Raw genomic sequence first — 144,179 nt, forward strand, 5'->3', positions numbered from 1 at the left:
AATAAATGCAAAGGTGATAAGTAGAGATAAATGACATGACAAATAGTGCAAGACCTTTTCCCAATATTAGGCCATGGTGCCATGTAAACACTTACCTTATACCGGCCCACACTAGAGATGTGGATTCAAATGTACCTAGCATCAAGGCAGTATTGAGAGACCTATCACATGTGATTTGGATGCAAGCACTGATTACTATTGCCTGAGTTGTGGACTGGATTAACATATGGAATGGGTTAGTGTCATTTGTTGTACATACCAAACAAGTGCACAGTACAAATGAACATTCACATATAGATTTCATGTCTGGCCACAGTTGTAGGTGTTTATTGGTGTTCAAATCTGCCAATAAGTACAAAATCAGACTTAGAAAGTATGCCTGGTTTTGTACTTTTGTTTGTCCGCTGGTATGGGCGTGGCCTACGCGCCACACGGTGTACGCTGCCGTACGGAACGCTGCCGCGAAGAACGCAGGGTGTGGCTGATGTACGCCAATGACAGAAATAGTATATAAAGGTGTGCTAGAAAAACAAAATGTTGTTGCAAACATGGCTGGATCTCAATCTGAGGGAGACCAAGAGTACCAGGAACTCATTGCTCGCCTGGACTCCAGCACTCCTATGTTCCCCTCACCACAGACCAGCCAGTGGGAGAAGTGCAGGCAGCTGGACCAGCAACATCAGGCCAATGTACAAATGCCCAATCTGCAGCTGGGCCATCTTCTGCCTCAGCCGAATCATTGGGAACACAGCAGGTGGCTTCCCAACAGAGTAGCCTGGCCAGCACTTCAAGTACAGCGACAGGTGGCCATGGCCGTGGGCGTGGCCGAAAGAGGCCAACAGAGGAACCAAGCAGCAGGAACATGGCATTCGAACCGCAGGAGCATGCCATACTGGTACCCCGTGCACGGGATGGGATAGAGTGTCCACAGGACAGGTTGACACACACAAGGAGATGGAAGATTTGGGAGGACATAACTGTGGAGATTAATGCGGTAGCTCCACAAGTTCGTGAGGCGGAGCACGTAAAGAAGAGGCAAGTTCAAGTGTGTTACATTTGAGCAGAACAAGACCTGGAATGTTTTTTATTAGATGTTAGATGGAGTTGGTAAATGGTCGGTCACGTTGCTAGGAGCAACAGACATGATTGCCATGTCACTTAGTCGATAGTTATTGTAGGGTGAGTGTGAATGTATCTTCTAAGGGTTGGTTTTATAGTTTAATATAATGTAAGTTATGTGTATTGAAGCACATGTTGTAATCTGTTGCAGATCGCAATGGCTGCTACAGCAAACATCAGGAGTGACATGTAGTAATATGTAAACTTTGATTGCAGGTGGCACGACTTCAAAACCAACCTCAAGAAGAAACTGACCAAACGGTGGGAACACAGCCACACCTCTGGGGCTGGCCCCATGCCAGGCCGCCTGAAGCTCACCCCCCTGGAGGAGATGGCAGAGTGCTGTATTGCAATTGAGGAGGTCCGGGGGGTGAGCACCATGGATAGTGAGGCCCCAGTGGACGTTTTTGTTTCTGTTTTAGAAGGTAATTTGTTTGCATGGCATAAGTGGTTTGAACTAATTTTCCAGGAATGTGTTGTAATTGTACGTTTCTCTTTCTTTCAGAAGCATCCCCATCGTTTGGTCGAGAATCTCTTGAGGAGGTGGAGGAGTCAGTGCCACCTGCCACCAGTGGCAGCCATGTGCAGCAGCAGCAGCCAATGGCCACAACGGATTATGACAGGTGGGTGCAGATTCACCAGCAGGGAGAGTTAGCATCAGAGCGGATGCGTAGGACCGAGGAGGTCATGCAGGGTATTGTCAGCACCCAGCAGGCAATAGCTGGGAGCCAGCAGGCTATTGCTGACACCCAGCAGACCATGGCTGGCACCCAGCAGTCCATAGCTGCCAGCCTGCAGGTGCTGGCAGATCAAGCCCTGCGCCAAAATGACCTCCTCCTCCACCATCATGAGCTTATGGTGGAGCTAGTTACCACCAATAGGGCCCTATTGTCATTCGTTTCTGGTGCATTTCCAACACCAGCACTCCCTGCTGGCAGAGGGGGAACACCATCCCCCCCTTCACCAGCATCTGCTCCACCTGGGCCACCATCCCAACGTGGCCGTGGCCGTGGCCGTGGCCGAGGAGCTGCTGCACGTGGCAAGGAGCCTACCAAACGTGCCAGAAAATGAACTTGTGTCCGCATTAATCTCCACCGTTATGTCTTCCCAAATCTTTCATTTAGCTGTGTGTGTGTCAGCTTCATGTGTCCAATCCCGTGCAGAGGGTACCCACATTTGCCCTCAGTTTGAATGTCTTGTTTGGTTCCCCTGTTGGCCTCTTTCGGCTACCATTACTGCTGTACTTGAAGTGTTGGTGCTATACTTTTGTTGTGAAGCCACCTGATGTGTTCCTAATGATTCTGCTGTGGCTATGTATGTCAATAATACATTGTTTTATTTTTATTTATTTTTCGACATTCCTGGTATGGTACCTTGTTGCATGTGTCCAAAAACATGCTTTTTCCATTTTCTGTTTGACGTTATTGTAATAAATTTATATTTTGATCCCCAAATGTGTGGTTTTATTGGTAAATGTACAAGTGACATGTATATTTATATTAGTGATAGTAAGTTCTGTCCATTGCTTGCAGTGTAAATGTGTGTCAAAATGCAGCATATATTTGTGTGTTTAGTAATGGTCCATTTAAGCTGCAATGGTTCCAATTGAAGCAATGAGAAGAGTGTAATTAATGAGTAATGAGTAGAGGAGTGGATTGTATTGTGTTCAGCTGACATTGGTTTAGGTGCGCCCGTACTGATTGGGCGTTCCGAATGCCAAGCGCATGACCGAGTGGTGTCCGCAAAGCAATACTTGCTTTTGAAGACCGCATGTTTCCTGCTTTTTTGTTCGTGTGCATTCGGTGTGCTGTCCGAATGCACGCGTACAAGAATTAGTGCACTCCCTCGTGTACGCCCATGTTTACGCCCAGTTTAGCCCACTTTGAAACTACGCCCCTGTGTATTTCCGAATGACACCCATATCTCCAGAGTGAATGCGGTGCACATTTCTGTACGGTATTAGTGCGAACAAGTACGGAGACCATGCATGGCAAATGCGCATAGCGTTGTCCACGCATGCGCAGACGGCTAAAAAACGCCATCCGAAAGAGTTTGGGAAAGTACGCATCAACCAGAATAAGGCCCATTATGTTAGTCACGGAAGTGACCGATTGGGGGAACCTTCTAAGTTTCTCATATGGAATTATGTCCAGGAATATATTAAGAGCCAATTGGGTTGCTTATTATACAAATCTATGCCCACAAATGTATATCTGCTTTAGGCCAGTCTGCAGGGCAGTCATGGAATTCACATATGATATTATGAATATTATGAATGTAGCTTGCAAAATGTTTTTGGGTTGGTTAATTACATTGGTTACATGAACTCCAAATTATATTTTAGAGAGGATGGACAAATATACCTCTCCACACATCACCCTATTTTTGCCCCATTCTACATCGCTATTGGTATGTACCCACACCTCCATTCACCCCTTGAAGTCACGTTGAGTAATTAATCATGGATGAGCTCATCTCCTAATTATGTTACTATATATAACAATTGCAGAATTTTAAACACTAGTTCAAGAATTAAAGAAGAACCAGTCTTTTCTGTTAAGCTGAAGCTTATTTCCATTGGTATGTATACCATTATTAATGAATACCATGAATGTTAAATGAATATTTGAGCTTCAAGTATTTGAGCCAAGTTTCTGTTTTTCACCACCCAGAGTAATTTTTTATACCCCTGATGAAGTCCAAGTGACGAAACGCGTTGGGTTATTTGGATGATGGAAAATATGACTCCATACGAATGAAATATTGCTGGAAAATTTGCCTGTTCTATTGATTTTTTATAAATTGTATAAACCTTTGAAATTGAACAAAGTGTCGATTATATAGATATATATATTAGCCACAATAGTGTCCCCAGCGCCCTAAGTGCAATATGTAATGTCCATTCAATAAATATATATATAAAAATTATATAAAAGAACAAAGATGCTTGTAGCTTCTGTTTTTCTGGAAACTTCCTTTTTATTTTGATCACTACCCAACGTGTTTCGTTCCGGTTAGGAACTTCATCAGGGGCTTTTTTGATCTTCTGAGTATTTTTGCCTATTCCTAGGTTTATTTTAGGGTATCCGATGATATGGGGTGAATCCCTCTGGTACGTTTTTTTGTTTGATTTTGACCTTTACTTAGATAAAGAGGAGATATAGCCTCTATTTGTAAATGGAGTTTCTGATAAATCCCCTCCTTACATTTGATTCAGTGCCGCCCCTAATCAAATGTAAGGAGTACCAACACCGAAATAGGAATAATTTCCTGACTTTACCTAAAAACTGGAAAGTGTTTTTGAAGCTATAAAAGATTTAAAGTTGTTTCATAATAGAGGGGATTTATCAGAAACTCCATTTACAAATAGAGGAACTTACCAGAGGGATTCACCCCATATCATCGGATACCCTAAAATAAACCTAGGAATAGGCAAAAATACTCAGAAGATCAAAAAAGCCCCTGATGAAGTAGCGACCACCACGTGTATATATTGAAGCGCAATTTTGGGGATTTTGTTGTGCATATATATATATATATATATATATATATATATATATATATATATATATCCACAACCAGTTATATTGCACTCACAGTTCATCCAATTTATATCATGGGGTGCTCCACTCTCCCATAGAAAAACTTCCGTGGTACAAAATCCAAGTAAAAGCAATCCAGAGCACTCACCACTTTTTGTGAATTCAAAGGTTCTTTATTTCTCCATCAGTGCCAATGCCGACGTTTCGGACCTATGGAGGCCCTTACTCATGGCTCTGCTTACACTTCCTGCAACAGACAGCATCTGTCTGTTGCAGGAAGTGTAAGCAGAGCCATGAGTAAGGGCCTCCATTGGTCCGAAACGTCGGCATTGGTACTGATGGAGAAATAAAGAACCTTTGAATTCACAAAAAGTGGTGAGTGCTCTGGATTGCTTTTACTTATATATATATATATATATATATATATATATATATATATATATATACTTTCAAATGCTTCACAATAAAGCAGGGGCACTCACCAATTTTAAACTTAAGTCAGCATATTTTATTGTAAATCCTCAAGCAATAGTCCACGTTTCAACTCTCTAGGGGCCCTTGTCAAGACAGCACACCATAATCATAGGCACATCACTTCTCCTGTATGCTGACTTAAGCAGTTGTTAGTCCCCTTGTCACTCCTTATCTTTATCTCCCCAGCCCCACAGGCTACAGAATAGAGGCTGTGCGCATGCACCTATCTGCAGCCTGAAGGGCTGGGGACATAGCCAGCAGCTCAGAGAGCCATTAGCCATACCCCCAAAGCAGCTCAGAGAGCCACTAGCCATGCCCCCACAGTGGTGACAATGGGGCGTGACCTCATTGAAATAGACCATGCCCTATCGCTAGGCCACTCCCCCAAAAACAGATCCCTCCTCCCCCATTAGGGCTGCTTTAAGATATTTCCCGGGCTGGATTTAATTCCCAATCCGCCCCTGTATATGAATATCAATAGTAATGTTGAACCCCCTTTAACATGCCGAAAGATTACCAGAGACAAGTCCATGAGGGCGTCAACAGGTCATAGCTGAGCAAGCTGTTCGGCAAAATGACCTGTTGGCGCGACAAAATGACCTCCTCCTCCGCCATAACGAGCTTGTGGTGGAGCTAATCTCCAGCAATAGGGCCCTATTGTCTGTGGCTTCTGCTGGTAATCCACCATCAGCACTCCCTGCTGCCGGAAGGGGAAGAGCCACACCCCCTTCCACAGCAGCTGATCCCCCCAACCCACCAGCACAACGTGGTAGGAGAGCTGCTGTAGGCCGTAAATAATTTTATTGTGGCATCCGTATTAATCTCCACCATTATGTCATCCCAAATTTTTTCTTTTGCTGTGTGTATCAGCTTCGGGTGTGCAATGTCTATCCAATCCCGTGCAAAGGGTCCCCACATTTCATGTCCGTTCTCTTGGAATAATTGGCTTTGTTCCCCTGTTGCCCCTGTCTGGTTCAATTACTGGCTGATGGGCTCGAAGTGTTGTTGTTATACATCTCTTGTGAAGCCACCAGTGTTCCTAATAATTCTGCTGTGGCAATTTTTTTATTTAATTTCACATTGTATGTTTTGTTTCATATATGTTTCCATGTGCCAAATAACATGGTGTAACAAAATGTAAAAATTAAAATGATTTGTTTATTAAAGCTACATTTTTGTAAACGTATGTGCTGTTTCACATTAATGTAATCGCCAGATTTACATATAGATTTGGGTAACACAGTTCTGTCCATTGAGTGCAGTGTAAATGTGGGCCAGATACCAACAATAAAGTAAATGTGTTTGCACCATACAGTATATTCAACTATTTTGTATTGCCTCATTTAGCCAGCAATGACTTAGTGGTTCCAATTGAACCTGTGGAATGTGTTTCATTAATCACTGATGAACAGAGGACTGGATTGTATTGTGCTCAGCTGCGAGTATTTAAGGTGCGGGCGTACTAATTGGGCGATCCAAATGCCTAGCGCATGAACCATTGCCTTCTGAGAAGTGAAAGCTGCTTGTTGTCACCGAAGATTTCTGCCGTGTTGGTCCGCTTGCGCTCGGTGTCTGGTCTGAATGCACGCCTACCACTGTTTGTGCACTCCCACGTGTACGCCCACATTTATGCCCAGTATCGCCCGCTTTGAAACCGCGCCCTTATACACGCTCACATGACGCCCATATTACGCCCATATTTCCCGAGAGTGTTCGGTGGGCATTTTTAGACTGTATTGTTGGGAACGAGTGCGGAGACACTGCGTTGCACATGCGCATTGCGTTGCTTAACGTCCGGTTCTGCCTGCGTTTTTAGACGGCACTCCCAGAAAACTCAGAGGTGCTGCCTACAAACACCCCTTGGTTGTTAATCACCTTGGGAACAGAATGCAATGGCTAGCCATCAACTGGCTTAATTCGCAAGGGGACCCTGTGCATGCGCATAGCATACCGTCATTCAGCAGGGCCACAAATTTTCGAAGCCACCAGCCAGCCAAATGAATAGTTGAGTACTGAGGTGGAGGAAGGGTTCTTATGGTGGATGCTGCCAGATTTACCAGTATCTGGAATGCAAAAATGTCTGTAACCCATTGTAGCAATGGGGCTAATTACTGCATAGCTGGCTGGGCAGAGGGCTCTACCGTAACCCTGCTTTGGACGAGTATGGATTATATGATCGACCATAAGTTGGTCCACAGTCATTAGGTCGACATGGGTCTAGGTGGACATGGGACAAGATTGACAAGTGGACACAAGCATTAGGTCGACATGGGCAAGTTTTTTTACCCGAATGTTGACACAGTCGGCATGGACACTGAAACGTAGCATCGCGTCCCTCCGCATGGCTCACTGTGCTTGCCATGCTTCGGGCACGGCACTATTTTATTCTCCCACCGTGCCATAGTGGATGGTAGGGCATGAAATACCGCCTGTTGGCACATGTCCGCTCAAAAAACAGTGAAAAACCCTATGGAGACCTTTTGACTGTCGACCTTGCCTAATTCGTCCTAATGCTTGTGTCGACCTGATGACCTGTCGACCTTTCAGCATGTTGACCTAATGGTGTCAACCTAATGACTGTTGACCAACTTATGGTCATCCAACTGACCGTATCCCCTTTGGACGGTTAGTCTGGCTGACCGTGTATGCACAGACCCCCTGGCAGCCAGGAGAGCACATCACAGGGATGAGTTCTTTTCTGAGCCCTTTTCCCTGGGTATGCTCAACGATAGATGGCACCTCTGGGTAGGGATGAACTTTAGAAGCCCACAATCAAATGATGGCTGGGCTTCTGCCATCAAATCTTTCGATGCAATGATAATTGACCATTGCTTCAAAATAATTAGAAAAAAGAAAGTAATATGATTTGTGCATGTGTAGAAGCACTGCAACATGGCTGGCCGAAGGGCGGGACCAGAGGCGGGCTGGGCCGGGGGGGGGGCAGGGTGCCATGTGCCCCCCAGGCCGCTCTAACATGAGTGCTGTGGGCCACGGCCGCGGCCGCCTTACCTATTTCTCCACTGTCTGCGGCCATGTTCCTGTAGGCTTTTAAAATATGCCTGCGGCTACAGGAACATGGCCACCGGCCTCCACGGCTACCTGTTCCCTCTGACGCCCGGCACTGCAGTGACAGACGCTGGGTGAGTGGACATCATGATGATGCCGCCCGCCCATGCGTCTGTAGAGAACGGAAGTACTGTAGGAGGCGCTGAAGCAGGCAGGCTGGACGGGGCATCGGGGGCAGTGTGGCTGCAGCAAGCAGTGTACAAAACCTGGAAGACCCAGCAGGAGGACAGACAGAAACAGTAAGTGACTGAGGATCAAACTCACAAATAAAAAAAATATTTCTTCTGTTTTCTGAGGTGTCCCCTGCCCCTGTATAATAATAATAATAATAATGCCATGACACCACAGGCTGCTCCCCTTGTATAATAAAAGTAATGCCATGACACCACAGGCTGCTCCCCCTGTATAATATAAAAGTAATGCCATAACACCACAGGCTGCTCCCTCTGTATAATAATAATGCCATGACACCACAGGCTGCTCCCCCTGTATAATATAATAATAGTAATGCAATGACACAAATTATTATACAGGGGGAGCAGCCTGTGGCATCATGGCATTATTATTATACAGAGGGAGCAGCCTGTGGTGTCATGGCATTACTTTTATATTATACAGGGGGAGCAGCCTGTGGTGTCATGGCATTACTTTTCTTATACAGGGAGAGCGGCCTGTAATGTCACGGCATGATTATTATACAGGGGAGCAGCCTGTGGTGTCCTGTCTTTTACGCAAGGGTGCAGCCTGTGGTGCTGTGTTCTTTATGCAGGAGAGCAGCCTGTGGGGTCCTGTTCTTTATTTATGCAGGAGATTAGCCTGTGGTGTCCAGACCAATGCGCTACTTATGGGCTACTTATGTGCTACTTATGGGCCAGTGTTCTGGACTTGCCCCCAGGCTAAAATTTGCCAGCCAGCCCCTGGGCGGGACCATCGTATCACTATAAAATGTTTACAATTTGATGGTGGCGCCATTGAATGGTAAAAGTACTACTATGAAAACCAAATCATCAATGATTAAGAAACATTGCGATGCGATGTCCATCCCTACCTCTGGGTTTGCATATTGCAGGGCAATCATGGGAAGTTAGATCCCGCCCAGATCACTGTGAATCCACAATAAATAATCAAACATTTTCCGTATCTCTCTAGTTGTTGCTGAACTACATGTCCCAGAGATGAGCAACAGGCTGTCAAGAAGCAGATGAGCCAGCAATCCAGCATGCACCTACTGTACCAGCATACGTACAGTAGGTTCACAGTGACTGGTTAGCCCTTTTTATAAATGATGCTTTTCTTTAATGCCAAACCTAATAAGAACAGGCATAGCATCAGCAGCACAAGTGAATGATGTACAGTACAATTATGGAGTATGGACACGCTAGCTAATCCCTCTGCCCTACATGCCACAATCACCCAGATAGCAGATATTCCTGGGGAGAGCTGTGCAGCAGTTTGTGTGTGCCAGTATTGAGATCCAGTGAGCTGTATATATATATATATATATATATATATATATATATATATATATATATATATATGTCACATTTATCTGTAGAACACCACTTGCTCCTATACATTTACTAGCTGATGGGAGGAAGTATTGACAAATGAACCCAGCACATACAGATACTGATGGCAGGCACTAGGACCTAGCACTGTCATATTGCTGGCTGCTGTCACTGCTCCCAATGTACAGTAGCAGCTGCAGATTGTGTGTGATCTGCAGAGAGAGTGAGACCCTCACCCTTATCCACACAGGGAGACCCTGCTCACATCAAAGCAATGAGACATCAGACTGACCCACTGTGAGACACCAGCTGCACAGGAGGAAGTAAGTGACAGACCCTGAAATTACCTTTCTTCTGGGTCACTTTGGGTGGGCAGCAAATTCCAAACCACCCCCAGGATGGGAGAGTCATGTCAGAGAGCCACTGAGACTAGTGTTAGGATGACCTGGGAGCTGGTGAGACAGGGGGGTTTGATAGAAGGAGTGGATGCAGGAAGGAGAGACCTCCCCCCTAGTACAGAGATATCCCCAGCATATGGGCCAGTCAGTGGCAGCAAATTGCACAGAGATGTATCTAGGGATAGTGGGCTGGATTTGGGATGAGAGTGTTTGGAAGACAGAGGAAGGACAGCAGCAGGGAAACAATACCCTGACCTCAGAGACCAGGCCTGGGACCATTATGCAGAGGAAACATCTTAGCCGGTGAGTGCAGCATGGCAGGGACAGGATGCCAACTGCCCTTCTTACCCCCTGGCACTGTCTTCTGTATACTGTGAGTGGGCACTAAGGGTTCATATGTAATGGTCCTTGTAGCAGCATTTGCTGGCCGGTGGCCGGGATGATGTTTTGCTCTGATTTTAGTCCAGTATGTTGGTCTGAGGCTCTGGCCGGTGATATCTGTGATGGTATATAATGCATTGTAATGATCTGTAACTGCAGGCGGTGTGTGGGATGCCGGAGGGTATATACATCTGTATATTCATATGTGGTGTTATGTAAGGTTGTAGCTAGCTCAGCCACTGATTCATATATATAGAATCATATATCAGTGTGGGTAATCTGGGGAAGTAGATCACCCTGGGATACCCCTCCGTTATATTGCTTATGGGGTCAGGGATACATTTCTGACATGATGGAGGGACATCGGGAGGGGATAATCTGGAGGAGCCAATGGAGTGGGCTCATGCTGCCTCTGCAAATCTACACCAGAGAAAAAGTCGAGGCATTTCATAAGTGACCTGCATTCACTGAGTTTGCCTGGAGTAGGAGGAGTTAGCAGGTAGCAGGCATCAGCAGGCCTGGGATCTGTACTGCAGGACAGGGGTGACCTAACTACATGGGTGTCTTCAGCTGGGCACAGGGAGGGGTGACCTAGTTACAGAAGTGACCGCAGCCGGGCATAACCGCTCATGTAGTGGCAGAACTGCATAGATGCCCACATCTGTGCAGAGGGATGAAGAGACTGAACTACATGAGCGCCCACAACTGGGCACAGGTGATCGAACTACTTGGATGCCCATTACCGGGCACAGGGATAGAGTGACTGAACTACATAGATGCCCGCATCTGTGCAGAGGGGTGCGGTGACTGAGCTACATGTGTGCCCACAACTGGGCACAGGTGATCGAACTACTTGGATGCCCATTACCGGGCACAGGGATAGAGTGACTGAACTACATAGATGCCCACTTCTGTGCAGAGGGGTGCGGTGACTGAGCTACATGTGTGCCCACAGCTGGGCACAGAGATGTGGTGACCAAACTACATGGGTACAGGACACAGGGAGGGAGTTTACAATCGCTGCTTGTGTTTTGGCTGTGCCCTATAGAGAGGTATTGTTGACACAGATTAGATCAACAGGTACAAAATGTCAACATGCCCATTAGATTCATAGGAAAAATGTCAACTGTGTTTAGGGTCGACAGGTGCAAAAGGTTGATAACAGCATTTTTTTATTTTCCTTTGTAATAGCGGACTACGATTGGGAATAGTAACCAGTGGCGAGTGCAGTGGGGCACCATGCCTTCGCTCAACATTTGACCTTTTTGTCTTGTAGTCTCAATATACCTTTTGACCATAAAATCTGTCGATCATTTACATGTTAACCTAACTACCATGTCGACAGTGATCATGGTGTGCTTACATCTCCAATGTGGGTGCACAGCGGATGACCTGTTCTGTGCATTTGCAGAATGGGTCCTGCGTGATCGCACCCAGTGCCCTCTAAGCCACAGCCCGTGTTTGGGGGCAAGGGGCAGATTACCGAGTGTTTGCAGCATAGTAAGCAGGTAGCCACTGCCCCATTTTCCTGCCAAATACCACATTTTAAGGGGATTTGCAGGGCTGCGAACAGATGTGTCCGTTCTGAAGAGAAATCATTCGATGTTTGCTTACCATCGAATGATTTCTCCTCCTCTCCCTGTTGCTCACAGCTGCCGAGTAGCTCAGGACTCACTCGGTGGCTGCGGGGAAAGCGGCGGCTTCCAGGCAGGCACCAATGTCAATGCTACCCCTAGCAAGCAAAAGTATACCTACATTTTGCCTGGGCACTCCCAGGGTTTCATTGGGCACGTCCATGAAATGCTGGGAATCCACCCCAACACTCACAGCTGGTGCATTGTGTAAAATGTGCATGAGCAGTCCCCAAACCATCAGAAAGGGGACAAATTTGGACCTGTGAAAAACAAGTCTGAATCGGCCCGCTGGTCTTCATTGGGAGAACTCTATAATGGCTATAACCAGTGGGCAGTTTATTATCATTTCCTTAGTGTAACATATACACTTTAGAGCAGTGATAGACAAAGGATACCCCTAGGGCAGTGGTTCCCAAACTGTGTGCCGTGGCTCCCTGGGGTGCCTCGGGACACTTGCAGGGGTGCCCCGGGTTGGTTGTCCAGGACCAATTCAAATTATTTATGATCAATTATTTCGGGACAAAACCAGTGCTGGTGGCTGCCAATCATAAAATGTGTAGAATCAGAACCAAATCCTGCCCTTTACCACATAACTGAGCCTAAGAAGTACATATAAACACCATCTACTTCATTTGATATATATTTTTGGGGGCCTAGGGGTGCCGTGGAAAAATTCTGATACTCTAGGGTGCCGTAATTAGAAAAAGATTGGGAATCCCTCCCTAGGGCCATGTGCGGACCTCTGTGCTTTCACCTGCAGCCTCCCTCTTTATTGTCTGTTACTACTAGTGTAAAATGCTGGCCAGTTACAGCAGATACTTGTCTCTTTCTATCTTTAAAAGTATTGTATTGTTTTTGCTTTATACTAGGATTAAGGATAATGTGTGGCCCTAGATGGCCATCCATGCGGCCCCCAAGGTCTGTCACTGGGATACTGGGACACTGGGTTCTACTTCTCATTTATTTAGCACCTTCTACAAATTAATAGATAGAATCAGATTGGTTGCTATGGGCAACATCCCACCTTCAATAGAACTCCCATCTTAGTAAATTATCTTGTCCCTTAATCAGCAGCACTGTGCAAGTTAGATATCTGCTTCCTGCTCCCTTCCTCTCTGTTCCCCTGTCACCCTCCCAGATCCCCCTTGTCTATTTGGTGGGAGGATGGAGAGTCTGAGCATTCTGATTCTGTTTCCATAGAAACACATTCAGCTTCTGTTAACTCAGTACGGGGCTCTTGCAATACAATAAGGAGGTGCAGGGTTAGAAGACATAATTAAAGATCGGAACTCATCAATGCATTGCAGAATTGGGGTAGAACATGGTAAGTAGGCACAGGCTGACCTATAGGTTGGTAAGGGTAAATACCTCTTTGTGCTGGTGTGATCTAGGGAATATATACAATTGTACATGATTCTTTCACAGGCTGGCACTGACAGTACAGAGGATTATATCAGCCTACATGCCAGCATTGCTGCTATGTATCATCCACTGATTTCATAGTACACAGACGGAATGCTGTCATTTACTGGCCTCACTTTCAAGATAGATATATACAGTATCTCTCTCTCTCTCTATATATATATAGATATCTAAATATATATATATATATATATCTATATATAGATATATATATATATATATATATATATATATATATATATATATATATAAATATACGGCAGGTTTTCACATGAGGATAATGTGGAAAATCCAGACCAGGTTTTAGAGCAGCAGCAGCAGGAAAATTAGATCCAGTCCAGGTTTCCTAACTGATGTGATCAGGGTTGGTCTGATTACCAGCACCTGTGGCTTTCTGATATAAGTGTTTCCAGTGCAGGAGGTCGGTGTACCTGGTGGAATAGCAGCCCAGGTAATAGGCGGCATGTGGGCTACTGTAGGGACCACTGGAATATACTGTGGAGTTTATACTATGCTGAGACAGGTGTGGTACAGGGGTCCGACAGTCGAGATCCCGACAGTCATTAGCTCGACGTCGGGATCCCGACTGGTCGGACCCAGACAGCATGGTGAGCGCAACTAAGACCCTTGCGGGCTCACTGTGCTCGCCACCTATTCTATTCTCCTTCTATGGGGGTCTTGGACCCCCACGAGGGAAAACAGCAGGTGGCCTTCGGGAACCCGGCTGTCGGTGTTTTGACAGTCGTGATCCCGACGTCGGGTAAATGCCTGTCGGGATCCTGACTGTCAGGACCCGGTCCGGCACCCGCTGAGACACCTGTATGCTGCAAAGCTGTAACCATTCTTTCCTATGCTGTTTACCTGGTATGCTGTTATCTGCTTCAAAACAGAGAACAGGACTTTATATATTTTTTTTGTATATTCTGTTTTTATTGAAATTATAGCACATAATAAAATGACAGCAAGTTATTATTATTATAATTTTATTTATAAGGCGCCACAAGTGTTTCGCAGCGCCGTACAAAGGAACAATACAGGGAGACAAAGCTTGGCATAACATTGAATAATTAACAAAAATACAGTACAAATAAAGAGCGCCACAGGTCAATACACATTACAGCTTAAATGTAAGTAGTGAGGACCCAATCAACATACAACTAGAGGCTTGTGGCCAATGATGGAGATTAGTTTGCAGACGAAGATGGTCACTGAGTGTTGGAGTATAGGAGAGCTGTGAGTGACATGTGAATAGAAGTGGGATCTGACAACAGGAGGGAAGAGGGCCCTGCTCGGAGGAGCTTACAATCTAGTAGGAAGGGGAGACAGACAGATTACAAGAGGTGCACGCAAGTGGGTGGTGGCTAGATAGCAGGATGTAAACAGGCAAGGGGTTCTCCGACCGTTAAGTTTGTTAACATATTGCAGAAACAACAACATTCTGAGCATACATTAAATATTTTTGATTAAACTTTATTTTTTTTGTGTTGTCATTTGAAACGAGGGGAGGGGGAAGAGTGGGGAAGAAAGGGGGGAGAGGGGGTGGGAGGGACCACGGAGTACTTTGCGGGGAGTAAGATATAGAGAGCTCTGGGCTTTACATTGGTTGTTGGGCCAAGGTCGGGGTAGCTTTGGATATGTATATCTTATAATGGTCTGATTCCTTGTATGTGAGCCAGGGGAGCCAGGTCTCGGAGAATTCAGATGTCCTATATTTTGCCGAAAGCAGTATATCTTCCATAAACATATAGTGATCTATTCTAGAAAACCATGTTTTGATCGAGGGAGGAAGCGGGGATTTCCAGAGCTTGGGTATAGAAGCACGAGCCGCGTTACCCAGGTGACTAATCAGGGATTTTTTGAATTGGGAGATTGGAATGGTAGAATGGTTCAGTAGCCAGAATGCTGGATCTGAGGGGACGGGACAGGACAGCATGGTCCGAGAGGTCGAAATTACCTCTTTCCAGAACGGACGAATGACGGGGCATTCCCACCAGATGTGTAACGGCGTGCCCCTAGAGTTAAGGCATCGCCAACATCTATCTGAAAGGGAGGGGAACATTGCGTGGAGCGTGTTGGGGCATCTGTACCAGCGCATTAAAATTTTGTATTGGGTTTCTCTGATTGGCACACATACAGAGCTCTTCCCGGTTTTTATAAATATGTTTTCCCAGTTTTTCTTTGTTAGTGTCAGGTCTAATTCCCTTTCCCATGCTTGCGTGTAAGAAGGGAGGGATTGGGAGTTATTATTTAAGAGTAGTTTATAAAGAGTGGATGTTATATGAGTGGGGTTCCCTGTTGTAATGCATAGTTTTTCAAATGGTGGGAGTTCTTGGGAAGCTAGTGAAAGCATGGTCCCCGAGCCTATGAAGTGGCGCACCTGTAGGTACTTCCAGAAGTCAGATGATGGGATGTTCCATTTATCCCTAATTTCTGAAAATTATTTGGTTTTAGAGGAATTTACCATTTGGCCCGCTCTGAAAAGACCCTCAGAGGCCCACTTATGAAAGTGTTGTAGGTGGAGGCCTGGTATGAAATCAGGGTTTGCCAAAAAAGAGTTTAAGGGACCAGTTTCAGATATGGGGAGTTTTCTCAGGTGTTTCCAAACTGAAAGGGTGGGGGATATTGTTGGATGGGGTAGGTTGGGTTTGGGTAACCTGGGCAACCAAGTTAATATCTCAGGGAATTGTTGTAGGCATACACCCTCCAGTTCCACCCACTGTTTGGAAGTTCTATTTCTAGTCCAGTCTAAAATCCTGGTAAGGACGATCGCCTGGTAGTATAATTTTATGTCATACTGTTGGATTGTGCGGACACAATTGCGGGTCAAGCGCTAGGGGAAAGGGTAAGGACAGACTTGGGAACACGAACAGTTTGTGGGGAGGGGTAGGGTTATTGGGGCTGATGCACACACGGGTGATCAGCTTTGCAGAGAGAATGCAAGAAAGAGGTAGAAGTGTAAAGAGAAAATAAATAAATATATAAAACTAAAAAATGAAAAAAATGAAGAAATGAGAAAAATAAAATAAAAGAATATAAATAAAGAATTAAAAAAAGTATAAATGAAAAATAAATAAATAAATAAAAGTAATAAATAAATAAAAATAAAAATAATGTAAATGAATAAAATCAATGACCAATATGTTTACACACTTTTGTGTTAAGGTGGGAGCAACGCAGTCTTAGGAGAAGCTAGCCCTATCTTACCCTGATATTCTTCTTGAAGTTAGCAGCATTTGTTTGTAGCTGTGGGACTTCGCGGCCGGGTGCTGTGACGTCACCCGCCGGCTCCGACTTCTGTGTCAGATTTGCGGCAGCGTTCTTCTGGGTGGCTGGGGCAGCTTTGTTCTCCTCTCCTGGTGCTCTTTAAAGTAACCAACGCGTTTCACACCGCATGGGTGCTTTTTCAAGGATAAATAAAACTTGTTTTTTTTTCTCTTTATATAGGAGAAACTTTATTGAATAAACGGAAGTTAAAAACCGGAAGTTGGTGTTCTTCCAGCGGGAACCTCATGGCTTTTTTGTAGCCTAATGTTATTTGTGAGGTTTATTTGGGCAAATGTTTTAAGATTTTTCACGTATTTGAGATTCCCGCTCTCCCGTATTTCCCCGCGCTCGTACCCTGACTGTCGAGTATGAGCGTGGGGAAATACGGGAGAGCGGGCATCTCAAATACGTGAAAAATCTTAAAACATTTGCCCAAATAAACCTCACAAATAACATTAGGCTACAAAAAAGCCATGAGGTTCCCGCTGGAAGAACACCAACTTCCGGTTTTTAACTTCCGTTTATTCAATAAAGTTTCTCCTATATAAAGAGAAAAAAAAAAAGTTTTATTTATCCTTGAAAAAGCACCCATGCGGTGTGAAACGCGTTGGTTACTTTAAAGAGCACCAGGAGAGGAGAACAAAGCTGCCCCAGCCACCCAGAAGAACGCTGCCGCAAATCTGACACAGAAGTCGGAGCCGGCGGGTGACGTCACAGCACCCGGCCGCGAAGTCCCGCAGCTACAAACAAACGCTGCTAACTTCAAGAAGAATATCAGGGTAAGATAGGGCTAGCTTCTCCTAAGACTGCGTTGCTCCCACCTTAACACAAAAGTGTGTAAACATATTGGTCATTGATTTTATTCATTTACATTATTTTTATTTTTATTTATTTATTACTTGTATTTATTTATTTTTCATTTATACTTTTTTTTTTATTCTTTATTTATATTCTTTTATTTTATTTCTCTCATTTCTTCATTTTTTTCATTTTTTAGTTTTATTTATTTATTTATTTTCTCTTTACACTTCTACCTCTTTCTTGCATTCTCTCTGCAAAGCTGATCACCCGTGTGTGCATCAGCCCCAATAACCCTACCCCTCCCCACAAACTGTTCGTGTTCCCAAGTCTGTCCTTACCCTTTCGCCTAGCGCTTGACCCGCAATTGTGTCCGCACAATCCAACAGTATATCTAATCTTTATATCAAGCTGCTCCCCCTCAGCGCATATCCTACTTGAAGGGTTATTCCTTCACCCCCTCCATAATTTTATGTCAGGCAATTGAAAGCCACCTTGATTTGATGGCCTGATCAGGGTGGAATGTTTAATTCTTGGTCGCTTACGGGACCAGACAAATTGTTGGATTAGGATTTTAACAGTGCGGAACCAAGATTCTGGAATGTCAATCGGGAGGGCCTGGAGGGTGTATAGCAGTTTAGGGAGCGTATTCATTTTTACCACGTTCATCCTACCTATCCACGAAAGTTGTTTGTGGTGCCATTTGCTATAGTCGTAGCGGAGTGTTTGAATTAACGGATGGAAGTTTAGGGAGAAGAGTTGAGACAGGTCCCTGGGGATTTTTATTCCTAGATAAGTTATATATGTGTTACTCCAGGAAAAAGGGAAAGAGCTTTTGAGGTCTGTTGCAATGTGGGGAGGAGTGGAAATGTGAAGAGCACATGATTTAGTAATTTTAAAATGAGAGAGACGGCCAAACGTCTCCAGCTCGTGCACCAAATGTGGGAGGGATGTGGTTGGGTTTGTCAGTATTGCCAGGAGATCATCCGCGAACATTGCCAATTTATAATTCTCATCTCCCACCCTGATACCCGAGATATTGGGATTGGCGCGAATTGCCCTAGCTAGGGCCTCGATGCACAGCACAAAGATCAGGGGTGACAATGGGCACCCCTGTCTCGTACCATTGTTTATGGGAAAGGAGGCTGATAGGACTTTAGCAGTGGGGGAGTTGTATACAGTGTTCCCTCTAAGCTGTGCGCGTGTGCGCGCGCACACAACTCGCCGAGCCCGCGCACAGACATTACAACTGAGCGCACAAAGGTTAAAATCTTGTTTTAGTGTGCCACGAGTTTAATAAGGTTGAAAATCACTGATATAGTCTATATGTGTGGTGTGTGAAGTCTGTAAACATTCAAATTGCTTTATTAACTCAACAGAACTCGAAACCTAGGCCTGTATACGTTATGTGACGCACAAAAATGTACATTTCCTTCCAAAGTGCACAGCCAATATCTTTTTCTGCACAAAGCCTTCGTAAAATTAGAGGGAACATTGGTTGTATAGGGCCAGTATCCTGTGCAAGGCTATGGGTCCCAGGCCGACATGCTCCAGAACAGACCGCATAACCCCCCAATCGACTCTATCGAAAGCCTTTTCGGCGTCTGTAGATAAGAGGATTGTAGGGATTCGGTTGCTTGTTGCTAAATGGATAAGGCTCAAGATTTTAGGGGTTTTGTTCTTAGCCTCTCGGCCAGAGACAAAACCGACCTGGTTATTGTGTATCAGTGTGGGCAGTAGCTTATTGAGCCTATTAGCCATTAGTTTGGCGAAAAGCTTAAGGTCGACATTTAATAGGGAAATCGGCCTATAGCTGGAGCATGCCGCCGGGTCCTTTCCTGGCTTGGGTAGGACAGTGACGTGGGCCTCGAGTGATTGAGGAGGGAGAGGGGAACTTTTAGAGATGGAGTAAAAGGCTGAAAGGAGAATAGGTGAAAGTTTATCTTTGAACATCTTATAGTAGGCGATAGTGAACCCGTCCGGGCTCGAGCTTTTACCCGTGGGGCTAGAGGAAATAGCGCTATCTAATTCAAGTTGGGTAAAGCGCATTTCAAGAGCTTTTTTGTCACTTTCGGAGATGGTCGGGAAGGAAACTTTATTTAAATATGATTTTATCTGTTGTGTAGAAGGGGATTCATCAGGATCTGTATTAGGGTGTCTCAAGTTATATAAGGTGGAATAGTAGCTGTGGAAACAAGAAGCTATCGCCGGGGTTTGGAAACACATGGTTCCAGAGGGGCTCTTCATAGAGCCCACAAAGGAGACCGACTTTTGAGCTCGAAGGGCGTTAGCCAATAGGCGACCTGGTTTGTTTCCCCATTGATAGTATTTGCCTCTACATTTACGTATAGAATGTTTTACGCGATATGATACAAGTCTATTCAGTCGGTCTCGTGCCTCTGTAAGCTCCACCGAGGGTGGGCCCGTTATCGAGGACTTATGTTGGGTCTCGAGAGAATGTATATTTTCTAAAAGCTTAGAAATTTGAGCTGATTTTTGTTTCTTAATATAAGATCCCAGCTGAATAAACTTGCCCCTGAGAACACATTTATGTGCCTCCCATATCGCCAGCTTAGAGACATCATCAGTTATGTTAGAGTCAATATAGTCCTGAATGGTCTTTTCTATCTCACTTCTGCAGTATAGGTCTTGTAGGAGAGATTCATTTAATCTCCATGACCATTGGCCTTTGGCTCTGGGGAAGATTTTTAGTGTTAAGGAGATCGGAGCGTGATCTGACCATGTGATCGAACCAATTGATGTTTGAATTATAGAAGGAAGGTGGTGGTGGCTAATGAACAGATAACCTAATTGAGTGTAGACCTGGTGCGGGTGTGAATAGAAGGAGTAGTCTCGGTCAGAAGGGTGAAAAGCCCTCCAAGAGTCTGCTAACTGGAGGTCATGGAAAACCTTTCTAACCTGGCGATGTTTTATATTGGAGTACCAAGGTGTTGAGTTTGATGAATCTATATGCGGATTCATGGCCCAGTTAAGGTCACCCCCACAGATACAGTCCCCTTTAACAGAGGTTCGAGAGGCAGTAGGTGACGCATAAAAAAGGAAGGTTGATCTTGATTAGGGGCGTATATCGCAAAAGTATATTGTTGATTGAAAATCGAGCAATTTATAAGGAGCATTCTGCCAGGTATTACCTTGTGGGATATAATGTCAGTGACATGTAGCCTGGAAGAAAATAATATGGCTACACCTTTGGATTTGCTATCTGGGGTATTGTTGTAGTAAGCAATAGGAAAGCGTTTGTTGGTTAAGGAAGGGGTTCGGGCACTGATTTTAAAATGGGTCTCTTGCATTAAGGCTATATCATCCCTTTCTATCCAAAGGGTTCTAAGAAGAGTGGAGCGTTTCTCGGGTAGGTTCAGACCTCTGGCGTTGATGGAAAGGATTTTAAGTGTCTCTATGGTGTTCATGGTGGGTTCCTAGAAAAGTTTATTGGTGCTAGATGTGCAGCGTGGCCTTGAGGTGAAGGGATGGGGAGGATTGGAAGGGAATTGTAGGAAGAAAGAAGAAGGGAGATAGAAATGTAACATAACAGATATTGAAGTTACCCGCAACTGGGGCATCGGTAAGTAAACATAGAACCGACGCCACAGTAAACATAATAGAAAAGTGCGGGTGAGGGGGTACAGGGGACCAGCGATTTCAGGGGGAAAATGTAGTGTCATAACATATGTGAACAACCGTTCTAAGCAATTTACACTTCTACACACGCATGAGAGTAGTGCATAAAAGTACAACTAATCAATACTTTTGCATTAAACCTAAGTAACCGGTAACATACAAAACTAGACATTTTGTAATAGCTGTCACAACTTCCAAATAATACGGGGAGATAACCTGGAACCATCAAAACTAAGCCTCCAGTCTGGTACGGAGGAGACGTCGTAAGACAGTGTCAAATAAGGTGATAGAGTCTCTCAATGAGTATGCAAAGTCCGAGTATTATGAGACTATAAGTGAGAGACCTTACCTATGTCCTAAAAGAAAAATACAAAAGATAACAATTTAAGCAATACGAACCCACTAAACTAGGGGCATAACAAGAATCGAAGGGACAATAGGCCCCATGTATTACCTAGCATGGGTTATAGTCTGCTAGCTTGGGGTGTTCAGGGGGTATCCTGTGGAGACCCATAGTGGTGACTGTTGGGACAGGATACAAATTCTTACGTGTCCGTTGATGTCGAACCCTCGGGAGGGATGTTGTGGCGTTTTCCGGGACCTCGGGCTGTCTGCCAGGCACTAGGTGGTTTCTGGGGTATTGAGTTGACTGCTTGAGATAGTGGATCAGACCAATCAGGCTCTTCGATGTTCGGGAGGCCCAGAGTCGAGCAGAAGGAGGAAAGGTTTGTTGGTGTATGCAAGGAGTGTGTTTTTCCTGCATGTGTGACTTGGATGTTAAATGGGAAGCCCCATCTGTATTTAATCTGCCTCTTGCGTAGTTCCTCAGTCAGCGGCCGAAGTGCTCTGCGTTGCTGTAGGGTGGACCAGGATAGATCCTGATAGATTTGGATTGTGTCGCCGTTAAAGTCGACTCCGTCTAGGTGGCGAATCTTGCGCATAATTTCCTCTTTTTGAGAGTAATAGTGGAGCCGGCAGATGACGTCTCTTGGTCGGTCAGAGGAAGAGCCACGAGGTCTTAGGGCTCTGTGGGCTCGGTCAAATGTAATTTCATCGTTTGGGTCATTGCCCAATATTTCGTTAAATATTTTTGTTAAGGCATTTGTTAAGTCGGAGTTTGTGACTTCTTCCGGTAGACCTTTTATGCGAATATTATTCCTCCTCCCTCTGTTGTCCAAATCCTCCATCTTGGCTTTAAGGATCTGTATTTCAGATGACTGCATCGAGATTATCTCTGCCAAGGACGCCACAGTTTTATCTGTAGTTTCTTGACTGTCTTCAAGCGTTTGAAGGCGATTTGCTAAAATCAAAATTTCTTGTTTGACCGAAGCCATTTCTTCTCTGATAGCAGAATGGATGGCTTTCATTGTCGGTAGGTTCTTGATGTATGACAGAATTTCAGAAATATCATTGCCCATTTTGGAAACTGGCGCTGATGGTGAATCATCCGCCATGATCGGGCCTGGCGGAGGAATGCTGTTCTGGGGGGATTCTGGGGCTGGGTGTGTGGGTTCTTGGCTCACGGGAGTGGTGAGGAGGAAAGGCCTGAGGTTTGTTTGGGTAGATTCCCCTTTGTGTGGATGGGCGTCTCTTTTTTGAGCAGATTTCCCGGTTCTGCCCATGGTATGCAGGGAAAATTCGTACCTCCACAAGCTCTCCTCTAGGGATGTGGTGAGTTCCAGGGCACTCAGGAGGGTCCTCACTAGCGGAGGGAGAGTGTCTCCGGTCTCTGTAGGTCCCCTGGGGGATCCTGGGACGATCGCGGGTGGCGCGCCCGCCGCGGAGCTCAAATCCCGGCCTGGTCCCCAAATCCAGTTCCCGGCTTTGTGCCACGCTAGGCCGCAATCCGCAGGAGCCGGTAAAACGGCTCCCCGACTCCGCAGCTCTCTGCTAGCTGGGGGGAGAAGGGAAGCCAGTGGGTGAATGAGTGGGTGAGTCCCTGTAGCCTCAAAAGTACGTGGGTGGCAGGAGCTTCGTGAAGAAGCAGCCTCTCAGTTTGCCGGCCAGGCCACGCCCCAGAACAGGACTTTAAATATACAGTTGTGCTCATAAGTTTACATACCCTAGCAGAATTTGTGATTTTCTGGCCATTTTTCAGAGAATATGAATGATAACTCACAAACTTTTCTTTCACTCATGGTTAGTGGTTGGGTGAAGCCATTTATTGTCAAACAACTGTGTTTACTCTTTTTAAATCATAATGACAACAGAAACGACCCAAATGACCCTGATCAAAAGTTTACATACCCCAGTTCTTAATACTGTGTATGGCCCCCTTTAACATCAATGACAGCTTGAAGTTTTTTGTGGCAGTTGTGGATGAGGCTCTTTATTTTCTCAGATGGTAAAGCTGCCCATTCTTCTTGGCAAAAAGCCTCCAGTTCCTGTAATTTCTTGGGCTGTCTTGCATGAGCTGCACGTTTAAAATCTCCCCAGAGTGGTATTGAGGTTAGGATACTGAGATGGCCACTCCAGAAACTTCACTTTATTCTGCTGTAGCCAATGACAGGTCGACTTGGCCTTGTGTTTTGGATCATTGTCATGTTGGAACATTCAAGTACGTCCCATGCGCAGCTTCTGGGCTGATGAGTACAAATTTTCCTCCAGTATTTTCTGATAACATGCTGCATTCATCTTGCCATCAATTTTGACCAAGTTTCCAGTGCCTTTGTAGCTCACACATCACCAAAACATCAGGGATCCACCTCTGTGTTTCACAGTAGGAATGGTGTACCTTTCATCATACCTCTCCAATTGTAACGTTTACGGTTGTGGCCAAAAAGTTTACATTTTGTCTCATCACTCCAAATGACTTTGTTCCAGAAGTTTTGAGGCTTGTTTCTGTGCTGTTTGGAGTATTGAATAAATGGATATGTCTAAGGTAGACAAAGGAAGAACACAAAGGGTTTTGGGGCACACTTCAAAAAATGATTGGTGAAACAATGAAATAATGAGTGAAAGTAAAATTTAACTTTTATTACAAACGTTAAGATACATCAGCTTTAAATTAAAGATATTTTAATATATCAATTCACAATCTGATTCATGACATTCAAAGATTACATATAAAACAAAATAGTGATCTATGGCAGTATAACCTGGCAGATGAGAGGGCCCCAGAGTGGTATGAGGAGCCAAAGTGCCACTTCTGCTGTTCCTCAGGTATATACCAGTGGAATGAGAGAGTGGCAGAATCAAAAGAAGGTAACAGGTAGTTTGATAAAGGAGAATAGTAGTGAAAGAGTAGTAGTTTGGAAGAATTATAAAGTTTGTAATAATAAAAATGTGCCCATTGTTTGGAGTATTGTAAGTAATTGCTTTCTTCTGGCGACTCGACCATGCAGGCCATTTTTCTTCAAATGCATCTTGAAACAACCACACCAGTCCTGTATTTCAGCTGAAGTTATTTGTGGATATTTCTTTGCACCCTGAACAATTTTCCTGGAAGTTGTGTCTGAAATTTTGGTGGTTTACTAGAATGTGATTTGGTTTCCATAGAATCCCTTGTTTTCCACTTCTTAATTAGAGTTTGAACACTGCTGATTGGCATTCTCAATTGCTTGGATATCTTTTTATATCCCTTTCCTATTTTTCCCGCAGATCCTTTGACAATTCTTTTGCTTTCCCTATGACTCAGAATCCAGATAAATCACTGCAGCACTGGATGAAAGATGCAAGGGTCTTTCAGGAGACGAGAAACTCACTGACCTTTTATACACACATGCTGATTTCAAGCAAACAGATCACAGGTGAGGATGGTTACCTTTAGTAGCCATTTAAACCCATTTGTGTCAAATTGTGTGCATGTTATCAGGCTAAAATCTCCAGGGTATGTAAACTTTTGATCAGGGTCATTTGGGTAGTTTCTGTTGTCATTATGATTTTAAAAGAGTGATCACAGTTGTTTGACAATAAGTGGCTTCACCCAACCACTAACCATGAGTGGAAGAAAAGTTTGTGCGTTATCATTCATATTCTCTGACAAATGGCCAGAAAATCACAAATTCTGCTAGGGTATGTAAACTTATGAGCACAACTATATATATATAGATATAGATATAAGGGCGGAGTGTAAAAATTGAAATTGAGATATCCAAAACCGGCTAGTGTGGAAAAGTTGTGACTTGACCTGAATAAGAAACGTGCAAAAGCGTTTTGATCTGACACACAAGAAAGAAAAGAATATCTCTGTGTGGAGCACCTAGAGCGTTTCTAAAATTTAACTTTTATTCAATAATTTTTTTATAAACTGCGAAATATAAAACACATATACACATGAAACAAAACAATGACATATAAAAAGGATATATAATCCTCACACCGTGGGGCCCCAGGGTATGTCTCCCTTCAGTATGGTAGTTAGCTGATAAGTATGTGTTTTTAGAACTGCTATCTTAACCCTATAGGTATATGGCAGTGTTGACACAGTATGTCGGCATCTCTGATCTGGAAATAATTTAATTAGCAGATATGGGTATGGATAACATATATAATTGGCGGCGGGAGTCAGATGAATGCTGTTTTAATTCCGTGTGATGCCGTGAGCCTGGATTGCTCAGTATTCGGCAGGGAAAACCGCAATACACACAAGCCGCCGCAGCTTATCTGCTATGAGTGACAGCGGCTAAGGTACACCGCTGCACTCTCACTATTCCGTCTGCCTGGAGGTGCTGTAAGCTGGAGGCGGTGTGCCACGGTGAGACACAGCGTCTTCAGGTTGAGACGGGTATGTTACCAGGACCGAGACCGTTTATTAGGTTTAAGCTAAACAGTTTCAAATTCCAACATTTCATGAGGGAGGGGGAGGCTGGGAGCACACACACGATGAGTGCGCTTCGCAGAGAGAGCTTCGTTTTGATCTGAGTCAACGGGAGAAATTAACTAAGAATACGAATACAAAAAATCGTATTCGTATTCTTAATACGAATCAACACGACTGCATACGGCTGTTTCAGCTGTATGCAAAGTCGTGTTCCGGAGGGGAATTTACAAAGCAGTCAAATACGATTGCTTTGTAACCCTCCGATGTCGTATTAATTCGTATTAGCGGCCGTATATACGGCCGCTAATACGAATTCGTATAGCCAGTCTGCACGGATCAGTCAGATCCGTGCAGGCTGCAGTGTGTAAAAAAAAAATAGAAAAATAAATAAATAAAAAAAACGGCGTGGGGTCCCCTCTACAGCTGTAACCAGCACCAGGCTGAAAGAGCCGGGCTGGTAATAAAAAATCAGGGAACACGGCAAATAGGGGTTCCCCGATTTTTTAAAACCAGCCCCAGGCTCCAGGTCCGGGGCTGGTTCCCAAAATACGGGGGGACAAAATGAATAGGGGTCCCCCATATTTTAAGAACCAGCCCCAGGCCAAACCAGCCAGCAGGGTAATGCCAACGACGGGGGACACTTATTATATAAAGTCCAGCGGCCAAAGCATTAACTCTACCAACCAGTCAGCCTGGCCAGGGGCCCTGGGGGAGTGGGGACCCCCCCCCCAATAAAGGGGTCCCCCCTCGAAGGACTTACCTGACCAGGCTGAAGCCTGGTGCTATCCTCGATGCCCCTGGGCGGTGGGCATTGAGCTGATTCAGTGTAAAAGAAAGATTTAACTATTGTTTAATACTGTGGAACTATGAGTCCCAGCAAGCCTCCCCCGCAAGCTGGGACTTGGAGAACCACAAGTCCCAGCATGCGGGGCATTAAAGGGCCCGCTGGCACTTGTAGTTCCACAGTATTAAAAATAGTCCAATAAACACACACTGACACAAGAAAAATAAAACTTTAATACATCCAAATGTCACATGCCGTCGCGGCGGTGCACGGTGGGTACTGTACTCACCGTCCGTGCCCGCTGCCGACTGGCATGTGTCGGCCTCCATGTCAGGTGAGGCAGGCAGAGGTCCGGCAGTGTTGGTGGAAGCATGGGAGTTTGCAGCGTGGTCCCCGCTCTAGGCTATAGATGTCGGGAGACCAGCGCCGCCATCTTGCTTAAGGGCAAACAGGGGATTGGGCCAGGTCAGGTATTCTCACCTGTTCCACTGTGACAGCCAATGGCAGCCGCCCTCTATGCATATAGGGGATCTGCCTAGGTAGCTCACTGTCAGTGCAAAAAGTCTTCTTTGCCGTGCACTTCCTGGAAGGCTCCTGACTCATTGTGCCCTTGCTGTTCCCGCTGTGTCCGTTAGCTGGTTATTGGCCATAGACCCCATCACTTCCTTCCGGTCACGCTGGTCGCCAGCTTCTCTCTGGTACTCTTGGGTGCTACCTGCTGGATTCCTAAACTCTGGTCCGCTCCTGGAACTTCCAAGAATCCGTTTCCAGCATCCTCAGGTCTCAGCCATTCCTCATAATTCTTTCAGTCACCGGATCCTCTATTGTTGCCATCTTTCCACTTCTTTATCAGGACATTAATCATCATTGTAATCTGGACATTCCTCATCATTGTTATCTGGATATTCCTCATCATTGTTATCTGGACATTCATTATCTTTGCTATTTATTATTATTTTGCCTGCCTTTTTCTACAAGAAGTATTTGAGTCCCTGTATGACATCATTTATTAAACCCGCTCGTTTTACCCCTACTGATGCTGCCTCGTCTCTAGTCCCTGAACACCACACGACCCCATCAGAATCTTCAACCGTGACACCAAAGCCCACGCATACTGATACTTACCTATCTTGAGCCTGTCAGTAGGTCCCTGGGTCCGGTGCTCCTAGGTCCGGGCCTCCATGGTCCGGGGCTCCAGGGTCCGGGGCTCCAGGGTCCAGTGCCTTGGTTCCTGGGTCTGGGGCTGCAGAGTCCGGGGTCTGGGGCCTTGTTTTCGGGGCTGGTCCGGAGTCTGGGGCTCCAAGGCTGAAGAGTCCGGGGTCCTGGATCCGAAGAAATACATAGGGGGACCTGTGGAAGGAAATCCAACTTACCAAGGTTCTCCGGCAATGATCACGTCCTCTTCTGTCCGCTGTAGTCCAGGTCTTCTGAAAATAAGAAATACCGGCGATTCCGGCGGTACCCGGCACGGACTGAGGAGAGGCGCAGAGATGTTTCATCTTCCGCGCCTCTCCTCCGAATGATTCAATTGGCCGCCTAGCTGCCAATCAGGAGCCGAGAAAGTCGAATGATTCTATTGGCCGCCTAGTGGCTAATCAGGAGCCGAGAAAGTCGACTCCTGATTGGCCGCTAGGCGGCCAATAGAATCATTCGACTTTCTCGGCTCCTGATTGGCCGCTAGGCGGCCAATTGAATCATTCGGAGGAGAGGCGCGGAAGAGGAAACATCTCTGCACCTCTCCTCAGTCCGTGTTGGGTACCGCCGGTATTTCTTATTTTCAGAAGACCTGGACTACAGCGGACAGAAGAGGACGTGATCTTCGCCGGAGGACCTTGGTAAGTTGGATTTCCTTCCACAGGTAGCCCTATGGATTTCTTTGGATCCAGGACTCTTCAACCCTCAGCCCCGGAACCAAGACCACGGACTCTGCAGCCACGGACCCTAGAGCCCTGGAGCCCCGGACCCCCGGACCTGGACCATGGAGGCCCGGACCCAGGGATCTACTGATGGGCTCAAGATAGGTAAGTATCAGTATGTGTGGGCTTTGGATGTATTAAAGTTTTATTTTTCTTGTGTCAGTGTGTGTTTATTGGACTATTTTTAATACTGTGGAACTACAAGTGCCAGCGGGCCCTTTAATGCCCGCATGCTGGGACTTGTGGTTCTCCAAGTCCCTGCTTGCTGGGACTCATAGTTCCACAGTATTAAACAATAGTTAAATCTTTCTTTTACACTGAATCAGCTCGATGCCCACCGCCCAGGAGCATCGAGGACAGCACCAGGCTTCAGCCTAGTCAGGTAAGTCCTGGAGGGGGGGACCCCTTTATTGGGGGGTCCCCACTCCCCCAGGGCCCCTGGCCAGGCTGACTGGTTGGTAGAGTTAATGCTTTGGCTGCGGGACCTTATATAATAAGTGTCCCCCGGCTGTGGCATTACCCTGCTGGTTGGTTTGGCCTGGGGCTGGTTCTTAAAATATGGTGGACCCCTATTCATTTTGTCTCCCGTATTTTGGGAACCAGCCCCGGACCTGGAGCCTGGGGCTGGTTTTAAAAAATCAGGGAACCCCTATTTGCCGGGTTCCCCGATTTTTTATTACCAGCCCCGGCTCTTTCAGCCTGGTGCTGGTTACGGTTATTTTTCTATTTTTTTAAACACTGAAGCCTGCACGGATCTGACTGCAGGCTAAAGCCAAATACGACAGGAAAATAAAGTGTATTTTACTGGCGTATTTGGCCGGCCATTCGCGGCTGTTTTACGCTAATTAGCGTCCGTATTTTCAATACGGCCGCCTAGTAAATCAGGAACCACCATTCTTTTGAATGCCGATTCCTGGCGTATTCTATCGATGGTGTATTCATTCGTATTTGTAAATACAAATACGAATGTCCCATCAATACGAATACACCAAAAAAAAATACGATTTTTTTTTCCATGAATTTTTCTTAGTAAATTTCCCCCAACATCTTCTGTTCTGGAAGGGGCCTAAAGTTTCGCTTTTTAGGTGAAAATAATGAAACCTATATAGAAGCTCTGATCTAGTTAAAATTATGTCAGGATGTTAGAGTGGTTCATTAATATACTTTAGCATAGTAAAAGAGAGTACAAGCTTGTCCTAGTGCAAAGAGACTGACTTTGGCGGGAGAAAAAAATCCCTGATAACTGACCTGTTTTCATGGTCACAATTGTGAATATTGTGTGTTTTCTCCTGAACGTGTTTATAATAGAAGAAGCACAAATACTCTAAATGGAATTTCAGTGACACTGTGTGAAATATAACACTGCATAATGGCCCTTAATCAGACCTGATCGCAGTACAAATTTGTTCTAAAAATGGGCAAAGAAATGCTGCACTGCAGGTGGGGCAGATGTAACATGTGCAGAGAGAGTTACACCACTTTCACACTGCCGCCCTAAACGTTTTAAAAAACGGTATTTTAAAACGGTATTTAAAACGGGTCTGAGCCCAGGGGCGGATTTAGGGATGAGGGCGACCCTAGGCACAACAATAATGTTTACTAAGTAGGACAGTTTATAGGGGCAGTATCTGCATGTCCTATCCTTTTACACTCTATTTAAGATGGAATATAGTACAGTACAGTGGATATTTTGCAGTTATTGGTACATTTTGGGCTGACAGTACTATCACAGGCATCCAAGTGCCGCCCCCAAACATGTGCCGCCCCTAGGCCGGTGCCTCACGTGCCAAATGGGAAATTCGGCTCTGTCTGAGCCTTGACATTGCAGTAGATTACCGTTTTAAATACCATTTAAATACCATTCACAACAGTCAACCCGTTTTAATCCTCTCAACACAATTCAAGGCAGAATGCAGGGGACAGCCTATCACAGGTCTGTAATCTGTTGTTTTTTTGCGAAATACAGTTTCAAAGCCATTTTCACTGCATAAAAAATGGCTCTGAAACGTGTAGGACTCTGCTTTTTAAACGTTTTGAAATACCGGTTATCTTTAACCGGTAAATCAACTCTGGCACTTTCCCACTGCAGCCTTAAACGTGTTGAAATGTGAAAAAAACGTCAATATACCGTTTAACAAGTGCAGTGTGAAAGGGGTATTAGATTTGTGTGAGTTATTTTGTTTCTGTGCAGGGTAAATACTGGCTGCATTATTTATACACTGCAATTTAGATTTTTCGCAAACCTTATATGAATTTAGGAATATTTTGCCAATATATGCCAATCAAGTATAAAAAAAAAAACCCTGCACTGTTTTTGATATCTATAAATTAAAAAAAACAACATACTATTTAGCATTTTTTGGAGCACTGTGAGTGCAGTATGTTTTGTCTTATCAATAACAGTGTCTGGTTGTCAGATCTTGCTAGTTCCATCCCAGTGAGGAGGTAATTGAATTTATGCTGCTCTCTTTGCAGTGCATATACAAAGATAGACAATCCTGTGTACATAAATACTGTAAGAAATAACTGTTGCAGTCTGTTATTGAAAAACAGTAACTGTTACAACAAGTATAACAAGTAACAGTGTAAACTGTCTAATGTATCATTTTACATATCACTTCTGTTTATTGTCAGAAAAACAGTTTTGCATCCCCAATGCTGGGAACATGAATGGGCTGCATTACAGCATACACTTATGCCAATATATTAACAGTTAAATATGATGTACAGTAATACACAAATACATCTAATGTTTAGAAAAATAAAATCAATTGATTCAATAATAACAGGTTTCAAAGATGTTGCACATACAGTATTGTCTTCTTATTTTTTTTATGTTGTGTTTTGAGTTGTTTTATACAAACCAATTGTGATTGATGTCCGCTAATATTAGACTGTTAAATTGGGTCAATAAGCACATAAAAATGAAATAAAGTATTGCTGATCAATCCTGCCTAGTGTTATACCCATTTTACACCGAGGCAAAGACCCAGGTCGGACCCAGGTTGGACCCAGGTCAGCGTTGGTGTAAAAGGGGCCAACCCAGGTCCAGTAACACTGGTTTCCAGGGCCGGACTGGGACCAAAAATCGGCCCTGGCATTTTGAGCACACAGGCCCACCATTAGTAGTAGGGACCTTTGCGCAATGAAAAGGGGGTGTGGCCTCATGGAAAGAAGGCGTGGCATCACAAAAAGGAGGCATTACACATTATGGAACACACCGTTATGCCCATTACACATTATGGAACACACTATTATGCCATTACACATTGCTGCACACTATATTGCCCATTACATATTATGACACACACCTTAATGCCCATTACACATTATGCCACAGCTTGACAAATTTTTGTAAAATAGGGAAAATAAGGACAGTACGCGCCAAAACTTTACACCGCAATGCCTTTTACATGTCACACAGCCATAGTATACCACATGCCCTAATGCCCATTACACATTATACCACACACTGTAATGCCTCAAATCCTAATAAAAGGACCCCATATAAAGTATACTTAAACTAGGACCTGAAACTTTAAATGGAGAAATAGAATGCTTACTCTGAGAGCACAGCATCAGGCACTCTTGTCCTCGTCACCTTCCTCTGTTTCCAGGGCAGCGGGAGCAGTACTGAGTGTGTACTGTGCAAAGGTTGCTGTCTCTGCACCAACAGGCCAGCCAGACACAGACAGTGATCACAACAAACTGACAGCTCTTCCTCCCTCCATGGTCTGTTATGGTCTGCTCCCTCACAGAGCAGTCCACTGTGTCCAGCAGCAGCCCTACTGCGGTAGAGTGACTGACATTGACAGCCGGGAAGCAGGCAGAGGATCCTTCCCACAGTACAGCTGCGGCCCCGGTGCTGCATACCAGCAATGACCTGCGGGCACTTGGCACTCTGCCCAGCCTGCCACTGTATGGAGGTGATGGACGGCGGGGGGAAGGAGCTCCTCGTGCGGCTGGGCAGAGGAGGAACAATGTATTAGCTGCCGCGCGGAGGGGCGGAAGGAGGCGCCGGGCAGTATCCGGCCAGCGTAGGGCAGGGGGCGGCGGCTCATCATCAGTAGGTGCCTGTGCACCCCCGTGCACACGCCTATGATGCCGTCAATATGCTAATGATGCGCGCGGGGGGGGCGCCATGCAGCGCAGCTCACAGTGAAGCCCAGGAGGCTTCAGCGACGCTATGGCTTCTGCGGTGCAGCTAAAATCGGCCCACAAGGCCATCGGCCCTTCTGGCATTTGCCAGAAGTGCCAAATGCCCAGTCCGGCCCTGCTGGTTTCCTACCCAGGTCCTGACTAGGGTTGAACACTGGTTGGACCTGGGTCGTGGGCGGTGTAAATGGTCCCAGGTTGGGACATCCGGGTAGTGCTGAAAGGATATAAGAAGTGAAGACAGCAGCCAGGAAGCATACGGGTAGGGGCCTGGGAGAGCACATGGGAGATTCGGTCTGCTGCTGCAGGGGAAGGGGGCTGGGGGGAGCACATGGGAGAACACAGTGATTGGCATATATGTACGGCTGTACACCACTCATAGAATGATTAACCTGTTATTTTTTAATAAATGTTTTTGATTTTATTTTTCTAAACATTAGATGTATTTGTTTATTACAGCATAATACACTTCAACGTATTTAACTGTTAATATATATGCTTATCTTTGGCATAATTTTATGCTGTTCCCAGCATAGGGAATGCAAAACATTTTTTCAGACCAATTTATGTTTAAAATTAACTGCCACAAGTAAAAACAATAAACAGAAGTGTTTTAACCCCTTCCCAACAATTGACGTACATTTACGTCATGGTCGGGAAGTACTTCCCGACACATGGCGTAAATGTACGTCATGGCTTGTAACTGTCACCGCGTCTATAGACGCGGTGACAGTTTGGAGATGTCTGCTGTCCCTGACAGCAGACATCCCCCCTCGCCGCCCGGGGGGGGGCAGGGATGCCCCCCCGGTCGGCGATCGCTGTGATTGGCTGTTCAAATGTGAACAGCCAATCACAGCTATTTCTGTGTTACCGGCGGCTAAGCCGCTCGGTAACACAGAAATCGGTGGTGATCGGTGCTGTTAAGTACAGCACCGATCACCACCGATCAGCAGCCCCCCTTCCTACCCGCCCGGCAGCCCTCCTCTTACTCACCAGCAAGGCAGCCGCTCTCCCACCCGGCAGCACACAGCCAGAGCCAGCAGCCGCAGCGCTCCCCCCCCCTCCCTCCCCCACGCCAGCAGCAGCAGCAGCAGAAGAAATGTTAAAAATGATATGTGCCAGAAAGAAATGAACTATATATATATATATATATATATATATATTATATATATATATATGTGTGTGTGTGTATATATATATATATATATATACACACACACATATATATATATATGTGTGTATATATATATATATATATATATATACACACACACATATATATATATATATATATATATATGTATATATATATATATATATATATACACACACACACATATATATATATATATATATATATATATATATATATATATATATATATAGAAAGATATTCCCGACATATGACGTATATATACGTCATGGTCGGGAGGTACTTCCCGACCAAGGACGTATATATACGTCATGCTTTTAAACTGTTACTTCCCGACCAAGGACGTATATATACGTCATGCTTTTAAACTGTCACCGCGTCTATAGACACGGTGACAGTTTGGAGATGTCTGCTGTCCCTGACAGCAGACATCCCCCCTCGCCGCCCAGGGGGGGCAGGGATGCCCCCCCCCGGTCGGCGATCGCTGCGATTGGCTGTGTGTAACACAGTGATCGGTGGTGATCGGTGCTGTTAAGTACAGCACCGATCGCCAGCCCCCCCACTCCCACCCGGCAGCCCCCCATCCCACCCACCCGGCTGCCGCAGCGCCAGCACCCCTCCCACCCCCCCACCAGCCGCAGCGCCAGCCCCCCTCCCAAAGCTGGTGAGCAAAATGGGGTCACATGTGGGGGGGTTCCACTGTATTGGTGCTTCGGGGGTCTTGCTAATGCGACATAGCACCCACCATTCATTCCACCACCAAATATCACTCCTTCCCTTCTGAGTCCTGCCATGCACCCAAATGGTATTTTTTGGTCACATATGAGGCATTGCCGTACTCGGGAGAAATTGGGGCACAGATTTTGGGGTGCTTTGTCTCCTTTATTCCTTGTGAAAATGAAAAATTTTGAGCCAGAACTGCATTTTTGTGTAAAAAATTACATTTTTTTACACAAAAATGCAGATCTGGCTCAAAATTTTTCATTTTTACAAGGAATGAAGGAGACAAAGCACCCCAAAATCTGTGCCCCAATTTCTCCCGAGTATGGCAATGCCTCACATGTGACCAAAAAATACCAGTTGGGTGCATGGCAGGACTCAGAAGGGAAGGAGTGATATTTGGATTTTGCAGCACAGATTCTGGTTGAATGACCCCTGAAGCACCCATACAGTGGAACCCCCCCACAAGTGACCCCATTTTGCAAACTACACCCTTCAGGGAATTCATTTAGGGGTATAGTGTACATTTCAAACCCCCAGGGGTTTCACCAATTTTGATACAACTGAGCTGTGAAAATGAAAAATTTAATTTTTTCATTTTCACAGCCCAGTTGTATCAAAATTGGTGAAACCCCTGGGGGTTTGAAATGTACACTATACCCCTAAATGAATTCCCTGAAGGGTGTAGTTTGCAAAATGGGGTCACTTGTGGGGGAGGTTCCTAACATTTAGCATCTTATGGTGCCTAGAAACCTACATGGTGCCTAAAAAATAATCTCATAAAAAGGAGGCTCCAAAATCAAGTAGGTGCTCCTTCTATTATGAAGCCTGTGGTTTGGTCACCGTGCACACTAGGGCCACATATAGGATATTTATGAAAACAAAAGAATTGGGGGAATCAATTTTTGGTCACATTTCTCTAGTAAAATCTACTGTGTTCCTTAGAAAAATGTATTAAAATTGAAAATCTGCTAAAAAAAAAGAAATTTTGAAATTTCACCTACACTTTGTTTTAATTCCTGTGAAACACCTAAAGGGTTAACAAACTTCCAAAATGCTGTTTTGAATACTGTGAGGGGTGCAGTTTTTGAAATGGCATCATTTATGGGGGTGTCTCACATACAAGTCCCTCAAAGTCACATCAGAACTGAACTGGTCCCTAAAAAAATCAGAGTTTGAAATTTTCTTGAAAATTTGAGAATTTGCTATTCATATTTTAAGCCTCCTAGTGTCCAAAAAAATGAAAATGAGGTTGAAATAATGATGGCAACATAAAGTATACATATGGTCTATGTTAGTTATTAACTATTTTGAGTGGTAAGATTATTTGTCTCACAAGCAGAAAATTTAACATTTTGCAAATCGCAAAATTTTCCATTTTTTTCCGACATTTTGGTATTTTTCACAAAAAAACACAGACTGTATCGACGAAAATTTACCACTAACTTGAAGTACAATGTTTCACGAAAAAACAATCTCAAAATCACTGGGATAAGTAAAAGCAAAAAAAAGTTATCCCCACTTAAGTGATACATGTCAGATTTGAAAAAAAGGGCTCTGTCAGGAACGCAAAAACTGGCTCTGTCAGGAAGGGGTTAAATACTGTACCTAAAGAACAGAGTGTAATGCATTGTTTACTGAACTTACTGGAGCATTCAGTAATGAGTTTGTTGGACATTAGAAGACACAGGTGTGCATTTTTTGCCCCAAGTTCTTTTTCTTGGTCACTTCAATTACAGAGCATCCTCTCCAAAAAATAAAATGTTCAGGAGAAAACACATTATTCACTATTGTGACCATGACAATGGGTCAATTATCAGGGATATTTTCTACCGCCAAAGTCAGTCACTTTGCACTAGGACAAGCTCGTACTGTTTTTTTACTATGCTAAAGTATATTAATGAACCACTCTAAGACATCCTGGCATAATTTTAACTAGATCGGAGCATCCTCATAGGTTTAATTATTTTTACCTAAAAAGTAAAACTTTATGCCTCTTGCCAGAACAGAAGATGTTGACTCAGATCAAAATGCTTCTGCACGTTTCTTATTCAGGTCAAGTCACAACTTTTCCATACTAGCCGATTTTGAATTTCTCAATTTCAATTTTTTTCACTCCGCCCTAATAGATATAGATATGTGGAGGGTGCCTCAATTCGTGCTCAGTATCTAGCAGCACCTTTGAGGGATCCTCTGTTGGACCCAACGTTTAGAAATAAGAAGAAATATGGTTTCAGTGGGTGCTGAGAGTTAAACAACTGTATATATAAAATATTTGATAAAAACTTGCCCTTCGGGCATAACAATGCATAAACAATAAAATTCAGTAATGCATCAGCAAAAGGTTCTTTAAGCAGTCTGATGGTTACAATCACCGAATTAGTGTACAAGACCCAACGCGTTTCGTCATTTCCATGACTTCATCAGGGGCAGTAAAACAGCAATTCAGTTGAGATTTTTTTTTACCTATATACAGGAAGTGATGTAATCACTGAAGCACTATATATAGCCTTTAGGCTGGTTGGAATGATAATCTTTCTAGTGTGTGGGAGCAAACGATTATCAGCCGTTTGCTCCCACACAAGCAAAAACACTGATAAACAACCCAAAAAGGTTATTCCAACTAGCTGGGAAAAATCAAACCTGTTTGATTTCCCCCAGCTAATCGTTCTGGTGTAGGGAGAACTTTCCCCAACCGAACGATAAGTAGGCGGACACTGACCAGCAGTGTCTGCCTACTCCTTCCCTGTCTGCGTCTGCGGTGACCGAGATGATCACCCGCAGAACCTGCTAAAGTATACTGGCACTCTGCCAACAACCTCTGCTCACAATCATCTGGTCCCGCACCCAGTCATCAGTGGGACGGTGACAGCTGCACTAGATTAGCAGGAAATCCCCTTTGGCACTCCTGCACCCGATCATCCACGGAACCCCCGCCGATACCCATGCACAATATAATTAGAGACACACACCTCTCCTCCATCCCGCTGGCACCTCAACAGCCTGCACTGACTCTCTCCGGCATCCCCCCTTCCTGCTGCTTACACCTGGCAGCGTCTCCCCCTATCCCAGTTATCATCCGGCAGCCAGACCCCCGTGAACAGTGGCACTCCGAGAGGGGTTTGGAGCGGGTACAGTTTACCCGGCCAGACATTTCAGCCTGACTGTCTTCACTGGGACGCCCAGCTTGCCTTCCTCCTCCCGCTGCTGCCACTGGAGCCCTGGAAAGTACTGTAACTAGTGTCCCCTCTGTCACTACTCACATCCTGTCTGACACTGTCCTCCTCTGTCACTCTGTTCCCCTCTGTCACTGTCCCCGTGTCACTGTTCCCCTCTGTCACTGCGTTCCACTCTGTCACTGCCCACGCGTCCATCGCTGTCACTGTGCCCTCTGTCACTGTCCCCCTCTGTCACTGCGTCCCACTCTGTCATTGTACCCTAAGTCCCCTTCTGTCGCTGTTGTATCACTAACGCGCACCCATCCTGTCACTGCCCCTCGCTGTCACTGTCCTCAAGTCCCCTGCTGTCACTGTGCCTGTTGTTACTGTCCCTGTGTCCCACTCTGTCACTGTCCCCGCTGTCCATCGCTGCATCCCCCGCTGTCACACCCTCTCATCCGCTGCCCCTTTACCCCCATTTGCCTGCCATCACCTCATCCCCTCTCGGCTGCCGACACCTCACCCTCTCGCGCCTGCCATCACATCACCCCCCACCACCACACCCACTCTTGCCGCCTGTCACTACACCATCTTTTGCCCTTGTCAACACCACCGCTCTCACCTCATCATCCACCTCGCCCCACGTCACCTGACCCCTCGCCACCTCACTTTTTCTCACCTCTGGATACGTCACCACACTCCCTCCTTCACCACACTCGCTCTACCCTTTCCTCTTTTCCGCTCTCTACCCATCCCCTTTTCTCTCTCCCATTCTCTTCTCTCCTCCACCACCTGTCTGTCACATTATCGGTCCTCTGCTGTCCCTCATATTTTTCTCTCTCCCTTTGCCCCCCCCCCCCCTTCTCTTCTCTACCTTGCTCTCTTCCTTCTCCTACGCAGGAGGGTCCACACCGCCACCGCTGTCCTGCTCCAGCCAGGTCCTTGACTCTGCCATGGAGCTCCTCCAGCTGCTGGGTACAGGGGGATCCTCGTTGCCACTGCCGTCCTGCTCCAGCCGGGTCCACGCCTCCGCCAGAGTGACACTACACCCGTCGGCCAGTAAGCTGCACACCAGCACTCGGACATCCCCCCTATCACTGCTCTGACCTGACAGCTGCACCCCCCCACCATCACTGACCTGACAGCTGTACCCCCCACCCATTAGTGACAGTAGAACCTCCTGACCCTGCCAGCACTGACATCAGCACACCTATTACCCCCCCGAAATCCAGAACAGGATAACAGCAGCGGCACCCCCACAGATACACAAAAAATGTCAAATAAAGAAAATGACAAGATATATATATATATATATATATATATATATATATATATATATATATATATATGCACACACACACACGCACGCGCACTCGCAGGGTTTCACCTGCTAATAAATCTTTTATTATGACTCCCCTGGTATCAAGTGGCTTCCTGCTTGATGCCATGGGCATCATACTTGCCAAGGAGGTTTTATGCTTGCTGCCAAGGGGGTAGCAGTCTGACAGCTGTGCAGAGAGCTGTGGGATGCCCGGCTGTCTTCAGAGTGGGTCCGCAGCTGTTTTAAATCTCGCGCCAGGCCGCCAGCCAATAGGAGCTCCGGTGGCTGGTGGCCCGGCGCACAATTTCAAACAGCCACGGACCCGCTCTGAAGACAGCTGGGGCAGCCCACCGCTTCTGCCTTGCTGTCACACTGTTTCAGTGCTGCCGCTACGGACCATTAAATAAAATATCAGGGGGTAATGGATGGTCGTGCTGCCGAGACACAGCAGGGCATGCATATAGTTTCATAGCCATGCCCGGCTGTGTCAGGAATTTCATTTTTACCCCATTTGGGGTAATTTACCCCAGTTTCCCGACCACTGATCTAGCAAGATTTGAAAAAGAACCACAGTTGGAACGGGCGCTCCATAGTGCGATTATCAGATGTCTAAAAAGATTTTTATTTTTTAAAAACAATCCACCACAATGGTCAGGGTGTATACAATCACCGCAGAAGATAAAGCATAAAATCGGTGCGGAGCACCGGGTTACCACTGCCGGAGCGGTCACTGTCGCCTGGGCTCCACAGTCTGAACGTCGCTAGGCCACGCCCCTACGCGTTTCGTCACGCTGGACTTCGTCAGAGGGCTGGCCTAGCTTCGCTCAGTCTCCTCATTCATAGCCACAACTCAGGTGTTGTGAGTTGGTGCTAATGACCTCAGTACAACTCATCAGAGTTTTTTTACCACAGTGCTGAATAGACACTTGCGGTTGCTGCTAGCAACATAAACATTTTGTATATACATTCTCATTATTTCCAAATGAACATAAATTACTAGTACATAGTGTAAAATAATAATCACTGTAAAACACATATAGCATAAATATACCACGCAAAATGCATATACTGTATCCATACGATAAAATTAGTATCACAATGAAAGAAATAGATAAAATTGACATACTCGCAACAACTATTGATAAAGAACATATAGAACATTATACTGTAGATCCCGATTTTACATCTATGTATAAGTGAAAAATAGAATTTCAAATAACAACCCTTATCTATTTAAAAAAAGGGGTAATTTCTAGACCGTCATTCATTCCATGGGGCGCTACAGTATTCAAGTGTTACATCCACCATGATTCTTTTTTCGCAAGAAGAATATCTCTATTACCTCCCCGTATGTCTAGCCTTACATGCTCCAGTCCCACAAACCTCAAACCAGATGGATCACCTGCCTGGCAGGTCTCAAAATGGCGTGGGACACTGGGGTGTTTTACTTTATTTTTGACATTACGGTAATGCTCAAGTATACGGATTTTTAGCTTACGTTTAGTCTGGCCGATGTATTTAGCTCCACAGGGACAGAGGAGGAGATAGACGACATATGTTGTTAAACAATTAATCACTCCATGGATTTTTATCTCTCTCCCATTTTTATCCTTTATACCTTTCATCCCTTTAATGCAATGAGCACACATATATATAAATGTCCAGGATGCGGGTGGCACTCGGGTAAGGAATCACAAAAAGACTGTACAGTTCTGGCCAGGTACATCGTGGCTGCGTTGCGCATAAAGTGCGCCATGCAAATCGCGCCTGGATCGCGCCTGCTCCTTGCGCTATAGTCCCGTTATAGATCGCGTTATAACGTAACGTAATCTTGTAAATGTAACCTGCACTTACACTCATTGACCACCAGATGTCACTTTTCCCAAACAGTACAGCGCATGCGTAAAAATCTCTTCTACAAAACAGTGGCCGCCACGACTTTTCACTACGGATTTTGTCCTTACTTTACGGACAGTTTGTACAGTATTTATTCGCAGAAGCAGCTACGTACGGTCATTTATGTAATTGGTACAGAAGCCATGCTAACCTTTGCTATTGCTGGATGACTACTTAAAACATTATTTGAGGACCTACAGTATCATACTTTACACTACGGATTTTGTCCTTACTTTACGGACAGAGTTATTTTCTTTTATTCGCAGCCGCAGTGACTACTGTATGGTCATGAACTGTATGTGATTGGTGCAGAAGCCATGCTAACCATCTGCCAAAAGTAAAATCACAAGCAATAGTGGCCTAGCGGGTAGAGGCACGGCTTCACTATCTCAGTATCAGTAGTTCGATCCTCAGTTGGTTACATTATATTTTTATTTTTGAAACGTTCTTTTTTTTTTTTTTTTTAAACCAATACAGGTACTGTACTGTAGTTACAGTAGTTGGTGCTTATCAAATTCTTTCGGACTTTTCCACAAACAAAAATTCACAATGGCAGGCATCCATGTACACGATAGTTAATACCCATACTGTACATACTGTACGGCGCTACAGAGAACGTTTTTTTTTCGCAAAATAGATTTAGCTTTTCAGGTAAAACTCCTTGCCTTGAGGACCGTGTTTCGGGATAAAATTCGCTAACTTTTGCTAACCAGTCACTTTTCACTACGGATCTTGTCCTTAGTTTACGGACAGTTTGTACAGTATTTATTCGCAGAAGCAGCTACGTACGGTCATTTATATAATTGGTACAGAAGCCATGCTAACCTTTGCTATTGCTGGATGACTACTTAAAACATTATTTGAGGACCTACAGTATCATACTGTACTTTACACTACGGATTTTGTCCTTACTTTACGGACAGAGTTATTTTCTTTTATTCGCAGCCGCAGTGACGTACAGTACTGGATGGTCATAAACTGTATTTGATTGGTGCAGAAGCCATGCTAACCATCTGCCTGCAGTAAAATCACAGGCAATAGTGGCCTAGCGGGTAGAGGCATGGCTTCTCTATCTCAGTATTAGTAGATCGATCCTCAGTTTGTTACATTACTGTATATTTTTATTTTTTAAACGTTCTTTTTTTTTTTTTTAAACTAATACAGGTACTGTAGTTACAGTAGTTGGTGCTTATCAAATTCTTTCGGACTTTTCCACAAACAAAAATTCACAATGGCAGGCCTCCATGTACACGATAGTTAATACCCATACTGTACATACTGCGCTACAGAGAACGGTTTTTTTCGCAAAATAAATTTAGCTTTTCAGGTAAAACTCCTTGCCTTGACATATGTCTTGATAAAAGGGGCAACCCTGAAACTTTGACAACTAAGTACAGTCTTTTTGTGATTCCTTACCCGAGTGCCACCCGCATCCTGGACATTTATATCACTTATTTGGCTGGGCACCAGGACAGTTGTTTTATCCATTGGGGAGTGCCGGAGCCAGTGGATCTATTTATATATATATATATTTATATATATATATATATATATATATATATATCTTATACTGTATATTTAGCCAGATCTGTCACTCATCCCCTCTGTGTATAACGTTCCCGCCCAGCGTTATACACAAACCCGTCCCCCCTAGGGAAAAGACCAGTGTTATACACACCACCACCCCCTTGACATCACTTCCCCCCGCCCAGCCAGGGCTACATTACACACCCACCATCCGCCATGGTGTAGGTGAGCGGCACCCCGACCCCCCTCCCGCGATTTGCGGGCCCCCGCACCCCCCCTTCCGCGATTTGCAGACCCCGTGACCCCCCCTCCCGCTATTCACGCCCCCCCGTGACTCCCGCCTCCCGCGATTCACGGACCCCCACAACCCCCCCTCCTGCAATTCGCGGACCCGCAACCCCCCCTCCTGCGATTCACGCCCCCCCCTTGATTCACTGCACCCTCCGCGCCACCACCACCCACCCCCCTCCCGCGATTCACGGACCCCCACAACCCCCCCTCCCGCAATTTGCGGACCCCCCCTACCTGCGATTCACTCCCCCCTAGACCCCCCCTCCTGCGATTCGCAGACCCCCGTGACCCCCCTCCCGATATTCACGCCCCCCGCGATTCACGGAACCCCCGTGACTCCCGCGATTTGCGCCCCTCCCACGATTCACGGACCCCCACAATCCCTCCTGCAATTTGCGGACCCCGCAACCCCCCCTTCCTGCGATTCACGCCCCCCTTGATTCGCGGCACCCCCCGCGCCTGCATACTGTCCCCCACCCTCCTCCAGTTCTAGGGATGCCCATCGACCATCAATGATTTAAAATCGATGGTTTATGACCGATGTTTCAAATATTTTTAAGGTGCCAGGTCACGGAGCATAGCTCCGCCCCCCCACACCCGGAAGTCCCGCCACCGAGTTCCATTTGACCCACGGCCTATTCAGTCAGATATAATGGATGACCATCGATAGCTACAACAATCAATGGTTATCCAAGTAATATTTTACTACTATCGATGGCAGGGTGCAAAATCGCCATCAATGCCAACCATCGATGGCATCTGCACCAATGCCCATCCCTACTCTGCAACAGCCAAAAACCTTTACTACCCCTCATGCCCACACACCCCTATCACTGCCCTGCCTCCTGTTCTGCCCCGTAACTTCCACCACACTGACTCAGGGGCACCGTCCTGTACTCCTGCGCTGGCATGCTGGACGCTCACCCACTGCCTGGAGCTGCATAGTGTCCCCCACCCTCCTCTGCACCAGCGCAAAAGCTTTAGTCCCCCTCATTCCCACACACCCCTATCACTACCCAGCTTCCTGCTCTCCTGACCCGTAACTTCCACCACTGGGGAGTCGCTGACGCTGTGTTGCCTACATACCCCTATCATGCCTCATAGCCCAGCCTCCTGCTCTCATGCACCCTAACTCCCACCCAGTAGGAGGAGACACTGACTCAGGGCCACCGTCCTGTATTCCTGTGCTGCCACGCTGGACCCTCACCCACTGGCAGAAGCTGCACAGTGTCCCCCACCCTCCTCTTTAGTCCCCCTTATGACCACACACCCCTATCACTGCCCTGCCTCCTGTTCTCCTGCCCTGTAACTTCCGCCAGTGGGGACCCGCTCACCCTGTGTTGCCCACATTCCCCTATTGTGCCTTACTGCCCAGCCTCCTGCTCTCATGCACCCTAACTCCCACCCAGTAGGAGGAGACACTGACTCAGGGGCACCGTCCTGTACTCCTGCGCTGGCATGCTGGACGCTCACCCACTGGCTGGACCTGCACAGTGTCCCCCACCCTACTCTTTAGTCCCCCTTATGCCCACACACCCCTATCACAACCCAGCCGCCTGTTTTCCTGTGTCGTGACCTCCGCCTGTGGGGAGCCGCTGAATCAAAAACACCCTACTATACTATTGCACACACACACCTAAACAACACGCACGCACACCCCCCCACACCCACAAATGTCACTGTACCATCCACACTATCAATGTACATCTTAAGGCCCCCATACACTATGCGATTTTGGTCCGATTTCATCCGATTTCGGCACTTTGTGCCGATAATCGGATGAAATCGGACCAAAATCGTATGTGTGTGATATCTGATCCGATCCGATGCGCGGTCCCGTGCGCATCGGACCGGATCAGGGAGGTCGGACGGTCTGTACATACGATCACGTCCGACCTCCCTGTATGCATATGCCTGCCACCTGACAGGCATATGCATGCAGACACCGGGCGGGCAGCGGCGGCGGCCAGCGGTGGTGGGGGCGGGCGGCGGGTGCGGTGAGCGCTGCTGACCTGGCCGGGCAGTGTACTTACTTACACATAGCAGCAGCGGGGACGGGCAGCGTAGTGGCGGCTATTAGATTTTTAAAATACTTGTCAAATGACCGGCCGCTCTCTGATTGGCTGAGAGCTCTCCGGCCAATCAGAGAGCGGCCGGTCATTTGACAAGAATTTTAAAAATCTAATAGCTGCCACTACGTTGCCCGTCCCCGCTGCTGCTATGTGTAAGTACACTGCCCGGCCAGGTCAGCAGCGCTCACCGCACCCGCCGCCCGCCCCCACCACCGTTGGCCGCCCACCACCGCTGGCCGCCCCCAACACCACCACTGCCCGCCGCCGCTGCCCGCCCCCACTACTGCCGCTGCCCGCCCCCACTACTCCTCACCGCCCTGCAGCTCCCCGGGTTTTTTTTAACATGGGATAAATCGCATGCGATTTATCCCATGTAAAAAATGGCACATCAAGTGCCAAATTGTATGTGAGCCTCCCGGGGAGCTGCCGGGCGGCTCGCAGGTAAATTGGGTCCGACTTGTCCCTAGGACAAGTCGGCCTAATGTATGGGGGCCTTTACTCTGTAACCGCTTTTTAATTAAACAAAACAATACACACCCCCTTTCAAATCATATGCTCTCTATTTAACACATTTCACATATAACTCAGGTTGCAATACAGGGCATCTTTCACACCAGTGTGAAGAGCGCCCATAGGGCGCGATGAATCACCTAGTATATATATATATATATATATATATATATATATATATATATATAACAATGAGCACGTTGTTATATGTGAATGATTTTAAAAGTTACCGCACAGAAGGGATAAAATGAGCGATATCTATTAAAAAAGTCATGTAATGTGTTTGGGGCTTATGTTGCAATACTGAGAAGATTGGGCCTTATTCTAGTTCACTCTTTCTGACAAAATCCTTCTTAGCTGGACAAAACCATGTGCACTGCAGGTGGGGTAGATGTTACTTGTGCAGAGATAATTAGATTTGGGTGGGGTTTTTCTGCAAAGTGAGATCTATATTGCAGTGTAAAAATAAAGCAGCCAGTATTTACCCTGCACAGAAGCAAAATAACTCACCCAAATCTAATTCTCTCTACACATTTTACATCTGCCCCCTGCAGTGCACATGGTTTTGTCCATCTAAGAAGGATTTTTGAACTAGAATAAGGCCCATTGTTACAAATTATCTGCATTTAATAAATTCAACTGATACATGTAAATTTTAGGGGATTAAACGGGTTGACTGATGTGAATGGTACTTAAACGGTATTTAAAACGGTAATCTACTGCAATGTGTAGGCTCAGACCCGTTTTAAATACCGTTTAAAAATACCATTTTTTTAAATCACCACGAAGGACCTCTGCCCAGTTCTCAGCTTGTGGAGCCAACAGGGTGAGCACTTTTTTTCCCCGGACACCCTGTTACTTACCATCCTGGCTCCACCTCTCTATCTGGGTGAGAAAGATTCAGAATATTCCATCCTTTTATATCCTTTTTGATGTGTTTTTTGATGTGTTTTTAACCCCACGTGGACCCAGTCTAAAGTTTGTGGAGCCTACAGGGTGTACCTCATTTGGAACACTCTGTTTTCATCATCTTGGCTCCACCCCTCTAGCTGGGTGAGAGAAAAATACCTGTTACCACTATTGTCTTTATTGTCTTTTTACCATGCATATGAAATAAATCTTGATTCCCTACTAACCGTTTCATTGTTGGATAGAGGAAAATCCTAAAAACAACCAGTGCGCCAAAGGTCACTTCCACCCATTCCTTTACATTTTTTAAAACGTTTTGGCAGTGTGAAAGCGGTATAAATGAAATTTTCTACCTTACACACCAGTAAGGCAGAGAATTTCATTTATACCGCTTTTGCACTGCCAAAACTTTTTAAAAAAAACTGTATTTTTAAACGGTATTTAAAACGGGTCTGAGCCTTCACATTGCAGTAGATTACCGTTTTAAGGGCCTTATTCTGATCGGTGCGGATATTCCCGCATGCGGACGGACCGCCGATGTTGATCGTCTGCGCATGTGCAGAGGTCACTCTGCGCATGTGCAGGCGATTTCGCCGCACGGATTCTTTATACGCCGCACAGGGGGCGTAGAGGGGCGTGAGGGGCTACTTAGCCTCATTACCCTATGCATACGCCCCGCGTTTCATGGGCGTTCCCATGCAAACGCGGGGCGTATGCATGGTAATGAGGCCGTGACGCGTGGGTACGGGGCGGGCATCTGACATCGCCGGATGTCAGCTGCCCGCCCCCATACATGATTTCACACGGACAAGTGTCCGTGTGGTCTTGTGTTGCGGGACCTGGTGGAGCGTGCGGCCCTGCATTCGATGTTCGGCGACCATCGAATGCAGGGGCTGCTCCCAAGACGGAGGAGGCGTATCCCCGTCCAATTTCATGCGGATCGCCACATATCCGCGTACGGACGGCAGGTGGCGATCCGTATGGAAGGCGGGGATTCGCCTGCACGGTTGCGGCCGCATATTCTGATCGGGCCGCATCGATCAGAATAAGGCCCTAAATACCGTTTACGTACCATTCACATCAGTCAACCCGTTTAATCCAATGAACACGTTTCAAGGCAGAATGCAGGGGACAGCCTATCACAGGTCTGTAATCTGTTGTTTTTACTAAATACAGTTTCAGAGCCATTCTCACTGCATAGAAAACGGCTCTGAAACGTGTAGGACTCTGCTTTTTAAACGTTTTGAAATACCGGTTATCTTTAACCGGTAAATCAACTGCACTTTCCCACTGCAGCCTTAAACGTTTTGAAAGGGGAAAAAAAGGCAATATACCGTTTAACAAGTGCAGTGTGAAAGGGGTATCTTTCACTTCTCACTTGGAATTAAGCAATTTTTAAACTAAATTAAAAAAAAAACAGAAGTAGGACGAACCTGTCCACCTACTTCTGTGACATCAGAAGTTGGACAGAAGTTGGCTGGACTAAAAAAAAAAAGGTTTACTGGTTGGAAGAAAAGTTGGTTAGATGTGTGGGGAACTGTAAAGGGCCATACACACTGGGCGACTTTGAACTCAAAGCCGCCCAGTGTGTATGGCCCGGTGATGAGCGGTGAGCGCTGCTGTGCGCTCCCGCAACATCGCCGGGAAAGCCATTCATCTGCTGGTTATATCAGCAGATGAGCGGCTTTCAGGACGGCTTTGCATAGCGCTCTGCTATGCAACGCCGTCCTCCCCCCCTCCGTCGGTGCAGGGCAGGGGGAAAGCTGCTCCGTGTGTATGCACTGAGCGGCTTTCCCCCCAGCGATGAACGCGATCATCGCTGTCCAAACACACTGGGCATAGTTGCCCAGTGTGTATGGACCTTAAGTTGGATGGTTGGAGGTTTGAAGGGTTTTAGAAAAGTTGGTCTGAAGTTGGTCTGATGTGTGGCCAGCATTACACTCATTCCAGATTTAGGATCCCAGCAGTGCACACAATTCTTACTGAGCCATTGTGACTACTATTAGTATTATTGGTCTTGTTATACCTTCTGACTTGGTTAATATATCACTGCTACATAAAATGTCTTGCTGTTACATAAATTGTTTTTGTATGAAATAGGATTACATCCCTTGTAATTCCTTTATATTGATATAGAATATATACTGGGACATCATGGCCATTAATTTTTTCTGATAGATTTAATTGCTAATACTGAATATGGTCACCAAGTGTCAGCTCCTTAGAGCCTATTAGCCAGGGTTGCCTACCCTCCTGGAATGGCCGGGAGGGTCCCGAAATTCAGATTCCCCTCCCAGCCCCCCGGAAAGGTGGGCAACCCTCCCGTATACCGGCGGACCCCCACATTTAAATTGACGCGGTTCGGCGGAGAGGGCGGGATAGATATGCAAATCACATCTATTTAGCCCCGTCTCCTCCTCGGAGACCCGCGAATTGCAGGATTTGCATTACTGGGGGCAGGGGCTAATGATGTCTCCAGCAGGCCCCGCCCCCAGAAGTGATGCTGACAGTCTCCTCTCCAGGGTTCTCCCGGAGAGGAGACTGAAAAAGTCAGAAACCCTGCTATTATCAAAACTTTGTTTTGAGGAACCAACATTGGCGGTATGTAGAAGTATTGAACAAAACATTTTTTTAACTTTTTATTTTTTTATGATATACAATTGAGAACTTTTTAAAACTTATTTTAGGATTTTCTTCAATTAACTTGGATACTTTTACATTGGACCGTCTCTTAATTGTGCTGACCCACACCCCTGTCGGTCAGCACCACTTAAATATAATCCCTCAACCTTCTCTCCCTCTCCTCACCTGTTCATCCTCCCTCCTTTTATGATGTACTTCTTTCTTTGTTATTTTGTAAATATGTAATGTTTGATTTAGTACTTATGTACTTATGCTCTGTACACACGGTGATATTTGACATTAGATTTTGATTATATAGTCAAAATTGCATGCAGATCGTATGCAGATCGCACAGGTTTTTTACCTTGCGATCCCGATGCACGCTCCCGTGACAGCACAAATCGAAACCCAGATAGACAGGGCAGCAATGACTATATAGTGCAAATCTAATGCAGATTGTATGAATTGTATGTAAAAAGTACAGAGATAGCAAAGATTACATAGCACTCAAATCTTAAAGGTCCATACACACTGGGTGACTATGCCCAGCTTGTATGGACAGCGATGATGCCAATCATTGCTGTGGGAAAACCCGCTCAGTGCATACACACTGAGTGACTTTCCCCCTGCCCGGCGCCGGCGGAGGGGGGAGGACGGCGTTGCATAGCGCAGAGCTATGCAAAGCTGTCCTGAAAGCCGCTCATGTGCTGGTATAACCAGCACATGAACGGCTTTCCCGGCGATGATGCGGGAGCGCGCAGCAGCGCTCACCGCCGGGCCATACACACTGGGTGGCTTTGAGCTGAAAGACGCTCAAACACTGGCGTAACTATCGTCCCGCAGCCCCCGCCGTGGCGGGGAGGCGCTGAGGGTATGTGGGCGCCGGGGGGGCTGCGGGACGACAGTCACTGTGTGCACCGTCCGGGTCCCAGCTCTCCCGGCTATTGCCGCAGCGCTGCTCTCACTGATACAAAAAGTGACACTTGGAAAATGGCTGCCCCCATACCGCAGACAGTTTTTCGTCTGCTGTATGGGGGCAGCCATTTTCCAAGTGTCACTTTCGTTAGCAGCAGTAGCCGGGAGAGCCGGGACCCGGCGCGGACGGATGCGGCCCAAGGTAAAACACACATGCACACAAACACACACATACACGCTCTCTCCCCTCAATCCCCCCCCCCCCCCCCGCGCGCGCCACGGCTCCCCGCTGCTTGTTTTTTTTTTGTTTTTTTTAGGGGGGGGGCGCCCCCCTGCATTTTCGGCAGGGGGGCGCACAATTATTAGTTACGCCTCTGCGCTCAAACTGGGTGTTTTGAGCGACTTTCAGCTCAAAGTTGCCCAGTGTGTATGGGCCTTTAGTCGAATAGCAAGAGAATCTCACCGTGTGTACACACCATTACTATGATATATTATGATTTACAGTGTAAAAAAAAATCTCTACTGAATTGCTGTTTTACTGCCCCTGATGAAGTCATGGAAATAATGAAACACATTGGGCCCTGTACGCTAATTCGCGTCAGACTGCCTAAAGAACCTTGTGCTGATGCATTACTGAATTCTATTTTTTACGCATTGTTATGCCTGAAGGGCAGTTTTTTATTAAATATTTTATATATACAGTTGTTTAAATCTCTTAACTCTCAGCGCCCTCTGAAACCATCTTTCTTTCCACACACAGGGCCTTATTCTAGTTCACTCTTTCTGATAAAATCCTTCTTAGATGGACAAAACCATGTGCACTGCAGGTGGGGCAGATGTAACTTGTGCAGAGAGAATTAGATTTGGGTGGGGTTTTACTTCAAAGTGAGATCTATATTGCAGTGTAAAAATAAAGCAGCCAGTATTTACCCTGCACAGAAATAAAATAACTCACCCAAATCTAATTCTCTCTGCACATTTTACATCTGCTCCCCTGCAGTGCACATGGTTTTGTCCATCTAAGAAGGATTTTTTCAGAAAGAGTGAACTGGAATAAGGCCCACAGAGAGAATATAGGAAATTAATTATCATTTATACAGTGTTTGCAGTCTTTTTGGTTTGATGCCTTTTGGAGACATTCTGTGATTATGGGCCTTATTCTAGTTCACTCTTTCTGACAAAATCCTTCTTAGATGGACAAAACCATGTGCACTGCAGGTGGGGCAGATGTAACATGTGCAGAGAGAATTAGATTTGGGTGGGGTTTTACTTCAAAGTGAGATCTATATTGCAGTGTAAAAATAAAGCAGCCAGTATTTACCCTGCACAGAAACAAAATAACTCACCCAAATCTAATTCTCTCTGCACATGTTACATCTGCCCCCCTGCAGTGCACATGGTTTTGTCCATCTAAGAAGGATTTTGTCAGAAAGAATGAACCAAAATAAGGCCCCATGTGCACTGCAGGGGGACAGATGTAACATGTGCAGAGAGAAGTAGATTTGGGTGAGTTATTTTGTTTCTGTGCAGGGAAAATACTGACTGCTTTATTTTTACACTGCAATATAGATCTCACTTTGAAGTAAGACCCCACCCAAATCTAATTCTCTCTGCATAAGTTACATCTGGCCCACCTGCAGTGCACATGGTTTTTTCCATCTAAGAAGGATTTTGTCAGAAAAAGTGAACCAGAATAAGGCCCTATGTGACATTGAGGTGTTGACAAAGAATGTGTCGTATGAGTTCATAGATTGTAACCCATGATACTTACACTGTACTTTGTCCCCCTTTAGGTGCAAGACATAAGAAAATGACAGAACCGCATTAAGACGGAGCCTACGTGGGAGATGACGAACACCAGTGTAATAATCTATATGCACCCACCTCACTACTCATACACTGAATCATACTAATAACCAACCCACAATGCACAGCCCAATTATACCTCATGAACACTGACCTGTAAAGCAATGCTATGCACTAAATTTGGCTTTATAGCCTTTATATATCTGATCATGTTGCCCAGTGGCGTAACTATAAATTTAGCTCCCCCCTGCCAAAAAGTTTGTGCCCCCCCCCCCCATTGATTGTAATATATATATATATATATATATATATATATATATATATGACAGATTAACAGTGCGCAAAGAAAATAAGGAGTTGTAAATGTCTAAGTCCAATTGGGCAAAATGTACCAAACAATGGCCCTTATTCTGGTTGGTGCGGTCGAGCCGCATATGCGGCTCCGACCGCACCAGACGTATCCCCGCCCACACTACGGATCGCCACGGCCGTCCGTACACGGACGGCTGGCGATCCGCACGAAAATGGTGGAGGCGTACGCCTCCACCATGGTGGGAGCTGCCCCCTGCATTCGATGGTCGACGACCATCGAAGGCAGGGCCGCACGCCGCGGCAGCTCCCGCAAGCTGAGACCACACGGACAATCGTCCGTGTGGTAGCTTGTATGGGGGCTGAAAGCTGACATCCGGCGACGTCAGCTTTCCGCCCCCATGAGTGGCGTCATGCCCTCATTACCATGCGTACGCCCCGCGTTTGCATGGGAACGCCCATGAAACGCGGGGCGTACACATAGGGAAATGAGGGGATGAAGCCCCTCACGCCCCTATACGCCCCCTTTGCGGCGTCGAAATTTTTAACACGGAGAATTCCCCTGCACATGCGCAGAGTGACCTCTGCGCATGTGCAGAGAGAAAACATCGGCGGTACGGCCGCATGCGGGCCGTACCGCTTCAATCTGAATAAGGGCCAATGTTCTTCCACGTGTATGTAATAGGCACTCAGGTAATTAACCCGGCAGCTCCAAGCTCTCCACCTCAGGTGAGGTAATCCTGGATCCAACAGGTGCTTGTCTACAAAGAAATAAGGAGAGCGAGCGCTCTATAGTGCATGAATCTGTATGATAGATTTATTCAAGGTACACGCAGGTTTACAGGTTTACAGATGGTTTAAAATCACGTACCAGACAATGCGGTACTAAACACCGCAGATATAAAGCATAGGCATGCTGTCTCAGCAGCCGGGTGTTGGAGAGGTTACACTCACACGGCAATCTGACTTAGCAGCAGCAGCAGCGGTGAGACTCCACACGTCTGAGCGGCACGATATCCCCACAGGTAACTCTGGTCACAGACAACGCTAGGCCACGCCCCCCACAGGTTCAAGGTTCTTGGTCAGAGAAGACGCTAGGCCACGCCCCTGACCAAGACCAAGAACCTTGAACCTGTGGGGTGTGAGACCGCAACCGCTGCTGCTGTGGATGCCACAATTGAGTGTAACCTCTCCTACAAACTACTGCTGGGAAAAGCAGTTTATGCGATCCTACTGCGGTGACTAGTGCCGCTTGTTGTGGTACGTGACCCCCGCTACCTGTTTTATCTTCTGTGTAGACAAAACACACCTGTGGATTCAGGATTACCTCCATGAGAGGAAGAGCTTAAGCTGCAGGGCTATATACACCTGAGTGCATTTGAAAGAGACTGTGTGGAGGATACACTCCTGTGGTACTATTGTTCAGATTTGGACACTGGCTTTTTTCTCATAAGTTTTTGCGCACTGTTATTTTTATATATATATATATATATACCACTGAGACCAATTTAACCACACAACCAGCTATCAAATGGCCAAGTGCACCCTGAGCACATTTGATGCCAGTGTGGACCCGCATAATGACAACAACTGACTGATTAGTCCATTCATATGATCCTGGATTGGGGGGTCCATGCACATACTCCACCCCACCAATCTTCTAAGTGTGTGTGTGTGTGTGTGTGTGTGTGTGTGTGTGTGTGTGTGTGTGTGTGTGTGTGTGTGTGTAAATATATATCTACATACAAGAAACAAATTCTTGCAAAGCAAGAGAGAGAATGTCGCTTTGTGATGCACCAAAAAAAGAGAGAATTTAAAATGTAACCTTTATTTATTATTTTCTAAGACCTCTGGCGAGAATAAAAAGACACAATACATACATTTAACATAGACACATAAAAAAGGATAAGGATATCCTTGTTGCCGTGGGTTCCCACTTCACAATTTTATTTTCTCTTTCAATGGTCCTGGTGACACAGCTCAACACTGGGATGTAGGAGGGTCCGAAGGAGCCAGGCACCTATCCTAAAGCTTTAGAGGGTAGGCTCCTCCCCTACTGCATCCCTGGACTCTTCAGTTCGTGTTAGGTGCCCACTGGAGTGGGTGCTATTCTAAAGGGCTGCGGGAGCAGCCGAAGAAATAGAGTAGTTAGGGAATTTTTATTGTTTTATTAACTTTCACCCTAGCTAGGTAGGCACAGTGTGAGGATTCTCATAGTGAATCCTCACACTGCTAGCGCAGCAGGAGCTGACAGAATCGCGTCCTGTCAGCTCACTGTGCACAGGGGAGACGCTGTCTGGCCTCCCTGTGCAGCGCTTTTAGCCTCTTTTAAGAGGCTGCCTGGGCTCCGGAGCATCCTGAAACCGGCTCCACGTTTAGGTGGGGATCATGGGGGACAGGCGCTCCGTGATGGCGGCGGCCATTTTATGCGGAGCTTACACGCTGAGCTCCTGATTGAGAGGACAGCAGCGCTGTGACAGGCATGTTCCAAGTGGTCCCCATTCGAGGGGGAGACACTGGAACTAGGAAATCCTACCTAAGGAGCGGCTGGCTGGGGGTGGTTGGCGCCAAAAGGTCACGGACCCCGCAGCAGCAGGGACTTTTGGTCTCTTCCTTCACTCTGACTTTGGCGCCTTTCAGAACGCTTGCAGCGGAGCTGAGCTGGCTAATTGATCCTGGCAGAGTGACTTGGATTTCCTGGGCATCGCTTCCCCGCAGTTGAAACCAACAGACAGCTAAGTGACTGGGTGCATTGCCTCTGTATAAACGCTTGTACATTGTTTGCACTGTGTATACTGATAGTTATACATTTATCGCTTACATCATGTCTGAGCATCAGGCTGTGGTTTTGGGGGAGGGAGCCCTTAGTGCACTGAGCGCGTGCAATGTTTGCACACAAAAGTTTGTCCCTGAGCAGATGGCCAAGGGGGGCTTATGTATTACTTGCGCTGATGTGAGACCCATGGGCAGTGAACCCCATAGGGCTGAGCAGAGTGAACCTGCGTGGGCCAGTGCCCTAGGCAGGTCTGTAAACGCTTTGGTGCAGCTTCTAGACAGGCAGAGTGATGTGTTGGTAGAATCACAGAGACCTATGCCATCATCTCAGCAGTCTTCTGGCTCCTTGCCTCTTACCCAGGCAGATCCTGCGCTTATTCAGGTGATGCAGGATACTGCAAAGGGGATCAACAGGTTCAGTGAAATACTGGACAAAATGGATGATGTGGCAGGGACCCCTAAAAGGTCTTATGCTATGCCTACTGTGGTAGATGAGGAGGAGGGAGCGTATACTGACACCCCCTGGGAGGGTGATGATTTTGAAGAGACCTCTGCTGCTGGTATAGAGGATCTTATTGTAGCTGTGAAACAGGCTTTAAAACTGTCTGTGGAGGATAAGACTCCTGTTAAAGGTGTTTTCAAGCGACAGCGGAAGGAGGCTGTTACTTTTCCTTCAGATGAGGGGTTGCAGGAATTATTGGAAGGGGCTTGGAAAACCCCGGATAAGAGGCTACAGATGCCTAAGAGATTCCTTAGTCTGTACCCCATGCCAGAGTCTCATGCTGAACTCTGGGAAAAGGTGCCTGTTGTGGATGCTTCAGTGGCACGTTTATCCAAAGCTACGGTATTGCCTGTACAGGGCGGTGCAGCTTTTAAAGATTCTGTGGATAAAAAGCTGGAGGGAAACCTCAAGGCTATTTTTGAAGGGGGGGGGGTTTACCCTACGCCCCCTTATTGCTTCAGCCTGGGTCTCTAAGGCCATGATAGAGTGGGCTGGTGAATTATGCACCATGCTGCAAGCTGACCCTGGTGCTTTGCTTATAGCAGAGAAGATTAAGGCTGCTGCAGAATATGCGGTGGAAGCAGAGGAGGAAGCTCTTAAAATGGCGACCAGAGTGTCCACAGTCTCTATTAATGCCAGGAGAGTGCTCTGGCTTAAGGCCTGGGAAGCGGACAATGAGTCCAAGAAGGCCCTAGAAATGTTAGCTTTCAAGGGAAAGTTGCTTTTTGGTTCTGAGCTAGAGGAAATTATAAAGCAAGCCACGGGCGGCAAGAGTACATTTCTGCCGGCCCCCTCAGCAAAGCAGACATCCAGATTCGCTGCTTTTAGGCCGTCCTTTCGGCCCTCCCCTAGAGGTGGTGCGTCCTTTCGAGGACAGTCTTTCAGGGGAAAGTTTCAGGCCTCTAGGGGCAAAACTCAAAGGTCCAAGTTTGGCTCCTTCCATAAGAAGCCTGCCTCCAAAGGAGAGGACAAACCCTCCGCATGACTGTCAGGGGATAGGCCCGACAGTGATAAAGGTGGGGGGGCGTCTCACACATTTCAGGGACGCATGGGCTTCTCTAGACCAGGATTCCTGGGTCTTAGAGATTATTACCCAGGGTTACAAAATCCCTTTCAGAGGGTTGCCTCCGAAGAGGTTCATCCCCACACCCGTGCCAAAACAGGCGCTCCTTCGCACAGCTCTTATGAGAGCGGCTCATTCCCTTTTGGAAAAAGGGGTGGTTATTCCGGTTCCCAGGGCAGAGTGGAAGAAAGGCTTTTACTCCACGCTGTTCCTGGTGCCCAAACCAGACGGGTCTTTCAGACCAATACTAAACTTGAAATCCTTAAATGTCCATCTATGCGTAGACCATTTCAAAATGGAGTCTTTAAGGTCAGTACTCCTGAGTCTGGACCAGGGGGAATTTTTGGCGTCCATGGATGTCCAGGACGCATATCTGCACGTTCCCATTCACCCGGAACATCAGACCCTGTTGAGGTTTGCTATAGGAGACCTGCATTTACAATTCCGGGCGTTACCCTTTGGGCTAGCGACCGCGCCAAGGGTATTCACAAAGATAATGTCAGTGATGGCGGCGGTGCTGAGGCTCAGAGGAATCACAGTAATACCCTATTTGGACGATCTCCTGTTCAAAGCAGGGTCAGCAGCCATGCTTCAAAGTCACTTGGCAGAGGCCATCAGTTTTTTGCAGGCTCACGGCTGGATTTTAAATTTACAAAAATCTCAGTTGGTACCATCACAGAGGCTTCAATTCTTGGGAGTCATACTGGATACCCATCTCCATCGGGTTTTTCTCCCGGAGGTAAAGGCCAGGGATCTGGTCACTCTAGTGCAGGAGATTCTCAGAGCTCAGCGCTTGTCAGTATGGAGGTGCCTCAAGCTCCTGGGGAAAATGGTGGCGTCATTCGAGACGCTTCAATTTGCCAGGTTCCACTCTCGGGTGTTCCAATGGAACATTTTGTCAGCCTGGTCAGGAAACACTCTGACCATGAAGGCGGAGATGATAGTGCTGTCTTCGGACACTCGAGACTCCTTGAAATGGTGGACAGAAGTAGATTCCCTTCAGTGGGGTCGGTCATTACAGACCTGGGACTGGTTGGTAGTAACTACCGACGCCAGTCTCAGGGGCTGGGGGGCAGTAGTCCTGGATCTCAGGCTGCAGGGCCTGTGGACGGCAGAGGAATCAGTGTTACCAATCAACATCTTGGAGCTGAGAGCTGTCTGGAAAGTGATTTCCTTGGCGGGAGACAGGTTACGGAACCTCCCTTTGAGGATTCAGACCGACAATGCCACAGCTGTGGCGTATCTGAATCACCAGGGAGGTACACGCAGCAGATTGGCCATGTGGGAGGTGTCCAGAATCTTCCTATGGGCGGAACAGAATGTTCCTGCTGTATCGGCTATATTCATTCCAGGAGTGGAGAATATAGAAGCAGACTTCCTGAGCAGGGAGGAGCTCAAGGAAGGAGAATGGAGCTTACACCCTCAGGTGTTTCACCAGATCACTTTGATGTGGGGAACTCCGGATGTGGACCTGATGGCATCCAGGTTCAACCATCAGGTGCCCAGGTTTTATGCCAGAATGAGAGATCCGCTAGCAGAGGCAGTGGATGCCATGACTACTCAGTGGCAGGGAGATCTTCTTTATGCATTCCCTCCAGTTCCAATGTTAGCGAGACTTTTGAAGAGGATACAGGACCAGAAGGTTACGGTGATCCTTGTGGCCCCGGATTGGCCAAGGAGGTCCTGGTACTCGAGGCTTCAGAGGTTGTCTGTGGACTCATGGCGTCTACCTCTGAGACCAGATCTGCTAAGACAAGGCCCATTCAATCACCTGGATTCCGATCGATTGATTTTGACGGCCTGGCTATTGAAGCCGCCATTTTGAAAAGGAAAGGGTTTTCTGACGCAGTAGTGCAGACTATGATAAAAGCCAGGAAAGCTGTTTCGTCGGCAAATTATTATAGAGTCTGGAAGACTTACATTAGATGGTGTGAGAGGCGAAAAGCTCACACATCTCACTTCAAGTTATCAAGAATGTTGGAATTCTTACAAGATGGGTTTTCATCGGGCCTAAGCCTTCAATCATTGAAGGTGCAGATTTCGGCCTTATCCATCTATTTCCAAAAAAGAGTAGCCATTTTGCCGGAGATTCAAACTTTTTTACAAGGGGTATCCAGACTGAAACCCCCTTACAAGCAACCAGTAGCGCCTTGGGATCTGTCACTGGTTTTGGATTGCCTTCAGAAGGCACCTTTTGAACCTTTAAGGTCGGCTGACTTTAAGTTTCTCACGTGGAAACTAGTGTTTTTGTTAGCAGTAGCATCTGCTAAAAGAGTGTCAGAGTTGGGAGCCTTGTCATGCAAATCTCCCTTCTTAATTTTTCATGATGACAGGGCTGTTCTGAGAACAGTGCCTCAATTTTTACAGAAGGTAGTCTCTGCCTTCCATTTAAATCAGGAGATAGTTCTACCTGTGTTTCAACCCCCAGAGGGTTCCAAGAAAAGGGACAAGTTGAAGACTTTGGATGTTGTGCGTGCCTTACGCATATATGTGGACAGAGTGAAGAGTGTCAGAAAGACTGACACATTATTGGTACTGTATGACGTACACAAAATTGGTTGGCCTGCTTCTAAGCAGACTATTGCTAGGTGGTTGCGATCTGTGATAGCTTTTGCATACACCAAAGTGGGTAGGCCTGTACCGGCCAGAATTAATGCGCATACCACCAGGTCAGTTGCCACCTCTTGGGCGGTTCGACATGGGGCCACAGCTGAGCAGGTTTGCAGAGCTGCCACTTGGTCATCTGTTCACACATTTGCCAAATTCTATAGATTCCATGAGTTCGCGTCGGAGGACGCATCATTCGGGCGAGCAGTGCTGAGAGCTGCAGACCTGAGCGTACCCTCCCAAAGGACCGGCTCTGGAACGTCCCAGTGTTGAGCTGTGTCACCAGGACCATTGAAAGAGAAAAAGGGATTTTTGTAAGAACTTACCGTTCGAATCCCTTTCTCTGATATGGTCCTGGTGACACAGCGATCCCTCCCTTACGCTCAGTAAGTATGCCAGAAGTTTCATGATGTTCATGTTAAAATGGTTAAAAGTTAACAGTTTCTGTTATAAAATGTGCATATAATATGTGCAGGCATTTGTACTGAGTTAATGTATTCCAGTGGCTTTGAAAGATTGAACTGAAGAGTCCAGGGATGCAGTAGGGGAGGAGCCTACCCTCTAAAGCTTTAGGATAGGTGCCTGGCTCCTTCGGACCCTCCTACATCCCAGTGTTGAGCTGTGTCACCAGGACCATATCAGAGAAAGGGATTCGAACGGTAAGTTCTTACAAAAATCCCTTTTTTAATATATTTAATGTTTTCACTTTAATTGTGTTGGTGCATTTTCCGTCTGTAAATGAGACTGGTTAATATGGATATTTCCAGTTATCAGTACTTTAATACCTCTGTTTATTAGCGGTATCACTGTGAGTGCCTAATTCATAGAATATGCAAAAACCGACTAAATCTGGGGTGTGAGAATAACCATCAATTTATGGTCCCACACAACAGAGCAGTATTATTATCAGAGTGGCAAAAACATGTGCTCCCAAATATGTTAGTAAGGTGCCCGATATAGTATCTGAGCCCTACCTGGGGCTAAGCTATGTGTATTGCCACTGGTGTATACTAGGCAGATCACAGTAAGCGGTTAGCTGAGTGCTGTTGGTCCGGTCTGTCAGCCGGGACAGCGGAGCTCGCGGTGTGAGATCAAATGCACTGCGCCCGCTTGTCACAACGGCTTACAAGTTGCGTGACCGGCTCCTAGTACAGTTTGCGGCAAGGTCTTGATCAGCCTGTGAGGCTGTCAGCCAGAGTACACGGCAACGGTGTCAGGTGGTGCACACCGTGCCTGTTTGCCGATCTTAGTGCTTTAATGCACACCGCTGCTAATACCGCTAAGGGAAATAAAACAGATCAAAATGCATTCATAGAGGAAAGGGGAAGTGGGAGCACACCACGGAGTGTACGGTCTGTGTACGCTTCGCCAGTGAGCTTGGTCCTGACGAAGCTCACTGGCGAAGCGTACACCGACCGCTTACTGTGATCTGCCTAGTATACACCAGTGGCAATTCACATAGCTTAGCCCCAGGTAGGGCTCAGACACTATATCGGGCACCTTACTAACATATTTGGAAGCGCATGTCTTTGCCACTCTGATAATAATACCGCTCTGTTGTGTGGGACCATAAATTGATGGTTATTCTCACACCCCAGATTTAGTCGGTTTTTGCATATTCTATGAATTAGGCACTCACAGTGATACCGCTAATAAACAGAGGTATTAAAGTACTGATAACTGGAAATATCCATATTAACCTGTCTCATTTACAGACGGAAAATGCACCAACACAATTAAAGTGAAAACATTAAATATATTAAAAATAAAATTGTGAAGTGGGACCCCACGGCAACAAGGATATCCTTATCCTTTTTTATGTGTATATGTTAAATGTATGTATTGGGGGAAATTTACTAAGAATACGAATACAAAAAATTGTATTCGTATTCTTGCTACGAATTAATACGACTGCATACCTCGTATGCTTTGTCGTGTTCCGGAGGGGGATTTACAAAGCAGTCATATACGACTGCTTTGTAACCCTCCGATGTCGTATTAATTCGTATTAGCTGGCCATATATACGGCCGCTAATACGAATTAGTGTAGGCAGTCTGCATGGATCAGTCAGATCCGTGCAGGCTGCAAGGTGTAAAAAAAAAAAAAAATACATTTAAAAAAACAGCTGAAACTAGCACCAGGCTGAAAGAGCCGGGGCCGGTAATAAAAAATCAGGAAACCCGACAAATAGGGGTTCCCCGATTTTTTAAAAGCAGCCCCAGGCTCCAGGTCCGGGGCTGGTTCCCAAAATATGGGGGACAAAATGACTAGGGGTCCCCCATATTTTAAGGACCAGCCCCAGGCCAAACCAGCCAGCAGGGCAATGTCACAGCCGGGGGATACTTATTAGATAAGGTCCCGCGGCCAAAACATCACCCTACCGACCAGTCAGCCTGGACAGGGGCCCTGGGGGAGTGGGGACCCCCCCAATAAAGGGGTCCCCCCCTCCAGGACTTACCTGACCAGGCTGAAGCCTGGTGCTGTCCTCGATGCCCCTGGGCGGTGGGCATCGAGCTGATTCAGTGTAAAAAAATAGATGTAAAAACTATTGTTTTAAACTGTGGAACTATGAGTCCCAGCAAGCCTCCCCCGCAAGCTGGGACTTGGAGAACCACAAGTCCCAGCCTGCGGGGCATTAAAGGGTCCGCTGGCACTTGTAGTTCCACAGTAAAAAAAAATAGTGAAATAAACACACACTGACACATAAGAAAAATAAAACTTTAATACATACCTTACACACATACTGATACTTACCTATCTTGATCCCGTAGGTAGGTCCCTGGTTCTTGATCTGGTGCCTTGTCCTGGTCCAGATCTATGTCGGCATTCTTCTCCATGTCGATCTCCATGTCGGCGTCGTCCGTGTCGTCGTCCGGGCCGGGGTCCAAAGAAATCCATGGGGGACCTGTGGAAGGAAATCCTACTCACCCAGATCCTCCATGGAAGATCTGAAGTTTTCATCCGCCGTAGTCCTGGGCTTCTTACCCTGCTGGCTGGTTTGGCCTGGGGCTGGTTCTTAAAATACTGGGGACCCCTAGTCATGTTGTCCCCCGTATTTTGGGAACCAGCCCCGGACCTGGAGACTGGGGCTGGTCTTAAAAAATTGGGGAACCCCTATTTGTCGGGTTTCCCGATTTTTAATTACTGGCCCCGGCTCTTTCAGCCTGGTGCTGGTTACAGCTGTGATCAAGACCCTGGGACCTACCTACGGACCCCACGCTGTTTATTTTTTTATTTATTTATTTTTTCTCTATTTTTTTACACTGGAGCCTGCACGGATCAGTCAGATCCGTGCAGGTTTCTGCCAAATACGACAGGAAAATAAGGTGTATTTTCCTGCCGTATATTCATGGCAGTTTTACACTTATTAGCGGCCGCTTAGTAAATCAGGAACCACCATTCTTTTGAATGGTGATTTCTGCCGTATTCTTTCGATGGAGTAGACATTGATATTTGTAAATACAAATACGAATGTCCCATCATTAAGAATACGAAAATATGTTTTTTTTGGCATAGTAAATGCCAAAAATACGTATTTTCATTTATATGAAAATACGATTTTTTTTTCCACAAATTTTTTTTTAGTCAATTTCCCCCAATTGTGTCTTTTTATTCTCGCCAGAGGTCTTAGAAAATAATAAATAAAGGTTACATTTTAGATACTCTCTTTTTTGGTGCATCACAAAGGGCCTTATTTTGGTTCACTCTTTCTGACAAAATCCTTCTTAGATGGACAAAACCATGTGCACTGCAGGGGGGGGGGCAGATGTAAAATGTGGTGAGAAAATTAGATTTGGGTGAGTTATTTTGTTTCTGTGCAGGGTAAATACTGACTGTTTTATTTTTAAACTGCAATATAAATCTCACTTTGAAGTAAAACCCCACCCAAATCTAATTCTCTCTGCACAAGTAACATCTGCCCCACCTGCAGTGCACATGGTTTTGTCCATCTAAGAACGATTTTGTTAGAAAGAGTGAACCAAAATAAGGCCCAAAGTGACATTCTCTCTCTTGCTTTCCAAGAATTTGTTCCTTGCTCCAATCTCTTGTCCCGTGATAGCACACCCTTGCCATGATGACCAATATGTACAACATGATTATTTAAGGGGTCACAAGATATCAATTTCCAATATATTTTTCCTGTGTGATTAACCTTGCTTTCTGTACCTATATCTACATACAGATATACTGTGAATATACACCCCTCATTTACATTCACATTCCCTGTATATATATATATATATATATATATATATATATATATATATATATATATATATATATAAAGGCAACAATATGGCCACCATTGTGCGCTATGCATTTATATAGTAAGCTGCTACTCCGATAAGGCTCTCCTGTTAGTGAGAACTGTCTGATATCAAATACAAGAAAGAAAAAGGGGGTTTATCAGAGAACGCTGGACTTAGTACCACCCAGTTATTAGTAAAATTGTAACCACGTGATACACCAATCACACTTCATGTAGCATTTCACTGTCGTTTTTCCAGAATCAAATGTAGACATTTTCGATAAAAAGTTATTTATTGAATATATATATATATATACATATACCTTTCCATATAAACATAACCCCCAATATACATCTACAGTATATACACCCCTCCTGTCCTGTACATGCACATATTCCCCACATGCATATTATATGTGTATCAACATTACTAGTAAAATACATACAGTATACACACACACACACACACACATATCCTTCCTTCATAAACATATATACTTGTCACGGACCCACCGGTCGCCTGCTCCGATACGTCAATCTGAGCAGCGCCGGCCGTGACTGGGGTTCACTCAGGACACTCGGGTCCTTTCCTTGAGGTACACTGCCACCAGCCAAAACCTGATTTTAGCGCCTGAAACTGCGCAAGGGGCGGCTTGGCTCGCCCCTGACCACACAATACAAGATAACAATGGTAACGTTTTCCAGCCTTTCTCTTATGAGGCTAATGAGTCTTAAGAACACAGAACCAGGACTGAGAATATGTATTATTTATTCCTAGAAATACTACAGAGCTTTAGACAAAAATAGTTACAAGATTTTACAGTGATTTTAAAAGTACACACGAGTTTTAAATGCAATTTCAAAAATAAAAAGGGAAAAAAGACAGAACCTATCTTACACTTAAATACAGATCCTGACGTGGGGGGATCCTCCACAAGAAATCTCTCGTCGCCTACAGCCTGTTTTGCTAGACCCCCAGGTAGTGACACTGACTATAGGGAGAAGGGTCTTGTTATACCTTGCAGACTCCCTCATCCCTCCCACCCTTGGGATTTTTAACCATTCCCTTGCTGAGCCTAGTGAAGGTCTCCAGATATAGGATCTTTCCCATAAAGAATTTCTCCCTGCTTTGAAGTAGATTTTATACATTCCTCAAGTGATAAGAGGTCATTTAGTGCAGGGCCAGAGCCACTTTGGCCGGTTGGCTGGACACTATTGCTCTCCCCCCCCCAATCTGGTTTATGAGGGGTCTCAGATCTTATCTTACATCCTAACTCCAGAGGAGTCCACAGATGGCTACACTCCCTGGGTCACCAATAGTCCACACACATAATACATGACATGTTCTGATCTCCCACATAATAATCACAGGCGGCATGATTTTACCAAACATATCAGACATACCTTGATTGCACAGATAATCATAACAGGAGGCATACGTTAATTTGATCGATCACCTGATCTGATCGTTACACCTCCCCCTTTTAAAATGGCGCACAGTGGTGGTGACCCACGTCACCATCTCCTCAGTGCGCTATTCACTTCCTCGCCGTGAGAGTCCATCCGCATTACTGTGGTGGGCACCCTTTTTGTGCTGGATGGTAAAAGTGTACTGCTGCAGTATGAGACTCCATCTTAGCAGTTTACCATTATCTCCGGCAACTCTATTCAGAAATACCAATGGGTTGTGATCTGTAATTATTAAAAAGTCACGTCCGTACAGATATGGCTGGAGTTTTTGGAGAGCCCACACAATCGCCAAACACTCCTTCTCCACGGTGGCATAGGCTACTTCTCTGGGAAGCAATTTCTTACTTAAGAACAGGATGGGATGCTCCTCTCCTTTCTCATTGACTTGGCTGAGCACAGCACCTAGCCCATAATTGGAAGCATCAGTCTGCACTATAAACTTCTTTTGGAAATCTGGGGCCTGCAGCACAGGTGACTTAGCTAATGCGGACTTCAGCGCCAAAAATGCCCCCTCACATTCCTTTGTCCAATTGACCACCTGGGGCAACTTCTTTTTGGTTAAGTCTGTCAGTGGTTTTGCTAGAGTGCTGTAGTGGGGTACAAATTTTCGGTAATACCCAGCAGTACCTAGGAAGGACATGACCTGTTTTTTGGTTGTGGGAGTGGGCCACTCCGTTATAGCCTCTACTTTGCTTAACTCTGGGCGAAGGGTACCACCTCCAACACAGTGCCCCAGGTAGTGTACCTCACCCAGCCCAAGCTGGCATTTCTCTGGTTTAATCGTCAACCCGGCCCCCGTGATTTTACTTAACACACTGTTCAGATGGATCAGGTGCTCTTCCCAGGTCTGACTGAACACCGCAATGTCATCCAGGTAGGCAACGGCATGTGTCTCCTGGCCTTCCAGCAGGTCATTAACCAGGCGCTGAAAGGACGCAGGTGCATTTTTCATTCCAAAAGGCATGACCAGAAACTCAAACAGGCCGAATGGTGTGATAAATGCAGACCGCTCACGGGCCTCAGGTGACAGTGGGATCTGCCAGTATCCTCTACTCAGATCCATGACAGTGATGTAACGTGCCTGGGCCAGCTGATCTAACAGTTCATCTATCCTGGGCATGGGATAGGCATCGAACACAGTGGCATCATTTAACCTTCTATAGTCTACACAGAAGCGGGTGCCCCCACACTTCTTTGGGACCAGTACAACTGGGGCAGCCCAAGCACTGTGAGACCGTTGAATCACCCCCAGCTGCAGCATTTCATCAATTTCCCTCTTCATGGCTTCCAGCACCTCAGGAGAAGCCCGGTATGCTGGCTGCCTGAGGGGGGTCTGACTACCTGTGTTTACATGATGAGTTACCAAGTGTGTTTTTCCAGGCTTCCCTGTGAAATGGGACTTGTAGGGCTGCAGTGTGTCAGTGAGCTGTGCTCGCTGTGCCTCTGTCAGTTTATCACTGAAGTGGGCATCAGACAGGGATCGCCCCTCCTTAGCAGCAGCTGCTAAATCCATCAGGGGGTCAATTCCTTGCTCATTCTCAGGCAAACTACACACAGCAAACACACAAGCCCCCCTTTCGTGATAAGGTTTGAGCATGTTGACATGATACATCTTCTGCCTCTTACGTCCCTCCCCTTTTTCCACAATGTAATTAACATCTTTGATACGTTGTATTACAGTGTAGGGACCCTCCCAGGCAGCCTGCAGCTTGTTCTGTCTCATGGGAACCAGAGCCAATACCTTTTGCCCCACCTCAAAGATACGCTCTCTAGCCTGTCGGTCGTACCATTGTTTTTGCTTGGTCTGTGCAGCCTTCAGGTTGCTCTGTGCCATTTCCATTAGGAACTGCATTTTCTCCCGGAATTGCACCACATAGTGCACCACGGATGTTTCCGGGGTGACCAACTTCCCCTCCCACTCCTGTCTAATCAAATCCAGGGGTCCACGGGCACGGCGCCCATACAGGAGTTCAAAGGGGGAGAAGCCCGTTGATTCTTGAGGCACCTCCCGGTATGCAAACAGGAGGTGCGGCAAGAACCTTTCCCAGTCCCTTCCCTGGGACTCCACAAAGACCCTCAACATCTGTTTTAGGGTACCATTGAAGCGTTCGCAGAGGCCGTTCGTTTGGGGGTGATAGGCAGAGGTGATGAGGTGATCCACCTGCATCCTCTTACAGAGACTCTGCATGAGCTTGGACATGAACTGAGTACCCTGGTCAGTTAGCATCTCCTTTGGGAACCCCACCCTGGAGAAAATGGATATGAGCGCATCCGCCACTTTGTCTGCGCGGATGGAGGAGAGTGCTACAGCTTCAGGGTACCTCGTGGCGTAGTCCACCACAGTGAGAATGTATTGTTTCCCTGAGCTGCTGGGGATAGCGAGGGGCCCCACAAGATCTACACCAACCCGCTCAAAGGGTTCTGCGATAAGTGGTAATGAAATGAGAGGTGCTCGGCCTTGGTCACCGGGCTTCCCAGCTAACTGGCAGGCATGGCAGGAGCGACAGTAATTAGGTACATCGTTCCCCATGTTAGGCCAGAAAAAATTGGGCCTCAAACGAGCTTGAGTTCTTTTCGGATTCATATGTCCGCCTAAGGGAATTTCATGAGCTATTTTCATTAACCCTTCCCTATAAGCCTGTGGAACCACCAGCTGCCTGTTAGGACCTTCATCTTCAGGGTCCTCTGAGGAAGGTGGCTCACGATATAACAGCCCATTTTCTACATAAACTCTGACTGAGCCATTCCCCGTTGGGACCTCCTTGGCTTGCTCTCTGAGAGCGGCCAAGCTGGGATCGGTCTGCTGTTCTGCTTTGAATGCCTCACTTCTGAGCAGCTGATCAGTGTGGGGAAACAAGGCAGGCAAGCCCCCCCCCTCCTCTAGGACAGCATCTGAACTGGAGACTTCTACAGGAGGGGAGGGGGGTGGAGGGGTATCCACTTCCAGGGAGTCCCCTTCCACACAGGCAGGGGTTAAATCACAGCTGTTCTGGGCTGCAGCTCTCCTTGTCTGAACTGCTAACACAGAGATTGGCTCAGTATTCTGTACAACCCCTGATACTGGTGCTTTCGCAACATTATCTGGTAACGATACATCACATAATTCTACCTTAGTACAGGCATTGTGACCCACTTCCCCCCTGTACATTTGCAAAGGGTTAGGTTCTGCTAAACACAAATCTGCAACCTCACATACATTTACATTACGATTGTAAAGCTCAGCAGGGGTCGCCTGAGGGACAGAAGGGTTAGCTAGTAACACAGAGTCAGTACCAACATCACTTTCATTGACATAGGCAGTGTGCATCTTTCCAAGATCAGTCCCCAAAAGCACACCGGCAGGTAGATTGTCCAGCACCCCAACATCACGGATGCCTCTTCCAACCCCCCAATCAAGGTATACCCTGGCCATAGGAACATCAGGGTGGACCCCACTCACCCCCCGTACAGCAATAGTCTTTCCTGGGATGATGTTCTCTGGGCCCACCAAGGCTGAATCTATGAGAGTCAGATCTGCACCTGAGTCCAATAGCCCAAGCGCCACCCTTTGTCCTACCTGGACTGGTTGTAGATTGTCCCGGGGTCTCTCCTGGGGTCCTCCTACACACAGGACGGCAGGCATAGGTTTCACGGCTGGGCCCCCCACAGGAGAGTTCCTCTTGGGGCAACGGGAACGGAAGTGCCCCACTTCATCGCAAATAAAACACCTGCGGCTGGTTGCCAAAACAGGTTGTCCCCCCACCCCCCCAACAAATGCAGCGGCTGCTGGTTTAGTTGAAGAGGGCTGCTGGGACGAGTCTCCGGGTCTCCGCTCTCTCCAGCTGACTTGCCCGGGCGTCCCCCAGGTCTTCTTTGCCACAGAAGCCCTGGTGCTGGTGTATTGGTCTGCCAGGGTGGCAGCCTTTTCTGCTGATTCGGGATTCCGGTCCAGGACCCACTCTTTAACCTCAGCTGGGCAGAGTGCGATGAACTGCTCTTGCAGAAATAGGTCCTTCAATTTATCATAGTCCTTTACTTGCAAGCCCTCAACCCACTGATGCAATAGGGTTGACAGTTGTGCTAACAGGCCCCCATAGGTATCAGAGGGGCTGCGCTTTAAGTCTCTGAACTTCTGTCGGTATGCCTCAGGGGTGATGTTGAAACGCTGTAGCAAGGCTTTCTTTATGGCAGTATAATCTCCATCCAGCTCCTGGGGAAGGTCAGCAAATGCATCCAAAGCCTTTCCCCGGAGCCCAGGGGTTAAATAACTTGCCCATTCACTGGGGTCCAGTGCAAACTGCCGGCAAGTCTTTTCGAAACTCCTGAAGAAAGTATCCAGGTCACCATCTTTCTCCAGCACGGGAAATTGGTCATGCCGGGGCTTTTTCCTACCCGGGTTACCAACAGCGCTCTGGCCGCTGAGCCTCACCAGTTCCAACTGGTACTCACGCTCCGCCTGACGCTCTGCAGCCTCTCGCTCGGCTCTGCGCTGCTCAGCCTCTAGCTCGGCTCTGCGCTGCTCAGCCTCTAGCTCGGCTCTGCGCTGCTCAGCCTCTAGCTGCATTAGCTGCATGGCCATTGTGGGGTCCAGGTCCTTCATTTGCCTGACAGCAGTTTGAAGGTAACTCTGCAGTGTAGACTCACTGTTGCCAGCAGATGCATCTGACCCTGGCAGGGCATCACTTGTGTTGTCTTGTGCCAACTGAGCCCTTGGAGTAGGAGTGTCCCTGGACTGGCTTCCTCCAGCAGCTAGAACCCGATCGGCTTCCATGAGTGCCTTTATCATCAGTTCTTTACTCAGGCCAGACCAAGGGATGTCCCTCCGTACACATATAGTCGCCAGATCATCACGTCTCATCATCCGGTAATCAGACATCCTGAGTCTCACACTTGTCAAATAAAATGATAGTAAAGAAAACAAGAGAAGGGAGGGGAACAGAAATTGCACTTACTGTGTGACTTTTAAAACTATAGTAAAGCTCTGAGTTCTGATTCTGGTGATGTGGGTATTTCTCACAAAATTCTACCCACACTCACTTAAGTTCTTAAAGAGAAAAATGAATTCTCCACCCCACCGCTTGCCGCCAAATGTCACGGACCCACCGGTCGCCTGCTCCGATACGTCAATCTGAGCAGCGCCGGCCGTGACTGGGGTTCACTCAGGACACTCGGGTCCTTTCCTTGAGGTACACTGCCACCAGCCAAAACCTGATTTTAGCGCCTGAAACTGCGCAAGGGGCGGCTTGGCTCGCCCCTGACCACACAATACAAGATAACAATGGTAACGTTTTCCAGCCTTTCTCTTATGAGGCTAATGAGTCTTAAGAACACAGAACCAGGACTGAGAATATGTATTATTTATTCCTAGAAATACTACAGAGCTTTAGACAAAAATAGTTACAAGATTTTACAGTGATTTTAAAAGTACACACGAGTTTTAAATGCAATTTCAAAAATAAAAAGGGAAAAAAGACAGAACCTATCTTACACTTAAATACAGATCCTGACGTGGGGGGATCCTCCACAAGAAATCTCTCGTCGCCTACAGCCTGTTTTGCTAGACCCCCAGGTAGTGACACTGACTATAGGGAGAAGGGTCTTGTTATACCTTGCAGACTCCCTCATCCCTCCCACCCTTGGGATTTTTAACCATTCCCTTGCTGAGCCTAGTGAAGGTCTCCAGATATAGGATCTTTCCCATAAAGAATTTCTCCCTGCTTTGAAGTAGATTTTATACATTCCTCAAGTGATAAGAGGTCATTTAGTGCAGGGCCAGAGCCACTTTGGCCGGTTGGCTGGACACTATTGCTCTCCCCCCCCAATCTGGTTTATGAGGGGTCTCAGATCTTATCTTACATCCTAACTCCAGAGGAGTCCACAGATGGCTACACTCCCTGGGTCACCAATAGTCCACACACATAATACATGACATGTTCTGATCTCCCACATAATAATCACAGGCGGCATGATTTTACCAAACATATCAGACATACCTTGATTGCACAGATAATCATAACAGGAGGCATACGTTAATTTGATCGATCACCTGATCTGATCGTTACAATACTGTACACCATCTTGTACATACACATAAACTTTATACACTACACATATAATACACATCATCCCCCCGACAGCAGGGACTTTAACACCACAGTACCAGAGGGGTGCTGGTTATGATTTGAATTTGCATTTACCATATGTAGCTTAACAAGGATGCATAAGCGTCTACAGGACACGGGCATCCAGCGCAGGATGGGCAAATGAGCCTTACACTGCGCTGCTGCATGCTGCACTGGCTGAAGGGCGGTGCTCCAACGGCTGTGCCGACAGGAAAGGGTACTCTCTGACTGACAGCTGCGGAGAGTGGGGGGAGGGTCTGCCACACGGTGGCTACGCCACTGATATATATTATGACATACATGATTGCAGTCTTACTGATCATTGATTTGTGTACAATCTGGACTGTTTTGGTTGTGGTTTTTGGCCTGCCTCCATTTCATATCTTGGTAGCCATCTTGTTTGGAGTGTGATCAGTAAAGTCTGTTGTCTCTTTTCTAACTTTGATCTCTGTTTGTGGGATTGCGTAGGGCCGCACTGCTGCTCTCATACTGATCTTCGCCCTCATCACCTTCCTCATCATCCTGAGTTCCAATAACAATGAGGAACCATTTAACTACAGGGAACTGAAAATCAAGCACACCAACCCACCCAATATTAGGAAATGGGGACTGCAAGATGGGTACATATCAGTATCTGGAAACAAGGTGAGAACGGAACCTCACCAATAAGCCTTACTTCTATTATCCCTACATATTCAGCCTCAGCTCCTTCTACACTCTTCCCACTGCCACCTCTAAGGCTTCTCCCACACCAGCCCCCTTCCTGTGGAACTCAGTACTATTTCCACTCAGACTCTCCACCGGCATCTTCACACATATCCTGAGTAACTCCCCATATCAACGCATCCAAGTCTTCCTCCTAGCCCACTCCCTTCTGCCCCCCTCCACCCCACCTAGGGGCATGTTGCATCACATACTTTCCTGCCATTTACTCTAGGCTGATTCTGCTTGCAACCCCTTATAGTCTGTGAGCAGTACCAGGCTTCTGAGAGTTGATGCTTGCAGGTTATGCACTTAAGGTGCCCACACACTAGAAAGATCTGCGATCATAAGATGTGCGCATAAATTAGCCTTCAAATCTTTTGCCTGTCCTGGACAAAAGATTTCAGGCAAGCGCAACATCTTTACCAAAGATTTTTCTTAAGATCCCGTGTGCGTTCCTATGGATCTTTTGTTAAATCTTCTGATCTTTTGTGCAGCAGGTAAGATCAGAAGATTTAGCAAAATCGTTCTAATGTGTGGGCACCTTTAATTATGCCCCCAATGTCTTCTTCCCTTAAAGGTGCCCACACATTAGAACAATTTTTTGGCCGATTGGTCAATTTCCAATAAATCGGCCGATATATCATCCGATGTTTACCGATAATCGGTCGAAAATCGGCCGATTTCGGTCTGATGCGCGCTCCCGTGGATCTTTTGCTAAATCTTCTGATCTTACGTGCTGCATGAAAGATTAGAAGATCATCTATGTTTAAAAATGACAGTTAGGAGGTGATTGGCTGGTGCATTATCACCTTCCACTTTTTACGGCTTTATCACTTTACCAGGCTTAATGCACCTGCCTGATTGTCTCCTATCCACCATCAGCAGCTCAGACCTTTAGGGACAGGCTCATCTCATGCTGATTTCTTTCTGTCTGTCACTTTAAGTTATGGATGATGCATTCAACTTTAGAAGAAAAAATTCCAGTAGCAGCCAATCAGATTCTACCTATCATTTATCTAGTACATTCTATAAATAGCAGCTAAAATCCATTTGGCAGCTATAGGCAAAATATCCATGTGTACTCTGTTGAGGTTTGAAAGTTCACTTCCTTATTCTCTGCTTTGACACTGATAGCTTTATGTTATTGTGTAATGATCTGCATTCTAATTTAAGTTATTGTGTTGCAGTATGCTCTTTGTGCAGTGTTGCAGCATGCTCTTTGTGCAGTGTTGCAGCATGCTCTTTGTGCAGTGTTGCAGAGAATTCAGTATGAAATCCCGGCGGTCGGGATCCCGGCGTTCAAAATCCTGACGCCGGAATCCAGACTGCCGAAATCCCGACAATGGGGGGACGTGGATCGCCCCCCCTTGCAGGCTCGCTGCACTCGCCACGCAGCGGGCCCAGTGCCTCGCTACGCTCAGCACACTAATTTATTCTCCCTCCAGGGGTGTCGTGGACACCCACGGAGGGAGAAAGTGTCGGGATTTCGGCGGTCGGGATTTCGGCGGTCGGGATTCCAGCATCGGGATTCTGAACGCCGGGATCCCGACCGCCGGGATTTAAACTGCATCCCGTTGCAGAGCATGCTCTTTGTGCAGTGTTGCAGAGCATGCTCTTTGTGAAGTGTTGCGGCATGCTCTTTGTGCAGTGTTGTGGCATGCTCTTTGTGCAGTGTTGCATAATGCTCTTTGTGCAGTGTTGCAGACTCTTTGGTACACCTTATAAATAGATATGGTCAGCCATTTTGAGAGCTGAGCCAAGATCCACGAGTATGCAGCCCATCCATTCTGTGCCATACCTCCCAACATGGCCAATTTGTAAATTGTGGCAATTTATGCCATTGATCTGCCCTAACTTGATGGTTTAGATCCAACCAGCCACACACCTACCATATGAGGTCCTTCCCAATATTTTGCAACTTCGCCATGAATATCAAGACCATCTATTTATTATTGCATAATAATCTGTTTATTGATCATAAATGCAGATACATTTACATATCTCTAATAATCTGAATCCTTTATCAGACTCTTCACGCCAAGTGCAACAGCTGCGTCCTTGTCACGAGTTCCAGCCACCTGCTTAATACCGGCCTGGGCCCCAAGATTGATCAGTCAGAATGCACCATACGTATGAATGATGCTCCCACCACGGGCTACGAAAAAGATGTGGGTAATAAGACAACATTTAGAGTGGTTGCACACTCCAGCGTGTACCGGGTGCTGAGGCGGCCCCAAGAGTTCCTGAGCCGAGCGCCAGGGCAGACCCTCATATTCTGGGGTCCCCCAATCAAGATGCAGCAAAATAGCAAAGCTAACCTGTACCACATCATCCAGCGAGCTAGCTCAGCCTTTCCCAATGTTTCTGCTTTCATTTTGTCACCTCGGAACATGGGCCGATTCGATGAGCTGTTCCGGGCAGAGACGGGAAGAGACCGGTAAGAAATAAACTATTGTCAGTATGTATTAGTTTTGTATTACATTGTTAATATTGCTTCAGCTATTTATTTATTTATTACTAGTTATGTATATAGCACATATTCCGCAGCACTTTACAGAGAATGGGGCAGATGTATGAAGGTGCATTATGGTGGGTATCAGTGCACGTTATCTAAATGATAGCAGGCCGATATGCAGGGCGAATGTATGCCCGCTGCCCCTATCTTTTTCGCCAGCAGCAGGCTGGCGAAACCCTATCTCAACTGCAGGGACAGCGCGGCCCCTGTTGCAGGCTCTGGGCTGTGCTGGAGATCTTGCGTGAGTAGCGAGATTCCGTGCATGCCCAGTCCAGCCGGCCAGGGGGAAGGAGATCAGTGTAAACTGATGCGCTGTCTCCAGGAGGGGGGAGTTTGCCGTCTCCCGCTTCAGCAGACTAGATGCTAATACATCTTATCGATGTCCCTTCCTGCTTCGCCTTGTTAATGAGGTGAAGCAGGAAGTATTATTGGGGCAAATAATACAATATATTTGAACAGTCACATCAGTCCCTGCTCCAGTGGAGCTTACAATCTATATTCCTTACCATATGTATATGCACACACAGACGTTCTAGGGTTAATTTGTTAGCCTACCAGTATATTTTTGGATTGTGTGAGGAACCCGGAGTACCCGGAGGAAAGCCACGCAAGCTCGGGGAGAATATACAAACTCCGCACAGTTAGGGCCATCGTGGGAATGGAACCCATGACCTCAGTTCTTTTAGGCAGTAATGCTAACCATTACACTGTCCATGCTGCTCTGGTGATGGTGAGCGATTCCGAATGATTTTCCCCTCATGTGTACGGCTGCAAACGCATTTCATTCTGGCAGGGTTTGGTGGCCTTTACCTGCTTGCTGGGCCTTAATAAGTTTTTCACGCAAGCCCATTGCTGTACATATAATTCTGATGAGAGGTAAAGTGTGGAGGGGGGTATTAAACATGGGTACTTGTGTATTATCACGGCGCCCGATTTCATCTAAATCACATAGGATATCGCATCCGATTTTGCGGCCGATTTTTTGTCCGATTCGATCTGCGATGCGATTTTTCGTCTGATTTTCGGCCGATTTTTTTACGATTTTCGGCAATTTCCTGCCGATTTGCATGTTATTCCATCCTTGCACACCCCCAGGTACTATGCGATGGTATGCGATGTGATTTTCGGGAAAATGCCCCTGATTGTACAATTAAATATCGCATAGCATTGCATGCCAGCAAGTGGCATGCGATGCGATGTGATTCGCAATGTTAAATGCACCCACATTGTTAACGTCACCCCCACTATCAACGCCAACCCGAAGCGAGACGAGCGCAGCGAGCCCACAAGGGGCGGCTATACGCGTCCTCCGACCTTTTCATACCCCCACTATCCACGTCGGCGTGGAGTTCACTTTAGATAGTGTGGCGAGCGCAGCGAGCCACCGAGCCCGAAGCGTGGCGAGTGCAGCGAGCCCCGCGAGGGGACGCGGATTACTTTACATGTATTCCGCGTCCCCTCGCTGCGCTCGCCACACTATCTAAAATCAACTCCACGCCGATGTGGATAGTGGGGGTATGAAAAGGTCGAAAGGACGCGTACCGCCGCCCCACGCGGGCTCGCTGCGCTCGCCACGCTTCGGGTTGGCGTTGATAGTAGGGGTGGTGTTGACAATGGGGGTGCATTTAACATTGTAAGCACCCATCAGGGTGATTGTACAATTACAAATCGAATCGCTTCACATGCATTGCATGGCATGCATCACATGCCACTATATTGCATGCGATGCACTTCGATGGAAATCGGGAGTGTGCAAGGTGTGCAATGATGGAACAGCATGCAAATCGGCCGGAAAAGGTGAAAAATCGGCCGAAAATCGGCCGCAAAATCGCATTCGATTTTTCCATGCGATTTGCGTCCGATTTTCGTAAACATGTAAAAATTCCAATCCCCTTCGGGATCGATGAATCCGGATTTTTATCATGCTAAACCTCGAGGGAATGCATCCGGTCGGAGGAGCGGCCAGGTCGGAGGTCCAAGGTCCTAGTTTGCAAGAGAAACCTGAGCTTTTCTAACCATTGGCTAGTAACCAATTAGTAGCGCTAATGCAAATGCACAGAAACACATCTGCGCAAACCCGAACACTGCGAATGATCCAGAATCTGCCCCAGTAGTATTTGATTATTATTCTTTTTTTGTGTTTGAATCCAACTAAGAATTAGTGCCAAAGTAATAATGGGGTTTATCTAGCACACACACATATATATATATATATATATATATATATATATATATATATATATATATATATATATATATACCTGGTGTAGCAGGCGGCACTCGCTGGCAATAAATGACTGAGACCACTCAGTGGTTCGTTATGAACGTTTTCGGTTTACTCAACCTTCATCAGATATGTGCAATACAAGTACAATCACCAAATAAATAACATACTCTCACCCCATTCTTGTGCTGGTGCTTGCCGTGCCTCCTCCCTCCTCCTCCGCTCTCTTCCGGTACAGAGTGCAGGGGGGAATAGGCTCCGGCACAAAACTTGGTTACCATGGAAACCTGTAAACAATTCATGCATTTACGTAACTGTCATTAACGGTAGCTACTCCACTATGTAACCACTAGAAGTTAACAATCATGAGCCCATCAGCAATCCCCATAATCATGTTAATAATGTGTATCAACAGTTCTTGTGTCAATCAAAGAAAACAGCTCAGCGGTAGCTGCTCATTAAGTCCCGCTGGCGCTACTGTGTTCAGTTTGTGAATCCAGTATGACTCTCTCCGTAGCAGTTTGAGGTTTCTATCACCCCCTCTTCTGTCTGCTGGAACTTGGTCAATCATCAGGTATTTCAGGCTTGGTAGATTATGTTTATATTGTAAAAAGTGTTTCGCTACAGGCTGGTCGGCACCTTTGCCTTCCAGTGCAGCCTTTATTGAGCTCCGATGTTGCGCCATTCTAACTTTGAAACTTCATATAGTTTTGCCTATGTAGTATTTGCTGCATGGGCAGATGATACAATAAATGACGTATGAGCTATGGCAACTTAGTTTTTGCTGTATAGGGATTTTGTATCCATCGTGTGGATGTGTTATGTAGTCCTTTGTTAGCAGGTACGTACATGTGGTACATCCAGTGCATTTATAGTTTCCCATTTTTCGCCTCAGGAAATGTCTTTCTTCTTTGATATATCTGATATATCTGTTTTGACAATATGTTCTCTGATATTTTTTCCTCGCATGTAGCAAGGTAGGAGACGTCTGTTTTTAAACTCTTTGAGGTCTGGATCGCTCTGAATTATTGGCCAGATCTGTTTTGCCAACTTCGTGATTTTCTTCGTTTCTGTAGAGTAATTATTCACCCAGATGATTTTTTCTTTCTCTGTATTATTCGCTGTTTGGTTAATGGGTATTATTGCTGTTGGTTCATGTTGGTTCATCGCCTTATTTTTTGCTTCTTGTATCAATTTATTATTATATCCTCTTTGTAGGAATCTTGTTGCCATTTTATTAATTTCTACCTGTTTTTGATGTGGGTCACTGCAAATGCGCTGGACTCTTAGGAATTGGGAATATGGAAGTCCTTTTAGGAGTGATTCCGGGTGGTGACTTGATGCTAATAGTAAATTGTTACTATCAGTTGGCTTAGAATATATGGCCGTTGTGATTTTTTGATCTCTGACCGTCAGCTTCACATCCAAGTAGTGGATTTCCTGTGCATGAATGACAAATGTAAATTTGATGTGTTCATCTAGTTCATTTATTTCTCTCATGAACGTTTCAAATTCATCCTTGGTGCCCAGCCATATAATAAAGACATCGTCAATAAATCTAGTATACATTTTGATCTTATTTGTATATAGTGCGTTGTTAAAGAAGAGTCGATTTTCCACTTGGAACATGAATGTGTTCGCATACGACGGAGCGACACATGCCCCCATCGCACAGCCCTGTACTTGAAGGAACAGTTCCTTATTAAATAAGAAGAAATTTCTTTCCAGTACTAGACGTAATAGTTGAAGAAAAAAGTCAATTGGTGGTCCTTGGTAAGCAGGGTTATTTGTCAGTAGTTCCCGTACTGATTGTAAGCCTCTCTCGTGGGGTATGCTAGTATATAGGCTGGTTACATCAGCCGTACATAACCAGCTATCTTTTGGCAGTTCTCCCAGTTCTTTGATTTTTTGTAGAAACATATTCGTGTCTTTTAAATATGTCCTTTGTTCTTGAACTACTGGTTGCAAGTAGTAATCAAGGTACCGGGCTACATTGTAGTAGAGGGACTCTTTTGCAGACACTATGGGGCATCCCGGAGGATTCTCCTTGTCCTTATGTAGTTTTGGTACTGTATAGAAAACTGGAATTTTTGAGTTTGGGGTTAATAAGGCCTTTTTGGTGTCTTCTTTGATATGGCCATTGTTAAGTGCTGTTTGTAAAATGTTTTCCAGTTCTTTATAGTAGGTGGGAGTGGGATCATGTTCCAATTTAATGTATACTTTCGAGTCATTCAGTTGTCGGTAGGCTTCTTGTTTATACTGTTCAACATCCTGTATTACCAACGCTCCTCCTTTATCCGCTGGACGGATTACTATGTCTGTGTAATTGGACAAGTCTCTAAGGGCCTTATGTTCTTCTTTTGTCATGTTATGTTGACCTTCAAAATTGTGTTTCTTGGTGATTTCTTCTTTTATCGTTCTAGTGAATGTTTTTATGGCTGGGTTATTGGACATAGGGTCAAATTTAGATTTTAATTTGATAGGGCAGGTATCTTCTTTTTGTTTGGAATTGTCGGCATTGTCAAAGGTATCTTCTTTTTGTTTGGAATTGTCAGCATTGTCAAAGAATTCTTTAAGTCTTAGTTGTCGGTTAAGTCTGGCGAGATCCACCCTATTGCGTAATTGGTTTGGCTTATTTGTAGGGACAAAACTTAATCCTCTATTAAGTACTGATAGTTCTGTGGGTGTGAGATTTCTTGTGGAGAGATTGTAAACTATTTGGCTTTTTTTGCCTTCCTTTCTCTGTATTCTCTCACATTGCCTCCCGCGCCTTGTTCTTGTGGGTCTATGCCCCCTCGTGGGTTTCTGGTGCGTGCCCCTAAAGGGTGGGCACGTGATGTAGTGGCTTTTTCTCTTGTGGCGCTGTCTGTCTCACTATTAGCACTAGAGGTGTCTGTGTCAAATCTATTTTTGAAAGGACGTCTGGTGTTCCTTCTATTAGGTCTCCCTCTGCCTGGTTGGAAGCCTGTCCAATTGTACACCCGATTTTCTTCGTAGTCTCTATTGACTGCTGCGAATTTTTTCTTCTTAAATGTGATCAAATCATTTTTATATTTTTCCACTTCATTAGTCAATTTGTCCATCCAGTCGCATGCTTTATCGTTTAGAGGTATGGGTACAGTTATGCTCTCGTTGTTGGCAATTTTCTCTTTCAATAAATTCATCTCTCTTGTTGCTTCCTCTATTACAAGGAGTAATAAATCAAATGATGCCTTATTAAGCACTGCCGCCCATTTTCTACAAAAATCTGGATTATTGCGACCTATAGTAGGTTGGTTTTTTATCCTGAATCCTCTAGGGATTTTTCTTTCCCGGTAGTAGTCTGAAAGACAGACTCCATGAAGGTAAAAGTCTGTCTCTTTATTTTTCAATCTTAACAGTTGTAGATATTTAGCTTCATTTGTCTCCTGTGGTTCGGTAGTAGATAGTTTATCCTTGGAAAGTATCCGCGTAGCATCCACATCGGATAGAGATAGAATTTCTCCAATAGGAAGTGTGGCACTGCGGTATCCTGATACGTCCTCCAAGACAGGTTCCATGGTGTCCTCTGTGTAGACGGTGCTGACACCCGTGTCGATACAATACAATTAAAATGATATCTCTTGCTGAAATGTAGTAGGTGCCTTGGGAAAGATCAGGGGCTTAGATGTCCCCAGTCCATATGTAATTGTAGTTATGGTCCCGGCACTCAATTTCCAATAATGATACAATGTCTTGGCGGTGCCTTCCCCTGGACAATCGTCCCAATACGACCATCACTACAATTATATATATATTATATATATATATAAAATTATATATATATATAAAAAGCCAATAATCCACTCGCGCTATACAAACTAAAGGACCTTTTAAGGTTGGCCGCCTTACCACAATGTCCCCAGAGGGCTAGGAGACAATTACAACAATAATAACACCCATTTATGGTATGGCGCCTATTAAAAAACGGAAAACAGTCCATAAATATGTAGATCCAATGTCAAGTGAAGCCAACACCGTATATTCATCCAGAACTTGTTTATTAATCTTCAAGTTGTCACTGGAAACATGTGTTATACATTCCAACGCGTTTCATCAATCAAGACTTCATCAGGGGAAACAATGTATAAGTCTAAAAATACAAGTACTTTCATTTAATACAATGAATAAAACTATTTAAATATATTTCATACACTAGACAAGCTTCACTTTGGTCTTAAGGAGTTTGAAGGTAATCACCTTTACCAAGAGGAAGAAGAAGTAGACAAAAGAACAGAACAAGGGTGGTGATGATGAAGAAAGAGTGTGAAAAAACCCTCAAATTAATTAGGTACAGTTACCTTCAATGGGTAAATTGTGTATGCCAGATGCTTCTGGACAAAAAGTTGATGTCTCCTATTGATTATTAGGAGGTGATCCAATATCTAGGAAAATGTGATGAAAAAATATCTGTATATATATAATTTTTTTTTATTATAATTTTTATATATCTATATATATAAATTAATAAACATACTGTGTGTAGTGAATTATTTTGTGTAGTAGTCGATGTGCATTCGATCATATGTCGATGCGATACCTACAAATTGTGCATATATATATATATATATATATATAATATTAACATAGGTGTTTCAATTTTGAAATTAATAGACAGAAGAAATTACACTTGTGAGCCTACCAATAAAGAATTAGGGGCTGCTTATCCTCCCCCGTAGTTCTATCCCAAATGGGACCAATGGAAATGATGTGGTGATCACTCCTCAGAACAAAACCACTCTCATCAATATCTACAATTATAATATTTAAATAATGACATACAAAATTGACTAAAAAAAAAGTCTATAAATCCCAAATCCTATAAGAACAGCATATGGTATAGAGAGACTTATATAATAAAACATATAAAATATATAGTACTCGGGCATCAAATCAGAAAAAAACAGTATCAATTACCTCTCACTCTGATGTCTTTCTCCAACTGGAGACATCAGAGAGGTAATTGATACTGTTTTTTTCTGATTTGATGCCCGAGTACTATATATTCTATATATACTGTAGGAACAAGAGACAGAGGGGCACTGCGCATCAATACCTTGTCTCCTACCAGCAGGAGTTTATTTTCCGCAAAACCCTTGGTGCAGAGAAAACTTTCCTGCGCATTTTACATGCACTAACGGCCGACAAACCATCCGACACAAATGTTGGCGCAGCTCATCAGCTGCATTTGAAAGGAATGCAGAAAGTGAAGAATGACTTAGAGTTTCTTGAACTTGTTATTTGCTATCATTGAACATTGTTCTTTGTTTGTTTTTTTCTTCTTTATTGTTCACTAAAATCCAGTTGTCAGTTAGCACATGTCGTCATTACCGTTTCAGAAGTATGATATGGCAGGTGTGAAAGTTTTCTTTAAACACCCCCACTATCCACGCCAGCCCTCCCGACCTGTTCATACCCCCACTATCCATGTTGGCATGGAGTTGATTCTATAAAGTGTGCCGAGCGCAGCGAGGGGACGCGGAATACACGTCAAGTAATCCGCGTCCCCTCGCAGGGCTCGCTGCGCTCGCCACGCTTCCGGCTCTCTAGCTTGCTGCACTCGCCACACTTTATAAAATCAACTCCACGGCGACGCGGATAGTGGGGGTATGAACAGGTCCGGAGGACGCGTAATGCGTACGCTCACCACGCTTCGGGCTGGCGTGGATAGTGGTGGTTTGAAAAGGACGCATTTGCTGGTATGTAACATGGAGCACTGGCAAATGCATACTTTATTGTGCACGATTGTGCACCCCTCTTTGTGCACGAGACGCACGTGCTACCGAATCCCTAACCCCATCTCCCTGAAGCGGACACGGGCAGGGTTGCCGTACCCTGCCGCAAGAATTACTGAGACGCACAAGCGTATGCGACGCTCATGCTTCTTAGCAGATGGAGCGCCTCTCCTTTAACGTCCACCAGAGCAGGGGATCTGGCAGTTACCAGCGCTGTGTGAGAGTCGCTCACTAGGCTTGCCAAAGACACCGGATACAGAGCTGAAGATTGCGGGGACAGTACGGTGACTACGCAGGGCTGCCGCGGGGACACTATGCTGACTACGCTAGGCAGCCATTGGGCTACGCTGACAACGTAGCTTAGGCTGCCGCCGTGAAATTACACAAGTACCCTTTTAAGCACTAGTTGGTATTGCTGTGCCTACCAATAATATACTGTGTTAGGGCGCTAATATATGTGGTAGCAAATAGGGGTAACCCCTTTTCTCCTCAGTTCCCTGCTAAATGATATTGCTGTTCAGTGAATGCAGAATGCATTGTTTTCCTCAGGGAGAAGTCTCATTCGTGGCTTAGCACAGGATGGTTTACCATGGTAATTGCAGTGGAGCTGTGTAATAACGTTCACGTTTATGGGATGGTGCCTCCGAACTATTGCAGGTAATGAATCTCTTATGATGCGTTTGTAAATGCTGAGCGTTGCATAGTAGATATTGGACATCAGTGGGGGGGGTTAGGAATAAAAGGCCAGAGTCAGATTAACACGTGTGCAATCTGATGGTGGGCAATCAGCACGTGTGCAGGACCCGCTCTACACACGTGCAGAACAAGTCACGTGAACACGCTCACGTGAAATATCTGGGGCATCTAGAATGGTTTTCTTTGGCGCTGGATGTGTACAATAAGGGTGGGCTGACGTGTTTCGCTGCTTCCCAAATGCAGCTAAGAAGCAAAATGCGTTAACAACATCCCTTTTTTGCATCCATTTTACATATAAAATTTAATTAAAGTGATATTATGCAAAAGGGAAGCATCTATACTTTTACCTTTTAAAAACCCAGTGGTAATAATCTGTCCTGCAATAGTCAAAATGAAATGAGAAATAATATGAATAGACATCATTAAATACAGCTACAGGTTGAGTATCCCTTCGCTACCAGAAGCATTTTGAATAATGGATTATTCTGTATGTATGTAGTAAGTATGTATCATGAGGTAACTTGCATTTATGCTGTATAAACGCATCAAATACATGAACTACACACAAATATATTTTATTGGTTTTAAAACATGAAACAAAGTTTGTTTTCTATCTCAGGCACTGAATTTGAATGCCAAGCAATCACTTTCTTCCACATGTTTAGTGCCAGTTACAGATGTCCCCAATATGTTTATAACAAACAAACAAGAAAAAAAGTACATTCTGGAGACTATGGTTATCGGAATAATTTCAATAACGGATATTTGGATAAGGGATACTCAACCTGTGGTAATAATTAAGGTACTAAAGGGGGTATGCAGTCATGTGATATGTCGACATTATCAGAATGTTGACATATTGAACGTTGACAGCTATAATGTGAGCACATGGTGGGGTCAATGTGCAATCAGACAAACATAGGCTACTAGACAGGGCTTTCTCTTCATTGAGTATCAATGCATCAGCTTAAGGCATGTCTGTGGATAGGGCCATCAAGACAAATGGTGATCCACACCCTGTTCACCAGTGATTGAAGATCAGCTTGAACGCCAGGGAGTGGACAAAGAGCTGGAGGAAGTGGGTGGAGTCTAGGAGGCGAAGAGCGGGAGGAAAGGGGCAGAGAGAATGGTAGGGATGGGGTTCCTGTATTCAGGTGCTGGGAGGTGCTGCTGAGGGTTATTTGTAGAAAACCTACCTGCCGGTACTAGAGTGGAGAGTTCACAAATTTGCATGAGCTTTGAATGAAAAATATGAGAAATACATATCTGTTTAACTGGTAACAGCAAATCCTGTTAAGATAGCATAATGGCAGATTAAAGGCTTACCAGATTTAACATAAACTCCTGCTTTCTATTCAACAGTAAGCGACAGCACAAGATGGCGTATCATTATTATGAGCCACGGGGCTCTGACGAGTGCACCACTTACATTCAGAACGAGCGTGGACGAAGAGGCCACCACCATCGCTTCATCACAGAAAAACTGGTGTTTGCCCGCTGGGCATCTGTATATAACATCTCCTTCTCACACCCTGAGTGGTTCAAAGATCCAGACAATGACTCATACTAAATAGTGGTTTATATCTTGTTAGCCCCACTTACATTCACAGAGTTGAGTGCTCTACAGCATGAGATGAAGCTAGGTCTACTGGTTAAGCAGGACATCGTGAGCCACCATCAAGGATCTCTGGATGTTGTACTTGGTCATTTCTATAGAGCCGCTGCTGACAGATCCATACAGCTGTGTAGCAGAGGATTCTGGGAGATTGTGTGTATCTTGTATTGCACTGCTACTGATGGTAGATGTAGCAGTCTAATTATTCTCCCAATGGTCTTGGGCAAACTGTGTGTAGACATGACAAGATCGATGGCATGGTCTGTTTTGTCAAAATGTACAGCACCATATAATTTGATTGGAGAGAAATAAAACCAGTGTAGGTGGTATATATGGTATTTGGTGCCAAAATAAGACACATGATGAATAATCTTCAAACTAGTTCTTTGTCTATGACATTTTATCCGTAGTCCTGCTTACCTTGTTATTGAAGCCCTAAAGCCTGTTGAGATTCCAAATGCTGTGGTGAAAGTCCAATTATTATTAGTTACATACTGTAGCACCGTTCAGGAGTGGTGATGGTGATCACAGAGACTGCGGGAGGCCAAACTTCCTATCTTTCCAATGAGAGGTGAGGATAAAATTATTGGGTAAGACACTGGGAGCACTTCTTGATCATGTGATCTGGACACCATTTTGCTATGAGGAGCTATAGATAAAAGATGATGGAAGAGTTTAGCCCATGTCAGTATGAGACGTTCCACGTGGGACAGAAATGACTGGCATTGACTGTATTTGGCATGTTTTCCCAGTGTCAGGTTTTAGCACAATTCCTTTCCGCTTCAAACATCATTACCTGCGTAGAGGAAAGGATGGACAAAGAACCATTTTGTTGTAGCTCAGGTGTCCTCCATTTTCTTTTCCTTCTTCATAAGTTTGGAAGACTGGTAAATGATGACACACACATACCCTTCTGTATATTTTTATTTATGTACCAGCTGCACATTCAGAGTTATTCATATTTTATACAAATAAACCAGACAGGTAACATAACAGGAAAATACAGGTCAGTGATTGCTACATACCAAAGTGGGCCTAGTATGTGTGGGACATTGCTATTGGCGGATACTATCTGGGTGTATGCGTTATAACATCTTATCTCCCATTATGCTTTGCCAGCCACAGGTACAGTGCTATGAGTTGCCCTTATCCTGGTGAGGCCATATGTAATAAATGACATTGATTGTTAAAATAGCTTGTCATACATTTGTTTATTTGACTGATCTTCTGATTATTATTTGCTGACAGAAATGAATCTGCTGTTGCTATGATGAGCATTGATGTTTAATGTACTGTATAACCTTTGCTTGTGTGTGGTAATTTCTCCTTCATCCACTAGGTGTCACTGGAGTAACAGTGGGGATAGAAGGGCGACCACAGGGAGCATGGGCACTTTAAATATAATTAAGTGTGGCCAACTCCTCCCCTTCTACTCCCCACCTAGGCAGTCTTAGAATGTGCCTTCATGGGAGCTGGTCACACAACTGGCTTGCTCCAGGGCATATCATATTTAAAAGCTTGAAAAATTCTGCTGCTGCCAGTCTGCATCGCGGGAGCTGTCGGAGGGGATCCGGCCGCAGCTGCGTGCGGCTCGCGCCCGGTCCCCGGCTGCAGAGACCACCGTCTCCGGAGGACAGCCACCACTGCGCACGGTGCTTGCCCCGTCCTCCCTCAGCCTCTACCGCCGCCGACCAGCAAATGGCAGCGGTAATGTATGGCTGGCCTCCCGCTCAGCGCGGGGGTCAGTGAAAAAAAAAAGAATGGCGGTAGCGCAGGTTAAAGTGGGTATTTAAAACTGCCGCCATTTTGGGAGAGCACGGAGCAGGTACGCTCCCAGCAGCCCCGGCTTCTCCCCAGCGTGACTTCAGCACAGCGGTGGCCATCTTCTAAGTGTGCACCGCTGCTGACACGCTGAGGGACTCCGTTTGGCTGAGACAGTCTGCAGGCTCAAGCACAGCCTTCCTTCCGGGTGTCCAGACCTGCAAAGCAAGCTTCCCCAAGTCCTGCTCGCAGACAGTGGGGTTAGAGCTGGGTGAGACAGTTCTGGGCTGTATGCAAATTGGGCTATAGCGCTCCCTGGTACATACCATAGCGTTGTTGATGGCCTCTGGCAGCTGTTTCCTCTAATTCTGTCTCTCCTGTCCAGTCTTTCTACCCTTTTTCCTGTACTATCCCCTGGTGTGTGTACAGTTGATATTAACCTGTTGATTGTTGCATATATTGTTGCATATATTTGGTATGTCCTTGAGAACAGGGTAACTCCCGAAACGCCGTTGGATATTAAAGGCTATTTTTAACCACTGCAACTAAGTCTGTGGTGAGTGCCGCCTGCTACATACACCCTACATTGGAGCACCAGCTGTTTCCTGGGATGGAATATTTATAACATTGAGTGCCGGACCCTACTATTCTGGACTATATATATATATATATATACTAGGTTTTTCATCGCGCCCTAGGGGCGCTCTTCACACCGGCGTAAGGGGCTACGCCCCTTAATTTGTGAACATTTGTATTGTGAGAAATATGGTTAGAATTGTATGAAAGATGCCCTGTATTGCAGCTTCTGGCAGTGGGTGAGGGTCCAGCGTGGCAGCACAGGAGTACCGGACGGTGGCCCTGAGTCAGTGTCTCCTCCTACTGGGTGGGAGTTAGGGTGCATGAGAGCAGGAGGCTGGGATATGAGGCATGATAGGGGTATGTGGGCAACACAGCGTCAGCGGTGGTTCCCAGTGGTGGAAGTTACGGTTCAGGAGAGCAGGAAGCTGGGTAGTGATAGGGGTGTGTGGGCATACGGGGGACTAAAGAGGGTGGTGGACACTGTGCAGCTTCTGCCAGTGGGTGAGGGTCCAGCGTGGCAGCACAGAAATACAGGAGTCAGTGTCTCCTCCGACTGGGTGGGAGTTAGGGTGCATGAGAGCAGGAGGCTGGGCGGTAAAGCATGATAGGGGAATGTGGGCAACACAGGGTGAGCGGGTCTCCACTGGCGGAAGTTACGGGGCAGGAGAACAGGAGGCAGGGCAGTGTCCTCCCACATTGATGGCAAAAGTATTCAACATCGGCCATAAACCATCGATTATTTGAAAATCATTGATGGTTGATGGGCATCCCTAGAACTGGAGGAGGGTGGGGGACAGTATGCAGCTCCCGGCAGTGGGTGAGCGTCTCCTCCCACTGGGAGGGAGTGAGCGTGCATGAGAGCAGGAGGCTGTATAATAGTGGTATGTGGGCAAGACATTGATAAAAGTTGTGGCGCTGGTGCAGAGGGCAGTGGGGAAACCTGCAGTGCGGCATTTCTGGGGCCGGATTTCCCACCTAGGGGCGGTACCTGCTTGTGGTGGTACAGGATCCCCCATTGTCACGGGGGTACATGAAATGCGGGAGCGGGGGCCGCGGTGGTCCGCTGGGGGGTGGAATTGCCGGAAGGGGGTCTGGGGGGTCTGCAAATTGCGGGAGGGGGGGTGGTGTGTGGGGATCCGCAGTTAGCGGGAGGGGTGGGGGTCTGCAAATCGTGGGCGGGGGTGCGGGGGGGCTTGAATCGTGGGAAGGGGGGTACGCAAATTGCGGGAGGGGGGTTGTCGGGGTTAGTGAATTGCGGGAGGGGGGGTTGCGGAGGTCCGTGAATTGCGGGAGGGGCGCGTGGGGTGCCGTGAGTCAAGGGGGGGTGGTGCGGGGGTCCGTGAATCACGGGAGGGGTCATGAATCGCAGGAGGGGGGGGTCGTGGGGGGGCTGCGAATCGCAGGAGGGGGGGTGTGGGGGGTTGCCGTGAATTGCATGAGGGGGGCGTGAATCAAGGGAGGGTGGGCGCAGGGGGGTGGTGCGGGGGTCCGTGAATCGCGGGAGGGGGCATGAATCGCGGGAGGGGGGGTCGTGGGGGGTTCCGAATTGCAGGAAGGGGGTATGGGGGGTGCCGTGAATTGCGTGAGGGGGGCATGAATCGCGGGAGGGGGGTCCCCGAATGTGTGAATTACGGGGCGGTCGCAAATCGCGAGAGGTGCCGAGGGGGCCCGCAAATCGCGGGAGGGGGGCGCTACGGGGGGTTTCGTGAATCGCGGGAGGGGGGGTCGTGGGGGGTTGCGAATCGCAGGAAGGGGTGTTTGGGGGGTGCCGTGAATTGCGTGAGGGGGGCATGAATCGCGGGAGGTGGGGTCCCCGAATGTGTGAATTAGGGGGCGGTCGCAAATCGCGAGAAGTGCCGAGGGGGCCCGCAAATCGCGGGAGGGGGGCGCTACGGGGGGTTCCGTGAATCGCGGGAGGGGGCGGCGCGAATTGCGGGAGGGGGGTCGCAAATCACAGTAGGGGGGGGGGGCCGTGAATCGCGGGAGGGGGGGTTGCGGGGGGCCCTTTTAATGCCGGGAGGGGGGGTCGCAGGGGTCCCGCGAATCGCGGGAGGGGAGGATGCAGTGGTCCTGCGAATTGCGGGAGGGGGCTCGTGGGAGGGAGGGGTCGCTGGGGTCCCGCGATTTGCGGGAGGGTCGCGGGGGTCCCGCGTTTCGCGGGAGGGGGTGGTCGCGGAGGTCCAGCGAATCGCGGGAGGGGGTGGTCGGGTCTGGGACGGATATTAGACAGCACCTACATCGACAGCCATTACATCGACACCATTAGTTCGACAGCTCAATAGGTCGACATGGTTTTAGGTCGACATACCATTAGGTCGACATGTCATTATGTCGACAGCTCCTTAGGTCGACAGCTCATTAGGTTGACATGTTTTTAGGTCGACACTGCCATTAGGTCGACAGAGTCTATGTCGACAGTCAAAAGGTCGACATGGGTTTTTTCACTGTTTTTTTGGCCGAAATGTCGACACAGTCGACATGGACACAGTTTGAATTGTACCGCAGCCGCTCGCTATGCTTCGGGCACGGTGCCTCGCTGCGCTCGGCACACTATTTTATTCTCCCACCACGCCCTAGTGGATAGTAGGGCATGAAATACCGCCTGTCGGCACATGGCGGCTCGATAAACAGTGAAAAAACCCATGTCGACCTTTTGACTGTCGACATAGAAACTGTCGACCTAATGGCAGTGTCGACCTAAAAACATGTCGACCTAATGAGCTGTCGACCTAATGAGCTGTCGACCTAATGAGCTGTCGACATAATGACATGTCGACCTAATGGTATGTCGACCTATAACCATGTCGACCTATTGAGCTGTCGAACTAATGGTGTCGATGTAATGGCTGACGATGTAAGTGCTGTCTAACAATAGTCCATACTTCGCGGGAGGGGGGGTCGCGGGGGGTCCCGCGAATCGCGGGAGGGGGGGTCGCGGGGGGGCCCCGCAAATCGCGGGAGGGGGGGTCGCGGGGGGTCCCGCAAATCGCGGGAGGGGGGGGGTCGCGGGGGTCCTGGCAGAGGGTAGGGATGTGCAGGAGTAATGGTGGATGGTGGCTGTGGAGTAATGGTGGATGGTGGGCGTGTACTGTAGCCCTGGCTGGGCGGGGGGAGGTGATGTCAAGGGGGTGGAACGTCAGACACATGAAAGTGAAACTGTTCTACACAGGAACGTTCTCCACAGGGGTTGAGTGACAGATCTGGCTAAATATATAAGAGATATATATATATATAATGCGGGTCTTCGGACTGGCACTCTCCTTGCTGTGGCAACTGCCCTGGTGCCGTGCTAAACAATGGACAAATGGACGAAAAAAGCAGGCACTCCAGGGACTTGGTTAAATGCAAAAAATACTGTATTAGGCAAACATGCCAAAAGGGCCAACGTTAACGCCCCTTTGTCAAGGCAATACAAGCAGTGAAAAACGGCAAACAAATGTGTGTATGGTGACTCACCCTTAAGTAAGTGGGCGACATGCCTCCAGATCCCTGCGTCCGGTGCACGCCGTGTCCCATCAGCCGGAAACAGAGGGGCGGAAGTGCGTCTAAGCAGGAGCGCTTCCTGTGAGAGCTGGTAACTAGGTAGTGGAACGCACGCGTTAGAGTTGCTATGCGGTGCTTCCTGTAGTGGGCGATGGATGGCTGTGACAGCGGCTTACACCCGTGCGCCGGGTGTCTGGATGTCATGTCGCTAGCGAGGTGTGCTGGGGAAGAAAGCAAACAAAGTGTATGTTATAGTGACAATATTAACAATAAATAAGATCCCCTGGGAAGGGGGAAGGGCGTATAAATAACGCGTGAAACGATAATAAAAAGGATTAGTGAAATCCAAGTGCAGAGTGGAGACTGAATAGAAAATGAGGAATGAAAAATTTATAAAAGGAGATTAAAAAGTGCAGCGCTGGTGCTATATACAACCCTGGTCTATGAAAGACCGGTACCAAGCATTTAACATTAAGCTGTGAGTGGCAGAGAGACTGGAGAATGTGGTAAGGGTCCACAGAGATCCAGTGGGTTGCAATTCACCCAGTCGAGCATTCAGTGCCACCACCAACTAGTGACATATGGAATATAACAGTAGGTGTGTTAAGGCATTAATTCTTCAGTAGCTTGTTGGATAAATCGTCCTGCTAAGGGAAGTATAGAGGATGGTCAATCACGTGTCTCTGGTACGGGGTGGAAGGATCAAACTGGGCTGTCAGAGGTTGAACGGGTCCTCCTTTAGTGTCCAGTTGACAATGGTGGACCTATAGAAACACTGATAGTGTTAACCGGTCGTTCAGGCCTTGTGGCTTCACAGTGTTCAGTCGGTGGATCCATCTGGTTTCCATCTTCATCAGGTTACCGTCCCTGTCTCCTCTTCTGATAGACGGAGGAATGTGATCGAGGATGATGTGCTTCAGATCTGCGAGGTTGTGGCTGGCTTGGAGGAAATGTTTAGCCACGGGTTGTTCGTTGCCTTTGCCGGTCAGCGCTTGCCCTATCGCTGACCGGTGTAGGGCCATGCGTTCTGGAGGCATGTCGCCCACTTACTTAAGGGTGAGTCACCATACACACATTTGTTTGCCGTTTTTCACTGCTTGTATTGCCTTGACAAAGGGGCGTTGTTGCAACGAAACGTTGGCCCTTTTGGCATGTTTGCCTAATACAGTATTTTTTGCATTTAACCAAGTCCCTGGAGTGCCTGCTTTTTTCGTCCATATATATATATATATATATATATATATACAGTACATACATACATACATAACGTGTATAGCTCAATCACTATCATAATGGCAGGAGGCAGCTCTAAGAGGTCTTGCAGGAAGTGTAATTCTAACCTTACACAATCTGCTGAGGGTACACCAGTGTGCAAGAAATGTACTACTACCTTCTACCTAATCCTTCTACCTCCCAGCAGCACTCCCCTGCATGGCCGTTACAGCTCACGGAGGTGATGTCACGCCTGTCCTCTGAGATTTCAGATTCCCAGAGGGACAGAGAATCCTCTAGATCACAGCAGCGTGAATTAACCTTAGCTGTGGAGGGTTTAACAAAGGCCTTGGCCCCTGAGCCCATACGGCCCTCGGCACGTGACTCACAACCCCCAGTGCTAAAGAGGCTACTCACACAGGTCTTAGACACTGACACAGATGAGGATATGCCTGACCTTGAGGAAGGGGAATATGCTGCCCCAGAGGTGGATGTGCAACAAGATTTGCCACCACAGCAACCAGAACCGGTCACGGAAGGTTTTGATGACCTTATTGATATGGTCAAGCTGGCACTAGATGTGGAAGATGGGGCGTCAGCTCACCCCTCGCCCCTCCCTTTTTGGTAAAAAACCAAAGCAGGCAGCTTCTTTTCCTCCGGCAGAGGAATTATATGACCATGTAATACAGGCCTGGAAAAACCTTGACAGGAAATTTCAGATTTCCCGGAGACTGTTGTCTTCATACCCTTTGTCTGCTGCAGGCAGGAAGCTGGTAGAGACACCCCCTGTAGTTGACCCTTCGGTCACGCGTCTTTCTAAGAAGACAGTTCTCCCGGTATCGGGGGCCACTACTCTTAGAGACGCCTCAGATCACAAGCTTGAGCTTACGCTTAAGTCTATTTATACTGCGGCAGGGGTAGTTCAGCGTCCGGCTCAGGTCGGATGCTGGGTCAATAAGGCTATCGGGGTTTGGGCCTCACAGTTGGCTCAGCAACTGAAGCAGGGAGGTGAGGTGGAAGTCCTGGTGCAATTAGCAGAACATACTTCGGAAGCATCATCCTATATGGCGGATGCCTCTAATGATGTTTGCATCATAGGGGCTCGCATATCTGCTCTTTCCATATCAGCACACCGATCACTCTGGCTCTGTCAGTGGCAAGCTGATGCAGAGTCCAAGTGGGCAGTGGAAGCACTCCCCTTCACGGGTGAGGTCCTTTTTGGGCCCGAATTATATAAGTGGATATCACAAGCCACTGGTGGAAAATCCACATTTCTTCCTTCCACGGCCCCTCCTTCTTCTACTTGTAGAACCTTTCAGGGGACATATTTTCGGTCCTTTCGCTCGCAGGCAAAATCCGAGGTCGCTCTAGAGGGGGCGCTGCCTCTCACAGAGGCTCCCGAGGTCGTGGCAGAGGTGCTTCCTCTTCCACCCAAGAGGCCAAGGCCTCCACCAAGCCCACCGCATGACGGGCTTTAGGCCCACCTGGGGGATCCCAAGGTGGGAGCGCGTCTTCAAGGCTTCAAGCACGTTTGGCTGCAGTCTTGCCAAGATGCTTGGGTGCGAGATCTTGTAGCCTTCGGCTACAAGATACATTTTCAAAAGCCACCTCCTCACCGGTTTTTCAAAACAGGTTTGCCAGTTTCAGCAGAAAAGAGCTTGCTACTGACTGCGGCCATCCAAAAGTTGGTCTTGGCAGGGGTGGTTATCCCGGTCCCAGAAGATCAAAGGACTTTGGGGTTCTACTCCAGTCTCTTTCTGGTCCCCAAGCCGGACGGATCGGCGCGTCCCATTCTGAACTTGAAGGATCTCAATCCTTACCTCCAACCGGTCAAGTTCAGGAGGGCGAGTTCTTGGTGTCACTCGACATCAAAGACGCCTACCTCCATATACCAATTTGGCCTCCACATCAGGCCTTCCTTCGGTTCGCAGTCCGCAGCCACCATTGGCAGTTTCAGGCCCTTCCATTTGGCCTCTCCTCCGCCGCACGGATCTTCACCAAGGTCATGGCGTTGATGATGGAGATTCTGCGGAACCAAGGAGTGACGTTCATACCGTACCTGGACGATCTCCCATCCAGGGAGGCCCTGCTGGGCAATATAGCCCTGACTCAGAGTACTCTCATTCGTCAAGGATGGATACTTAATTTTCAGAAGTCCCAGCTCCAGCCGTCTCAACGGTTACAGTTCCTAGGAATGGTCCTGGATACCACTCTTCTGAGGGTGTTTCTTCCAGAAGACAAGATACACTCTCTCCAGGCCTTAATCCGCACGGTCTTTCTGACCAGACAGTTGTCGGTCCTCACATGTACCAGGCTTCTGGGGAAGATGGTTGCCTCCTTCGAGGCTCTCCAATACGTTTGATTCCGATCGAGACCTTTCCAGCGTTGCCTTCTACGTCAATGGTCAGGCTCTCACCTGCACCTTCACCACAGGATACGGTTGTCAGTGCGGGCATGGCACTCTCTCCTGTGGTGGCTGAACCCCTCCAACCTCAGGGAGGGAAAAAGGTTCGCCATCTGGAACTGGGTACTGCTCACCACAAACGCGAGTGTCACAGCCTCCCGGACCGCGGTGGTCACTTACCGGGTCCGGGGGCGTGGGTGGTGCGGGCGCCCTCTCCGGGCTCAGCAGCGACGGCGGCAGGGCTGGGGCGGCGTGCGGGGTTGGCTGGATCAGGGCGCTGGAGTCCCCGCTTCCAGCAATGGTCTCCCGGCGGTGCCGAGGGAGACAGGAAGCGGGGCTCTGTCGGGCAGGCGGGTGCACGCTCACTAGGGGCGCGCGCGCCGCTCTCATGAACTTTTAAAGGGACAGACAGGAAATTAGGGGTTTTGCCTGCAGGGATAAAAGTCCCTGACAGGCAAACCCCGCCAGAGTATAGGCTCACACCTACTCCAGCGTTACTGTGCCTTAGTGCTTGTCTCTATTGCTACTGTTTGATCCGGCTTGTTAATGACGATTCTCCCGCTTAACCCCTTGTACTCCGCTTGTGTCTTCTCCGTGTATGACCCCAGCTTGCTCTCAACTATTCTCCCGTCTCATCCCAATGTACCGCAACCAGTGTCTCCCGTGTATGACCCGGCTTGTCTTGGACCTCCTTTGCCTCTCCCCTGGGCTCCTAACTATCCGTATAGATACCGACCCGGCTAGACGACCGCTTCTCCATATTATCTACCTCCCAGCCTCCAGCTCATAAAGGTAAACCTAACCAGAGGACCGTGACCGACGTGTCGAGTGCCGCAGAAGCCCAAATCCCAATTGGAGGGGTCACTGGCAGAAAACCCTCGGCACGGTTAGACTCCACACCTCTGCGTTAGGTCTAGCCAATTCCCGAGCTGAATAGGCAGGGATTCCAGTAAACTTGTGACAGAATACTCTGGCCCATAAATATGGATCCAGTGGCCGGTCCGTCTCCAAAGGAGCTCCTGGAGCATCTGCTAACCAGAGTTAACAAGCAGGAACAGGATCAGGCACAGATCATGCAATGTCTGCAGACCCTGATGCAACGAATCGAAGCCCCTCCTACTCCACCGCCTCCGGCACCACTTCCTCCGGTGGTCGCAGCATGTGCTCCCTCACTTCGCATTCCGAACCCAGCTAAATTCGATGGGAATCCTAAGGAGTGTCGGGGATTTCTGAATCAGTGCCTTATCCAGTTTGAGATACAGGCAGCATCCTTCCCGTCGGATAGAGCGAAGGTAGCCTACATGATTTCACTACTGTCGGGTCAAGCTCTGTCCTGGGCCTCTCCACTCTGGGAGAAGGATCACGCGGTGATTAATAGCATCACTGAATTCATCACCGAGTTCCGTAAGGTGTTTGATGAACCAGGCCGGGTGACGTCCGCCGCCTCAGCCATTCTTCGGCTGAGACAGGGAACCCAGACTGTGGGTCAATACACGGTTCAGTTCAGGACCCTCGCATCCGAGCTGGGGTGGAGCGAGGAGGCCCTGATGGCCACCTTCACACAGGGGCTATCCGAGAAAATTAAGAATGAGTTGGCAGGTCGAGAGCCGTCGACTTCTTTGGACGACCTCATTTCCTTATGTACACGCGCAGTACATCTGTTCCAATACTGCAGCTGTACAGATGAGAGTAGGGATTCTCCATAAAGAGTCCATCCCCTTCTTCGTGCTTCCATCAGCAGAGAACCCTGTAATTTTGGGGTTGCCATGGCTACAGTTGCATTCACCTGTCCTGGACTGGAAGCGTCCTCAAGTATTGGCATGGGGGCAGGAGTGTCAGGGGCGATGCCTTGAACAGGTTAAACGTCATTCATGTTCTATATCCTCCTCTAAACTGGGAACCAGCCCCAAGCTTCCAATCGCTTACCAAGCCTTTGCGGATGTGTTCAGCAAGAAGGAAGCAGAGAAGCTACCAGCCCATAGAATTTGGGATTGTGCCATAGATTTAGTTCCGGGGAAATGTCCTCCTCGGGGTCGAGTGTTTCCATTGTCCATGGCAGAATCTCAGTCAGTTTCCGAGTATATTAAGGATAATCTGGAGCGGGGTTTTATCAGGGAATCCAAGTCACCGGCGGGAGTGGGTCTGTTCTTTGTTAAAAAAAAAAGACGGGGGTCTCAGGCCCTGTATTGATTATAGGGGTCTCAATGCCATCACGGTGAAGGATCGATTTCACCTCCCCCTCATCTCCGAACTCTTTGACAGGATCAAAGGGGCTCATTTTTTCACAAAACTGGATCTCCGTGGGGCATATAATTTGATCCGAATTAGGTCAGGAGATGAGTGGAAGACAGCCTTCAATACGCGAGATGGACACTTCGAGTATTTGGTGATGCCGTTCAGCTTGAGCAACGCCCCGGCAGTTTTCCAAAGATACATGAACCATATCTTCCAAGATCTTTTGAACAGATTTGTAATTGTCTACCTGGACGACATCTTAATTTTTTCAAGAAACCTTCATGTACATCAGCAGCATGTTCAAGAAGTTTTAATTCGTCTTCATAAGCACCGGTTGTACTGCAAACTAGAGAAATGCTCATTCGAACAACAAGAGATGCCTTTCTTGGGGTTCATTGTTACTGGGTCAGAATTACGGATGGACCCTAAGAAGTTGTCTGCAATCTCTGACTGGCCACAACCAGTAGGGTTAAAGTCCATTCAACGTTTTTTGGGTTTTTGCAACTTCTACAGACAGTTCATAAAGGGTTACTCTACTGTAGTAGCTCCTATAACCAAGCTCACTCGCAAAGGCGAGAATACCAAAGAGTGGTCTGCTGAGGCTAAGCAAGCCTTTTCATTACTCAAGCAACTCTTTCTTTCCGCACCCATCTTAAGGCGGCCTAACCCTGACAAACCCTTCTTTGTGGAGGTAGATGCATCTTCAGCAGGGGTAGGGGCAGTCCTTTCCCAAAAAGATGAGGCTAACAAATGGTACGCCTGTGGTTTCTTCTCCAAGAAATTTCAACCTGCAGAAAGGAATTATGCTGTAGGGGACAAGGAGCTGTTAGCCATTAAATTGGCCTTACAGGAATGGCGTCATATATTGGAGGGCGCAAAATTTCCACTAACAGTCTATACTGATCACAGAAACCTAATGTACCTCAAGACGGCTCATTGCCTAAATTACAGACAGGCTCGATGGTCCTTATTTTTTGACCGATTCGATCTGGTGCTAACTTATCGTCCAGGAGACAAGAACATTAAGGCAGATGCACTTTCGTGAGTATTTGGCCCAGCTGCCTCGGAGGAGTTAGATGACCAGAAGCCCATTCTAAAGTCTTCTTGTTTCATTGCATCCTCCAAAAAGATTAAAGTCCCCGTAGGGAAGACGTTTGTGCCGTTAAAGTCCCGAACTAAACTGCTAAGTTGGTTCCACTCCTCTCACTTCACCGGACACGCTGGTGTCAAGAAGACTACAGAAATCATTTGTCGCAGTTACTGGTGGCCTTCAGTCAAAACAGACGTTAAGAACTTTGTAGCTGCTTGCGATACATGTGCTCAACACAAGTCCATACCACAAGCTCCAGCTGGCTTACTTCAGCCCCTTCCAGTCCCAACTCACCCCTGGGTTGATATTTCGATGGATTTCATCACTGAACTTCCTGTTAGCCAAGGTTTTAATACTGTCTGGGTGGTGGTGGATCGTTTTTCCAAGGCGGCTCACTTCATCCCCCTCAAGGGCCTTCCATCTGCTTCTCAGCTGGCCGAGAGTTTTATAAAAAATATCTTTAGACTGCATGGATTCCCTCAAAGTATTGTGTCAGATAGGGGAGTCCAATTCACTTCTAAGTTTTGGCGAGCTTTATGTTCTTCTTTTAATATCAAACTCAACTTCTCTTCGGCTTACCATCCCCAGAGCAATGGGCAGACCGAGAGGGTTAACCAGGATCTTGAAAAGTTTTTAAGGATGTACGTGTCAGCCAATCAAGATGATTGGGCGTCCTTGCTTCCTTGGGCAGAATTTGCCCACAACAATCTGTACCACGAGTCCACCGGTCAGTCTCCATTCTTCATTCAAAATGGATTCCATCCTAATCTTCCTGAATTTTTTTCCAAGTCTTCCAGTACTCTGCCAGCTGTCCAACACACGGTTAAAAAGTTTTTGAATATATGGTCTGAGGTGAGAAGAAACCTTACTAAAACCTCTGATCGCTACACACGTTTTGCCAATTATAAAAGGAAGGCGGCCCCTCAATTTAAACCCGGAGATAGGGTTTGGCTCTCCACGAGACATTTAAGGCTCAAAGTTCCGTCTATGAAGTTAGCCCAAAAATTCATCGGTCCCTTTTATGTCCTTCAAGTAATTAATCCAGTGGCTGTAAGGCTCAAACTTCCCAGTTCTCTTAGGATTCCCAACGTCTTTCATGTGTCACTTCTGAAACCACTTATTCTCAACAAGTTTGCCTCTTTCAAACGGCCTCATACGCCTCTCCTAGTAGATGGTCATGAGGAATATGAGATAAAGCAGATTCGGGATTCAAGAATTTCCAGGGGTCGTGTTCAGTTCCTCATCGACTGGAAAGGATTCGGTCCTGAAGAGCGCTGCTGGGTTAAGGCCTCTGAGATTCACGCTCCACAGTTACTCCGCAAGTTCCATCAGAAATACCCCAAGAAGCCTTTCATAGGGTGTTCGGTGCCCACCCCTAGGGTGGGGGGTAATGTCACAGCCTCCCAGACCGCGGTGGTCACTTACCGGGTCCGGGGGCGTGGGTGGTGCGGGCGCCCTCTCCGGGCTCAGCAGCGACGGCGGCAGGGCTGGGGCGTCGTGCGGGGTTGGCTGGATCAGGGCGCTGGAGTCCCCGCTTCCAGCAATGGTCTCCCAGCGGTGCCGAGGGAGACAGGAAGCGGGGCTCTGTCGGGCAGGCGGGTGCGCGCTCACTAGGGGTGCGCGCGCCGCTCTCATGAACTTTTAAAGGGACAGACAGGAAATTAGGGGTTTTGCCTGCAGGGATAAAAGGAAGTCCCTGACAGGCAAACCCCGCCAGAGTATAGGCTCACACCTACTCCAGCGTTACTGTGCCTTAGTGCTTGTCTCTATTGCTACTGTTTGATCCGGCTTGTTACTGACGATTCTCCCGCTTAACCCCTTGTACTCCGCTTGTGTCTTCTCCAGGTATGACCCCAGCTTGCTCTCGACTATTCTCCCATCTCATCCCAGTGTTCTGCAACCAGTGTCTCCCGTGTATGACCCGGCTTGTCTTGGACCTCCTTTGCCTCTCCCCTGGGCTCCTAACTATCCGTATAGATACCGACCCGGCTAGACGACCGCTTCTCCATATTATCTACCTCCCAGCCTCCAGCTCATAAAGGTAAACCTAACCAGAGGACCGTGACCGACGTGTCGAGTGCCGCAGAAGCCCAAATCCCAATTGGAGGGGTCACTGGCAGAAAACCCTCGGCACGGTTAGACTCCACACCTCTGCGTTAGGTCTAGCCAATTCCCGAGCTGAATAGGCAGGGATTCCAGTAAACTTGTGACAGCGAGTCTTCGTTGTTGGGAAACAGTCATCCTGGACCCTCAGTTCCAGGGCCGTTGGACTCAGCAGGATGCCCTTCTCTCCATCAATATTTTGGAGCTCAGAGCAGTTTACAATGCTCTCCTGCAAGCCCGTCATCTCTTTCAGGGTCAGGCTATCAGAGTGCAGTCGGACAACTCCACTGCAGTAGCGTACATCAACAAGCAGGGAGGCACGCGCAGTCGCGCAGCCATGAAGGAGGTGAGTCGAATCCTGCTGTGGGCTCAAGATCACGCCCTGGCCATCTCCGCCATATTCATTCCTGGCATAGAAAATTGGGAGGCCGACTTCTTAAGTCGGCAGGACGTACGCCAAGGAGAGTGGTGCCTCAATCCCCAGGTTTTCTTAACACCTGGTCCACCGGTGGGGGTGTCCCCAGGCAGATCTCATGGCGTCTCGCCACAACTATCAGCTACCCCGGTTCTTCGCCCGCACGAGGGATCCTCAAGCGGTGGGAGTGGATGCACTGGTGGCCCCTTGGCCATTCCACTTTGTGTACATTTTCCCTACATTTCCGCTAATACCTCGGGTGCTGCAGAGAATCCGGAGGGAGGAGGTCACTGTCCTCCTGATAGCTCCGGACTGGCTGCGCAGGTCTTGGTACACCAGCCTCACGTCTCTTCTGATAGACGAACCCTGGCCCCTACCTCTTCAGGAAGATCTGCTCAGCCAAGGGCCTTTCGTCTTTCCAGACTTGTTGGCTTCATTTGACGGCGTGGCTGCTGAAAGGTCCATCCTGAGACAGGCGGGTATCCCGCGGGCGGTGATAACTACCATGATGACGGCCAGGAAGGACGTCACCTCCAATCATTACCACCGCATCTGGAGGGCTTATGTGGTTTGGTGTGAGAGTCGTGGTGTGTCCACCACTCTTTTCAAGAAGGCCAGACTTCTTCTCTTTCTGCAGGCCGGTTTAGTTGCAGGATTGCGTCTGTCTACCTTGAAGGTACAGGTATCGGCGTTATCTATCTTTTTTCAAAATAAATTGGCCCTTTTACCTGAGGTACATACGTTTTTTCAGGGAGTTTTGCGGCTGCAACCTCCTTTTTGTCCACCCACGGCTCCTTGGGACTTAGATCTTGTTTTAAGTTTCTTACAGTCTGCGGTGTTCGAACCGCTAGAAGAAGTGGAACTTAGGTACCTCACATGGAAGACAGTGCTTCTCCTGGCCTTGGCATCGGCCCGGCGAGTCTCAGATCTGGGGGCTCTGTCATGCAGACCCCCGTTTTTGATCTTTCATGCTGACAGGGCTGAACTTCGCATCAGCTGTTCCTTTTTACCAAAGGTAGTATCGGCCTTCCACATAAATCAGCCAATTGTGGTACCGGCCTTCCAAGACGTCTCTCCTGAGGACATTACTCTTGACGTAGTCAGGGCTCTAAGGATCTATGTTTCCAGAACAGCATCACTAAGGAAGTCGGATGCTCTATTTGTAACGTATGATCCGGTCAGGCGGGGCTGACCAGCCTCAAAACAAACGTTGTCTCAAAGGATCCGCCTGACTATTCGTCAGGCCTATGTGGCAAGTGCGCAATGCCATCCTGCCTCCATTACAGCGCATTCTACGCGCTCGGTGGGCCCCTCTTGGGTGGCTGCCAGAGGGGTTTCCATTCAGCAGCTCTGTAGAGCTGCCACCTGGTCTGGTCGTCAGACTTTTGTTCGGTTCTACCGATTTGACACTTTTGCGGCGTCAGCTGCACAATTTGGACACTCAGTGTTAAGGGGGTCTCAGCGCCATCCCACCCATGTTGGGAGTTTTGGGACATCCCCACTGTTACTCCAGTGACACCTAATGGATAAAGGTGAAAACAGGGATTTTGTACTTACCATAAATCCTTTTCTCCGAGTCCACAGGTGTCACTGGACACCCGCCTCGGCGCTGTTCCTTTTGTTATTAGGAATTCCTGCCTTAAAACTCTACAGTTTAAAATTGCTAGGTTAGTTCTACTTATGTTGTTGGAACTGCCTGCTATGTTATTTGTGTGGCATGTTTGGTTCAGTGGTTCTCACTGTTCTTTTTCTGTTTCAATAAAACAGGAACAAGGTAACAGGACTCAGGTACAGGAACAAGGTACAGAAATGGCTGAGCAAGCTATCACTGGCCCTGAGCTCAAGGCAAATGCAGTTTTTAAACCAGCACAGACCAATCGCTGCAGCACAAAGAGACAGGCCCCTCAATTATCAATATGTGCTGCAGCTGGGAATGGCATTCTGAGAACAGCCCAGACCAGCTGATTACTCCAGCTGGAACTGCTCTTAGAAGCCACAGTTCTGCATGCAGAACCGAACAGCAGCACCTCTGGTCACCCACAGGTACTGCAGACCAAGAAATGATAGCAGCACCTCTGGCCACACAGAGGTACTGCAAGGTGAATATAACAACAGCAGCACCTCTGCGTAACCAGAGGCACCGCAGACCAAACAATGACAGTAGCACCTCTGGCCAAACAGAGGCACTGCAAGGTGAACATAACAGCAGCACCTCTATGTAACCAGAGGCACTGCAGATCAGACATGAATGGCAGTCCTGACACTCGCATTCTGGACTCTCGCATCCGGTACAAACGGTACTTAATCGACTGGAAAGGCTACGGGCCGGAGGAGAGGTCCTGGACCAATGCTTTCGAGGTACATGCTCCCAAAATGATGAGACTTTCATAGGAAATTCTCAACCAAGCCCAAAGAGTGTCCTGGGGCCACTCGTAAAAGGGGGGGGTGCTGTCTCGACCACCATGGCTGCTACCCAGTTCCCCTATGCTGTGCCTAGCCCTAGGACCAATATCAGCGTGTCTCCTGCCCTGGCGCTCACCTCCGCTCCTGTGCCTTATGCTGGTGGTGCTGCAAGGTGACAGTGGTACTGTGTACTCCGGTGCCATGCAAGGTCTGGGTGGCGTGGGACATGAGCCGCCATGATGGGTCTGTGTCTGGTTGGGCCTCTGGCTGGAAACGCAGGCAGCTGCGCATCTGCGCACAATCACAGCTGGTTTCTGTCGCCTCCGCTGGCGGCCGCCATCTTTTGGGATCCTGTAACCTATACTGCGCGGCTCCACCTAGTGCTGTCAAACAGCCATCCAATCGCCGCACAGCTCTCCCTTCAAATACTGACTTGCCGGGCAAGACCGGCAGTCAGTACAATGATGTCCATCCGTATACATCATTGAACACTCCTGGCTGTCTGTAGCATTTACTACAGTTCCTGCTCCTCCGGTGAAGTCATCCTCCATTCCTGCTGATCGTCTCACTGCTCATACCTGCTTACCACGGAACCTGCTGCCGCCTAAACGGACTGGACAAGGTTAGCCCCCCAAAGGGGTATTATCTTTCTCCTCACTCCTGACGGTTATTCTCTATGGTTACATCTGGTTCTGCAGCCATGATCCTATTCAGCAAGGTCATAGATTCCATCATTAGGCGGGGATTCCATCATTAGGAGAACAGACAGGGCAATCTGCTATCGGGACCGCGATCGCCGCACGGTCTGTTGCCTCCCGGGTGCTCGGGTACGGCACATCGCGGACCGAGTCGACAGATTGTTGGGAGGGGCTGGGAGCAACCCGGCGGTCTTGGTGCACATCGGCACCAACGACAAAGTCAATGGTAGGTGGGATGTCCTCAAGAAAGAGTATAGGGAATTAGGTAAGAAATTAAAGGCGAGGACATCTAGGGTAATTTTCTCTGAAATATTACCAGTGCCACGCGCTAGCTCAGGGAGGCAGAGGGAGATCAGGGAGGTAAATGTGTGGCTTAAGGATTGGTGTAGGAAAGAGGGATTCGTGTTCATGGAACACTGGGCGGACTTCTCGGTCAGGCGCCATCTTTTTTGCCGTGATGGATTGCACCTGAACGAGGAGGGGGCTGCGGTGCTGGGGGGAAGGATGGTTAGAGGGTTGGAGGAGATTTTAAACTAGGCGACGGGGGGGTGGGGGCAGCAAGACATTATGGGACCATCAGGGAGAGAAGCCGGACTGGGATCAGGAATCATATGGGGGAAGGAGATGGGGGGGGGGGACGGAGACATAGACAAAGCCCTGGGACATAACAAGGGTATAATCGGGGGTAACTCTCAGGGTGCATCAAGAATGTCATGTAATAAAATGTTATGTTGTAACAGTCACGTTACCCCATTACAGTTCTTAGGTACAGATGATCTTAGTATACGGGAAGGAGGGAATGACAGAGGAAGAATTCCCGGAACTATGGAGAGGGCAGGCAGTGTGCATGGTGGGGAGGCCTGTAGAGAGTCTATTGAAGGGGAGAGGGGAAAGAGGAAGCTAGTAAAGAATTCAAATGGGTCCTGGGGTGAAACTAATCACAATATTAGAGCCATATCTAAAAATAAACATAAATTAAAATGCTTACTGGCTAATGCAAGAAGCTTAGTGAGTAAAATCGGGGAGCTTGAAACGGTGATCAGTAGGGATGACTACGACATCATTGGTATTACAGAAACATGGTGTAATGAGTCGCATGACTGGGCATTAAACATGGAGGGATATACACTCTACAGGAAAGACAGGGAAAATAGAAGGGGCGGGGGTGTGTGCCTATATGTAAATAATAACTTAACATCATGTGAGAAAAATATGAGCACAGACCTGGAAGACGACAACTCAGAGACAGTGTGGGCAGAGATAACCGACAATAATAAGAAACCAAAAAACAAATTTATAATAGGGGTATGCTATAGACCACCAAATATAAATGAAAGGGAAGAGTCTCTTCTTTTAAACCAAATCAAACAAGCATCAAATCAGGGTCAGGTATTAATTATGGGGGATTTTAATTTACCCGACATTGATTGGGAAAACGAAACAGGTAAATCAGCAAGAAGCAATGGGTTCTTAAGCTTACTTAAAGACCAGTTTATTACACAAACGGTAGAAACTCCAACTCGTGATGAGGCGCTCTTGGACTTAGTATTAACAAATAACACAGACTTAGTTTCAAACACAAAAGTAATTGAACAATTAGGGAATAGTGATCACAATATGGTTTCACTGGAAATCAACTTCAGTAAATTACATCAAAAAGGATCTGCAAAAATACTAAACTTCAGAAAAGCGAACTTTGAATTATTCAGGGAAGCCCTTACAGGAATTGGGTGGGAAACGGTTATGGAGGGAAAAAATGCAGAGGAAATGTGGGATACTCTAAAAAAGGTGCTTGATTCACTAACTATTGAATACATTCCTAAAGTAATTAAAGGTAAATTCAACAAAAAAAAGCCACCATGGTTGGACAAAGAAGTAAGGTCAGCTATCAACAATAAAACCAGAGCCTTTAAATTCTATAAAAATAACTTGAATGAGGAGGCGTTCGCAAAATACAAAGAATCAAACAAAACTTGTAAAGGGGTAATCAAAGCAGCTAAAATATTATATGAAGAGTGCATAGCCACTGAAAGCAAAACCAACCCAAAGAAGTTTTTTAAATACATAAATAGTAAACGTTTAATTAAGGAAAACATAGGCCCACTAACTGATACTAGTGGAAAAAGTGTTACTGAGGACAAGGGAAAAGCAAAACTGTTAAATGAGTTCTTCTCATCAGTATTTACTAAGGGAGAGCAGACTGTGGAACGAACATTTACCACAAACGGGACAAATAAGCCAGATCTCATTGTGGATTTCACGCCTAAGGAAATAATACTGAGGTTAAGCAAACTCAAAACAAATAAGTCACCAGGGCCAGATGGGATTCATCCGAGGGTATTAATGGAATTAAGGGATGAACTAGCTACCCCCCTACATTATATTTTTAGCAAGTCACTATCGTCAGGTATAGTACCAAAAGATTGGAGAATAGCAGAGGTAGTGCCAATATTCAAAAAAGGAAAAAAGGAAGATCCCGCTAATTACAGACCCGTTAGTTTAACATCAATTGTGGGTAAACTATTTGAAGGATTTTTAAGGGATGGTATCCAGGAATATTTAGATAATCACCGTCTACTCAGTACTAACCAACATGGGTTCGTGAAAAATCGTTCATGCCAAACTAATCTACTAGGGTTCTATGAAGAGGTAAGCAAAAACCTCGATAATGGAAATGCTGTAGATGTGATTTTCCTAGATTTCGCTAAAGCATTTGATACTGTCCCACACAAGAGATTGATTAATAAAATGGAGAACCTAGGATTGGGTGAAAATATCTGCAGATGGGTAGGGAATTGGCTATGTAATAGAGAACAAAGAGTGGTTGTGAATGGTGCCGTATCAGATATGATACCGGTACTAAGTGGAGTGCCCCAGGGCTCGGTTTTGGGGCCCATTTTGTTTAACATTTTTTTAACGATATTGGGATAGGGTTACTCAGCAATGTATCCATCTTTGCGGACGATACAAAACTTAGCAAAGTCATCAAATCACCAGAAGATGTCACCATGCTTCAAAATGATCTTGCAATTCTAGATGAGTGGGCTAAAAAATGGAAGATGAGGTTCAATGTAGATAAATGTAAGGTTATGCACCTTGGGAGACACAACCAGTGTGCAAGTTACAACCTTAGCGGAGAGGAACTGGGTAATTCCATACTTGAAAAGGATCTAGGAGTCCAAATAGACAGCAATCTAGGATGTAGTGCCCATTGTAATGTAGCTACAAAAAAGGCCAACAAAATTCTGGCATGTATTAAGAGGGGAATGGAAACTAGGGACTCAAGGGTAATTATGCCACTATATAAAGCATTGGTGAGACCTCACCTAGAGTTTGGAGTACAGTTCTGGGCCCCACACTATAAAAAGGACATCATAGAATTAGAAAAAGTCCAAAGGCGAGCAACAAAGCTTATTAGGGGAATGGAGAATTTAAGCTACGGGGAGAGATTAAGCAATTTGGGACTATTTACATTAGAAAAGAGACGTTTAAGGGGGGACATGCTCAACATGTACAAGTATATCAAGGGCCAATATAAGGAACTGTCACACACCCTATTTTCTACTAGAAAGGAATCTAGGACGCGATGGCATGAGTATAGATTAGAAGAAAAAAGATTTCATTCAGCTAGTAGAAAGAATTTCTTTACGGTCAGAACAGTCAAACTCTGGAACTCTCTTCCCAGAGAGGTGGTAATGGCTGGCTCATTAAATGCGTTCAAGGCAAAGTTGGACAAACATTTACTGGAGAAAAACATCCATGGGTACAAATAAGAAATATAATTTGTCTGTAAAATACCAGAACCTACCAAATCAGCAATGGATATCTATACCAGGTTGAACTAGATGGACGCAAGTCTTTTTTCAGCCTTACCTACTATGTAACTATGTAACTATGTCATTCAAACTTCATCATCAAATCCTCATTCAATCCTTCCCTTCTTTATCCAATCATCCAATCTTCATCCAACCATCCAATTATTCTTCCAATCATCCAATCTTCATCCAACCATCCAATTATTCTTACAATCATCCAATCTTCGTCCAATCATTCAAGTCTTCATCAAACCATCCAAGTCTTCATCCAATCATCCAACCCTAAATCCAATCATCCAATTCTTCAACCCATCCTCCAATATTTCTTCAAATACCAATTACCAAGCATATTCAACTTCTTCAATAAAGTATTGTATATTATTGACTTTTACCATACCAAAACCTACAGTATTATTATTGTGCCATTATTTACAACCTGTATCGCAGTATCTTCATTAAATAAGGTTTTACTTCATCTCATTGCTTCACTCCCTTCTGTTGTTAATGCAACAACCTTATATTAAAGCACCCAGCCTCCGTTACACTCCAGCTGGTGCTTCACGAAACGTGACAGCATCATTGGTGTAACATTCAAGTGAAGGGTCAGATTTATTAAGCTTGGCGAAGTGATAATAGTACTTTATCACTGACCAATCAGCTCCCAAATCTTCATTTTTTAAACCAAGCCTGTAACTTGTAGTCAGGAGCTGATTAGCTGGTGATAAAGTACCAGCCACAGTATCACTTCACTGAGCTTAATATACCTGCCCATCTCTTCCTGTTTTGCAAGCTGCAGTTTGACAGTAGAACTCCGGTGTGATGGGGAACAGATTTATGCATTCGCATTACTATTATGGAAGGGATTCAGGTTGGCTTGCAAAAGCAAATGCCTTCTGTAATGGACAAAACCATGGGCACTGCAGGAGGGGCAGATGTAACAGGTGCAGAGAAAGTTAAATTTGGTTGGGAAGTGTTGAATCTGAAATCTAAATTGCAGTGTAATAATAAACCAGACAGTAATAACCCTGCACAGAAACAAAACAACTCACCCATATATAACTATATATGCCTTTGTTACATCTGCCCCACCTGCAGTGCTCATGGTTTTGTCCAATAAAGGAGTTTGCTTTTGCAAACCAATCTGAATTACCCTGTATGTGTATTGAGAAATCTTCACATGAAGGCATCCCATGTGGTGTTGTTATTATTATCAGTGGCGGTTTTACCTATGGGCAGGGGCGGGCTGGGCCGGGGGGCAGGGTGCCATCTGCCCCCCAGGCTGCTCTGGCAGGTGTGCTGCGGGCCGCGGCCGCCTTACCGTTTTTTTGCACTGCCGGCCATGTTCCTGTGGTCTTTTAAAAGATTTCTGTGGCCACAGGAACATGGCCGTCGGCCTCCTGTCACTGTGCACAGAGACCGGAAGCAAGCCTGTCTGTGCATAGAGAGGAGAGCTAGCAGCCGAGGCTAGCCCCGCCCACCACAGGCTCCGTGTGTCAGCCCTGCTCTCACAGCTCCTCTCCTCTGCCTGGGCTGTGCAGTGTGCTGACTTCCTGCACGTCCCTGGAAGGAAGAACACAGGCATGTGAGTGCTGTGGGTAGTACTGAGGGAATGGGGTCTGTGTATAATGTACAGTATGTAATTGATTGTGTGTGTGTGTAATCACTGGTTGTAATATGGGGGTGTCTGTGTATAAGTTACTAGTGTGCAATGTGCTGTGTATTGAGTATAATATGGGGGGGGTCTGTGTATAATTTACTAGTGTGCAATGTGCTGTGTGTATGGAGTATAATATGAAGGGGGGGGGGTCTGTGTATAATTTACCAGTGTGCAACGTGCTGTGTATGGAGTATAATATGAAGGGGGGTCTGTGTATAAGTTACTAGTGTGCAATGTGCTGTGTGTATAGAGTATAATATGAAGGGGGGTCTGTGTATAATTTACTAGTGTGCAATGTGCTGTGTGTAATGTGGGGCTGTGTATAATGTACTATGTTGTGTGTGTGTGTTAATGTACTGGGTGCAATATGGGGGGTTGTATATTGTATTGTGCACTGGGTATTATAATGTACTATGGTGTTGTGTAATATGGGGGCAGACATCCACTTTTAGCCCAAGTCCCCCGCTGCTCTGCAAATTGAAAGGAAATTGGCTTGAAAGGAAGGCTGGTAGTCCCGTGGGAACAACAGAGCATGTGGCCTCGCCCTAAGTAGCGTGTAACCCCGCCTCAAGCAGTGCATCAGAGGGGGAACAGCCGGTGGTGTCATGGCATTATTATTATTATACAGGGAGAGTGGCCTGTGGTGTCATTGCATTATTATTATACAGAGGGAGCAGCCTGTGGTGTCATGGCATTACTTTTATATTATACAGGGGGAGCAGCCTGCGGTGTCATAATTATTATTGTACAGGCGGAGCAGCCTGTGGTGTCATGGCATTATGCCATGACATCACAGGCTGCTCCCTCTGTATAATAATAATGCCATGACACCACCGGCTGCTCCCCCTGTATAATAATAATAATGCCATGACACCACAGGCCACTCTCCCTGTATAATAAAAGTAATGCCATGACACCACCGGCTGCTCCCCCTGTATAATAAATTATTATACAGGGGGAGCAGCCGGTGGTGTCATGGCATTATTATTATTATACAGGGAGAGTGGCCTGTGGTGTCATGGCATTATTATTATTATTATACAGGGGGAGCAGCCGGTGGTGTCATGGCATTATTATTATTATACAGGGGGAGCAGCCGGTGGTGTCATGGCATTACTTTTATTATACAGGGAGAGTGGCCTGTGGTGTCATGGCATTATTATTATACAGGGGGAGCAGCCTGTGATGTCATGGCAATTGGCATGATTATTATACCAGGGGAGCAGCCTGTGGAGTCCTGTTTTTTATACAAGGGAGCAGCCTGTGGTGTCCTGTTCTTTATTTATGCAGGGGAGCAGCCTGTGGTGTCCAGTTCTTTATTTATGCAGGGGAGCAGCCTGTGGTGTTCTGTTCTTTATTTATGCAGGGGAGCAGCCTGTGGTGTTCTGTTCTTTATTTATGGAGGAGAGCAGCCTGTGGTGTCCAGTTCTTTATTTATGCAGGAGAGCAGCCTGTGGTGTCCAGTTCTTTATTTATGCAGGGGACCAGCCTGTGGTGTTCTGTTCTTTATTTATGCAGGGGAGCAGCCTGTGGTGTTCTGTTCTTTATTTATGGAGGAGAGCAGCCTGTGGTGTCCAGTTCTTTATTTATGCAGGAGAGCAGCATGTGATGTCCAGTTCTTTATTTATGCAAGGGAGAAGCCCGTGCAGTCCTATTTATTTATGCAAGGCAGCAGCCTGTGGGGTCCGGGTCTTAATTTATGCAGGAGAGCAGCCAGCGGTGTCCTCTTCTTTTTTTATGCAGGTGAGCAGCCCTGTGGCAGGGGGTATTGCGACGACGGGAAGTCAGGCAAATTTTCAGTGTGCCGTCACGTGTCCCGCACCAAGCCAGGCTGATACATACAAAACCTCGGCTGCCACAATCGGAGCTTCTGCATTTGCGCAAAATCTCAGTTAACCTGGAGCCACATGACAATAATGTGCTAGGCCAGGGGGTAGTGTCATTAGCCCCCCTGCATCATAAATTAGGCTGGCTGCAGGAGACTGTCCACGTGGCAGCTGCGGCCACTCTCGCTGCCATAGGTGAGCAGCTCCGCCTCCTTCAGCTACTCAGCTGTTTAAGGAGGCGGAGCTGACCAGCTATGACAGTAAGAGCATCCAGAAGCATCAGCAGCCAGCTGTAAGCATGGCAGGGGAGTTGGAGTGGTGTGAGCAAAAGCCCTCCGTTGGCTACTGTGAGTTTGTGTGTGCCAGTGCCTGGCTTCCCCTGATCCTTGTGCGGGTAGCAGCCTGCGGTGTCCTGTTATTATGCAGGGGGAGCAGCTTGTGGTGTCCTGTTTTTATACAGGGGGAGAAGCCTGTGGTGTCGTTATACTTTTAACAAAAAAACTCCATTTTAATGATGCGCTGTTACTTATGGGCCAGTTCTCTGGACTTGCCCCCCAGGCTAAAAGTTGCCAGCCAGCCCCTGCCTATGGGCCCCAGGTAAAATCCACCACTGTGAAGCCAGATGCTTCACTGTGACTGGCAGTAGCTTCCTATTGGATGTCCGACCTGCCAGTGACCCAAGGCAGTCCTATTGGGCGGTGTTCCCTCCCTCCAAGATGCCTCTCTATGCGCAGCTATGGGGCAGAACCTAAAAATGGGTTCTGCACATTTACAGTACCAGCAACCCCTCTCCATACCTCTTAACATGACCCTCTCTAGGAGGGACACATTGCTCTGCTCCTGCACTTTCCTTTTAACATATGATTGCCAGCACCTGTTTTGAAGCACCTTTCTTATCCGTTAACCTGTTCAACACAGATTAAGGTAATCATAAATTAAGAAGAAAATCCAGGAGCAGAGCATTGTATAGCCCCTGGAGCACACTTGCCTACTTTTGAAGTCTCCTCTCTGGGAGAAGCCCGGAAAGGAGACTGTAAGCATCACTTCTGGGGGGCAGGCCCCTGATCTAAACGTCATCAAGCCCCTAAATGGTGCTATTTGCATATTTAGCCCCGCCACTCCCCCCCCCCCCCCCCCCCATGAAAATCCGCGAATCGCGGTAATTCAACGAGGCGGCCAGGTAGCTGCCGGAGAAATGCGGAGGGTGAGGCAGGGGGCCGGGAGGGGGACCGATTTCCTGGACCCTCCCAGCCAATCCGGGAGGGTAGGCAACCCTGCACTGGAGAGGGTCATGCGCCTCTCCTCCGCTGAGGTAAGAGGCGCCACTTATTATTATTAATTCAATGTCTATTGCTAATTCAGCACAGGTAACCCACAATAGTAGATTAAGTGGAGATCAAAGCACTTTGGGGGTTATTCTGGTTGGAGCGGTGGGACTGTACACGGTTGGATCGGGTTTTTTTTTCATCTGCGCATGCGTATCTTTCGCAATACACATGTGCGGTGACCTCACACCGCTCACGGACGGGTCTCTCCGTGCGAAAAAACCTGTCCGCAAGAGCACGGTCATTGTGGGCGGCATGTGGGCGTTTTTATGGGAGCGGCCGGAATAATGAGGAAAACTGTCCGTAAACATGGGCGTACACGGGGGTGTGCACACAAAATGCACGGTGCCACAACCGCCTCGATTTGACCCAAAAACAGGCAGACGCCAAAGAGTGCTCATGACCACCCCTAGAGATACCGCATGACAGCGGATGCCTGGGTCTGCTAATTAACGCTGATTACTACTCAAACACATACACCTGAATGTAATAAGCAATGCTGCAGGCTATTAAGTGAAAACCATTATTTCACTACCTGCAAGCCACACACAGCACTCAAACACATTGGATGCATATCTTTCTACACTTCTCAACATGTAAAGGTTGGTTTCATTTTAGGTAAGATTCATTCTAAGACCTGCTTATATATGTCCAGGTAGTTATTTGATAACCATCTACACCCATTCAGTAAGTGTTTTTGTATACTTTAAAAAGCAGGACACTCAAATCACAGAAGTCGACATGTGTCAACTTTTTCACTGTAACACAAAAAATACCAGTTTTTTATATGGAAAAAGACACATAAACCATGTCTAAGAGCAACAAGGATGTTTAAGCAATGTCCTAAGGCCATGGCCACTATTTTGCACACAATCTTTTTATTTTTGGCCAACGACATACATTAAGCACTTTCATATCTGCTATGAATTTTATGTAGCACACTCTGTATGTAAGATGCCACCAAGCACATTATTGCAATCACATATCTCTAACAAAGGATCCCAACATCTGCCTATCACACTCTAAACTCATATTTTGAACAATATTAGAACATGTTTGCACACAAACCATTTTGTCATGCTTGGTCGACTGACACATCTTTAACATACCTGTACCCAGAGCTGAATTTCCCATTAGGCACGTGAGGCACGTGCCTAGGGGCGGCACATGTTTGGGGGCGGCACTCCGATGCTTGTGATAGTACTGTGAGCCTGAAATGTACCAGTAACTGCAAATTATCTACTGCACTGTACCATATTCCATTTTGAATAGAGTATAAATGGATATACTGTCCTACTTAGTAAATATACATACAGAATAACAAATAAAAAATGTCACAGTAATACAATTAGGCGGGGGGGGGGGGGGGGGCGGCAGACCTATGGGGAGTCCTCACTGGTTGTTTTTGGAGGACACATATGCATTCCTACACAAATGTCACTTTGGCACTTTGTGTGCCCAACTTGAGGACCTCCTTTATATTTTTTTTATTTATTATTTTGTTAAAAATAAAAGTTACTATACATTTAGAAGTTGTATGTGTTTTTTTTTAAATATGTTAGAGTGTTAGTAAGGGCAGGTACATACAGATGTGTAATGTCCCTTAAATATGTAATGTAACGTGAAGGGTAACGAATTAATGTTGTCTTAGTGTGTGGGTTGTATGGTTAAATAACACATTGTGTAAAAGCATGATTGTTTGTTGTTGTTACATTCAAACATCAAACATAACATTAGGGCAGGTATACATGTTAAAAATTAGGAACAAACTAATTATGGGCATAATTTAGTACATACATACAAACACCAACATGACTTCATTTAAAAGTTAATCCAATGTGGGGACACATAGATAGTGAGTAAAATGCCACATTAGAACATAAGAAATATACATGTAAGGAGGGTTAAAATATTGTTTTATTAGGGTGTTTATTAAGGTAGACAATTGAATTATTAGAAAACAATTATTGAATAACCGTTATAATAATTCATTAATTGTCTTAATTATAGTTGAAAGCAAGATTTGCAGTGCCATATATGTGAAGGGTATGCCACCGTGCACGGACGTACGCTCACTCTCACGATCGGTGACACACGCTGAGTTTTCCATTGAAAAAAGGCAAGACCCGTCTGTGCACTGTGGCGTACGCTCAGATATACGGAAGATGTCGTGTCAAAACAGACGAGACCCGTCCGTATACGGCGGCGTACGCTCTGTTGTACGCCAGTTATCGGTGGCTAAGAGGAGATCCGTCCGTTCACGGTGGCGTACGGTCAAGTGTACGCCACTCCCCTTTGTCGGTGTTTGTGACCGTCCGTGTGTGGCTGTTCTGTGGGCGGACATACGCTCACCGTCCGCGTATGGGAAACGTACGGTGTGACGGACCGTACGTACGTTTCACCGATCAGAATAAGGCCCTTTGTTCCTTTTGGAGATGGACATGTTAATGGCAATATTAATGCGCGAGCATGAAATGTTGGAACCCTCTAGATGCCTGCATAGTGTCATTCATATGACACTGAACCAGCACCTGCTGTGCCATTAGCTGTTGCTCATTGTCCTTGCTGGCATGTAAACAACCCCAGGACATTTGCTTTATTTCATCTTTCTGGGTATGGGTTGTTAAGGTCAACAGTGTCTAAATCAGGGTTGCCTACCTGCCCCTCTCTCTCTGTTCCTGGACTTCCCTGGTAATGTAGGATTGCCATCACCTGTGGGGAGCTAGGTAATTGATAAGAGAGGTGTCACCACAGGTGCTGGCAATCCTACATTACCAGGGAAGTCCAGGAGCAGAGCAGTGTGTCCTCCTGGAGAGGGGCATGCTGGGAGGTATGGATAATGTAGGATTACCAGCACCTGTGGGGAGCTAGGTAACTGATAAGAAAGGTGTTACCACAGGTGATGGCAATTATACATTACCAGGGAAGCCCAGGAGCAGAGCATTGTATCCTCCTGGTGAGGGGCATGCTGGGAGGAATGGATAATGTATGATTACCAGCACCTGTGGGGAGCTAGGTAACTGATAAGAAAGGTGTCACCACAGGTGCTGGCAATCCTACATTACCAGGGAAGTCCAGGAACAGAGCATTTTCTCCCTGAAGGAGAGGGTCAGGTAGGGAACCCTGGTCTAAATCAGCAGTCAAAAGGTCGATATGCAGAAAGTAAAGACTATGATTACAAATCTCATATAGCCTAAAAAAAAAATATGTGATGGTAGAAAAGAACCTCTTGGCCCATCGACTCTGCCCCTTCGTCATTTATCCTATTTGTTTCTTAGGTCTCATATTCATATGTCTCTCATTACAAGAACAAATGAGGTTGAAGTTGCCAAAAGGATAAATTAAGCCACATGTGTAATTATAAATCCAGTCCTGCCTTACTTTGCATGAATAATTAGGACTTGCTATTAAAGTCAAGGGCTGATTGGCTGGTTGTTTATCACTCTCATCTTTATCACTTTTTGAAGCTTGATACATCTGTCCCTTATACACAAAAAGCAACTTTAGTGATGTCATGAGCCTCAGTTTGTGCGAGTGCACCTAGATATCTACCACAGTGGCTGGGTTTGCTGCATACAAGACGGCGGGATATGCAGAGCAGCAGGTGTTTGCCCCCCGTGGAGTTGGTTGAAGGGTTGACATCTCTTGCAAACACATATAATTAAAATAAAGGACAAGGGCATAGTTTCAGAGCACTTTGTGATTTCGGTAACAACATCTGGGACTTGTGCGGATCAGGGCCAGATTAAAGGAGAGGCAATTGGGGCTGTAGTCCTGGGGCCCCCACACTCTGCTTTTTCAATTGGAGCAGTGATAGTCCGGCAGCGCAGCTCATTAACAGCGACTGCCGAGGAGCTCCAATGGTTCGTCAGCGTGTAGTTTAAGTTTGCGACAGGGGTCAGCAATGACGCAATAGGGCAACAATGGATTTTTTTTGGGGGGGGGGGGTTTGGTGATGGACCATTTTGTGGGAGCAGTCCGGACAATGCAGGCATGTCCAAAAATGCCCAGCTAGGGGGAATCCGGTGATGTGCAAGCATTCACATTCACACTTTAGCAATGTGCCCACAAATTTTGCAGGTACGTCACGTGGTGGGACCTGGCATGTTGGGTAGCTGTGGCCTGTGCTGGATGCCCCAATCACACAGTCTTGCGCCATCAGTTGCAGTTTTGCAAAGTATCGCAAAGCTGCAACTGACTGAATCAGACCCAACATTGCTCATGTATGCACCCAGCTTTAGTCTATATAAGTTTTACAGATCAACCGAATTATATTGAATGAACTACAGAAATTGTCATATTATTGCTGTAACACCATTGGCAATGCTGTTATGTGTTATCATTGCTATACTAGTTCAAAATGAAGGCTTCTGCAATGTACTTTCACTTTGAGCTGCGTCAGTTTTTACTCTTACTTTGAGCTGTGACCGTTTTTACTGTCACTTTGAGCTGTGACCGTTTTTACTTTCACTTTGACCTGTGACAGTTTTTAGCCTACAAACTCTCCATCGCAATCCCAGTCTCTCTCTACTCCTACCTCCAATCTGTCTCTACAGCTCCCTCTCTCCGTACCCAGCAAGTTTGAAACAGATCATTGTCCTTGCAAAAATTGCTTTCACTTTCTGTTATGACATCTTTTAGCACACAAAGGAGTAATTTGGTCCATTGAGTGGCCTCTCGTTGTCACTGGTGGTACTTCACCTCATAGTTAGTCTTTTTGGTGCTTGTGTAGTTTCACAGCGGCAGTTACGTAGTTAGCGTAACGTCCCTGTCAGAATCAGCGTAGTGTTCCCGCGACTCGCTTAAGTAGTTAGCATAGTCAGTCAGGTGCCCCTGTCAATATCAGCGTCCTGTTCCCGCCCGTTCGCGGCTAGCCGGAGCTTACGTAGTCAGTCAGTTAGCGTAGTCAGTCAGCGCTTATTACATTGTGTGGGAACCATTGACCTTTTTAACCTGCCTGACATGACCGGTGTGAATGTGTTCCTGAAACACCCCCAGTATTAACGCCAGGCCGAACGTGGCAAGCATAGCGAGCCCCGCGAGGGGACGCAATTGTTACTGAGACGCATAAGCGTCTGAGACGTTCATGCATCTCAGACAGATGGAGCATCTCTCCACCTGCGCCCGCATGATCCCCTCTCCACCGGCATACACCAGCGCAGGGGATCTAGTGGTTACCGGAGCTGTGTGAGAGGCGCTCACTAGGCTTGCCGGGGATGCTGGGGACAGAGCTGCAGCTCCCGGGGACAGTATGGTGACTAGCTGCCTGATGGGGACACTACGCTGACTACGCAGGGCTGCCACGGAGTCAATACACTAGGAAGCCGTTGGGCTACGCTGAAAGCGTGGCCTGCCGCAGTGAAACTACACAAGTACCGTCTTTTTTATAAATATAGATGTTTACAAAATTTTTTTTATATTTATGCTGTAATTGATTGTGTTACCTTGAGCCAGTTTAAAATTAACAAAATTGGTAATAATTGTGCCTAAAATGAGGCAGCGTGGGAGCAATGAAGCAGGTTTTTTCCTTCCCATAATTATATATCTAAATATCACACTATTTGTGGCTTATAGTGTACACTAACTGATAAAAATGCCTATAGTGATTATGTAAATGAGATTAGAACAGAAGGTCTTCTGTCTGTGAGACCCCACTGAATTGCAAGTCCCACATCTAATGCAGCCCATACACGGTCCGTTTAACGGATCCGTTTGGGACTTAATTAGCACCCATCGGATCGGATCGGATCCCTAGTGCATGCAGTGTGCATGCACTGCGATCCGATCCGATGTGTACCTAGTACAAAAAGTATGTGCAGCACATACTTTTTGTACCGTACTATGTGATGCGCGGGAGCGCGCATCGCATAGTACAGAACGGAGCCATACACAACGGACCGTGTATGGGCTCCTTTAGGTAGTTTATTTTAGTACCAAATTTTTAAATGCTGGTAACTTTTTAAAAAATATATAATTGTATGAAATTATGTAATATGTAATGTATTTTTTTTAAAACTTGTCAAAATATATAAGAATGTGAGATGCATTTATTTAATCTGACTTTTAAAAAAAATAAAAGGTTCCAAATATATTTTATTGAACCGATCTTTCCCATAATTAGCATAGATGGCAAATTAACTCTAATAGAGCCTACACACAGGGCGACACCGTTGAGCAATCTGTCAGGGCCAGTGTTCTCTGAGAACAGGTAAATAGATTTATCCAGCATGCTGGATCTTAATGGGCAGGCGATAGTGACACGCGGGGCAGCACATCGCTATGGTCCCTACACACGGAGCGATCTAGTGAGATCGCTTAGAAAATACCCTGAAATTGCCCCTTGTGTAGCCCCATTACACTCAGGCAAACAAACAGGAATTATTGTTCATGTTCCTGCTATAGATAATATCTGTAAATTCCCGGCTTTGTTACGAAGTAATGGAGGTGTTAGCGATCAGATTGCTCAGCGTTGGATTTCACAGGAAGATGAATAGATACATTTTAATAATAAAATAACGCTTTGGCTGTAGGGGTATTACTTTGTGAGGCCACTTCTAAAAACTATGTGGGTGATTTAGCTTGGCTCGGCCAATTCAGTCTGGGGACCGATGTTGCGGCTCTGCACATGCGTCTCAGCGAAAATACGCATGTGTAGGGCCGCTGTACGAACGCCTTAGGTAACTATCACAGTCACTGAGGCGTTCGCACAGAGGGGGATGGGCAGTGGGCAGTGGGCAGACAGGGGGCTGCCCACAAAAAAGTTGTGTGCACCCAGAAAAACACTGAGCATCCCCAAGTGAATGCCAGCGTGGTGAAGTCTGCACGGCATGGACGGCTGATGTCACATGAACGTCAGTGCCCACCCGCTGCTCGGCCCTCTCTGGCCCAGATGACTTAAATCTGCGAACTGGTGAAAAATCATTCAATGTTCTACGACAATCAAAAGATTTTTCGCCCATAGGACCTCATCCGAATGAATGAGTCAGCGAACACATCCATTCACATGCCAATGCCAATGCGGCATTTTCTCTGCGAAGGGGGCAGGAGTTCTCTCGCCTGGTGCGCAGCGTTCCCCCACTCGGTAAGCAGCGAATTTACACTGCATACTGAGCCAAGCTGAATCAACCCCTTTGTGTGACACATGTATGTGTGACACCAGTACGAGTCATACATACGACCAGAGTTATTTTTGTGCAAGTGAGACCAGGCCCTGTGGGAAGGCCGTATAAGCGCAGGACTAAGGTGAAACAGCTGTAGGGGCAGCTGAAAGTTTTGATCTTGGGGTAATTGGGCAGTGGGGCATGTGGATTGCCCAGAAAATATGTTTGGGGTAAAAGCTCTGGGTGGGATTCCTTGAAGCAGCTGTCAAATTGGCTGACGCATAACCTATATATTCTGGTTTGAATAAATGTTAACATGTTTTTGAAAATTGCCATTACCATAGACCGACAACTTGCATCTATGGTTATGGCGCATTATTATCAGTGTTATTATCCACTAGTAATAATAATCATTTATTATTAACATATCTTGCAATGTCAAATAATTGATCGCTATTATAATTTTTAACAGAACAGTTTTAGCAATGGCTATGGCAACACAGATATCAGGATGATAAAATGATTGCCGATACTTTCATATATCAATCATCTATTGAGCAACCAGCAACAAAAAGAAACTCAACCCAAAGACTCTACTAAACATATTGTAAGATATTGGTGAAATAGTCGTACCCCGTTTGCCAACATGGAGTGGCAGGAATGGATTATCTTCATCATCTATGATGTACTCTTTGTGGATGACCTAGGCCAGGAAAATATCTGTTTCTACCCCTTGCCTAACATTATATACATCATTAAAACAGGATACCAAGGTTGCAATATGGATAATAGTAACATAACAAAGAAAAATGTCAAACTGACAGAAAAAGATGTGTTGGGAAATGATTTACTTCATTTTGGAAAATAAGGTTGGAACAAATGGGATTGGATTAAACGGTCGACAGTCAACAGGTCAGGTATATGGTCATTAGGTGCACACATACTGTATTAGGTCGACATGCATGCTGAAAAACCAGACCAACATTCTCAATTTTGAGTCTCAAATTAATAACAATTTTGTACAGTAGATGGCAGTAGCACAGGAAATCTGCATTGCATGTGCCGTTATGTAATATATACTGCAGATTTATGGGGTGACATTTAATAGGATGCGTTTTAGTTTTTTTGGTGAATTTGTGGTAAGAAAATGGCGATTTCGCACCCTATTAAGTTGACAATTTCAGCAAAATGTGCAAAATTTTCTTACCACAAAATCGCAAAACGAAAACCAGCGCATCCTATTAAATGTCACCCCATAAATCTACAGTATCAATTTTGCTGATATCGCTAACTTAATAGGGTGCGAAATGCGATGTTTTTTGTATTTTTTCCGATTTTAAATCGCACTTTTAGCGCATCCAGATGTTTTCCCATTAAAAAGTATACAAATCGCCTATTCAATAGGATGCAAACTTGCAATTTGCATCCTAAAAGTGTCTAAAAATCGACACTGGAACAGACCAGGTTCTGTTGGGGCGATTTGGACCCAGAGCAACCTTTGCAAAATTCAGAAATGGTTAATTTCACCACAGGTGTCCCCTACTACAATCATAAACTTCCCTACATATACCCCTATATCATTAGGGGCACCTATGAGGGTTTGATAGATGGAGATTTTGCAGAGTGGAGTGGAGCTGGTTCTTTGTGAGCTTGGCCGTTTGGAGCAGATGTGTAGGAGGAAGGAAGAAGCTGCACGCAGGGCCGTATTTCCATAGGGGCTTAATGTGCACTTGCCCAGGGGCCCCAGGTATATAAGGCCCCTAAGCTGATAGCTGAGGATCCCCTTTTTCCAGGGATACCAGAATTTTGAAAATCGGCTCTGGGGAACTGGAGATATCCAACTTCAAAGCAGCAGTCCACATCTGACCTATTAATTGCAATTCCAAGTCATATTTCTCAGGTTCTGTCTGACTTAGAGTTTTTCTGAGAGTATATTCCAAAAGCTGGGACTCTCCCCTTTCTGACGACACTAGCGGCTTGTCTCTACCTTGCCCAGAACCAGAGATATCAGCCTTCCAGCAGCCGGTCCCTGCTCCAGCTCCAAACGTCTGGTGTAGTTTTATATTTTTGTCAATGGATTGCTCTGGCTCCTGATCTCTGATCCCCAACTTCCCAGCACCTCCTGAAAGTTGGGACTCTAGGTTTTTATACTATTGAAGGCTAAGAAATCTATTTCCAGATAATGGCGATATCTGCAGTCAAACAAGCTGCCCTTCCACTGGAAAATGACGAATATTAAGCCTACTCCATTATCCAACCCTCCCCTGCGTATAAAACACCCCCTACCTCCCTGGAAGTCATTTACAAGGAACCCTTCATTCAGCTCGGTGCCCCCTTCCACACGTTAGTGTTCTCCCTACCACCACCTGTGCAGTAAAGGAGTAATTAGCAGAAGTTACTGCTCCAGGTCCTACATGTTGAGTGGAAGATAGAGCCCAGGGGCCCACACTGTTGTTAAGACGGCCCTGGCTGCGCTCCAGATTCAGGTACCCCAGCGACTTCATGCTTCACGTAGGTATTGTGCTAGGGTGTACCTGGACCCCCTCCCGGATCAACAGGTTCTGGGGATGTTTCGTCTGAACCTCAATAACCTGTTGAACTTATATGAGCAGGTGAGAGATGATTTGGACCCTTGTGGTGGTGCCAACTATGCAGTGTCTGGGCTGCAAAAATGAATTTGTGCCTTCCACTTATTTACCACAGGCTCCATTCAGTCTGTGACCTAATAGCATACCTCCCAACTTTTGTCGACTTCGATGCGGGAAGGAAATTTCGGGGGGCGTGGCCTAATTTTGGGGGCATGGCATATACTCGCTGCTCCCCCGCGAGGCCACGCCCCCATTTTGCCGCTATGGGGGCATGACCCAGAGGCTCTGTGAGCCTCTAGCCATGCCCCCAGCCCCCTGGCTGCGGGAATAGACGCGTTTATTCCCCGCTGCTTAGCAGCCGACAGGGGGGACTCCCAACAGCCCCCCTCACCGCGGGACACTGCCGCCCGCGGGAAGGACAGGCCCTGATAATCGGGACTGTCCCGCTGAAATTGGGACTGTTGGGAGGTATGTAATAGTCATTGGGAGTGTCACAAGCCACTTTCTCTAAACATTTAATTTAGGTGTTAACTGCTTTGAAGAAGTTGAGGCACACAAATATCACATTCCCACATTGTGATTCCGAGTGGCAGGACTTGAATGTGGCATTCTATCGGCTCTCAGCATTTCCTAATGTGCTGGAAGCCACAGACTGCAACCACATTGGGATTCAGGACACGTGTCTATGTCAATTGGCGTGGGCGGCACTCCCTCAACATGAAGGTGGTATGTGATGCCAACCTGAAGATTCTTAGTGTGGTTACAGGCTACCCAGGGAACTGCCATGATGCCTATATCCTGCGTCACTCAGGCCTCTGGGACTGCTTCCAGGAGCAAAGCATGGCTACTTGGTAAGTACCTTTTTCTTTTGTTGTTGTTTTTTGTTGCCACTGTGTATAGTGTATTTATTTAATACTAGGTGATTCATCGCGCCCTACATGCGCTCTTCACACCATCGTAAGAGGCTTCGCCCCCATTAACTGTTACAGCCTTTATTGCGTGAAATATGGTTTATGCAGGAGGGGCGGGTGGGGAAATACTGGGGGTGCGTGAGGTGTGGTGTTTACCGAGGTGGATGTGGAGTTGGTGGAGTTGTGGGTGTGTTGGTGTGGGGGAGTTTGATTGGGTGTGGTATGGGAGTTTCAGGTGCGGGGGTGCCCCATCTGGGTGGTGTAGGTGGGTGGGGTGTAGTGGTTGAGTGAAGGGCAGTTGTGGGGGTGTTGTGGGTGTGGGACAGATGGTGGTGTTGTGGGGGACGTATGGGTATGTGGGTTGCTTGGGTGGGTGATGGGTGGGTGCGGTGGGCATGATGGGGTTTGTAGTGGCTGTCAGAATATGCTGGAGCTTATAGTAGTTGTTATTTGGCATGGGGGGCATGCTGGGGGTTGCAGTGGTTGGCATTGGGTACATTAAGGCACATTAAGGCTTGTAGTGGTTGGCAGTGGCCATGCTTTTGCTTGTAGTGGTTGGCAATGGGCATGGTAGGGCTTGTAGTTGATGGCAGTTGGCATGCTGGGGCTTGTAGTGGATGACAGTATCTCCCCCCCCCCCCCCCATCCCCTACAGTCTAACCCTCCTCAATAGTGCCTAACCCTGGAGCCCGCTGGCTAAACCTAACGTGCCCCACCCTACAGCCTAACCCACTGTGATTTCCACAGTGACGCGCTACTCTCTGACACACCAGTAACACACACGCAGGTGATCTGCACAGTGACGCTCTCCTCTCACACTGGTAACACACACACGCAGGTGATCTGCACAGTGACGCTCTCCTCTCACACTGGTAACACAAACACACAGGTGATCTGCACAGTGACGCTCTACTCTCACACTGGTAACACACACGCAGGTGATCTGCACAGTGACGCTCTCCTCTCACACTGGTAAAACACACACAGGAGGTGATCTGCACAGTAACGCTCTCTTCTCACACTGGTAACACACACACAGGTGATCTGCACAGTGACGCTCTCCTCTCACACTGGTAACACACACGCAGGTGATCTGCACAGTGACGCTCTTCTCTCACACTGGTAACACACACAGGAGGTGATCTGCACAGTGACGCTCTCCTCTCACACTGGTAGCACACACATACTGTAGGTGATCTGCACAGTGACACGCTCCTCTCACACTGGTAACACACACGCAGGTGATCTGCACAGTAACACGCTCCTCTTACACTGGTAACACACACGCAGGTGATCTGCACAGTGACACGCTCCTCTCACACTGGTAACGCACACGCAGGTGATCTCCACAGTGACACGCTCCTTTCACACTGGTAACGCACACACAGGAGGTGATCTGCACAGTGATGCTCTCCTCTCACACTGGTAACACACACACACAGGTGATCTGCACAGTGACACTCCCCTCTCACACTGGTAACACACACACAGGTGATCTGCACAGTCACACATACAGGTGATCTGCACAGTGATGCTCTCCTCTCACACTGGTAACACACACACAGGTGATCTGCACAGTGACACTCCCCTCTCACACTGGTAACACACACACAGGTGATCTGCACAGTCACACATACAGGTGATCTGCACAGTGACTCTCTCCTCTCACACTGATAACACACACACACAGGTGATCTGCACAGTGACGCTCTCCTCTCACACTGGTAACACACACGCAGGTGATCTGCACAGTGACACGCTCCTCTCACACTGGTAACACACACGCAGGTGATCTGCACAGTGACACGCTCCTCTCACACCGGTAACACACAAACGCAGGTGATCTGCCCAGTGACGATCTCCTCTCACACTGGTAACACACACGCAGGTGATCTGCACAGTGACACTCTCCTCTCACACTGGTAACACACACACAGGTGATCTGCACAGTGACGCTCTACTCTCACACTGGTAACACACACACACAGGTGATCTGCACAGTGACGCTCTCCTCTCACACTGGTAACACACACGCAGGTGATCTGCACAGTGACATGCTCCTCTCACACTGGTAACACACACACGCAGGTGATCTGCACAGTGACACGCTCCTCTCACACTGGTAACACACACACAGGTGATCTGCACAGTGACACGCTCCTCTCACACTGGTAACACACACGCAGGTGATCTGCACAGTGACGGTCTCCTCTCACACTGGTAACACACACGCAGGTGATCTGCACAGTGACACGCTCCTCTCACACTGGTAACACACACACGCAGGTGATCTGCACAGTGACACTCTCCTCTCACACTGGTAACACACGCACAGGAGGTGATCTGCACAGTGAAGCGCTACTCTCTGACACACCAGTAACACACATGCAGGTGATCTGCACAGTGACGCTCTCCTCTCACACTGGTAGCACACACATACTGTAGGTGATCTGCACAGTGACACGCTCCTCTCACACTGGTAACACACACACGCAGGTGATCTGCACAGTGATGCTCTCCTCTCACATTGGTAACGCACACACAGGAGGTGATCTGCACAGAGACGCTCTCCTCTCACACTGATAACACACACACAGGTGATCTGCACAGTGACGCTCTCCTCCCACACTGGTAATACACACATACTGTAGGTGATCTGCACAGTGACGCTCTCCTTTCACACTGATAACACACACAGGAGGTGATCTGCACAGTGACACTCTCCTCTCACACTGGTTACATACACACAGGAGGTGATCTGCACAGTGACACTCTCCTCTCACACTGGTTACATACACATAGGAGGTGATCTGCACAGTGACGCTCTCCTTTCACACTGGTAACGCACACACAGGAGGTGGTCTGCACAGTGACACGCTCCTCTCACATTGGTAACACACACACGCAGGTGATCTGCACAGTGACGCTCTCCTCTCACACTGGTAACACGCACGCAGGTGATCTGCACAGTGACACGCTCCTCTCACACTGGTAACACACACACGCAGGTGATCTGCACAGTGACACTCTCCTCTCACACTGGTAACACACACACAGGAGGTGATCTGCACAGTGAAGCGCTACTCTCTGACACACCAGTAACACACATGTAGGTGATCTGCACAGTGACGCTCTCCTCTCACACTGGTAACACACACATACTGTAGGTGATCTGCACAGTGACACGCTCCTCTCACACTGGTAACACACACACGCAGGTGATCTGCACAGTGACACGCTCCTTTCACACTGGTAACGCACACACAGGAGGTGATCTGCACAGTGACGCTCTCCTCTCACACTGGCAACACACACACACACAGGTGATCTGCACAGTGACACGCTCCTCTCACACTGGTAACACACACGCAGGTGATCTGCACAGTGACACACTCTTCTCACACTGGTAACACACAAACGCAGGTGATCTGCACAGTGACGCTCTCCTCTCACACTGGTAACACACACGCAGGTGATCTGCACAGTGACACTCTCCTCTCACACTGGTAACACACACACAGGTGATCTGCACAGTGACGCTCTCCTCTCACACTGGTAACACACACGCAGGTGATCTGCACAGTGACACGCTCCTCTCACACTGGTAACACACACGCAGGTGATCTGCACAGTGACACGCTCCTCTCACACTGGTAACACACACGCAGGTGATCTGCACAGTGACACGCTCCTCTCACTCTGGTAACACACACACGCAGGTGATCTGCACAGTGAAACGCTCCTCTCACACTGGTAACTCACACACGCAGGTGATCTGCACAGTGACGCTCTCCTCTCACACTGGTAACACACACGCAGGTGACCTGCACAGTGACACGCTCCTCTCACACTGGTAACACACACACGCAGGTGATCTGCACAGTGACACTCTCCTCTCACACTGGTAACACACACACAGGAGGTGATCTGCACAGTGAAGCGCTACTCTCTGACACACCAGCAACACACATGCAGGTGATCTGCACAGTGACGCTCTCCTCTCACACTGGTAACACACACATACTGTAGGTGATCTGCACAGTGACACGCTCCTCTCACACTGGTAACACACACACGCAGGTGATCTGCACAGTGACGCTCTCCTCTCACATTGGTAACGCACACACAGGAGGTGATCTGCACAGAGACGCTCTCCTCTCACACTGATAACACACACACACAGGTGATCTGCACAGTGACGCTCTCCTCTCACACTGGTAATACACACATACTGTAGGTGATCTGCACAGTGACGCTCTCCTCTCACACTGATAACACACACACACAGGAGGTGATCTGCACAGTGACACTCTCCTCTCACACTGGTTACATACACACAGGAGGTGATCTGCACAGTGACACTCTCCTCTCACACTGGTTACATACACACAGGAGGTGATCTGCACAGTGACACTCTCCTCTCACACTGGTAACGCACACACAGGAGGTGATCTGCACAGTGACGCTCTCCTCTCACACTGGTAGCACACACACACACACACACACACAGGTGATCTGCACAGTGACACTCTCCTCTCACACTGGTAACACACAGGTGATCTGCACAGTGACGCTCTCCTCTCACATTGATAACACACACACACAGGTGATCTGCACAGTGACGCTCTCCTCTCACACTGGTAACACACAGGAGGTGATCTGCACAGTGACATGCTCCTCTCACACTGGTAACACACACACGCAGGTGATCTGCACAGTGACACTCTCCTCTCACACTGGTAACACACACACGCAGGTGATCTGCACAGTGACACTCTCCTCTCACACGGGTAACACACACAGGTGGTGATCTGCGCAGTGAAGTGCTACTCTCTGACACACTGGTAACACACACACACGCAGGTGATCTGCACATTGACACGCTCCTCTCACACTGGTAACACACACAGGAGGTGATCTGCACAGTGACGCTCTCCTCTCACACTGGTAACACACACACAGGTGATCTGCACAGTGACGCTCTCCTCTCACACTGGTAACACACACAGGTGATCAGCACAGTGACGCTCTCCTCTCACACTGGTAACACACACGCAGGTAATCTGCACAGTGACGCTCTCCTCTCACACTAGTAACACACACACAGGAGGTGATCTGCACAGTGACGCTCTCCTCTCACACTAGTAACACACACACAGGAGGTGATCTGCACAGTGACGCTCTCCTCTCACACTGGTAACACAGACACAGGTGATCTGCACAGTGACACGCTCCTCTCACACTGGTAACACACACACGCAGGTGATCTGCACAGTGACGCTCTCCTCTCACACTGGTAACACACACACAGGTGATCTGCACAGTGACACGCTCAGTGGCGTAACTACTGTAAGGCAGCCCCAGCAGCCGCTTGGGGGAGCAAGCCACAGTAGGGTCTATGTGGGCGCCAGCACCCACTGGACGCACTGACATGCTGCTGCCTGCCGCTGCCCACTGACTGAGCACTGGACGCGAGTCAGCCGCAGCGCGGGTGGGGCCATGGCAGAGATGACAAATTCCCACACTGATTCAATTGACTGTACACAGAGCGGGCTATCGGCTACTGTGTACAGCGGCCCGGGATGCATCGGAGCCAAGGGAAGCAGAAGTGTATGCTGGTCTCTCTTCCTCTCTCCTGCTTCAGGTTCTCCGTTATGCATGTGACGTGATCACATCCAGGGGCGTAACTAACTATTTAGCGCCCCCCCCGCCTCTCTTATATTCGGCGCCCCCCCCCCCCCCCACACACACACACACCTAACCTGCCCCCCCCCTTCTTACCCGCGGTCTGTGTCTCGCCCGGCTCTCTGTCGGAACCTTTCCTGACGTCACGGTCCCGGCCGGCTCCTGCTGCTACAATGGAAACGGACTCTTCGAAAATGGCTGCCCCCATACTGCAGACAGAAAACTGTCTGCAGTATGGGGGCAGCCATTTTCTAATTGTCAGTTTTCATTGCAGCAGGAGCCGGCCGGGACCGTGACGTCAGGAAGGTACCGACAGAGAGCCGAACGAGACGCAGACCGCAGGTAACTATAGCCCCGCAGCCCCCCCGGCGGCGCCCCCAATTTCTCTGCGCCCCCCCCCCGCCACCGCGGGGGCTGCGGAACTATAGTTACGCCACTGATCACATCACATGCTGGGTAAACATGCTGGAGAGGAGCCTGGAAAGGGGGGGGGGGCGCGTCACACACTTTTTGGCAGGGGGGAGCAAAATTTATAGTCACGCCACTGTCCGTGTCGCTAGTGTTAATGAACTTCATGAAGCTGTCGAAGCTGGTTTGGTCCCCATCCCACATCAGGATGATGTCATCGATGTATCTATAGTACATCTTAATTCTGGCAGCTGTGTCGACATCCGCAAAGAAGAGGTCTTTTTCAAGTTCGTGCATGAAGATGTTAGCAACACTAGGGGCGACACAAGATCCCATGGCTACCCCCGACAGTTGTAGATAGTATTTACTATCAAATAAGAAGTAATTATTGGTGAGGGCTAGGTCCAACAGATTGATGAAAAAGTCTGTATCAGGGCCATTGTAGATTTCACTTTCGAACACAGCCCGTCTCACTGCTGCAATCCCTCTGGCATGGGATATGCTTGTGTATAGTGACACAACACCGATGGTGCAGAGCAGGTATCTGGCCGGTAGTGGGGATAGCTCTTGAAGGTTGATAAGCAGATCAGTGGTGTCTTTTAGATACGTATGCTGTTTCTGTACAATAGGCTGAAGAAAAAGGTCTAAGAATTGTGCAGCAGTATAGTACAGTGAGTCTCTGGCGGCTATGATAGGTCTGCCTGGTGGATTGGCCACATCCTTGTGGATTTTTGGCAGGGTGTAGATAATGGGAACCTTGGGAAAGTCTATGGTGAGAATATCTTTGATGTTCGCAGGTGTCACGGACCCACCGGTCGCCTGCTCCGATACGTCAATCTGAACAGCTCCGGCCGTGACTGGGGTTCACTCAGGACACTCGGGTCCTTTCCTTGAGGTACACTGCCACCAGCCAAAACCTGATTTTAGCGCCTGAAACTACGCAAGGGGCGGCTTGGCTCGCCCCTGACCACACAATACAAGATAACAATGGTAACGTTTTCCAGCCTTTCTCTCCTGAGGCTAATGAGTCTTAAGAACACAGAACCAGAACTGGGAATATGTATTATTTATTCCTAGAAATACTACAGAGCTTTAAACAAAATGGTTACAAGACATTACAATGATTTTAAAAGTACACACAACGATTTTTAAATGCAATTTCAAAAATAAAATGGGAAAAAAGACAGAACCGTATCTTACAATCCTGAAGTGGGGGGGTTCTCCACAAGAAATCTCTCGTCGCCTACAGCCTGATTGCTAGACCCCCAGGTAGTGACATTGACTATAGGGAGAAAGGTCTTAGTTATACCTTGCAGACTTCCTCATCCCTCCCACCCTTGGGATTCCACTCTTTCCATGCTGAAGGAGTGTGGAAGGTCCCTGGCAATCTACAGTCTGCTGTTTTCAAAGTGATTGATCCTCTTTCCTTGCATAGCAGACCCACTGATAAGAGATGTTAAGGAAGGGGACAAACTCTAACCTCTTCTTCTGGACCATGGTTTATGAGGGGCTCAGATCTTATCTTACATCCTGACTCCGGAGGAGTCCACAGATGTCACACTGAGGGAATACAGGCCTCAAACTCAAACCAGGGTCACCTACAGTTTACATACAAGACATGTCCTGATTCCAATACTCACAGGAGACATAACTATTACACCAATATCAGACATACATTCACTGGACAGATAATCATAACAGGAGGCATACGTTAATTTGAGCGATCACCTGATCTGATCGTTACACCTCCCCCTTTTAAAATGGCGCACAGAGGCGGTGACCCACGTCACCGTCTCATCAGTGCGCTATTAACTACATCACCTGGACGGGTAGCAGTGGTCTCTGTGCTGAGACAGACTGCCACTGATTCTGCGGGATCTGTACTAACACTTCCCTATACTTGACGTCTGTCATGGCACCACCTGACGCCATAGCCGTGGCTAGGGTGGGCAATGGGCATAGTCCCTGTCCCTCTCGCAGGAGATGGCAAACTAAAAGCACACAGGTGTCCTCGAACCCATAGTCTGTGAGCACACTGATATAGTGGGAGCTGTGTCCATCCCGGCTGATATTGACACAGCCCACCACAGCTGTGCGTCGGACTCCTGGACACGGATTCTCCCCTGCAGCTGGCAGTTTGGCCTTACTCACTGAGATCAGTACCAGACCATTCCTCCACACCCCAAATGGCCATCCCCCTGGGACTCGTAACTCGGCACGTTTAACTATACCACAGGTGTGGGGCATTCTCCCAGCACTATATACAGACTTAAAAATGTCTTCCCAGCACCTCTCCTGAGCTGACTGACCCCCCCTTCCCTTCACTGGGGGGAAGGTCCACTCACTCAACACCTCACACCTCATCCTTTTGTGAGGAGATTCGCCCTCTGTGTCTGTGTGTGTGAATTGTGAAGGGGGGCACGTTTCTGCAAGGGGGAATACCAGCAGGTCCTTGTCCCCTGTCTTGGGAACATCCCAGCTCAGCCTTTCTGAGGTTAATGGAGCTGAGTTTACCTGTGCTTCGCGGGCCCTCCCACCCTTCTGGTTACACACAGCAGCTTCCCTACTAGCCACTGGCTCTATTCCTGAAACAACCCTCTCACTGTACCCAGGGGTATCTTTCCCACTTCCCAGGTATGGGGCAGCCTGTGCAGGGTTGATTCTCAGTTCTGCGTGGAAAGCCAAGCTTTCCATGGCAGTCCAGGACACCTTCCTGAGCCTGACCTTCCCTCCCAGACCCGCAGGTTCTGTGGCTGGGGTGGTGCCACTGAGGTTCTCAGGAGAGGCATCCGTTATCCAGTGACGCTGGAAAAATGCACTCTCTGGAGGATTCTCAGTGTCTGGAGGGAACCCCTGCTGTGTTCCTGTATCTGTTCTTGTGTGGCTACAGTAAGGAGGGGGGTTTGGGGGGAAAGCTGCAGTAAGGGACACTCTGTCCCTATCTGACAGTTCTACAGTGCACACAGGACCCACCGGGTCACTTATTATACCTGGTACCACATTTCCCACAGTAGCGCAAGACATCACACTATCAACAGTAACATCAATATCATAACCTGGGGAGACATCCTGCAATACCTGCAAATTAGCCTGTGCATCTTCCACAACACATGGGGCCCATCCTGCTGGCTTACAATTGCACCGTGGCAAAAACTCTATGGGCCTTATTTTGATTCATTCTTTCTGACAAAATCCTTCTTAGATGGACAAAACCATGTGCACTGCAGGGGGGGCAGATGTAACATGTGCAGAGAGAATTAGATTTGGGTGAGTAATTTTTTTTCTGTGCAGGGAAAATACTGACTGCTTTATTTTTACACTGCAATATAGATCTCACTTTGAAGTAAAACCCCACCCAAATCTAATTCTCTCTGCACATGTTACATCTGCCCCACCAGCAGTGCACATGGTTTTGCCCATCTAAGAAGGATTTTGTCAGAAAGAATGAACCAAAATAAGGCCCTATATCTGGGTCCCATTGTCTCTGAGCAGGAATGGGGTTATCTGAGCATGTTGTCACCAGTAACTTATTGGCAGGTACATGCGCTGCCTGCAACCAACTCAGATCGGTCCCATTTGTGTAGTTAGCGTCCCCGGGCACCATGTCACAACCAGACATCACTGGAGGAACAGGGTTAACGTCTAGCACAGCAACCTTAATGACATCACCAGCAGCACTCCTACCACTGGTGAGTGAGGGTGTCTCATTCCCAACTAGATTAGGGCATTCATTTAACCCCACAAACTGGCAAGGATTACCCACTATACCTGTCTCTAACTCACCCTCCACCTCTACCGAAGGTACGGCACTATCACAGATCATCCCAGGGGCTTCACACAAAATAACAACATTGCAATGTTCAGCATGGTTACATACTACCTGAGATGCATCATATGGTTCAGAAGGGTTAGTGACAGATATGTGTGGAGTTAATAAAAGTCCCACATCAGTAGTCCCACACATACTTGTGTGCATACAGTCAGAAAGTCCCATTCCTATTTCCGACATAGTCTCTCCCCTGCATACTTTCACTATGCAGCCAGCCTCTTCCGGCAACAAATCTGGAGCAACGGGTGGGAACATGCTGCTCACATCTTCCAGCAGTTTAAACTGGGCCTTGTGATGTGAGGTCTCCTGAGCAGGTTCCATGACTGCTGTAGTAGGCAGAGGCACCTTGTCCTGGTGGGGCACCCCTGGTGAGAGCAAGCTGCTGACATCCTCAGATTCTGCTTCTCCCAACCGTTTAAACTGGAACTTTGCTTTCAGAGCTGGTAACAGCAGCTGTTCTAGGCGACGCCACTCCACACCTATCCGGCGGCACTGATCTCCCCAAAATGGGGTATCCAGCTTTCTCCAAGCATCGACCTCCTGCTGCGCAAATTTGTAACATTGTCCCAGTTCTCTCAGCAGCACCCAAGGAGATGCGGATGGACCCCAGAAACGAAATGCTGCACGATACTGGCTGAAGGCATTGCACTCATCGTCCCTGGCCTGGGTGAGCTGCATGATCATCTCCCCACGAGTATGGTTGTGGCAGGAGATACCTTGCAGCTGGCATTCTTCTGTTAGTTCCTCTGTGCTCAGTAGGGTAAACATATCATCATCCTCCACTGGGTCAATATACCCACTGGGCTCTTCTGGTGCTGTAGGGGATTGGTACTCTGCAGTCTCCCTGACTGCCACACATCCTACAGTCTCCCTGGTGCTAGCAGAGATGTCACCTCTCTGAGCATCGGTTGTAGTGTCCAGGGCCAGCTCATTACTCACAACCAAGCTGACACTCACTTGGCTTCCTCTGTCTGCTTCCAAGACAGGGAACTGTGCATGACGCGGTCCGGTGAAATTCGCGTCAGCGGTGATTTGGGACCTCTGTCCCTTGTTAGGCTCCCCATGATTGATAACAGAGTCCACATCATGATCCAACACATTATTTACTTCCGCAGACAGTAAAAGTTCAGTACGAAGCCCATCTCCTGCTAACTCAGTAGCCACGGCAGATAAAGTCTCACGTAAAGGTTCGCCATCATGATGCCCTGTATCATCCTCCACTGGTTCACCAACAGCGATCAGCCCCCTGAGCCTCACCAGTTCCAACTGGTACTCACGCTGGGCCTGACGCTCTGCAGCCTCACGTACAGCTTTGCGCTCCTCAGTCTCTCGTACGGCTTTGCGCTTCTCAGCCTCTCGTATGGCTTTGCGCTCCTCAGCCTCTCGTCTGGCTTTGCACTCCGCAGCCTCTCTGTCGACAATGGCTTTGCGCTCCGCAGCCTCTCTGTCGACAATGCCTTGGCAGAACTGCACCAGCTGCAAAGCGAATACGGGGTTCACATTCTTCAATTGCCTGCTAGCAGCTAGAAGGTCGCTCTGCAGTGTAGACTTGCTGGGTCCAGCAGAAGGGTTTAACCCTGGCGCGGAATCGTTTGTACTGTCCAGTGCTGACTGAGCCCCTGGGGTAGGATTGTCCATGGACTGGTTTCCTCCAGCAGCTAGAGTCCGATCGGCATCCACGAGTGCCTGAATCATACGTTTTCTACTCTGGCCAGACCAAGGGATATTCCTCTGCACACACACGACCGCCAGGTCATCTCTCCTCATCTGCTGGTAATCAGCCATCCGGAGTCTCACACTTGTCAAATAAAATGATAGGAAAGAAAAACAAGAGAAGGAAGGGGAACAGAAATTGCACTCACTGTGTGACTTTTAAAACTATAGTAAAGCTCTGAGTTCTGATTCTGGTGATGTGGGTATTTCTCACAAAATTCTACCCACACTCACTTAAGTTCTTAAAGAGAAAAATGAATTCTCCACCCCACCGCTTGCCACCAAATGTCACGGACCCACCGGTCGCCTGCTCCGATACGTCAATCTGAGCAGCGCCGGCCGTGACTGGGGTTCACTCAGGACACTCGGGTCCTTTCCTTGAGGTACACTGCCACCAGCCAAAACCTGATTTTAGCGCCTGAAACTGCGCAAGGGGCGGCTTGGCTCGCCCCTGACCACACAATACAAGATAACAATGGTAACGTTTTCCAGCCTTTCTCTCCTGAGGCTAATGAGTCTTAAGAACACAGAACCAGAACTGGGAATATGTATTATTTATTCCTAGAAATACTACAGAGCTTTAAACAAAATGGTTACAAGACATTACAATGATTTTAAAAGTACACACAACGATTTTTAAATGCAATTTCAAAAATAAAATGGGAAAAAAGACAGAACCGTATCTTACAATCCTGAAGTGGGGGGGTTCTCCACAAGAAATCTCTCGTCGCCTACAGCCTGATTGCTAGACCCCCAGGTAGTGACATTGACTATAGGGAGAAAGGTCTTAGTTATACCTTGCAGACTCCCTCATCCCTCCCACCCTTGGGATTCCACTCTTTCCATGCTGAAGGAGTGTGGAAGGTCCCTGGCAATCTACAGTCTGCTGTTTTCAAAGTGATTGATCCTCTTTCCTTGCATAGCAGACCCACTGATAAGAGATGTTAAGGAAGGGGACAAACTCTAACCTCTTCTTCTGGACCATGGTTTATGAGGGGCTCAGATCTTATCTTACATCCTGACTCCGGAGGAGTCCACAGATGTCACACTGAGGGAATACAGGCCTCAAACTCAAACCAGGGTCACCTACAGTTTACATACAAGACATGTCCTGATTCCAATACTCACAGGAGACATAACTATTACACCAATATCAGACATACATTCACTGGACAGATAATCATAACAGGAGGCATACGTTAATTTGAGCGATCACCTGATCTGATCGTTACAGCAGGGATAAGACTGGACGATACCGCTTCCGTAAGGAATTGATCAAATTCTTTTTTGAAAATCATGGATGGGTCATGCGGTAATATACGGTATGTGGCTGAGTCCCCCAATTGCCGGTATATTTCTTTTTTGTAAGCGGATAGATCCTGGACCACAATGGCACCCCCTTTATCCGCCATTCTAATCACAATGTCGTTGTAATTACCCAGATCTTTGAGGTCTTGATGTTCAATTTTAGACATGTTGGATGGGATTTCTCCAGTAGTGGTATGCGTTTCAGTTATCATCTGGTCCATGTGTCCCAAGAAACTTTTTATGGACAGATTGCTGGATACTGGATCAAATGTGCTTTTTTTATTAAGGGCTGGATGGGGTGCTGCAGTTGTTGCAGTTGTGGGATTGGAGCTAAAGTACTCACGAAGTCTGAGTCTGCGTCCAAATTTGTAGAGATCTACCCGATCTTCAAAGTGCACGGGAGAGTGTGTAGGTACAAACGAGAGGCCCCTATTCAAAACGGCTTGTTCAGTATGGGTTAGGGTTCTCGCAGAAAGATTGAAGACTATGTCCTCTTTGATCCCTTCTTTTTTTGCTTCTCTGTAGCATTGGCCGCCTCTGCGGGTAGGGTGTCTTCTGGAGGTGGGCCTCTCGCCCTGGTGGTAACCCCTAAAGGGGGTCTCCGTGAGTTGGAATTCTTGGGGTTTCTTCTGCGATCGGTGTCACTAGAGGATTGTTCACTGGAGGGATCAGTGTCAAACCTGGGGTATCGTCTCCGTCTTTGGTAAGGTCTGCGGACCTCCTGCTGGCCCCTGCCGTAGGCCCAGCTGTAGACTTTGAATTCCGCGTAATCGCGGTTAACTGTTTCCAGTTTGGTTCTTTTGAAGGTGATAAGATCTTGTCGATACTTGTCGATCTGTGCAGTCAGTTGTTTGAGCCAATCTTGGGTCTTGTCAGCCCTAATAGCAGGTAGATGTATTTGTTCAAAGGTCTCAGTCTTTGCTTTGGCAATGTCTAATTCTCGTTTCGATTCCTCGATCACTAGGAGAATCAGATCCAGTGAACATTTATTTAGAACTGATGTCCATCTACGGCAAAATTCAGGGTTGTGTCGACCAATTGTCGGCACATTTTTGACACGAAACCCGCGGGGAATTTTTTTCTCCCTGTAGTATTCAGAGAGGGTTACCCCATGCAAGTAAAAGTCTATCTCTCGTTTCTTGAGTTTGGTGAGTGTGGTGATCAGGTGCTCAGTAGGTAGGGTGCTGTCCTTGTCGGTCAATCTGTCCGTAAAAAGGATGGCTTCAGCTTCCGAATCGGTGAGGACTAGGGTCGCACCGGGAGTGAACGTAATGTCCTTAAACCCTGGGGTTATGTCCTCTGTGGTCATGGCAATGTGTGAAGACAGTGTGGAATCCAACAGTGAGACAAACGGCAAGGTGATGTCCTGTGGTTCACAGAAGGCTCGATGAGGTAAAGGTATGGTGCGGTGCCTAGGTTCTCTGTTTCAGTCCAAATGCGGAAACAGGAAAAATATATGGAGGAAGTCCAGGCACTCAGGCAGAATCGGCAAAAACTTGGGTGCACCTCAATCCTAGAAGGATGAATATACGTGGAACGTCCGAGGTCACTCACAAGATTTGTACTGCTGCAGGGCGGCAGACTTAGAGTAAATGAAACAACAAACACAAGGCTGTGTGGGTCAACGTTTCGGGCTGGTAACCCTTTATCAAGACATAGAAAACAAGGTGAAACATACTTACATTTATAGGAGATCAAATACAGAGTCATTCAGTGCTCCCACCACCTGTGCTGCACTCCCAGTCCAGGAAGTGATGACATCACCGGCGCACCGGTGCGTGTGTGCTGTCATATGGGAGTGAGTGTCAATCACCGTGTAACGGTTACCAAGGTAACCAAATAAACAAACTGTGGAAGGAAAAGACCTCAGTGTAAGAGACAAGATTAAAAACACAAACAACCACAGACGACAGTATGGGGCATGCAGGGAAGGTGCATGAGATGTGATAGTGCTGAGTTGGACAGCGCCGTGACAGCTGAACACGATCGGCGGTGCCTAGCGTGAGAGGTGCTAGTTGCTGAAAACGGTGCATAGCATGTACATGTGTCAGTGTGCGGAAACTAGAAAACTAAAAATACTAACGTGCGGGAAAGCCGTGGAACAGTACAACCTAATGGCCTCAACGAATTGCTGCCCATGAACTGCTTCCTCTAGCCGGTTCTGATGTACTAGCACCCAGGAACTGTCCTGTCTGGAACCTAGTATCCTTTCCATTGTCACTGCTTTTCCAAGCACCCCTGCGGACCAGGGTTGAACATTGTATCCACAGTTGCTCACCTCCCAGTACCATATTGGACATTGTTCCCCTCCTGTGTTCACACAGTTCGGCCCCTCCCACCCTCTGGACATAGCTCAGACGGGTTCCCCTGTTGCGATCTGCCTCCCCTTGTGGAACTGCTTACTTGTCCACCTGCCAGTTTCTATATATCTGCAGTTTCTATATATTTGCTGTTTTTACATGTCTCTCGTGTACACTTCCCTCTTCCCCACTACCTGTCGACACCGCTCACATACTCACACACTGCCCACACCTACACAGTCCAGTTTACACCACTCCTACACATAATCGACACCTTCCGTGTCCACACACCGCTTAGACTCCTCACACCCGGCATGCGCACACGGACACCGCCCGTCACTCACCCCCGTTTGGCTTTCCCGCACGTTAGTATTTTTAGTTTTCTAGTTTCCGCACACTGACACATGTACATGCTATGCACCGTTTTCAGCACCTAGCACCTCTCACGCTAGGCACCGCCGATCGTGTTCAGCTGTCACGGCGCTGTTCAACTCGGCACTATCACATCTCATGCACCTTCCCTGCATGCCCCATACTGTCGTCTGTGGTTGTTTGTGTTTTTAATCTTGTCTCTTACACTGAGGTCTTTTCCTTCCACATCCACAGTTTGTTTATTTGGTTACCTTGGTAACCGTTACACGGTGATTGACACTCACTCCCATGTGACAGCACACACGCACCGGTGCGCCGGTGATGTCATCACTTCCTGGACTGGGAGTGCAGCACAGGTGGTGGGAGCACTGAATGACTCTGTATTTGATCTCCTATAAATGTAAGTATGTTTCACCTTGTTTGCTATGTCTTGATAAAGGGTTACCAGCCCGAAACGTTGACCCACACAGCCTTGTGTTTGTTGATTCATTTACTCTAAGTCTGCCGCCGTGCAGCAGTACAAATCTTGTGAGTGACCTCGGACGTTCCATGTATATATATATATATATATATATATATATATATATATAGACACGCCCAATGGGTATTACAAGCCACGCCCACATATGGATTAAACCACACCCCTTTTGGGGAGGCACGGCTTCCACACGCCGTACTGTCCCTCTTTCCCATTTTCATATGTTGGGAGGTATGCACTTGTGAGTGTCACCCCAATGGTATGAGCTGTACGTTTGGTGGTAGTCACATTGGGGGGCACCTAGGCAAGTATTCACAAGCAGCGAGGGGAGTGACCATCTTTTCCTGATCTATATTGATACCGGTGGCACTGGGATAATAACTCAGACGACATCAGGTATGTATAACCAATGTTTTACTTAGTCATCATGGCATAAATACAAACAAAATGACTGACCTTATATCCCTTCACCTACATATCGTGGCAATTAAAAGGACCACCCACAGAGACGCCATTCATGGATGGCCAATGTCAATTTGCCACCAGATGTACAACAAAAACATCTAAATAGCATGTAGAAAATACACATGAACAACCATATAAAATATCTTTAAATAAAAAAATACATCAAGGAAACAAAGCTTCATCAATATATTCAAAGAAATCAGTGTATCATTTAATCCATGCGGGGTCCGAGTACATAATCTGTAAATCTGCATGCATCCACCTACTTTATAAAAAGTGGCCTTGCTCTGGGTTCAGCTTCGCGGCCCTCGCCTCGGTCTGCCCCTGATCTTTGGCGGTGGGGGTGTAGGGTGATGCCTGTTTGGAGTCAGACTGACTCCGCAAAGGCCTATGGGAAGAGGAGCTGCTGTGGCTGGGCATGCGCAGCCACCTAGATAGTCTGGTGAAATGTGACAGTTAGTATTGACTGCACCTGTGCCCCAGCTAGGTGCATACTTGCCTAGTTTTTTGTTCTCTCTCCGGGAGAAGCCCGGAGACGAGACCAGACACTACATGGCAGGGGGAGGGGGAACAGGATCAAAGCTGATGTCAGCAAGCCCCACCGCCATGCCAGTCAAATGCTGCTATTTGCGAGCCTATGGATTGGGGAGGGGCTATGTGACACTATTTGCATAATTTTAGCCCCACCCCCTCACCGCCGGACCCGTGAAATCCAGTATTTGTTGCAGAAGGAAAGGGGGTGCGGGGTCGATGCGGAAGACTTGCCCACCTTCCCAGGAGGTCGGGAGGGGTACTCGGTTTTTGGAGCCTCCAGGCCATTCCGGGAAAGTAGGCAAGTATGGCTAGGTGGTCTGTAAAATGTGAACTATTGGTTGATCTTGAGGACCAGTTTGGCCACCACTGCCTTAAATGAATGCTGGGTTGAAGAAGCATAATGAGCGCACGTTATGTATTAATGCAGTAATTACTGGAAAATGACAGGGGCACCATGCACTGATATGCAGGGCAATGTATGTTTAGTAGCGCTGCCCATCCTGTCACCTGCAGCTATCATTTTCAACAGCTGCAAGTGTCACTGCCCAATCACCATGCAGGGACAGCGCTATAACTGACTGGAGCGCCCACTGATTGTGGGTACCCGGGAATCTCACTGCTGAAAGGAAATAAAATACAAATACTTTATAAATGTAATTAACTGTATATTTAACATATAATAATATACACAGGATTCACTGTTTTAGTGCTTTCTCATGGTTCTGTACAGTGTCATAAATCAAGATAACACACCCAGATATTTCCTGTATTATATCTGCAATTATTAATCATGACATTACATATCAGTGACCATGAGTATTGGGAATAATGATATATCTATATAAGGCGGCTGATTTCCCCTGCAGGCTGGCTGCTATCACTGCTGAGGCAGATGTGTGGGTTAGTGAGGGGGAGATTGCCCCCCAGATAGCCGTGTGCTGCCTGGGGGTGGGTGCATGAATGAAGCTGCCGATGCAGTTTGGCAGACACAGGAAGGAACCGGGGGAGTTTGGGAGGAGGAGAGACCGGAGACCTTGAAGAAGAAGGCGGCAGGGGGATCACAAGGAGCCGGGGAAGAGGGAGAGGAGGCTGCAGCATGAACACATCGGAGGCAAAGGATTACCTGTCAGACAGACACATCCCCCGGCTGTTCGAGGTGTCTCCATCCCTATCTGTGCCTAGTGCCTGCAGTGTGACTAATGTGTGTGATTGTGTACTGCTGCATGCCATGGGTGTGTGTCTGTGCAGTGTGTATGTTGCTGTGTGGTTGGTGCACTGCCACTGTGTGGTGTATATGTAGGTCTGGGGACAAGTAGTGTGTATCTGCAACTGTATAGTGTCCTCTTTATATTCAGTGCATGATAATGGATTGGTCATGGAGAGTGTATTGCTAGTGTAAGTTATATGTGTATAGGTGCACAGCACACTTATTTGGGTTTTATATTGTGAATAATTATTACATACAAAGTGCATAGGTGTTATAGGCTTATAACATGAAATAACAACTGAATTTTATTACGCCAGCTGCAGTATTCAGGATAATGTTTGTAGGGTCAGCCTGACCCCCCACACACCTCCTGCACATTCCACAGAGCATGCAAATTGTCCTGCTTAATCCCCCCCACCATATAAGTCGTTGCAGTATGTGCCGGTTAGGGTGTATAAAACTAGCGTATCTTGTGGTATCTGCCATTGTATTCACATTTGTGGTTAAACTTAAGCATCTTGCAGCATGTGCTATAGATTTATAAACAGGAAATCTATTTTGTACAGGACAAAGTATAATTGTGTAGCCTGATTTTAAAAATAAATTATAATGAATTTATGATAATTCTGTGGGTGTGGATTCAAGAAGACGCACAGTGAATGCGTATAAACCTTCTGTTTATGCTCACTGCTACCCCTTCTGTGTCACCCCTGTCTGTCTAAAGGTGCCCATACACGCTGCGATTATCGCATGCGTTTTGTACTTTTAAAGTACAAAACGCATTGCATGTGCGATAATCGCACCGTGTACCTGCGGGAATGGGATGCGATGCGATGCGCGTCCCCACAGGTACAATATTGTAAAGCACAAAAAGTATCTGCAGGCAGTACTTTTTGTGCTTCATTGCATCGCATCGCATCAATACAGGAGTACATGCGATGCGATGTCCATTAGAACCTATTAACTTTTTTTTAAAAAGTGGCTAAAATCGCATCTCATTGAATCACATCGCATCGCACCCGCAAAGTACAGTACATCGCATCACATCGCATCCCCCTACAAGTGCCAAAATCACACGGCACAAATAAAGTACAAAACGCACAGCACACATATCGGTGCGTGTATGGGCACCTTAACCTTCCCCTTTAGAATTTAAACTCTCACATGCAGGGCCCTCTCTCCTCATGTTTTTTTCTCTCCAATATCCACTGCATATCGCCGGCTACAGCTGACATAATTATCACATATGCTCTAACACATGCGATAATTATTGCAAAGGACAGCTCTTGCGTTAAGAGCTATCCTTTGCGGTGAGCCAGTGATGCGCAGGGGTCCGGCGGCTCGCCCCTCCCTCCCTTACCTGGCTTATGTGCTGCTGCGGGCAAGCGGGCTTTCCTCCTCCTCCCTGCACCCGGAAGAGGACTTTCAGTACAGCATACCATCCAACTTTATCATATGTAGAATGGGACACTCGAGCGCCCGTAAAGGGGCGTGGCTTATGTAAATGAGGGTGCAGCATATGCAAATGAGGGTCGCGCCCCTGTTTTCGGCCACTGCTCATCAGAATAGATGCTGTGCGCATGCGCTCAGCGTCTATTCTGTCAGATTGGGGGGGACTCCCAACTGCCCCCCTGCAGCGGGACACTGCCAGCCACGGGAGGGACGCGGGAACGTCCCCAAAAACTGTGACGTTCCCGCGTTTAGCGGGACAATTGGGAGGTATGGTACAGGGAGGAGGAGGTCACAGGTCCGGGCAGCACAGCGCTGTGCTGCCTAGACACAGGTGAGGGGGGGTCGGTGGGGGTCCATGCGGGGCGGCGGTGGGACGGTAGGTGGGTCTTTAGAGCATCCCACAATGTGGTAAAAACCCTGATAACGGGGTTTTTACCGCATTTTTAGTTTAGAGAATCCCGCTCTTAAGATGGGTTACACACTATGGGGGTTATTCTGGTTCACTCCTTCTGGCAAATTCCTTCTTGGCAAAACCATGTGCACTGCAGGGGGGCAGATGTAACATGTGCAGAGAGAATTAGATTTGTGTTAGTTATTTTGTTTCTGTGAAGGGAAAATACTGGCTGCTTTATTTGTACACTGCAATATAGATCTCACTTTGTAGTAAAACTCCTCCCAAATCTAACTCTCTCTGCACAAGTAACATCTACCCCACCTGCAGTGCACATAGTTTTGTCCATCTAAGAAGGAATTTGCCAGAAGGAGTGAACCAGAATAAGGCCCTATATGCCTATATATAGGCCCAAAGCGCAACCTACTGATAATTGCTGAAATCCAAGAACTTCAGAATAGCATAAAACCATACTTGCCGACTTTTCATCTCCCCTTTGCGGGAGACCAGGGAGAGGGCAGCTAATTAGGGGGCGTGGGAGCTCTCAAATGTAATTTGGATAGCTCTGCCCATGGCCCTGCCCCATTTACGGCACAAAAATGGGGCGTGGCTATCCAAATTACATTTTGAGATGGTAGTGGTACCGTAGCACTTTTTTAAAGGAAGGAACCCAATTAATGGAAAAATAGTGGGGAGCAGAGGGAGAGAAGCAGGAGGGAGGCACGAAGCAGCCAGCCGCTATCTTACCATCTTATCTGCGGCGCTGCCTTCTGCTGCTTGTGCCGCTCCCTCTGCTGCTCCTGCTGCGCTGCCGCTGTAGGCAGTATAGCCACTGCTGACAGATCCCCGGCCGGACAGCCGTGGCGTCTGCTTCGGCACTTTGTGATTTGCGCAGTCACTTTTTTTTTTTTTGCCAGACGGGCTAAAAAACCGGGAGGATCGCACACATTATCGGGAGACCGGGAGAAAGGAACAAAAACCGGGATACTCCCGCTAAATGCGGGAGTGTCGGCAACCCTGCATAAAACCATGGATTAGGACCCATGAGCCTGATTCAGGAGTAGTAGTAGTAGTAGTAAGTAGTAGTAGTAGTAGTTTGTTTATTTATAAGGTGCCACAAAGTGTCCACAGCACCGTACATAGCAAACAAATGACAAGGTAACGTACAGGGTGTGTTGATAAAATACAGCATAAATAGGGGTATACAGTAGCTGGTAGAACTAAAATCAGCATCAGTTCTGAAGTAGGTGTGGAGATTGTCGAGGAGCCAGCTATGCAGTTGCCACTTGCTGCTTCGAGAGGCTGTTAATGCCGCCGCCGCTGCTGATTCTCCTTGGTACCATGCAAGGTGATGTGTACGAGACCGAATGAATTCTCTCCCCAGGGTAATAAGTCAGTCTTTGTTCCCGTCGCTTTTCGACAAAGTCAGGGCGTTGACGTCATGTGATGTCAGCCGCCCGCCCCAAGCAGGCATTGCTACGCCTGCTTCTACATGAGAATGTCCAGCAACTTTATGGGAACGACCATAAAAAACTGGGAGTTCCAATGCTGCCGCCCCCTGCACGCTCTTGGCCCTCCCTCCCCTGAGCGAACTGCCCAGCGAGTTTGTAAGTCACCGAACCCGTTCACTGCCGGGGTTCCCTGACCATAGGGGCTGGGGACAAATACAGATTGCAAACTAACAATCCCGAATCAGCTTCTATATACATACCTGACCATGAAATTCTGTATTTTCTCTGCAGAGCTTGCTGACAGGCCTCATGTATTACCGGCCAGAAGACCCTATTAATTACCTGGAACTGTGTCTGCAAAGAGTTAGGGATTTAGGGGGACCTGAAAAAGTGCAATGGGACACATTTCTGAGCCGGACATTGCCTCCTATTAATGGCGGTCAAGGGAAGAAAAACAAACACAAGGCAGGTGTGTGGCTATAATCACAGAATACTCAGACCTTATACCTTTGTGCATAGAAGTCTATGGCCAATGTTTTTCTATATCTATTTCTGTCCATACTAACTACACAGTTTCTTACTGTCCATCTCACTTTGCTGCCTGTAAGATCTTTCGTCTTCCTTACTCAGTCCC

At 47.1% G+C, this 144,179-nt stretch overlaps 3 protein-coding genes across 11 annotated transcripts in view; 2 read left to right on the forward strand and 1 right to left on the reverse strand.

The window, feature by feature from the left end:
• Positions 1 to 9,868: 9,868 nt before the first annotated feature.
• On the forward strand, positions 9,869 to 85,541 carry ST6GALNAC6 (ST6 N-acetylgalactosaminide alpha-2,6-sialyltransferase 6). Of its 9 annotated transcripts, none has more exons than XM_083160818.1 (7): positions 9,869 to 10,032; positions 24,846 to 24,994; positions 51,750 to 51,818; positions 71,308 to 71,484; positions 73,572 to 73,981; positions 82,586 to 82,693; positions 84,095 to 85,541. In XM_083160818.1, exons 3-7 carry the CDS (start codon positions 51,804 to 51,806, stop codon positions 84,300 to 84,302), a joined length of 918 nt encoding a protein of 305 aa, XP_083016944.1. In that variant the 5' UTR covers positions 9,869 to 10,032; positions 24,846 to 24,994; positions 51,750 to 51,803; the 3' UTR covers positions 84,303 to 85,541. The 9 variants fall into 9 exon arrangements, with proteins under 9 accessions (XP_083016944.1, XP_083016947.1, XP_083016950.1 ...); XM_083160821.1 differs by having other exon boundaries at positions 24,883 to 24,994; XM_083160819.1 differs by lacking the exon at positions 9,869 to 10,032 and adding an exon at positions 10,202 to 10,410.
• On the reverse strand, positions 63,860 to 70,774 carry LOC146036996 (uncharacterized). Its single transcript, XM_083160817.1, has one exon. The coding sequence runs from the start codon at positions 69,591 to 69,593 to the stop codon at positions 64,803 to 64,805; it is 4,791 nt and encodes a 1,596-aa protein (XP_083016943.1). The 5' UTR covers positions 69,594 to 70,774; the 3' UTR covers positions 63,860 to 64,802.
• A 54,365-nt stretch (positions 85,542 to 139,906) lies between the features above and the next one.
• The window catches only part of LOC146036472 (adenylate kinase isoenzyme 5-like), a 54,496-nt gene continuing 50,223 nt past the window's right edge, over positions 139,907 to 144,179 (forward strand). The window contains exons 1-2 of the mRNA XM_083160465.1: positions 139,907 to 140,200; positions 143,837 to 144,014. Coding sequence (XP_083016591.1) covers positions 140,141 to 140,200; positions 143,837 to 144,014 — 238 coding nt within the window. The 5' untranslated portion in view covers positions 139,907 to 140,140. The remainder of the gene's footprint in view (positions 140,201 to 143,836; positions 144,015 to 144,179) is intronic.

Source organism: Crinia signifera, chromosome 9, assembly GCF_055691185.1.
Source record: "Crinia signifera chromosome 9, ASM5569118v1, whole genome shotgun sequence".
Lineage (NCBI taxonomy): Eukaryota > Metazoa > Chordata > Amphibia > Anura > Myobatrachidae > Crinia > Crinia signifera.

Coding starts and splice junctions, on each gene's coding strand:
- ST6GALNAC6 (XM_083160818.1), top strand. Junction 71,485..73,571: donor TATCAGTATCTGGAAACAAG/GTGAGAACGGAA, acceptor ATCCTTTATCAG/ACTCTTCACGCCAAGTGCAA. Junction 82,694..84,094: donor GTGCCTCCGAACTATTGCAG/GTAATGAATCTC, acceptor TCTATTCAACAG/TAAGCGACAGCACAAGATGG.
- LOC146036996 (XM_083160817.1), bottom strand. CDS start 69,593: ATGTCTGATTACCGGATGATGAGACGTGATGATCTGGCGACTATATGT.